This window comes from Podarcis raffonei, chromosome Z, assembly GCF_027172205.1.
Source record: "Podarcis raffonei isolate rPodRaf1 chromosome Z, rPodRaf1.pri, whole genome shotgun sequence".
In the NCBI taxonomy this organism is placed as follows: domain Eukaryota; kingdom Metazoa; phylum Chordata; class Lepidosauria; order Squamata; family Lacertidae; genus Podarcis; species Podarcis raffonei.
Genome location: NC_070621.1, coordinates 20,656,887 through 20,801,065, shown reverse-complemented (window position 1 = coordinate 20,801,065; position 144,179 = coordinate 20,656,887). Strand labels below are relative to the sequence as shown.

General features: G+C 43.6%; 1 pseudogene; it reads right to left on the bottom strand.

Annotated features, from left to right (window-relative positions):
* LOC128406957 (myotubularin-related protein 12-like) overlaps positions 1-4,197 on the bottom strand; it is a 4,434-nt pseudogene extending 237 nt beyond the window's left edge.
* Between the last annotated feature and the right edge of the window lie 139,982 nt (positions 4,198-144,179).

The following is a 144,179-nucleotide window of genomic DNA, read 5'->3' as shown; positions in this document are numbered from 1 at the left end:
CTATGCATTATAAGATGTGCCTGGAGGACACTCTTACCTGGCTAGGACATTTTTAAATTCTGGTGGATATTACTGAGACCACCACCCCTTTATGTTTCAACAAGAAGTTTATTATGATTTTGAGAGTGCCCCAACACCTTAACTCTTTCCATGATTGAGCAACTAATTTGTACTTTACTTTATTTTTCAACTGGGCCCTATGCAACACAGCTATGTATTTCCCATGCTTATGGAAAGAACTAATTAAAATGCTTGATCAAAACTCATGTAGAAAATATTGCGGGTGCTCAAGTGAGGAAATCTTCATATGCTAAAAGCTTCATTGGGCAGAAGGGAAAGCCACTGCCAGGAAAACAATTTTGTGTTTGGAGAGAAGTGTGCCAGTATTTTCATTTCTGTTTGTGAGCATAAGCCTCACATCAAACATCCCCTAAATAAACATACCCATCATCTCTCCTAGCCAAGTCCTCACCTTCCAAATCTTTCCAGGTGCTCGTAGGTAAAACTGCCTTGAGGGAATGTCTTTGAAGCCCAACAAATGGAAATAAAGAAGGCAGGTGAGCAGGATTTCTCTGGAAGGGAGACCCTGCTGCAGTTCCCTCCTCTGAGAGAATCTGACTGTGTTCTTCATCCATTTTCTTCTGCAAACCTTGCACATCCTCCATCACATCCCAGACTTCTGTTGCAGTGGCAACTGTCCCACTACTAGGCAGCTGAGCTTCAGGAATCCATCGCAAATATCTCTGCACCCACACTTCTGGTCCCTCTAAGCGTGCCAGCAGGATTCCTGGAGATCAGCAGGTTTGGAGTGCCAACTCCCAAAATTCTCTGGAGGTATTCTGCAGCTTATCAGCAGATGTTATCACCCTGCTGATCCTTTTGCCAAAGAGGTTTTTTTATTAACTGGTCCATTTCTTCCTTAAAAAACCCTCTTTTGGGGGATGGTTTTGTTTGTGTCACTGGTAAGAGAAGCTTCTGTTGATGCTTGAATTGTGTAGGTTTTTTCTGACTCTTATCTTGTTTTGGCTTCTCAGCATAAAGAGGATTATTCAGCAAGGCTTGTGCCTCAGGTTCAAACTCCACAGACCAGTCCCAAACTTGAAGATAACTAACTTTGGTGCCTTCTGTATTAAGGCTTCCTCCATACATGATAGTGTCTCTTTGATGCAGAGAATTGAAGAAGAAGGTGCTAAATATTGGTATGTACATCCTATCCAACAAGACAGTTAGGTAAGTCTCTGTAAATTCAAAGGCTAGTGAATACTGTTGAACCAACTGCCATACACAATCCAAGAACAACAAGAAAACTGGTGCCTCTTCTCTGCCAGATGGTTACACTGATCCAGGAAAGTTTGTCTTCCCATGATCCATTCTTTTTGAATAAGACTCTGAAATCCCAGCTTAGTTCTGCAGTGTGCATCCATCATAACTTGAACCAGGCAGGAGATTACACAACACAGGTAAGAAGCATTCTCTTCTATAAGGAGAACATTTGTATTCTCTGCTTCTAGCAAATCAATAATCTCTACTGCTTTTCTCAGACATCTCCTAACGATTTCTAGCCAATTTGTACTCTTCAATACAGTGTTACAGACTGGGTTACAGACGCTTCAGGTTACAGACTCCGCTAGCCCAGAAATAGTACCTTGGGTTATGAACTTTGCTTCAAGATGAGAACAGAAATTGTGCTCCGGTGGCGTGGCAGCAGCAGGAGGCCCCATTAGCTAAAGTGGTGCTTCAGGTTAAGAACAGTTTCAGGTTAAGAACGGACCTCCAGAACGAGTTCTTAACCCGAGGTACCACTGTAATGAAAACCATTTCACATCAGTATCCCAGAAGTCTACTGTTATCTATTAGAATCAGCAGTTTAAATCTGGTGTATGCAATTTGGATCTCTTACAGAGATGGAAGACTACTTGACAGGACATCAACTTTCATGGCTTCATAAGGAGGGTTATCAAGTGTCTTATACATTCCCTCTAAGAAGATTTTCTGTGTTTGTAGAGCGTTGTCATCTTGTTCTTTGGGCAGAGTAGACATCTTGAGGAGAGCAGCAGCAGTGTGGCAAGACCAACACCAAATTGGAATTCCTCTTCCTTGATATTTCAAAAGGTTCTCTTCAGAGACAGACATGGGAACAATGAAGCATGCTGGCAATTTTTAGAAACATTGTAATCTTCATTGGCACTCACCACTTTGAATTTCAGGTATCCTTTGGTCCATTCCAGTTCCTGATGCCAGTCTTTAATAGAATCAAACATCACTGTTTGATTCCTCCCCCCTGCATTATTTGGTACAGCTGTTTCATTAGAGAACAGAAATAAGTGTTTAAACTACTTGGGGATCACTTTCCATCACAGGCTCCGGTGGTCTTCGCACTGCGCAGAGGCGGTAAATGCCAGCAAGCTGTCTATGCAGGCCATATTGTGCTTCTTTGCAACAAGAGGTAACCAACACATCCCTTCTGCCCTCAAGGTTTTTAATGCCAAAGTTAGAGCTCAACTGCTCTATGGAATTTCAGTCTGGATGTCAGGGTTTACCCAGTCAGTGGAATGAGCGCAGGCAGCCTTTCTATTTAAGATTTTCGCTGTCCCGCACTGTGTACCTTATGTAGCCCTGTGTCCACAGGGAGGCCAACATAAGCTAGAGATAATTGCTTGGACGAGTTTTCTTTTATGCTGGTTAAACATTTGTTTTTCAGCAGACAAAGATACTTTACTTAGTGAAGTTCTGTCAGACTCCTTCCCTTCCCCAGGGTTACAACTGTTTTGCACAAAGATACGGCAACTTGGGCTTTCAGAGGCTCTCCTGGGTGCTGTGGCTTTTCCAGTCACTAAGGCCATGTTAAAAACTAGGCTGTGGGACATAGATCACCAGTAACTAATCTCAGCTGTGGAAAAAGCATGTTCCCCTCTTTATTTTTGATGCTCTTGGGTGCAGGAATTTAACCTTAATTATTTACAATTTTTGTTTAACCCGCAAGAAAGAAGGGCTTTTTCGCTGGCTAGGTTCAATTCTAATCCTTCTAACCTCCTTTGGGGTAGGTTTGCGGGTATGGCAGAAAGAGATAGGATGTGTCCATGTGATGCCCACCTGGTAGAAACTCTAGCTCACGAGGCCCTTAAATGTAAAATGTATGATGATCTCCGCCAACAATTCTTAGACCATCTATGTATTCCAACATGGAAACCAGAGACAGAGGTTATACACTTCTTATTACAGGGGAGAGACCAGGAGCTCACCAAGACAGTAGCTAAGTTCCTCTATTTGATTTTTTGCCGCTGAAGTACGCTGCAGGACCCTGCCCTTGTTAGAGAGGCACAGAGGTGAAATAGATTGCTCGCCTCTTCTTCTCTTTGGCAAATGACTGTACTGTTGAAATGGCAACGAGACTGCACTGGCCTATTTATTCTGAATGTTTGTAAGTGATGCCAATAAAGTTTTGATGATGATGATATTTATTTTTCATTATAAAGCTTGGTTTTCCTAAGGCCGCACACAATTGTTTTATTCCCTTTTTTCCCCATGTTTCTCTTCCAAATATGACTTTTTTTGGTCCTAATTTGATGTTTTCTTCAACTTGCTCTATTTCTTTATTTTCTTACTGTAAATCATTCTTTAAACACTTATTTAGGCTTGGCTACACATTTAAGTGTCAAATAATATTAGCTTCATATTCCTGTATTGCTGTGGGTTGGACCAGATGACCAAAGGGGTTCTTTCCAATTCTGTGATTCTGAAATATCAGATTTCCCCCCAAAGTCTAGGAAGTGTTTGCATAATAATCTGATAAACTCTGTGCACCAGAACAGATGGCATTTTGGAGAAGGAGCAAAAGCAACTTCAGCACCCCCCAAACCCATCTTCGGGGAGTTCGCCATCTCCCCCCACCCAACGCCAGCAGTTAGAAGGACAGGAACCAATTGTCAGTTGGTGTTTATAATCATCCCACGTTGCAATTTATCAGCACCTGCAGTGCAATGTGTTGGGCCCCTTGGGTGGGCATGATCAGGGGCTGCTGAATCATCTCTCAAGCAGTGTGCTTCTGAGTTTCAGTTCTGCATTACCACCCTGCTGCATGGTTTGTTCCCTCTCTAGTTCTTTGCTATACACCCTCTGTATCACCTCCTTGCCGTGCTGCTTTTCACGGGTGACAAGGATGGGATTCCTTTGAGATGCAGAGGTTTTCTTTTTCATGGGTTAGGATTATGGATTATTGTATTACTGTTATTTAATTTTCTGAATGTTTCAGTTGTTTTTAATGATAGTTTTATTGTTTTATTCTTCTTGTAAACCGCCTTGAGGTTTGTTTGGTTTTTGCTGCAACCAAGCAGCATATGCATTTTATGAAATAAATAAATGCTGTTTGACATTTTATTATGTTTTTATATGTCCTCAAAGCTACCCAGAATGGCCAGATGGGCAGGGTATAAATAATAAAAATATTATTAAAACTAATTATTAAAAAGGAATAACTGGTGGCATCCATATTTGTGGTGACTATAAATGTCATCAAAAAACCTTGCGTCAGCGCCCTTATTGTATCCCAGTTGCAAGTCATCGTCTGGAGCCACTATCACAATGGAAAGGTCTTTGCCAAGTTCCTCTGGCCCAGGTCTGCCAGCAGCTGTCTGTGGATGATGGCACTGGTGAGGCCCAGGATATAACCACTCATTGTGCTGCATTCAGAGCACAGCACCCCCAGTACAGAGTTTGTGCAACCCCTGGAATCTTTCACAGCTTAATGCAATTGTTGATCCAAAGTAAATAATCAAACCAAGGTGCTGACTGATCTTTAAGCTTTTTGGAACATGATAAAGGGAAGACCTATCAAGACTCTGATGGGGTCTGTCATCAACTTTCCTCCACAGTTTTCTCCATCTGTACATGAATAATCTTTCATTTGTAGCAAAGAAGAAGAAGAAGAAGAAGAGGAAGAGGAAGAGGAAGAGGAAGAAGTTGTTATTGGCAGTTATTGGAAAACTGCAACACTACAGAGAATTATGGAATGGCTGTTTGAAACATTTTTTTAAGATGGCCAGATAATCAGAATGGATGCTGTGTAGAAATGAGTAAGTAAAAAGGATTGATATTCTTCAGAAATGGATTGTACTTTTGTATTTTGGCATGCTTAGTGAAATCACATAATCTATCCCACTGTCAAATGGCTCTTAACACCAGGATGTTTAGTTGGAATGTTTAGTTCCTAATGTTTACTTGGAATCTCTTTCTTGTCATTTGAACCTGAAGATTTGGAGCAGCAGAAAGCAAGCTTGCTCCATCTTCCATGTGACAGCCCTTTATGTCCTTGATGGCTATCATGTCTCCTCTCAGTCTCCTGTTTTCCAGGCCAAACATCCCCAACTCCCTCAACTCATAAGGCTTTGCTTTGTTTTCAGACCCTTGATCATTCTGCCTTCCCTCCTCTGCATACATTCCAGCTTGTCAACATCCTCCTTAAACTGTGATGTCCTAAACTGGACACTGCACTCCAGGCTATGAGGGGTGTGTGTGTGTGTGTGTGAGAGAGAGAGAGAGAGAGAGAGAGAGAGAGAGAGGGAGGGAGAGAAAGAGATGGTACACACACTCCTCCATTTGACACCTACACCCTAACCCCAAAAAACACCTACAAATGAACTTCCTTAACACAGCAAGCTCCAGCAGCCCATCCTGGAATTCTGTTGAGCTAAAACACCCAAATTCAAAAAAATCTAAACTGGGATCACATTCTAATCCCACAGTAGGGAAAGTCATTTGGGAAAACTCTCAATCTCAATAAAGTTCCAGGTGAGTTTGCAATTTGAATACAGTAAAGTTAATGGTGCGGAAGGGAAGGCAAGCTTTGATAAAGCAGTTTCTTACCATTTCTTTCCAACAGCTAACCCAGTAGTCGATTTGGAGAGGAATGCATTGGAACAGAAGCACCTGTCTCTTGGGAAAGTTACCATATAATGTATGAGGGAAGAAGCTGCCAAGACATCCAAGTGCCCTCACTTGAGAGGTTTTTGTTTTTTTTTAAAGAAATGATTTAATAGAAGGCCATTTCTGGAAGTTCTTGATTCTGTCTGCTTAGCCTAGTTGCCAACCAGACAAAATGCTATTATGAAATTTAAACAAAATTCCTTCTTCCTTTTCTTCCTCCTCCTTTTGGTACATAGTTGAACTATGGAACTTGCTCATACTGGAGGCAGTGATGGCCACAACCATCACTTTAGAAGAGGTTCAGACAAATTCCTACAGAGGGAGAAGGCCATCAATGGCTACTAGCCATAATGGCTATGCTCTGGCTCCACAGTCAGAGGCAACAATGCTTCTGAATGCCAGCTGCTGGAAACTACAGGAGGAGAGAATGTGCTCTTGTGCTTGATTCTTGCTTTTGAGCTTCCCTTGGGAGCATCTAGTTGACAACTGTGGGAGCAGGATGCTGGTTGAGATGGGCTATTGGCCTGATCCAGCAGGCTGTTCTTATGTTCTCATCTGTTTGCCTCATCACTGCCTTTCAGAAAGTATTTGAAAGCTGGACTAGATGGCCATTGGCCCCATCCATCAGGTTCTTATTACGCTCTTTGGTTGTACATAATTTATTCTGCTTCTGTTAGTGCAGAAAGGGTCAAATACCCCAGCCATGAAATTGCATACTTATTCTGCTGTTTCAATGTTTTATGGGTTATTTATATGGAATGCTCTTAGGTGATGCCTTGGGAGCTATCGGTGATGGACGAGCTTATAAATTTATATCAGCCAGTCTCCTCCGAAGCATTGACATAAGTTCCCTCCCAAGTATTGGGAATTGTGCCAAGAATCCTCCACATGGCATGTTTTCTTGATTAACTTTGATCCTTCAGGTCTAGAAATTTGCCTTTAAGCTGGGAAACTTAGAATACTGAATTCTGCACACCTGATGTCAGAATTTGTGTCACTGAGAATAGAAATAGACTTGCAGAATATGTCTCTGTGTTCTTTTCCCCCCAGTGTCTGGTCCTTCAGCAGTGAAGTGGGAATTATTATTGTTCATCTCTAATGGCTGTCATAGGCAGAATTAGATAATAGCACAAAACCTTGCATGATTTGTGTTAATTGCTGTTCCGGCCATTCCATAGCTGCTTTTATTAGAGCAGATTGTGGATTTTTCCACTTCTGGTGGTTTAGCAAAGGTTCTGATTCTCAGGTCATTTTTACTTCAGGAGCAACATCTGTTCAGTAGAGAGAGGGTTCATCAACACTTTTGCTGGACCCATATTTTGATTGTAATGTGTCACAATTAATTCCACCTGGGTCCAAGGGCTTGTGAAAATCCAATCTTACCACTCAATTAGGTCTTGTCAGATGTGCAGAAAATCTGAAGGGGTATTTTGCATAACCAAGGTTCAATTTAATGGGTTTTCTGAATGCTATATGGAAAAGCACATGAATCTGACCTTTGGAGAGTTTGTAAAACAACAATTTTTAACTTATGAAACATGTGGTCTTTTTCTATGTTAGGGGAAGTGGGAAACTTTGAAAGGAATTTGGAAGCACATATTTTAAAGGTCTAACAGACTATATTTCCATGCTTTACTTTGCTGCATTTTAAATCTCTGCTAGGATTCTCTCACCAAATAGTACTTGCCCCAAACTTAGATCTTAGCATCCAGGAATTCTCCTATATTTATACCATTTTTTTCCTTGCACCAACATGGGTTATGGGCCCAGGCAGGACATTTTTTAATGAGATTCTAGAGCGGAATACTTTTGTTAATTTCAGATTTTAAGATTATTTTTTAAAGCCTGGTTTTTAAAGCAGAGAAATATCCACACACACACCCTTGGTGGTTTTGCTAAGCCATGAGACTCCAGGCAAAGCCCTTTTGTTTTATTTTGTTTTATTGTTATTCTGAGTTCCAGAGAGTTCCCCCTCCTTTTTTCACCCCTTTCCAAGCAACCAGACATCCCCCACGCCCCCGTTGGAGATATTTCAGAACAATCTCTCTCTCTCAGCACTTTTCTTGCCACCATTTAAATTCTTTTCGGTATTTTTTCTTTTTACAGCCATCTTGGCTATGAGTCCTAGAAGACCTATTCCCTGCCTTGCAGGCTTTTATCCACCTGGCCTGGCACCCTGACTGGCTCTAGCTATTAAAGTTGATGCTGCTGAACAGACCCTTGGGCTGGGGTGTTTTGTTGCAGGGGATGGGAGTTGTTGCTGGGTTTTGTTTTTTGTTTTGTAGCTTTGATCTTGTGATTTACATTGAAATTGTTCAGTTTGGTTGTGTATTTTTGAATGTTTTATTGTTTATTTATTTATTGTTTACCGAGCCTCTTGGGCTTGCCGATCAGAAGGTTGGAGGTTCGAATCCCCGCAACGGGGTGAGCTCTCGTCGCTCGGTCCCTGCTCCTGCCCACCTAGCAGTTCGAAAGCACGTCAAAGTGCAAGTAGATAAATAGGTACCGCTCCAGCGGGAAGGTAAACGGTGTTTCTGTGTGCTGGTCTGGTTCTCCAGAAGTGGCTTAGTCATGCTGGCCACATGACCTGGAAGCTGTCTGCGGACAAACGCTGGCTCCCTTGGCCTGAAAGCAAGATGAGCGCCGCAACCCCAGAGTTGTCTGCAACTGGACTTAACTGCCAGGAGTCCTTTAAAGGTAAAGTAAAGGTAAAGGGACCCCTGACCATTAGGTCCAGTCGTGGCCAACTCTGGGTGAAATATACTCAGAGTCACAAAGTGATTTCATGCTCTTTATTCAGCTCATAGTGGTGAGGAGGAATGAATGAATGTCCCCTCAAAGTATCTGCTTTATATACATTATTTACACAATGGGCTGCACATGATTGGCTAATTCCGGAATTCTACTGTAAGCCAATCAGGTTGTGGATTCACTTCTATCTGGAGCATGATTGGGTAGTTCCTGCCAACCAATCATACTGCTGCATTGTTCTAGGACCAATCAGACTGCTGCATTCTGAATCCTATTGTTCTAGGACCAATCAGACTGCTGCCTTTTGGATCCTATTGTTCTAGGACCAATCAGACTGCTGCCTTTTGGATCCTATTCAACTCAGTACATAACACTGGGGTTGCAGCTCTCATCTCGCTTTATTGGCCGAGGGAGCCGGCATACAGACCAGCACACGGAAACGCCGTTTACCTTCCCGCTGGAGCGGTACCTATTTATCTACTTGCACTTTGACATGCTTTTGAACTGCTAGGTGGGCAGGAGCAGGGACCGAGGAACGGGAGATCACCCCGTCACGGGGATTCGAACTGCCGACCTTCTGATCGGCAAGTCCTAGGCTCTATGGTTTAACCCGCAGTGTCACCCACGTCCCCAGGAGTCCTTTACCTTTACCTTTTTTACTGCTATTACGGATTTTTTAAATGTTGCAAGCCACCTTGAGCATGGTTTTAACTGTGGAAATGTGGAATAAAAATAAAATTATGCATGCATGTATATCCAAAATCCCACTGCTTCTCAGAGTCCCAGATTGCTAAAACTTACAGAAAGTAACTTTACTCAGTGCGAAAGATTGGAAGTGACTCTCAGAATGAGAGGGGTTATCACTTGCATTAAGCAAGATAAACCTACAGATGATGCAGCATTAATAAGCAGATGGGATCAGCAGGAAGATGTAGCACTGTCTATTATTATGGATTAGTATTATCAGACTCTCAGCTGGTTCACGCTAAGGGAACCATGCAAATTAAAGACTGAGCCCAAGAAGAAGTGTAACAGTCATGTGACACAGTTTCTAGCTTTTATTGAGAAGTTGGAACTAGCAAAATTTTAATTGAACTAAGAGTTTGTTATTTTTTGGGGGGGGGGTGACCAAAAGTTTGAGAAATTTGCCACTCTCGTGGATGACAAGCTAAAGTCAACTCTACTTGATGTCATTGGTCATTTGAGAGAGGAATGTGCTGAAAGGAGAGCAGTCTCTCCAACAGGACTGATGAACCCAATGGCTCAAACTATGTGGACCACTCTTCAGAGAAGAGTCAAGGCTCCATTTAAAAGAGTTACTTGGTAAGGCGGAGAGACGCGGCTGAAAGTCACACCCACTGAACTTCATGGCTAAGAAGGGGATTTGAAGGCTGGTCTCTCTCAGGTCCTAGTCCAACACTCTAAACTACTCTCAGTACTTGACTCTCTTCTTTTCAATATGGTCTCTTATATCATTTCCTCTCTTTTTTCTCTTGGTGAAAACAAATGGTTAAACACGACTCTTTGTGTTCTTTACCTGTCCCTCTTTTTATGAACCAGATCTTCACTGGCATAAAAAGTGTTTTTGGTTTTTTTTTAAAAAAATTTTTTTATTCAAAATTAAAACAAGACATATTATCCAAAAACATATTATCCTTGTTTTCCCCCCATTTCCCCCTTCCCCCACCCTCCCCCCTTCCCCCCACCCCCCACCCCTCAGTTCCAGTCTTTGGTGTCTCTGAGACTGCTGTTTTCTGCATGTTACAAAGTTGTACAGATCCTCAAACTATTTAGCTGATTATTATCAATAAAAAGTTTGTGAATGTTTATTCAAAACCAGCCAAGGAGTCCAGTTCGCTTTGTTGCGTCTTCAGATACTTTGTAAAGGGTTCCCATTCATCCTTAAAGTCACAGTTATCCTTATCTCGTAGCTTATATGTCAGTTTTGCCAGTTCTGCATAGTCCAGCAATTTTACTTGCCATGATTCTTTAGTTGGGGTTTCTTCAGTCTTCCATCCTTGTGCTACCAGAACTCTCGCGGCCGTTGTCGCATACATGAAGATGTTTTTCAACTTTTTTGGCAGGTCTTTCCCTACAACCCCCAACAAAAATTCCTCGGGTTTTTTTAAACAAATGTTAAATGGAACATTTTCTTCAATTCGTTGTATATCATTTCCCAAATTTTTAAAATTACCTTACAATCCCACCACATATGAAATAATGTCCCCTCCTTTTCCTTACACTTCCAACATATATTTGAACTAGCTTTGTACATTTTCCCTAACAGCACTGGTGTTGTGTACCAGCTGTACACCATCTTCATGTAATTCTCCTTCAATAGGGAACAATCTGTAAACAATCTGTGAGCCATTTTAAATCAGTTTTCCATAATTTTCCCCAAACTTTCATCATAATGTGTGACCTACATCTTGTGCCCATTTAATCATAACTGAATTTACCTCTTCATCTTTCGTCTCCCATTCTAATAGTATGCTGTATGCGGCCCTCAGTAGTTTCACTTTCCTTTCGATCACTTCCGTTTGAAACCTAGATCTAGTATAACTAAATCCTTTCTTGCTGTCTTCTTTATGTGTTTCATATAGTTGTCGATAATGCAACCAACTCTGAAAGTGGTCTTTGATCTCATCATAATCTCTTAATTTCCATTTTCCACCATGTTCCTTTAATAAATCAGCATATGTGAGCCATTTTCCTTTTTTTCCAAGTGGTTTGAGCAGTAATGCTTCATTTGGTGAAAGCCACCACGGGGTCTTTTAAAAAGTGTTGATATTGCATGAATGGAAGTTTGCCTACAGGGACTACTGAGCTTTTTCTTCTTCTTTTTTAGAAATGCAAATAAGAAATTTAAAAGCAATAGGAGGAGAGATGGAGAATAAGAAGCTCCACAGAAAGTATTTACTGCATCTGATATTAAAGCTGTCCTCTCAGCACCACTTGAAGAATTAGAGGACAGATACTTAACACAAAAAAACCCCAGCAACAACCCTAGAGCATAAGATTATAAGGGTGATTGAAGAAAAATGGAAAGAAAGTGAAAACAGACTAGGCAAATTGATAAAGGGGTGGTGGGGGGAAACTGGTGAATTAAAGGAGACAGCAAAAAAAATTTTTTTTTTAAAGGAAACAGAATGTTCTGAAATGGAAACATAAATCCAAACTACTGTAATGTCTTAAAAACATTAGAAAAACAATAGAAAAGTATAGCCACACGGAAGAAGAATAGAACAGCATGAGCACTGAGAAGATATAAATAATATCAAGGACAAAGTGGAAGTTTTAGATTTTGCCAGAAGGACCTGCGGTTTCAAATTGCATAGTACAGCTGAAGGGGCTGACGGAGAGGGTTTGACAGGCTGTCTGCAGTTGATCCTCCAAGACGGTGCAGGACAGGATCAAGAGTGTGGTGCTGGAACAGAAGACGCTTTTGGAATACATCCCAGATACACTCAAAGAAATGAACTGTCTAGAGATAGTGGAACAGACTCCCATGGAAAATGGTGGACTCTCCTTCCCTGGAAGTTTTTAAGCAGAGGTCAGATGGCTGTGATTCTTGCATTGCAGGGGGGTTGGACTAGATGACACTTGGGGATCCTTCCAACCAATTTGATAATTCTCGCTGCAGCCAACATCCATGTCAAAAGCTCTTTAGAGCACAAGTTTCATGCTGTCCGTCCACATATTCAACAATGACAGTGGTGAGGAGGCCTGAACAGGTGATTTAATTATTTTGGAGATTTCTTGGGATACCTGGGATACCATAATCCTTAAAAGGGTTCTTTTCCTCCATAAAAAGAAGGAGTTGCCACTTCTGCAAGGGTTCCAATCCTGGCTGCCATGTTCATGTGTGTGGATTGCTCAGTTCTGGTCCTGCCCCATTTTGGCCCCACTCCATTTCGGTGCCAAAAGTGGCACGTGGATGTGCACTCATGCATGACTCAAACATTATTAAACATTATTATGTGGCTATGTTGCATATTTGAGAGAATGGATACAAAGTCCAGAAATAGCTCCAAAGCTAGAATTATCAGACTGTGATACATTTAGTGGGACTGTAATCGCAAAGGCCGATCAATTATCTAAAGCAACTCATGCATTAGCAACAATTTTAACGTGGAATTTTTTAATATAACAATGCATTAAGTCCTGACTTTTCATCCCTGATAGCTGTCTAGTACAGGGGTTGGCAAACTATGGCCCAGGGGCCAGATGCGGCCCCCTGCTTGTAAATCCAGCCCACAGAACCTGCTGCCCACTCGGTCAGTCCCTGCGCACTGTGGATGCCTCGCCATGTGGGGACTGACTTCAGTGATGCTGACATGGCATCTGGGTGGGTGGCGACGCTGGTGCGGCTTTTGATTGGCTGCAGGAAGCTCCTGCAGCCAATCCGAAGCTGTGACATTTGGATTTGCACGCAGGGGAGGTGACAGCGTGGAGCAAGCGGAGGCAGCGCTGCTGCCCCCAGCACCTGAGCGGTGTTTTCCCCATGGCGACAGTGTGCGCTTGGCAAGGGCCCCTGGCTTCCCCTTGGCCTCCTCTTCCTCCAACGCCTCTTCTTCCTCCTCTGCCATTGCTGCTCCTCCTCCTGCTGCTGCTTCTCCTCCTCCTCCCTGACACTGCTGTGCCAGCCGTGGCCCCTTTCTGGGCAGGCGGGATATGAGGAAGAAAGAGACGCTGCCACCATGCAGGTAACCGGGCTTGGGCCTCAGGTGGGGGGCTGTTCTCAGTCTCCCCACAGCAAAGTGGAGCATGAAAAGAATAAATCTTGCGAGATTTGTGTGGCGCTTGCATGGAGCCTGCGATTACACAATCACACAGAGACCTTGCCACTATATTGCTGGGACCGTTGCATGGTGCACACTTACCCAGGAGTTGTTGCGCTGGTGGGATGTGATGTCAATTTAACTTTTACGCAGAGGGCAGGCCCGCTGGAATGAATGGACCCGAGTTAGGCATGGCCACTCATGTCAATGGGTTTACTCGAGTAAAAAACAGGGGAGCCACTTCCGTGTAAATACGCATTTTTAAAAAACTAAAGTCCAGCCCTGACAGTGTTTGAGGGACAGTGAACCAGCCCCCTGTTTAAAAAGTTTGAGGACCCCTGGTCTAGTATAATAAAGAATTTGATAATACAGAATTGCTAAGAAATATGCAATAATGGGAGCAATATGGACTGACTGAAATTAGACCATTACTGAACAAAGGTATTGTAAAAACGAATTACCATATTAAAAATGAAATGGAAAACAGACAAATTACCATTTCTGCAGTACCTTCATATGTGACATATTAATAGCCAATTGTTGAGAAAGTACTGTATGCATTTCTTAGTAATTCCCCCAAAGTTGAAATTTTAAGCGCTGATAAAATCACAAGGGGTTCCAGGAGAAATATACAAGCAACAGCCGATTTATGCATCTCCAGCTGATGCTTCTCTCATGGCCCCCTAGATATGGGTCATTCAAGTAATGAAAGAAGCAGTTCTATGCCCTGGGGGCAAATGCATGGGCCACCCTCCCTCAACAGTCTGGCAGTTAGAAAGATAAATGCCAGAGTTGAGATGTGTGAGCTAGAATCTAGAAGTAGGCGGAAACCAAATTTATTCTGAGATCCAACACTGTGGCCATGAGAGAAGCAAAACCTTCTTGGGGTGGTAATGCTGTGCGCCCCTCCATTGTATGTGTAAATAAACCATATATCTGAAAGACACCACTGTCTCTGCTGTGCCTCATTCTGAGGAAACCAAACTCTGGCTAAGCATCTGGAACTCCTAGTATCGCAACCTTCTTGGCTGTGAGTCTTGGGAGACCTGCTCCCCGTCTTCCAGGGCTCTTCCTCATGGCCTAGGAGCTGCAGCTCTGAAAGCTGAAGCAGCTAAACAGACCTTTGGGTTGGGGTATTGTTTAGCTGGTTTTGGTTTTTTAAAAAAATTATGACCTCAATTGAGTAAAATGTTTTTAACATGTATGTTTCTAAATTTGGGGTTTTGGTGGGAAGTGCCTGGGAAGAGAGGAGTTAGGGAGAGCAGAGACCCCCTGATCATAGTGATTCATGGTAGTGTGAGGTATGGCGTGGAGGTGAGGCAGGCCAGGTAAGAAGCACGCGACTTAGGCAGTTGGTGACTGTGCTGTATGCCAGCTCCTCGAACCAAAGGAATTACAGTTGTCCTATCAGTTAGCTTTCAGGTCTGCTGCTGTTGTTGCTGAATGCCAGGTTGACTCTGAGTGAGACCTCCCTCATCCATGATCTCATTGTGGAAGAAGAGGACAATCTGATCTGGGATAACAACAACAGCAACAACAACAGCAATTTATGTGGGCAACATTCACATTGAATGACAGAACAGTGTGATTGCAACTTGCATAGGAAGCACACATATGTAAAATTGTGCATAGCCCAGTTTCCTGCTGGAAGGTGGCGGGACTTCCCTGTATCTCTGCTGCTGGAGGATGAAGAAATCTGGCTCCCTAGGCTGCAAAATGAGCAGGTAAGTGGTGGAGGCAGACAGAGGAAGAATAAACCTGGTTCCCTTGGCTGCAGAAGGGAGGAAAAGGGCAGGCAGAAGCTGCAGCTCCTTTCCAGCTTTTTTATTTTGCTTGCATCTCTCTCTCACTCGCTCCACCTGACTCTGATGCTTCTCCATTCAACTTGCGGGCTTCCTCTGTCTGCCTCCCTCCTCCCTTCTGCCTTAGTCTCTCATGCTTGTTCTCTGAAAACTTTGCTGGAAAGCTGCTGCTGCTGCTGGAGCTGAGCACGTATAATTGAATTTGTGAAAGTAAAATACACCTAAGATGCAAACATACTGTATTGTTCACATTCCCTGGCCATGGCCCCCGATCAAATCATGTTGGGACCAAATCCGAATAGAAATCAAGAAAGCCATGGAGTATGAACTGCCAACAGACTCTTCAGTAATATTATTTGGTTGATTTGAAGATCCAGCACTAGAGGATGATCAAAAAATGTTTAGTCGCCTTCTTACAGTCACCTATCCAAGTATGCATTATGCTTGGGAAAATGCTGAACTCTCCGAAATTAGCAGATGAAGATCTTTCACAGGTGATGAAATGAATACACATGATTAGTTTTAGGGAAAGTGAGAAACAAGATGATGATAGATTCCAATGAAAAATGGAGTCATGGTTTCAAATTCTGTTTGAAGTTTATTGTTACGACTTGTTTTAATTTTTTTTTTTTTAAAGGTGCAAAGAAAATGGAGTCAGTCATACTATCGGAATGAAATGATGCAAGAGGCATTTTGTAATTATCAGTCTTATATAAGATTGCCACTGAGTTTTGTATCACAACAAACATTATTTGAAAACCAACAGGCGAATTTAATATGTATTTCAAACAGTTATTCTTCCTCTTTTGTACATATTAGTAAACAGCAAGAACAAAAACAGTGTATCTTGCTTTCTGCAGTGCTCTTACTGTCAGAAAGTTCTTTCTAACCTTAGTCAGGATTTCCTTTCTTGTAATATGAATCTGCCGGTTTGCCGGCTCCACCCCCTGGAGTGGCAGAAAACAAGATTGCTCTATCTTCCATGGGATGGTGAAGCACTGTCCTGCCCCACAGGAACTGGGCTGCAAAAGCACCATAGCCAATGTCAAAGTTTGTCTCAGTTTTGCCCCCTTCTCATGTACAGGAACATTTTCGCTTTGTGTCCACCTAAAGTTTGTAGTACAGTAGTACCTCGGGTTACATATGCTTCAGGTTACCTATGCTTCAGGTTACAAACTCCGCTAACCCAGAAATAGTACCTCAGGTTAAGAACTTTGCTTCAGGATGAGAACAAAAATTGTGCTCCGGCAGCGCGGCGGCAGCGGGAGGCCCCATTAGCTAAAGTGGTGCTTCAGGTTAAGAACAGTTTCAGGTTAAGAACGGACCTCCAGAACGAATTAAGTACTTAACCTGAGGTACCCTGTATAGTAATGCAGCAAAAGTCCAGCTTGCTTCCATGCCCACCTGCAAGGCCACATCAGCTGCTTTGCTTATTTGTGCTCCAGTAAACAAACAACCATTCACACACAAGCACAAAGAGATTTGATACATATTTGCAAAAGCTTCAGTGTCTCCAGTAAACATTAACTTACTAGGTTGCCAAATTTACAAGTTGGCCCCAATGCTTCTGCCTGTTAGAGTTGCCAGCTTACCAAAATCATGTTAAAAATTCAAACTGCATTTTAACTCTGACAATTCGGCAGTGTATGGTAGCTGTCCCTACCTTTCATAAATAGTATCTGTTCCTACCTTTCCTTTATGATCACCATCTGCCCAAAATGGGTTTGGGAGGGGTGATACATCAGACAGTCGTTTTATTTATTGTCTTTCTAATCTTCATGCTTATTAATCTTTCCAATCATCTATTGCAACAATGATATATGAGAGTGCTGTAACTATTGCTATTTTTTTTATTTCACTGAAATTTGCAAAATAAAAATTGTATTAATCTCTCTCCCCCCCCCCCATGCTCCAATTTTTTGAGGAGAGTGCTTTGAGCAGGCCTCATTGGTGGTTATTAAGCAGAGATTGAAAGTCAGCATTAGCAATCCAAAGCTGTAGGTTCAAAGTGAGAAGCAAATAGGCACTCATAGGGGTAGTTGTGCATGCTCAATTAAAAAATACAAGAGAGGACAGGTGTGGGCTTTTCATTTTGTTTTGAGAAGATAAAGACAAGGCTTTGAGCACAACTCTTCCATCCCGCTTTATCACTCCCCTTCAGGAGTCTCAAAGCGGCTAACATTCTCCTTTCCCTTCCTCCCCCACAACAAACACTTTGTGAGGTGAGTGGGGCTGAGAGACTTCAGAGAAGTGTGACTAGCCCAAGGTCACCCAGCAGCTGCATGTGGAGGAGCGGGGAAGCGAACCCGGTTCACCAGATTACGAGACTACCGCTCTTAACCACTACACCACACTGGCTGTGGAGGCACAGCATAACCACCATGGATCAATCCAGGAAAAGGAGAATAACCATCTCCATATTCATTTATTGCTGCACTTTGCTACTGGCTTGCAACCCAGGGTCAACTGCCATCAGCAGTGGCTACCATCTATATTGGTTTGGTGCCAAGCCACGCAACCACTTTCCATTCCTCAGGTTTATCTCTTCCATTTGCATAAAGCTAACAACAACCTTTCCCTGTGCCAGAGCAAATAAATGTTCTTTCATGCCTTTCTTGTTCACCTGCTGCTGACATTCATAATCCAGGAGCTGCAGCCGCCTTGAAGAGCTCGCCTGAGGTTCCCTAAGGTGAAGAACAAGGCGGAACCCCACCCCATTCTATGTTGATAAGAACGTCAAGTTCATAAGAACACCAGAAAAGCCTGCTGCATCAGCATGGAGTTTGCACAGTGGCCAACCAGGTGCCCGTGGGAAACCTGCAAGCAGGGTTTGAGCACAAGAGCCGCCTCTCCTCCTGTGGTTTCCAGCAACTGGTATAGAGTGTGGTCAGGGGCAGCAGAGCAGCTAGATGCTCCTTGGCCTGGTTATTATGGGTTGCTAATGGCGTTGTCAGTGGTAGCAGATGTGGGAGGCACTGGATGTAGGTAGCTGAGTGGGACATGCAACTGAACCAGAGAGACATGTGGGCAGTTGAGATGAGGAGACGATGGAGAAGAAGGGGGCCAAGGAGGAAGGAGATGCAGAGATCCAGGACCTGCATGGGCCCAAAAGCTGGTTCAGCAAGTGGCAGTGGCAGTACTTGGCCAAATCGGAGGCTGAGACTGAGCAGGTTGATGGGGCAGGGCCACTCAGGCTGCAGGACGGCAGTGAGACTGCTGCTGCTGCCACCCATGGACCAAGACCAAGCAGTAGAAACTCTTGCACCTCTTGCAGAACTCTGCCACAGCCCTACCAGGACTGTGTGTGACAGCAGCCAGGCCCTGTGGGTCCTATTCCAGCGCCAACTTGCCCTCCACACTGAGGGGGCCCAGTGTTGTGTGACGTCATATGCACAACATGCACAATCTTGGGGGAGTGTGTGTGCAAACCAGAGACCCCTGCAGAGATCCCCATTGTACACTGCCAGCAGTGAGAAGATCACCCTCTGTGCTTCCCTTCCCCATTGTACACTGCCAACAGGAGAGCGCTGGCGCATGGGTGGCGGGGGATGGGGAGTACAGGCTGCATGTTTGCAGGTGGGAGGCCTACCTGTTTGGGGCCCCCTCAATATCGGGGGGCTTGGCTGCCTGCCCACAAATATTGAGGGGTCCAAAGCCCTTCCCACCCCCTATTGTTGGCATCCCTGTCCAGAATGCAGCCACTGCTGTCACCAATCTCTACAAAGAAAGTATGGATGTTCATCAGTGGAATTTCGATGTAGGGTTCCATATTAGGTTAATATGTCAAGGATGTGTTGGCTTGGGTTAAAAAGTGCAGAAGAACTATTCACAGAGAATACTTAATTAAGTATTCCTATAAGGGAAGGTGTCCCCTCGACAAAACTCCAGAACTCCCCCAAGACTGGCTGTAGTATTCCCTAAGTGAGTTAATTCTGCTGTGCATATGGACTGGCATCCTCTCTGAGCTCCTCTGTGGAGATGGACTTGCAGCTTCTCTGAGAAGCCATAGCTCTCCATGGTATTAGTAGTGCAATGACAAGTATAAGTATTTGCATGAGTACCCCAAACTCTCCCACTCAGCAACTGGTATCCAGAAGCATTGCTGCCTCCAACTATGTAGGCAGAGCATAGCCATTGTGGCTAGTAGCTATCAATAGCTCTCCTCCATGAATTTGTCCAATCCTCTTTTAAAGCCATCCAGGTTGGAGGTCATCACTGCCTCCTATGAGAGTGAGTTCTACACTTTGTGCTGCGTGAAGAAGGCCTTTATTTTATCTGCCCTGAATCTTCCCACATTCAGCTCCATTGGACATCCACGACTTCTTAGCGTCATGAGAGAAGGGAGGAAAGCTTTTCTCTACCTACTTTCTCCAGGCCATGCATAATTTTATAAAATTCTGCTGTGCTGCCTCTTTGCTCTTTGGGCATTGAAATGGAGCCTTCAGCTCAAGGACCAGTGCGCCAAGAAGCTTCAGGATGCCCCAGGGGAGGCCAAAGGCGGATTCTGCACCACATAGTTGCAGGTGATGGGGCTGGATCCAAACAGCTGAGAGGGCGACATGGCCAGCAGGAAGAGGCTCAAAGTGTTTCAAGACAGATGTTAGCAGGGCTGCTGATTGGGAGGGAGGAGGTGAGTCATAGTTATCCTGTGACCCATAAATCCTCTCAGTAGGCACTACTGCGGTTTGGTCAAACATGGGTGTGCTGCAAAACAGTTTCATCATAATGACACTTGGCAAACACCCACCAAAATGGGTGGGTAGTTGTAGTTATCCTCCAACATTTCTGGAGTGATTTCAATGATTGGGACATACATGATATGTAATCCATCATGCTATCACATTCACCAGCCCTAGGCATCTCAGCACCAAGCTTGAATCTGCCAGGTTTGCAAACACCTGGGAAGAAGCTTCTTTATTTGATTCTGCCTACCACTTTGCCAAACACAGAACATGGAGGCTCGCTTTGATGTGCACATCTTAGGTGGGGCAAATTTGCTACTGGAGATTTTCCTATTTAAGAACATAAGAACACAAGAATAAGCCTGCTGGATTAGGCCAGTGGGCCAGCATCCTCTACTCATAGTGACCAGATAGATGTCCCAATGGGAGATCTGCAAGCTGGATTCAAGCACAAGGACTCTCTCCAGTCCTGAATTTTCCAGTAACTGGTATTCAGAAGCATTGCAGCTTCTGACCACAGAGGCAGATAATAGCCATCCTGGCTAGTAGCCATAGGTTGTCCTCTCCTCCTCCATGAATTTGTCCAGTCATATTTTAAAGCCATCTAGGTTGGTGGCCAGTGGCCTGTGGGAAACCTGCAAGCAAGATTCAAGCAAAATATCACTCTCCTCTCCTGTGGTTTTCTTAAGGCCATGAGCAGAACCTGCTGGATCAGGTCAGTGGCCTATGTAGTCCACCATCCTGTTCTCACAGTGGCCAACTAGATGCTTGTAGGAAACCAACAAGCAGGATCCAAGCACAAGAGCAACTCTCTCCTCCTACAGTTTCCAGAAACTAGTATTAGGGAATATTGCTGCCTCTCACTGCCTTTATCCTCCATGAATTTACCCAATCCTCTTTTAAAGCCATCTAGGTTGGTGGACCCCCTTCATGGATCACTGCCTTGCCGTGGCGAAGGGGCTTGAAGAACTCAGAGAAGCTATGAACTACGCCGAGCAGGGCACACAAGATGAATAGGTCATAGTGGAGAGTTTTGACCAAACGTGATCCACCTGGAGGAGGAACCGGCAAGCCACTCCAGTATCCTTGCCAAGAAAACTCCATGGACAAAGACAACAGGCATATAAAAGTTATGACGCTGGAAGATGAGCCCCTCAGGTCGGAAGGCGTCCAACATGCTACTGGGGAAGAGCGGAGGGCAAGTACAAGTAGATCCAGAGCTGGTGAAGCGGCTGGGCCAAAGCCGAAAGGACGCTCATTTGCGGATATGCATGGAAGCGAAAGGAAAGTCCAATGCTGTAAAGAAAAATATTGCATAGGAACCTGGAATGTAAGAACCATGAACCTGGGTAAGTTGGAGGTGGTCAAAAATGAGATGGCAAGAATAAATATTGACATCCTGGGCATCAGTGAACTAAAATGGACGGGAATGGGCGAATTCAGTTCGGATGACCATCACATCTACTACTGTGGGCAAGAAACTCATAGTCAACAAAAGAGTGGTGAAAGCTGTACTTTTAACATCACAGTAATCCAAGTTTATGCACCAACTACTGGTGCTGAAGAAACTGAAATTGACCAATTCTATGAAGACTTACAAGACCTTATAGAAGTGACACCAAAGAAGGATGTTCTTCTCATTATAGGGGATTGGAATGCTAAAGTAGGGAGGCAAGAGATAAAAGGAACAACTGGCAAGTTTGGCCTTGGAGATCAAAACGAAGCAGGGCAAAGACTAATAGAGTTCTGTCAAGAGAACAAGCTGGTCATCACAAACACGCTTTTCCAACAACACAAGAGACGACTCTACACATGGACATCACCAGATGGGCATCATCGAAATCAGATTGATTATATTCTCTGCAGCCAAAGATGGAGAAGCTCTATACAGTCAGCAAAAACAAGACCTGGAGCTGACTGTGGCTCAGATCATCAGCTTCTTATAGCAAAATTCAAGCTTAAACTGCAGAAAGTAGGAAAAACCACTGGGCAGGTAAGATACAATCTAAGTCAAATCACTTATGAATACACAGTGGAAGTGAGGAACAGGTTTAAGGATTTAGATTTGGTGAACAGAGTGCCTGAAGAACTATGGATGGAGGCTCGTAACATTGTACAGGAGGCAGCAACGAAAATCATCCCAATGAAAAGGAAATGCAAGAAAGCAAAGTGGCTGTCCAACGAGGCCTTACAAATAGCGGGGGAGAGAAGGCAAGCAAAATGCGAGGGAGATAGTGAAAGATACAGGAAATTGAATGCAGATTTCCAAAGAATAGCAAGGAGAGACAAGAAGGCCTTCTTAAACGAGCAATGCAAACAAATAGAGGAAAACAACAGAATGGGAAGAACCAGAGATCTGTTCAAGAAAATTGGAGATATGAAAGGAACATTTCGTACAAAGATTACCATAATAAAGGACAAAAGTGGTAAGGACCTAACAGAAGCAGAAGACATCAAGAAGAGGTGGCAAGAATACACAGAGGAATTATACCAGAAAGATATGGATGTCTCGTGCACCCCAGGTAGTGTGGTTGCTGACCTTGAGCCAGACATCCTGGAAAGTGAAGTCAAATGGGCCTTAGAAAGCACTGCAAATAACAAGGCCAGTGGAAGTGATGGTATTCCAGCTGAACTATTTAAAATTTTAAAAGATGATGCTGTTAAGGTGCTACACTCAATATGCCAGCAAATTTGGAAAACTCAGCAGTGGCCAGAAGATTGGAGAAGATCAGTCTACATCCCAATCCCAAAGAAGGGCAGTGCCAAAGAATGTTCCAACTACCGCACAATTGCACTCATTTCACACGCTAGCAAGGTTATGCTTAAAATTCTACAAGGAAGGCTCAAGCAGTATGTGGATCGAGAACTCCCAGAAGTGCAAGCTGGATTTAGAAGAGGCAGAGGAACCAGAGACCAAATTGCAAACATGCGCTGGATTATGGAGAAAGCTAGAGAGTTCCAGAAAGACATCTACCTCTGCTTCATTGACTATGCAAAAGCCTTTGACTGTGTCGACCACAGCAAACTATGGTAAGTTCTTAAAGAAATGGGAGTGCCTGATCACCTCATCTGTCTCCTGAGAAATCTCTATGTGGGACAAGAAGCTACAGTTAGAACTGGATATGGAACAACTGATTGGTTCAAAATTGGGAAAGGAGTACGACAAGGCTGTATTTTATCTCCCTGCTTATTTAATTTATATGCAGAATACATCATGCAAAAGGCTGGGCTGGATGAATCCCAAGCTGGAATTAAGATTGCCGGAAGAAATATCAACAACCTCAGATATGCAGATGACACAACCTTGATGGCAGAAAGTGAGGAGGAATTAAAGAACCTTTTAATGAGGGTGAAAGAGGAGAGCGCAAAATATGGTCTGAAGCTCAACATCAAAAAAACGAAGATCATGGCCACTGGTCCCATCACCTCCTGGCAAATAGTAGGGGAAGAAATGGAGGCAGTGAGAGATTTTACTTTCTTGGGCTCCATGATCACTGCAGATGGTGACAGCAGCCATGAAATTAAAAGACGCCTGCTTCTTGGGAGAAGGGCAATGACAGGCCTAGATAGCATCTTGAGAAGTAGAGACATCACCTTGACAACAAAGGTCCATATAGTTAAAGCCATGGTTTTCCCAGTAGTGATGTATGGAAGTGAGAGCTGGACCATAAAGAAGGCTGATCGCCGAAGAATTGATGCTTTTGAATTATGGTGCTGGAGAAGACTCTTGAGAGTCCCATGGACTGCAAGAAGATCAAACGCATCCATTCTTAAGGAAATCAGCCCTGAGTGCTCACTGGAAGGACAGATCGTGAAGCTGAGGCTCCAGTACTTTGGCCACCTCATGAGAAGAGAAGACTCCCTGGAGAAGACACTGATGCTGGGAAAGATGGAGGGCACAAGGAGAAGGGGGCGACAGAGGACGAGATGGTTGGATAGTGTTTTCGAGGTTACCAGCATGAGTTTGACCAAACTGCGGGAGGTAGTGGAGGACAGAGGTGCCTGGCGTGCTCTGGTCCATGGGGTCACGAAGAGTCGGACACGACTAAACGACTAAACAACAACAGGTTGGTGGACATCACTGCCTCTCATGGGAGCGAGTTCCCAAGTTTATTGTTGTTTAGTCATTTAGTTGTGTCCGACTCTTTTTGACCCCATGGACCAGAGCACGCCAGGCACTCCTGTCTTCCACTGCCTCCCGCTGTTTGGTCAAACTCATGCTGGTAGCTTCGAGAACACTATCCAACCATCTCGTCTTCTGTCGTCCCCTTCTCCTTGTGCCCTCCATCTTTCCCAACATCAGGGTCTTTTCTAGGGAGACTTCTCTTCTCATGAGGTGGCCAAAGCATTGGAGCCTCAGCTTCAACACCTGTCCTTCCAGTGAGCACTCAGGGCTGATTTCCTTAAAAATGGATAGGCTTGATCTTCTTGCAGTCCATGGGACTCTCAAGAGTCTCCTCCAGCACCATTATTCAAAAGCATCGATTCTTCCTCGATCAGCCTTCTTTATGGTCCAGCTCTCACTTCCATACATCACTTCTGGGAAAACCATAGCTTTAACTATACGGACCTTTGTTGGCAAGGTGATGTCTCTGCTTTTTAAGATGCTGTCTAGGTTTGTCATCGCTTTTCTCCCAAGAAGCAGGCGCCTTTTAATTTCGTGACTGCTGTCATGAAATTAAAGTTTAACTACATGCTTTATGAAGAAGGGCTGCCTCTTATCTGTTCCAAACCTTCCAACATTCAGCTTCACTGGACATCCACAATTTCTAGCCTTATGAGAGAGGGGGGAAAACTTTTCCCAATCCACTTTCTCAATGCCAGGCATCATTCTATAAGCTTCAATCAGTTGCACAAAGACACAAAACTTTAAAAATACACTTTAAAAATCAACAGTGGCAGAGATCACAGGGGAAAAATTAACTATCCCATCTGTCAATCAGGGTCCTTATAGACACACCTGGGTGCATAGGAGCCAACTCCTAGGGGGCTGAGGTTTCCTTCAGCCCCCTAATAAAATATATGAGGGGGCTGGGGCCCCCCACGTTGATGGGTCTTGCCATTCCAATGGTGTGCACATACCTCATCATGCAGGGCAGGGCTTACCTGCTCTCCACCAATATTTTATTCAAGTTGGCACCCTGCCTGGGGGGCAAGAGGTCCCAGGTAAAGGGTCTGGATTAATTTGTTCAGCTTTTTGTTTTGCTATCAAAAGAAAACATCTAATTAACATCTGAATCAATTTTTTAAACTTTCTTTCCCATTTCAAGGTGCAGGGGTAACAGAATTAAAAACTCTATGAAGACGGATAGAACTCAAACTACTGTTCTGGTTCAATGGAACGAAGGGGTCTGGCTTTGTAGCCCTCGACAGTGAAGTTTCTTGGAAGGAGGACCACGTCATGTACAGGAACCCTACACTTTTTGCAGGGTCACAATAACAGGCAAACTTGCCAATTTGGGGTACTTCAAGCCCCCCCCCAGATCCACCACCTGCTATTTTTTCCAGTTACAGAGGCCCTCTGCCCCTGCCCATGGGGCAAACATTATAAACACTGCTCCTGTCAGGTGTTGCAAGAATGGCTGATGCAGAAGGCCAACTTGCCTCAATGCCAAGAAGACAATGTCCTTTAATTTCATACGTCTTGGAGACAAAGTGGGCATTTCTGTTTGAACTAAAGAGACGTTGTGATTTAATTACCCTCCCTGTAAACAAAGGGTTTTTAATACACTGGAGGAAATTGACTTAGCCTGAGCCATTGGCAGATTTATGGGTTTTAATGGAATGCTAGGAGGTTGCTGGCACTTGGGGAATCCTGGTTTGTTATTTCATAATCACTTATTTATGATTTCCACGCTGGGCTGTGCCCCTCTTGTGGTTCGTTCTTTCAGGTCTATTAAGTTGTTACTCCTGTGTGTGTGGTGTTTTTTTCTTCCCTGTTCTCCAAGCCATTGTGAGCCAGACTTCACCCTCACCACTCAGCTTATCCCATCATCGCCACCAGGGGCCTAGCCACGGCGCCTATTATTCTATAGACATAAGCGTGCCTCCCCTGGGGTTGGGGGAATTATATAGGGCACTTGTTCTAAGCTTTATTGGAACAAGGATTGAGAACAGCTTGTGGGAAGAATTATCATCATCATAATTATTCATGAGAGAGAAAATAAAGGACCTTTTCATGCAGCACAACATTAAAGTGGAACTCAATCTCACAGGAGGCAGCGACGGCCATCAACTTAGATGGCTTTTAAAAAGGATTGGACAAATTCATGGAGGAGAAAGCTATTGATGGCTGCTAGGGTAGCGTGAATGGTTTGGTTGCGGGGGTGCCACGCTGCAGGGGGCACCACAACAATACTGTTGAACTGAGTGCTAGAGGTGGAGGGGGGACACACACCGAATTTTAGCGTTGCACAGAGTACTGCTGAAATTTGAGAGCACCAATTATGTTCTACCTCCGCAGTTGGAGGCAGCAATGCTTCTGAATACCAGTAGTTGGAAACCAGAAGAGTGAAATGTGCTGCTCTTGTTCTTGGTTTCCTTTGGGAAATGTGGGCATCCACTGTGAGAAGAGGGTTCTGGACTAGATGGGGCATAGGCCTGATTTAGCAGGTTATTCATATAATCATATCATAGTATTGTGGTTGGAAGTGACCCTTAGGGTCATCTACTCCAAACCCCTGCAATGCACAAATTGCAGTTCAAGAATCCCCAACAAGTGGCCATCCAATCTGTGCTTAAAAATCTCCAAGGAAGGTGAAGTGTAGGTGGGATCGCACGAGGCAAGATGCAGTGATAACTTTATTGAACTACATATTGAATTACATAACTGGGAAACAGGGGCAAAGCAACTGCTTATATACATTCCTGGAAGCCTGGGCCACTCTCACTCCCAAAATGTTTGGCCGTCTAAACTTCCAAGCTGTGAATCACGACTCAGAGTTCAAGGGCCAATGGCAGAGGCCCAAATCCTGAAATGTTCTGTGATGGACATCATGTATCGAATTAGAACACAGAAGTACAGAATTCTTAGTCCAGACTCAAGCTGGAGTACTGTGTCCAGTTCTGGGCACCACAGTTCAAGAAGGACACTGACAAACTGGAACGTGTCCAGAGGAGGGCAACCAAAATGGTCAAAGGCCTGGAAACGATGCCTTATGAGGAACGGCTAAGGGAGCTGGGCATGTTTAGCCTGGAGAAGAGGAGGCTAAGGGGTGATATGATAGCCATGTTCAAATATATAAAAGGATGTCACATAGAGGAGGGAGAAAGGTTGTTTTCTGCTGCTCCAGAGAAGCGGACACGGAGCAATGGATCCAAACTACAAGAAAGAAGATTCCACCTAAACATTAGGAAGAACTTCCTGACAGTAAGAGCTGTTCGACAGTTGAATTTGCTGCCAAGGAGTGTGGTGGAGTATCCTTCTTTGGAGGTCTTTAAGCAGAGGCTTGACAACCATATGTCAGGAGTGCTCTGATGGTGTTTCCTGCTTGGCAGGGGGTTGGACTCGATGGCCCTTGTGGTCTCTTCCAACTCTATGATTCTATGATTCTAAGCTCAGGCCAACACAGACCACTGAATACATAACAGAAGGAGAGTTCACCACCTTCCAAGGGAGTCCCTTCTACTGTTGAACAGCTCTTACTGTCAGGCAGTTCTTCCTGGTGTACAGTCAGAATCTTTCTTGTACCTTGAAGGCATTGGTTTGGGTCCTACCCTCCAGAGCAGGAGAAAACAAGCATGCTACATCTTCCATGTGACAGCCCTTCAGACATTTCAGGAATGCAGATGGTGCTGTGGTCCAAACCACCGAGCCATTTGGGCTTGCAAATCATAAGGTCGGTGGTTCGAATCAGCATGATGGGGTGAGTTCCCATTGCTTTGTATCTGTGTGAGTAGATAAATAGGTACCACTGCAGCAGGGAGGTAAATAGCATTTATGTGTGCTCTGACACTCGTCATGGTGTTCCATGCACCAGAAGCAGTTTAGTCATGCTTGCCACATGACCCCAAAAAAGCTGTTTGTGGACAAATGCCGACTCCCTCAGCCTGAAAGTGGAGACAAGTGCCACATTCCATATTCAAATTTGACAGGACTTAACCACCCAGGGGTCCTTTACCTTTTCCTTACCTTCAGATATTTGAAGATGGCTATCATATTACCTCTCAGTCTCATTTTTTGCAGGCTCAAAAGTTCTCCAATCTGTTCTTATGTATGGCTGGATCAAAATGACTTGGAGACTTTAACAAATGGTTTGGGTGGTAGAGAAACACACCCACCCCTTTTGATTATTTTTCAGAACTCCTTGGGGAAAAAGAAAGTCCATATATGGGCAGAAGGTAGCCCACAGCAGACGCCGGCATAAGAAGATCCTGCTGGATCAGGCCAATGGCCATCTAGCCCAACATCCAGTTCTCACAAGAGTCAACCAAATGGCTGTGAGAAACTTGCAAGCAGGACCCAAGAACAAGAGCACCCTCCCCTCCTGTGGTTCTCAGCAACTGGTATTCAGAAGCATTTGCTGCTACCAACTGTGGAGACAGGGCAAAGCCATCATGCCTAGTAGCCATGGATAGCCTTCTCCTCCCTGAACTTGTATTTTAAAGCTGACCAGGTTAGTGACCAACACTCCTGTAGGAGGGAGTTTCACAGTTTAACTCTGCTGCATGGCGAAGTCCTTCCTTTTACCTGTCCTGAATGTTCCAACACCCAGCTTCATGGGATGTCTACAAATTCTAGCGTTTGTGAGCAGAAAAAAAAAACCTTTCCTCTATCCACTTTCTCCATGCCATGCATAATTTTGAAACTTTTGCCATTGGTAATGTGCCAACCAGAGTCAGACTGGTTCTGATGGAGATGAGATTTCTTCACACTGTTCTGATCTTGCACACTCAGGGCTCGCCTCTTCTTGCCCTTTGTTCATCATCCAATCCCATCCAGCCACGGCTGAGCAGCAATCGGTTCCAATCCTGGCTCACAACCTCCCCATCAGCTGCCTTTCCCATGACAAGGCTTCCCATACATCTCATGGTGTTGCTGCCACAGTCGTTCCTCCCTCTTTCATTGTTATGCAACCGTTTTTGCTCAGATTTCCCGACCACCATGAAACACTCGCCTGGGAACATTTAGTGCTGTGTCCTCTGATGCTGGCTGTGATGAAGTGGGGGGGGGCACCCAAGAGAACCTCTCATACCCCCTTCATTGCTCAACTGCAATAGCCCTGCAGAGCTGCCAGTGGGTCTTACTCCCCAGAAGCTGCTACCACCACTTACTCCTGTACCTCTAGATGGGAAAGAACCTGGGATGCACCAAAACAATTACTTTTCAAGCTGCATAAAGGCAGCCCACCCTCTTTCCAGGCACATGGGGAATCTAAAGCCTGCCAGTTTGCAATCTTATACGCTTCTGATAAGGGTTGCCACATGTCCTCTTTTTCCAGGAAACGTCCTCTTTTTCATGGGTATGTAAAATGAAAGTTGTCATAGCGATCCATAGTTAAAAGTAGAAGTTGGCAAATGTGTCCTCTTTTTTGCTCTTCAAAATATGGCAACTCTGCTTATTAGAAATAAAAGGTAGATGGAAAGCAGACAGTCAAAACAGAACACAAAATAAACCAGAGCTCCAAGGCTCTAAAACTGGATTAATCCTAGACGAGCCACCACAATATCAGGATTCCAATTTGCTTACAAGTTTACAGAGGAAACCAGTTCCCTGAAGTTGGATGGCATCTCAGTTTCTTAAAGTTTTTCTCTCCACCCCACCCATGGGAAGGGTGACCCCTTGTTCTTACTGACCAATGGGCTTCAGAGTTCAATGGTCAAGTAGGCATTCTAAGTACCCTTTTTGCATATGAAGGGGCTTGGCAGGAATCATGGAATTGGAATTGTAGTGTTGGAAGGGGCCCCAAGGTCATCCAGTCCAACCCCCTGCAATGCACAAATCACTGCTCAAGAATTCCTGGCAGGTGGCCATCTAGCCTCTGCTTAAAGAAGATACCCGACAGACTGGCTTAGCAAAATCGTGTGGCAGATCAGGGCTTTTATTCATAACAACAATTTCTCTGGCTTTGTTGCAGCTCAGAGACACTCACATTACCATAATTTATGGCCTCTCAGTCAATTTCTCCCCTTTGTCAGCAAGTAGCTCCTGTCATAACACTGCACTTATTAAAAACTATCAGCGATACAGAACTGCATTATTTCCCCCACTCCCCAGAGGATGCACACTGTAGGGCCATGTTCAAGACCCATTCATTACAATTAGAGGGAGATCAAATCATGGCTGAACCATAGAAGAGAATCGCTTAGAGATTCATTCAATAAAGTGTGACAAGGTAAACAGCAGAGTCTTCTGTTAGCCTGCATCTCCACACATCCGAGAGGTGAGGAAAACAGCTTTCGGAAATTTATTTTCCCCAGGTCACTTAAAGAGCCACAATTACTCACACTTATTACACACATCACAGACACCGCGTGACAATATTTTAATTGTTATTGCAAAGCCTGGCACTTAAGAGCTCCTAATCAAGGCTATTGGGAGATGGAACAACAGATCCCTGTCCTTAGTCACATTTTCTTCATACTGGAATGATGTGTGGCATAGTGGTTAGAGTCTTGGACCAAGACCAGGACCTAGGAGACTAGGGTTTAAATCCCTACTTGGTCACGAAGCTCCCTGACTGTGATCTTGGGCACCAGCCACTGTCTCTCAGCTTAACCTACTTTGCAGGGTTTGTTGTGAGAATAAAATGGGAAGGGGAACTATGTATGCCGCCTTGAGCTTCTCAGAGAAAAGGTGGGAAATAAAGGCAATATATAAATAAAAATTAGTGAAGACAATACCTTGTGTATTCTGTCTCCAGGTGCAGCAGATGAACTATGTGTTCTCCTCTTAAATAAAGCTTAACTTGCAAACGTCTTTCACCACTTTATCTCCTCTTAGAGAATCCCTGCTCACAAGCTTCCACTTAGGCTGTTTATAAAGGTTATTTAATAAGCAAATTTACTCAACAAGCAAAGCTTTCTTCCTTTCTTCATAACACTACCCTGTTTCCCCGAAAATAAGATAGTATCTTATATTAATTTTTGCTCCCAAAGATGCGCTAGGTCTTATTTTCCAGGGATGTCTTATTTTTCCATGAAGAAGAATGGTACACATTTATTGTCTAATTGTAAGTCAGCCAGACTCTGTCAGGGCAGAGCGACTAGCAGGCGGCAGCTTATCCTGGTGGCGGCGCGGGTTCTCTGATTTAAAGAGACTTCACACTGCCTGAACAGCTCCGGCTGCGCTGCGGCCAATCAGTGAGCTGCGCGATGGCGCCCGCCGTTACGGTCCAGAGGAGTCAGACACCTTACGGTAGCTTCGGGGGCCTTATATTCCAGGGAGGCCTTATGTTCGGGGGAGGCCTTATTATCGGGGAGGTCTTATTTTCTGGGGATGCCTTATATTACAGTGAGAGGCAAAACTGGAAGTAGGTCTTATTTTCGGGGGATGTCTTACTTTCAGGGAAAGATGGTAGAACTTGCGGACATCCAATAAAGCTGAATGTCGGAAGCGTCAGGGCAGATAAAGGAGAATCCTACTTCACGCTGCACAAAGTTAAACTATGGAACTCACTTCCACAGGAGGAGATGATGGCCACCAACTTGGATGGCTTTAAAAGAGGATCATATAAATTAATGGAGGCTACTGGTGGCTACTAACCCTGATGGTTATGCTCTGCCTCCATGGTCAGACAGAGTAATGCTTCTGAATACCCCCAGTTGCCACAGGAGGGGAGAGGGCTGCTATTGTGCTTGGATCCTGCTTGTGGGTATCCCATGGTGAGAAAAGAATGCTGAACAAGATAGGCCATTGGCCTGATTGGCCATTGTGTTCTTATGTTCTTATTATCAAAATGTGCACCAGAGCAATTATCAACATTACCGTATTTTTCGCTCTATAAGATGCACCAGACCACAAGACGCACCTAGTTTTTGCAGGAGGAAAACAAGAAAAAAAAATATTCTGAATCTCAGAAGCCAGAACAGCAAAAGGGATTGCTGCGCAGTGAAAGCAGCAATCCCTCTTGCTGTTCTGACTTCTGGGATAGCTGCGCAGCCTTTATTCACTCCATAAAACGCACACACATTTCCCCTTACTTTTTAGGAGGGAAAAAGTGAGTCTTATAGAGCAAAAAATACAGTATTTTGTTACGCCGCCCCCCCCCCTTATTTAAGAGAGCAACCTCCAGGAATGATTGGAGCCCAGAGTCTTTGAAACGCCCCCCCCAATTATCTGATGCTTCTCTCTAATCCTATTGGCCCACAATGAGGTATCTGTATTCACCACCCATCTTTATGTCTCTAATTTAACACTGTCACTAGAGGCTCAGGTAGTCTCTGTGGCTTGGAGAACTTTTTATTCAGCCTTGGCTGCTTTGCCAGCTACGACCCCTTTTAGACAGGGACAACTTGGCCACTGAACTCCATGCTCTGAACTTCCAGACTGGATTACTGCAATGCGCTCTACATGGAGGTGCCCTTGAAGACAACCTGGAAACCTCAGTTAGTCCAAAATGCAGCAACCAGATTACTGGATGGGTTCCATTTACAACTCCTATAACCCCGGCTTTAAAACATGGTTGCCAGTTCTGGACCCAGTTCAAGGTGCTCATGTTGGTGTTCAAAGCCGTAAATGGCTCAGGCCCCAAATGCCCCAAAAGCTGCCTCCCTCCCTGCAGACCGTCCCAGGCACCGAGATCAGCAGAGAGCACCTTCTGGGTAGCCCCCAACCACTTTGAGGCTTGGACGGTAGCCCAGGGGGAGGGTGCATTCTCTGCAGTGGACTCTAAGCTGGGAACTCCCTCCCCAGAGAAGAACACCTGGCACCTTCATTGCACAGCTTTTGGAGGATACTGAAGATGCACTGCTTTGCCCTGGCTTTTGACACCTGGGATGTTTCTCTTTAGGACCCACTTCATTTTTGTGACTGTTAACAACAACAACAACAACAACAACAACTTATTATTTATATGCCACCCATCTGACTGGGCCGCCCCAGCCACTCTGGGAGGCTCCCAACAAAATAGTAAAAACACAATGAAACACCAGCCATTAAAAGCTTCCCTATACACGGTTGCCTTCAGTTGTCTTCTAAAAATCAAATAGTTGTTTTTTTCCTTGGCATCCGATGGGAGGGTATTCCACAAGGCAGCCACCACTACTGAGAAGGCCCTCTACCTGGTTACCTGGTTCACTTCTAATAATAATTTTATTATTTATCATATTAATCAGCAAGTTATTGTAGATAAATTATAATAGAACCAAAGAATTGTAGGGTTGGAAGGGTCGACTAATCTAATCCCCTGCAATGCAGGCATCGTTGCTGAAGAATCTGTGACAGGTGGCCATCCGACCTCTGTTTAAAAACCTCCAAGGAAAGAGAGTCCTCCACCTTTCTAGGTAGTCTGTCCTACTGCTGAATGGTTCTTGCCATCAGAAAGTTCTGCCTAAAGTTGTTTTTAAACTGTTTTAAATATTGTGTTTGATGGGGCTTTTTTCAAGGGGAACTTGCTGGGACTCAGTTCCAGGACCTTTCAGGTGGGTTCTGGCACCTCTCAGGTGGGTGCCATTGTCATTCTAAGAGAACGAGGGAGGTGTTCATCGTGAGCTCTGGCACCTTTTTTTCTATAAAAATAGCACTGGTGTTTGAATGTTGTGACCCACTCCAGGGATCTTAGGGTGAAGGTTGGTGTGGTCTGGAGAAGTCACTCCTCCCTTCTTTGAGCGGCTGTTCTTTCCTCGAAAGTAGGAAGCACGGCTATCATTATCTCAATTTGCTGTACTGTCTCTGCCCGGAATGAACTTGGTTCTCATAACATAGCAGGGGGATGCCATGAACTACCGTTTATCTTGTGCTCTTTGGACTGGGGCATAGATTTCATAACCCATGAGCTGATGGACCATAAGAGGCTGAATCTCTGGCTCTAAAGCTTTCATAGGGCTGTGTGCTTAGCTGGAGTCTGTGCTAGCTGTAGATTATACAAGAAAACGCAGAAACAGGATTGGACAAATTAATGGAGGAGGAGAAGGCTACTGATGGCTGCTAGCCACAATGGCTATTCTCTGCCTCCACAGATGGAGGCAGCAATGTGTCTGAATCCCAGTTACTGCAAACTGCAAGAGGGGAGATGGGAGCTGCTCTTGTGCACAAATCCTGCTGCTGGTTAACTGCGAGCATCTGGTTGCCCACTGTGGGAAAAGGATAGGATAGGGCACTGGCCTGATCCAGTGGGCTCTTTTTACATCATTATGAGTAAAACAGGAAAACAATGAAAACAGACAAATGCATCTTAATCTGAATTATTCCCACTACAACAAATTTTTTTGCACTCTCCCTTTAGTGTCATTGTCCTTCTCAGGCAGATGGCATTGGCAGCTTGTAGTGTTCAGAACTCTTGGTCCTGGGTCCTGGTGGAGGTGCTGTTGGAGACAGAATTGTTGTTGCCTCTCCATCTCTGTTGTTTCAGCTGTAGCCTCTACCCAGCCTGATTTTCATATGATGCTGATTGCCTCCTGGTTATGTAAATCAAGCACTGGGTAGGTTAAGGTGTTAAGCAAACAATTTTCCTCCATCCCCCCCCCCCCGTCCAAACCAAAGGCCATAAGAATATAAGACCATAAGAAAATCTTACTGGATCAGGCCAATGACCAATCTAGTCCTGCATCCTCTTCTCACAGCAGCTGAACAGATGCCCCAATGGGAAGCCTACAGGCAGGACCTGAGCAAACAGCCCTCTCCATTCCTGTGGTTTCCAGCATCTGGTATTCAGAAGCATTGTTGCTGCCAACTGTGAAGGCAGAGCATAGCCATCATGCCTAGTAGCAATTGATAGCCTCCTCCTCCATGAACTTGTCCAATCCTCTTTCAAAGCCATCCAAGTTGGTAGCCATCACTGCCTCCTGTGGAAGTGAGTTCCACAGGGTAACTAGCTCCTTTGGACTCTGTTCTTACATGCATTTGCACATGATGTAGTTGTACCCTCAAAGGCTTATTAAACACCAAGAAGTCTGAGTCCAACAAATTAAACTTCAGCTCACTTGCTTAGGTGACAGTATATTTCAAAATCTCATTTTCTTCTCCTTATTTGTGGAAATCCTTTGTTAAGTTCCTTACTTTGGTGGTTGGAGAGGGAATCTCTGTTTAACACCCTTTGTTAGCTATTGTTTTTATCTTGGCCTCATAGATTCATATACCGTATTTTTCACCCTATAGGACGCACACACTTTTCCCCCTCCAAAAATGAAGGGGAAATGTGTGTGCGTCCTATGGGGTGAATACAGGCTTCAGGGAGCTCTGCGCAACCCTTGGGAGACGGCTCCCGAGGGTTGCGCAGAGCTGCCTGCGCTCCTGGGCTTCGCACAGCTCCGTGCAACCCTTGGGAGCCCAGCGCGAAGCCATGCCGGGCTCCCAAGGGTTGCGCAGAGCTGCCTGCCCTCCCAGGCAACCTAGGGTTGCTCAGAGCTGCCTGCATTCCGGGGCCTCGTGCAGCTCTGCGCAACCCTAGGGAGCCCGGTGCGAAGCCGCGCCAAGCTCCCAAAGGTTGCGCAGAGCTGCCTGCATTCCGAAGCCTGGGGTGCGCTGAAGAGTGCGCCCGGGCTTCGCGCAGCTCTCCGCAAGCCTGGGGAGACTGGCGCGGCTCCCTAGGCTTGCGGATAGCAGGCTGTTCTGGGGGCTGGGGTCAGGGAAAGCTTGGGCTTCCCCCGTGCCAGCCCCGTGCCTGGGGGGGAAATAATTTTTTTCTTTATTTCCCCCCATAAAAAAACTAGGTGCATCTTATGGGGCGGTGCGTCCTATGGGGCGAAAAATACGGTACTTGTTGAAGTGTAGGTGGGTTCCCACAAGGCAAGACACAGTGATAGTAGCAACAACTTTTATTAAACTAACAGAACTGGACAACAGGGGCAAAGCAACTGCTTATATACATTTCTGAAGACCTGGCTCACTCCACTCTCAACGTGATTGGCTGTCTAAACTCCGAAGCTGCGAATCGTAACTTAGAGTTTAACAGCCAATGGCAGTGGTCCAAATCCTGAAATGTTCTGTGATTGGATATCATGTATTGAAACAGGACACAGGGGCTTGGAATCCTTAGTTCAGACTCAAGCTCAGGCAAACACAGACCACTGAATACATAACTATTGTAGAGTTGAACGGGATCCAAAGGGTCATCTATTTCAACCCCCAGAAATGCAGGAATTACGGCTAAAGAATCCTTACTGTGGCATCTAATGTTTCAGAGATGAAAGCAGTGACATGCTTTGTAACACTCCCTTGTATACTATTAAATATTACTGAAGGCTCTTTACTGTTCCCTGGTTGGAGGCTGACCTAATTTATCCTGACCTGTCCTTGACTGAACTTAAAGGCCAAACAGGGGCATCTAATTTTGTTTGAACTGAAGGAATCCTTGAAAAGTAATATATTATCTAGGGATGTGTACTCAGTATCCTATGTATGTTCACTCTGGGAAAAGCCTGTAAGGCTTACACAGTGAGAGCAAGGACTCGTCCACACTTTCTCTTGACCCATGGTTTGATTTTATCGTTGCACACCACCTCAATCTCTGAGCAGTGAGATTCTCCAGGCATCCCAGGTGCTTACCCAGAGTTCAGTTTCCTCAGAATGAAGGTCAACAGAGACTGTGGTGTCTTTAGGGTATACAATTTTACTTACACACATACAGAACCTGAGCATAAACTTCACAGCATTAACACCCCAAAAGACCTGACTTCTCTACTAGTCACCGCATTGGATCCAGTACAGAGCATGTAGGTCTCTGTGTCTAGCTCAACTCTCTCACATCACCCTGGCTCTTGTTCTCCAGTCTAGCAGCTAGGTGAGGTGTTTGTGTGTTTGTCTGTGTGTGTGTGTGTGTGTGTGTGTGGAGGAAACACCCACCCATTAACCTAGAGATCACTATCCCTTAGCCATGTCTCTTGTAACCCATCTCATTCTTTTGGGATGTTGATGAGGACACTTAAGTGGCCAACCAAGGCCGCTGTCTTACAAAAGAAACCCGTCGGACTAGTTCAGCAAACTCCTATTGGCTGATTCTAGCCTCGCTGGATACAGGACCACAAGAATTAGAAGAGGTTCAGGGCACCATCCAGATTGATCTGCCTCAAACCTAAAATAGCACTTTTGTCCTTCCAGGCTGTGACTTAGGAGGCCAGCAAAGGCCATTGTCTTACAACTGCCTAGGCCAGCAATAGAACCCTACACCAGATTTTACCCCTTGGTATAGGACCTCAAGAATTGGGAGGGACCCAGGGCATCATCCAGACTGATTCCCCAAACCTGCAACATTAAAAATCCAGGGGAAATCTAGCCAATCAGGCAGCATGATATGCTTAGGCTCACAGTGATCACTGGGCCATACTCCCTCTACCCCCTCCTGCCCTGGAAGTGTGTGATCAAGCACCAGGCCATAAGAGATTGGGGTTGTTCAGGCGACCCTCCTCAAACTGGGCCAAAGTATTAGCTGGGCTGCATTCCACATCTGCATTCAGGTCTGTCTGCCCTGACTGCTGTCATGTTCCTGGATCACTGTCTCTGTTGCCCTTTATGGAGGGTAGCAGCTGTTTCATTTTGAGGGCTTGTCTGAGAGCATGGACTGGTCTGGCCATCTTCCCAAGGACTTTTTTGTGTGTGATAGACTGCGCTCACAATTATTTTGAGTCAGTTTTAACTGGCTCAGAATCCTGTGCCTGAAAAGATCTTATCGGGATGAGGAATGTACATTGCCTGAGACCTGTGATCCTCCCAGCAAGGAGTTCAACAAATGTTTTTTCTGGCTGCTCAGTGCTTCATTTCTGAACCAAAAGTTTCAGGGACCCAAGGCTGCTTTGAAGCCCTTTTCCAGCCCCATAAAGGGTCTGGAAAGCAAAGTTTATGAGGAAGGGGTGAGGGAGATGGGGGATGATTTCAGTCTCCTGAAAAAGAGGAGACTGAGAGGTGACTTCATGGCCACCTTCAAATATCTGAGGGGTTCCACATGGAATACGCAGCAAACTTATTTTCATGTAGCTCCAGGGGAGAGGACTAATGGACTAGTAGTTCAGGACTAATAGCTTTCAAGTTACAAGAAAGGAGATTCTGACTAAACATTAGGAATAATTTTCTGACATTAAGAGGTGATGGACTAGAGGTTCCTTGGAGGTTTCTATGCAGAGGTTGGATGGTCATTTGTCAGTGATTCTTTTGTTGTGAGTCCTGCATTAGTTGGACGAGATGCCCCTTGGGTATCTTTTCAAACACTACAATTCAATGATTTTATAATTCTAAGTAATTGACTTGATTCTTTGGCAGAGAAACTAGTACAGTGGTACCTCGGGTTAAGTACTTAATTTGTTCCGGAGGTCCGTTCTTAACCTGAAAATGTTCTTAACCTGAGGTACCACTTTAGCTAATGGGGCCTCCTGCTGCCACCGCACCGCCACTGCACGATTTCTGTTCTCATCCTGAAGCAAAGTTCTTAACCCGAGGTACTATTTCTGGGTTAGTGGAGTCTGTAACTTGAAGCATCTGTAACCTGAGGTACTACTGTACTGTTACATTTTTATCTCCTCCTTCCTCCAAGATGCTTATGTCAACCATATGCTGTTGATCTCAAAGTTTATTTATTCCATTTATATACCACTAAGTAAGGTATTGCATTTCTATTCCTCTCCGCTAAGGCATGCATGGTGGTCCACCACTTTACCCTAAGACACATCAATAAATAAGTGAAATTAAGCAAAACAACGGAACAGCAGTGCCGTCTCAGGCTATTAGAGGTCTCTAAAGGAACTGATGGCATGTGCTCCTTGGCCCAGCTTCTCTCAGCACAATGAGGCTGATGCTGAGGAAAAAAATGAAGTCAGAGAAAATGTATTTAAAAGATTAGAGCTAAGGGATTAAGAAGGAACTATCAGAGCCTCTGTCCATATGTTTTTAACAGATACCATCCCAGACACTATGGTAATAACCGCTTTCACTTCCAGATGCTGTAGGTGCTTTCCAGAGAAATACTAATTTCAACCTGACAGTGTTTGTTTAAGGAAGACTTCTTCCACTGGGTGCCCTCCAGGCGTCTTGGACTAAAACTTCCATCCACTCCAGCATCATAGGCCATCATGCCTGGGGTTGGTGGGTGTTGTAGCTCAGTGGTAGAGCATCTACCTTGCATGCAAAAACTCTCAGTCTGGTCCCTGGAATCTCCATATAGGGCTGGGAGAGAGCCCAGCCTGAAACCCTGGACAGCCACTGCCAACCAGTGTAGACATCACTGAGGTCTGACATAGTATAAGGCAGCTTACTAATGCTTACATCTGTTTTTTGTTCAGAACCATGAGGACTGGTGTCTTTATAAGGAAGGGCCGTAGCTAAAGCAGCTGTCTCTAATCCTACTTGCAGCTCAGTGGAAGAGCACCTGCCGTGTCTGTAGAAGGTCCCATGTTCTATTCCTGGCATCTCAAATCCTGGGTAGCCACACTGGCAATCACCCTAGACCAGCAGCTCCCTAAGTGGGTGGTAGTGCTCTCTGGGAGCAGTGGGGGCACTAAGAGGCAAGGGGGCAGCAGGAAGATGCTGGAGGTGTAAATGACTACCAGACTTTGAAAAGCTGCTATCACTGGATCAACTTAATCAATTTTCTTGAATTAATTGAAGTAAGATTTTGAATAGATAAGAGCCACAGAATTGTAGAGTTGGAAGGGACTCTGAGGACCATCAAGTTCAACCCCCTGCAATGCAAGAATAAACAGCTGTCCCTTATGGGGATCGAACCTGCAACCTTGACATTATCAGCACCATGCTCTAACCAACCGAGCTACCTGTGCCACTAATTGTTCCTGCTTTGAATTTTATGGTTTTATGGGTCACGAAAACAACAACAACAACAACAACAACAACAACAACAACAACAACAACAACAATTTATTTATACCCTGCCCATCTGGCTGGGCCTCCCCAGCCACTCTGGGTGGCTTCCAACAGAATATTAAAAACACAATGAAACATTAAAAACTTTCCTAAACAGATGTCTTCTAAAAGTCGAACAGTTGTTTATTTCCTTGAGGTCTGGAAAGGAATTCTATACTGAATAATGCTTTTGTGGGTTGGGAGCCTCTGGGGATGAGTTTGTGGAACTAGGTGGCGGTGACCTGAAAAAGTTTGGGAACGACTGGCATGGACCAAGGATCTGTCTCATTATAAGGCAGCATCCTGTATCCTTAACATACTGAAAGCAGCATCCTGTATACATAAAGAGTAGCAGCTTGCAGAAGTCTTATGGTTGGAGGACTTAACTGTCTCAGTCATTTTCTTCCCCTTTCTTTCCCCTCTAAAACATAAGGCAGGGAACTTTCGTTTCAAGCTCTCCTCTCTCCTGGCCTCACTGGTGGCAAGACGTGGGTCTAATCGTTTTAATGTCAGGGAGACGTTTTTACTGCGCTGAGTAATATCCCATAAAATGAAGAGCATTGTGTTTCAAGTATTTTTATTGATTCTCAATTGCTGTGCACCCATCTATGCTTTTCTTCTTCTTCATGTTTTAATACAATGGCTGGCCGCGCACCGTTTTCTGAGAGATAGAGGCTCCATGTGTAAGTCGCTCTCCTTTACTGCCATTAAGTTCTCTCTTTGCTTTTGTGAGAGCCTCACAAAGGCATCTGTGACTGTGCAGCTAGTTAATTAACGTGACCCTAAGAGACTTTTAACACCTGGAGACTTCATCATATGACTGGGGAAGAGTTTTTTTCAGAAATTCTGGCAGTACTCAGAACAGCACAAATGTGGAGTGGATAGAAACTTGCTGCAAAAGACGATAAGGAAGACAAAATAAGGACCCACCCCCCTTTCAGTGGTTCCTGTGCTGCCTCCTTCTAATGGGGATTATGTGAGCTCTGTCGATTTCAGTTTCTGTCTTTCCAGTTTTTCCAGTCTCAAATTCAGTTTGCCCTGCACCTAGGCCAGAAAAAACAAATATAGGATGGGGGATACCTGGCTTGAGAGCTGCACATGTGAAAAGGATCTTTGGGTCTTAGTAGAGCACAAGCTTTAGTTTAAGTGACTAAAAATTAATTATTATTATTAACAACAGTAGCAGCAACAACAATTTGAAAGGGAGGGTTCCGATTCACACAGAAAGAGCTATCCAGAAATACAGTGGATGCTTGGGTTGTGAACGTGATCCGTGCGGGAGGCCCTGTCGCAACCCGCAGCACCGCGTCTGCGCATGCACGGATCATGATTCGGCGCTTATGTGCGAGTGCCGAAACCTGGAAGTACTTCCGGGTTCGGCGTGGTGCGCAACCCAAAAACACACAAGCTGAAGCGTCTGTAACCCGTGGTATGACTGTACACATCAGTAACAATGCACACAGGTCCCACATCTGCAAATTCAGTTATCCATACTAGGGGTGCTACATGTTCCTAAAAAAAAAAAAAAAAGAAAGACGTCCTTTTTTGGGGAGGAGAAAAGTGTCCCCTGTCCTGTTTGGACTTCAGGTGGGACGCCTTTTTTCATGTATTTGAGCAGGCAGAGGGTTGGTCCAGTGAGAGGAGGAGAGTGAGAGCTGAGTGGGAGTTTGTGCAGGCAGAGGGTGAGTTCATGAGGAAGAGAGCTGAGAGTGAGAGCAAGAGTTATCACAGGATGTGGGCAGAGGGTATTGCGGGGGCGGGAGGAGAAGTTTGAGAGAATTTTGTGTGGGCAGAGGGTGGGTCACAAAGAGTGAGAGAGGGGGTTTGCATGGGCCTGGGCCATTCAGTGGAGAGTGGGGGGGCAGAGGTGGGGGGGTCCAAAGAGAGAGGGGTGTGCACTTTCCACAGGCTTGTCCATCCAGTCTAGTGGAGAGTTTGCACAGGCAGAGAGGAAGAAGGGCGTCTGGCCAAAGGGCAATATTGGAAGAAAAAGAAATAAATGAAACCATGTGTGCCATTGTAATGGATTGCTCTGAAATTATTTCTGCACCAGGTTAGGTAATTTTTAGCTCCCCAATTCCCCCTGCCCTGCCCCGTATTTCGCCCAACTTGTCCTTTATTTTGCCCGACCACAGGTGGCAACCCTGAAGCATACATAAACAACTATACTCAAACCCCACTATATACACTGCAGATTCAGATACTTGACTCTGTCCACTTCCTTGCTTGTTAGTCAGCAGAAGCCATTTGCAGGCAGAACCCACAAGGAGGGAGGGAGCAAGATCGGGTGAATCAGGGAGCAGGAGAGCTAAGGCAAATCAGTTTTTCAGTTTTGTGCTGTTTTTGCTAATATATAGATATTCCTGCACACTTGCCTCTAACATTTTTGGACATATTTTCTTGCTAGAAGTACTGGACTGAACCTGGATCAGGTCAATGGCCCAGAGCTAGTCCAGCCTCTTGCTCTCACAGTGGGCAGCCGGATGCCTGAAGGAAAGCTTCAAGAAGCTTCAAGAAGGACCTGAGTGTGACAGTAACTTTCCCCACCTCCAAGCAAAGCCACTCCTCTCCTCCATTAATTTGTCTAATCCTCTTTTAAAGCCATCCAGGTCACTGGCCATCAATGTCTTCTGTGGGAGCGAGTGCCAAAGTTTAACTGCAAGCTGCATGAAGAAGTCCTTCTTTTTCTCTGTCCTGAATCCTTCAATATTCAGCTTCATTGGATGTCCACGAGTTCTCGAAAGAGAAAAAGCTTTTTTCTCCATCCACTTTCTCCACACTGTGCATGATTTTTTTAAAAAATTAAACTTATGTTCTTATGCTCTAATGTATTTGTCCTGTGGCTACTGCACAGAAGCATTTATTCCTAAAAACACCATTAACAAATCTCCTCAAATGCTTTCCCCTTTCCTTTTTTTAAGGGGTAGAAAGGAAGACTTTCTTTCTCTTTACTGAGAACAGCTGAAGAAAAAGGTAGCTATCTGCAAGGTGGTGAAATTGTAGAGATAAGCATCTTTGATATTGTCAAGTGAATTCAGATTCTTTGGAATGTGCTCTCTTTGGGCTGAGAATCTGCGGGATCCCTGCACCCTTCTTGCCATCCCTTTCCGCAGCTGGAGAAATTTAATTTTCTCTTTAACACTCCTGTCAATGCCTTAAGGAAAATAATCAGAAAGTTAATGGATAATCGAGAACTCCCCAGCCTTTCACAAGCAGGTGAAAATAAAATACCAGTTATTCCTGTCTACAAAAGGGGGAAAGAGACGGACTCTTAACCATTTGAATGATTGTAACTGGCAACTTAGAAAGAGAGAGAGAGAGAGAGAGAGAGAGAGAAAGACGCAGGCACGACAAAGGACCCCACTTAAGTGCAGGAGTAAATCAAACTGTAAGAAGCCGGTGCAAAAATATCAGGACAATGAACTATAATCTAAGTGAGGTGTATAAAATGCTAGGAAAGAAACATGATGAAAAATCACCGGCTATTTGGGCCACACTCCATCACAGATAATGAAAGCTTTTCCAGTGCTTGAAGCTGAAATTTACTTTGATAGCTCTGACTATCAGAGAATATATATATATATATATATATATATATATATATATATATATGAGAGAGAGAGATTTTCTTTCTTTCAAGCTCCCTCCTTGGAGACAAAAGTGATATAAATCCTATCATCGTAGGCCCTTAAAATGTTTCCTGGGCATTAATTGAACCTCATGAAAGTGAAGAAGGGCATATCCATTTCATAGAAGGGAAAGGAGACATGCATAAAAGATTAACTATCTAGTCCAGTGGTTCCCAAACTTTTTTGGGCAACTGCCTTGTTGGTTCCATAAACTCATCCCCAGTGCCCCCTTCCCTAACCTAGAAAAAACATTATTGAGAACAGTAGTTTGCACAACCCACTAAGGAAGGTAATAGCACAATAAAATCCACTGCATTAAAAAAAAAATTTTATGCATCCTTCCTAACTAAAATGTAAAGTTGAAGGAAGCACAAAATATTTATATGTAACTACTGGAAAAACCTTCGCCTACCACAGACGCACAGTAACTAATTTATGAGAAACCCCAATAGCTATTACCAATAATTAACTACCTTGTGGCAACCCAGAATCGTAAATACAAACAGATGTGACCAAAGAAAACAGCTTTGAAAGCAATAAGAGCAAATATAAAGTGAGGAAGGCGTTTCGATCTAGGTTCTAGCCTGCACAATTATAAATAAGTGAGCAATGCACTTGGAGTGGCCCACCTCCATAGCCCTCTGTCACTGTCACTCCTTTGCCTCTTAGTGCCCCATAGGTAATGCCTCCCCCCCTCCACAGGGCAGTACCACCCACTTTGGGAACCACTGATCTAGTCCATAGCCTGGTTCAACCTTTGATTTGAAGTGGGCATGTTGTAAAACTAGCTGAATAAATCTCACTCTAAAGCTACAATTTCTGATCTTGAGAAAGATGTTTACACTAGGATCTGGCTTCAGTTTGAATTCTAGCACGCTTTGATTCCTTGTTATCAACTCGTGTTTTCAAATAGCGTTTCTTCTCCTTATTGCACAGCATCATGTATTTTGTATTCCACAGTTATGTATTTTGTCCAGGAGAACATAGGTTTTGTAGCCTTAAGAAAAAAAATTCTCATGCAGACTTCCGGGTTAGCGCCAGCGACGAATGGCGGAGTTCCTCTGACCGGAGGAACGGGCTCTGCGGAAACTGGGTCTCCTGCCGCGGCGAAGGCAGGGACCCGCTAGAAATTCCAGGCGGTGGAAGCCTGGGAATGTGGGGGTTCGGCAGGGCACCAGGAGCGCCTCCCCTGCTTGCGGGGAACCCCTCTGGGGGCTCCGGAGTAAAGTGGGGTGAGCGGCGCGGTGCTGCGAACTGACTGCTACTTTCGTGGAGTGAAGTCGCATAGCCATCGTCGGAGAGCGCTTACTTTTTCCTGCTGACAATTGGACTTCTAAAATAAGGACCCGTGAGTAAAGAGAAGAAATTAGACCTTTAAAAACTGAATTGGATTACAAATGGGGAAGGTGCCAAACAGGAAGTCAGCCTTTCTTTGTAAATAGTCGGAAGCAATTGGGCTTAATCTAAAGCCTGAAAGACTGTTTTTTAACACTTTAAACTTTAAGTTGAAATAGTGAACCCCCTTTTGGAGGGAGAAGAAAAAGGGGGAGGACTTTTGGTTGTTATTTATCTGTGAAAAAAGGGTTGAGAAGTTAATTTTCCACCACTCGGATCCTGGGGACTGGCAGCCATTAAAATAGATGTACTTTGGACTGCTGCTTACAAGTGGAAAAGTGAAACTAGAGTGACACACTGTCTCAACTACTTTTCTTTCTGGTTTAAAAGTTACAACTACCTTTATTTGAACTAAAGCTAAGCCTGGATACAAATAATATTGGTGTACTTTGCAATTACATTTGGCAACTGTATTTGGCAATTGCAATGTGGAAAAATAAAAGAAGATAAAGAGTAGCCATTTCCCCTAGAGGAGGACTTTGAAATTGCTATAAGGGGTGGAATTTTCCAACTTCGAAAAATAAAGCCAGGGGATTGAATTTGACCTTGGGGCCTTGAGTGTTATGGCTGATGAGAAAGAGAAACAGGGAATAACAAGGTCTGGGAAAGTTCTTCGGAGAACATCTGTTTCTGGCCCTCCTGCCTCCTCTGCCTCCTCTGCAACTGCCTCAATGCATACTAAACCAAAGGGAGGAATGACTTCGGAAGATGTTTTGGAACTTGCCTTGACTAAAATAAATGACTCCTTGGAACAAATGAACAAAAAATTGGACCAGAACACACAATCGATAAAAAGTTCAGAACAAACTATTAAAAGTTTGGAGCAAAAAGTTAATTCTAATACAGAAGCGATTGAGACACTAGTCAAGGAATCTAATTTAACTAGACAGACTGCAGAGGAGGTTAAGGAAAAGATCGTCACTGTTGAAGCCAAGGTGGCACAACTAAAAACATTGGTCCCTGAGGTGCGAAAACAAGTAGAAGATCATAAGGTGCTGTTCTCTATGATCGAGCTTAAAGAGAAACAGACAAACTTGAGGATTCGAGCAATACCTGAACTAGAAAAGGACTCTTTGACTGACTATCTAACGAACGAATTTGTAGCCCACTGGGACCTAGATTTGCAAGAAGACCAGTTTAAAATTGTGAGAGCCTTCAGACTTGGAAGAGGAGGGAAAAAGGAGAAGAACAGAATAAGGGATTGCCTGATCACACTCCGATCTAAAGAAGAAAGGGATAAAATCCTAAATTGGCACTACGAGAACGCCTTGGTAATTCACCAATCAAAGGTGGAAATTTTTAAAGATATCCCAAAACATCTTTTGGACCTGAGACTTGATTATAAGGACCTGGTGGATCTCCTGAGAAGGAACCAAGTTAATTTCAGGTGGGAGTTCCCTCAAGGCCTCTCCTTCAACTTCAAGGGAAGGAAAATAAAAATAAGATCTCTGGAAGATAAAATAAAGTTTTTGTACAAATACGAAGAAGACCTACAGAAGGGAACTGGAATAGATTCAACTACATTGGAAAGGAGACCACCAGACAGAGGGTTGGAGCAAAGAACACAGAAGAGAACGTCACCAGGTAAAGGCCCCCTGGACATTTCGGCATTGTCTTTTGGATTGGATTCTCCTGTTAAAGAACCAACGGTACCACCCTCAGAAGAGGAGCAAACTCTGGGAGCTGTTGGGGGAATATCAAAGTAACCACAGGATGGCGTTGCAGGTCCTGAGCTGGAATTGCAATGGTCTAAATATTCCGGAAAAAAGGCGTAGAGTGTTTCATTTATTGAAAAAAAGAGCAATTGGACTTGATTTGTCTACAAGAAACTCATGTGACAAGGTTACACAGGAAGCTATTGGGCAATAAAAAACTAGGCCAAGAATTTATTTCATCGGACAAAGTTAAAAAAAGAGGTGTAGTCATCTATGCAAAGGAGAGCCTTCTACCTAAATTTATCTTTAAAGATGAACAAGGAAGATTTATAGCAATTGAAATTCAAACACAAGGAGAAATTTTTTTGATAATAGGCATTTATGCACCTATTGAAGGGAAATCGGAATTCTTCAAGAAGCTGCACGAAATTTTGATGGACTATATGGACTATAACATGATTCTGATGGGGGACATGAATGGTGTAGTATCTACAAATATGGATAAGGCGCAAAGACAAACAATTACCAAAGATGGAAGACTACCAAAAACCTTTTTTGACATGACTGAAAACATGGACTTAATCGATATCTGGAGGGTGAAGAACCCTCTGGAAAGAGAGGGAACCTTCTTTTCTGAGGCTAAAATGACATGGACAAGAATTGATCAAATCTGGGTAACTAGAGGGTTGGCCCCAAAGACTAGCAAAGTGGAAATATGCCCCAAGACCTGTTCTGACCATAATGAGGTAACGATGGAAATGAAATTGATGCCAACTGGTTCCTTTAGATGGAGGATGAATGACTCTTTGTTTAGGAATGATGAATTTACTAAAAAGGCTCAGAAAACTTTGAAAGACTATTTTGAGATAAATATGAATACGACTGTGGAAAAAAGAGTAATTTGGGATGCAAGTAAAGCCGTTATGAGAGGATTCCTGATACAACAGAATGCAATTAGGAAGAGAATGCAAAATGAGAAAAAAGAAAGAATTTTGGGGAAAATAAAGGAAGGGGAGAAGAAATTGAGGGAAAAACCAAAGTCTCAGGAGATCTTGAAAGAAATAAAGCTTTATCAAGTACAATATATGAAATTGATGAACCAGGAAATTGAATGGAAGATTAAACAGATGAGACAAAAGACATTTGATTCAGCAAATAAGTGTGGGAAATTGCTGGCCTGGCAGTTGAAAAAAAGACAAAAATTAAATACTATTACGAATTTGGAAGTGGAAGGAAAGAATGTACAGAATCCTGTGGAAATCAGAAAGTGCTTTCAGAGGTATTTTAAACAACTATACACGCAAGAAAAGCAGAGTGAAGTGGACATTGATAAATTCCTGAAAATAAATGGACTACAAAAAATCTCCCAAGAAAATAAATTAATGCTGGACCATAAAATAACGGACCAGGAAGTAGAAGGGGCTATCCAGAGTATGCAACTGGGCAAATCTCCAGGGCCGGATGGACTGACTTCAAGATACTATAGATCTTTGAAAGAATGGTTAATACAACCTCTAAAGGAAGTCTGTAATGAAATTTTGGAAGGGAAAAGGGCGCCAGAGTCGTGGAAGGAAGCCTACATTACACTAATACCAAAAATAGAGGCCGAAAAGACACAGCTTAAGAACTACCGCCCCATATCACTGCTTAATGTGGATTACAAAATTTTTGCAGATATTTTGGCTAAAAGATTAAAAAGGGTGTTAGTAGAAGTAATTCATAAAGACCAAGCGGGTTTTCTCCCGGGCAGACACCTGTCTGACAATACGAGGAACATAATTAATATTTTAGAAAAGTTACAAGCGAAGATTAACACTAAAGCTGTACTGATCTTTGTGGACGTGGAGAAGGCCTTTGACAATATTTCTTGGAAGTTTATGAAAAAGAATTTACTGGGGATGGGGGTTGGTCAAAGTTTTGGAAATGGTATAGGTGCAATTTACTCGGAGCAAAAGGCTAAACTAATTGTGAACAACGTAGTGACGGAAGAGTTTAAGATTGAGAAAGGTACACGACAAGGTTGCCCAATCTCTCCATTGCTCTTTATATCGGTCCTGGAGGTTTTGCTAAACATGATTAGAAAGGACCAACTGGTAGAAGGTATTCAAGTGGGAACTAAACAGTACAAGTTAAAAGCTTTTGCAGATGATTTGGTATTGACTTTACAGGAGCCAGAATCAAGCACTAAAAGAGTATTAGAACTGATCCAAGAATTTGGCAATGTAGCAGGGTTTAAGTTGAATAAAATGAAAACTAAAGTTTTAGAGAAAAATTTAAATGAGGATGAGAGGGAAAGGTTTCAGAAGGAGACAGGTTTAACATTGGTTAAAAAAGCGAAATATCTTGGGGTTAATATGACAGCTAAGAATGTGAATCTATTCAAAGACAATTATGAAAAATGCTGGATGGAAGTGAAAAAGGACTTAGAAATATGGTCAAATTTGAAGCTTTCCTTGTTGGGTCGAATTGCAGTTATAAAGATGAATGTATTGCCAAGAATGTTATTTTTGTTTCAATCATTGCAAATTTTGGACAAAATGGACTGTTTCAAGAAGTGGCAGAGAGATATTTCTAGATTCGTCTGGCAGGGCAAGAAGCCCAGAATAAAATTTAAAATATTAACTGACGCAAAGGAAAGAGGCGGATTTGCCCTGCCAGACCTTAAACTTTATTATGAATCAGCAGCATTCTGCTGGTTGAAAGATTGGCTGCTTCTTGAGAACACAGACATTCTGGATTTAGAAGGTTTTGATAATGTTTTTGGGTGGCATGCATACTTGTGGTACGACAAGGTTAAAGTACATAAAGCATTTAAAAACCATATTGTCAGGAAAGCATTGTTTAATGTTTGGATAAGATATAAAGATTTACTGGAAAATAAAACCCAAAGGTGGTTGTCACCGATGGAAGCGAAGGCCCTGAAAAAGCTCAATATGGACGCCAAATGGCCGAAATATTGGGAAATTCTGGAACAAGAAGGAGATAAATTGAAATTGCAGAGTTTTGAGAAATTAAAAGATAAAGTGCGAGACTGGCTTCATTACTATCAAATAAGAGAAGCCTATAATTTGGACAAAAAAATTGGCTTCCAGGTGGAAAAATCAAAATTGGAAACAGAGCTGTTAGATCCTAAAACTAAGATACTTTCAAGAATGTATAACTTGCTGTTAAAATGGAACACGCAGGATGAAACGGTTAAGTCTGCTATGATTAAATGGGCACAAGATGTTGGGCATAACATTATGTTTGCTGACTGGGAACAGTTGTCGACCACTGGTATGAAATTCACAGCATGTAATGCCTTAAGAGAGAATATTATGAAAATGATATATAGGTGGTACATGACACCAGTCAAGCTTGCAAAGATTTATCATTTGCCCGATAATAAGTGTTGGAAATGTAAAGAAACTGAAGGTACATTCTTTCACCTTTGGTGGACGTGCCCAAGGATTAAGGCTTTTTGGGAGATGATATATAATGAAATGAAAAAGGTATTTAAATATACCTTTCTGAAGAAACCAGAGGCCTTTCTTCTGGGCATGGTCGGCCAATTGGTGTTAAAGAAGGACAGAACTTTTTTTATGTATGCTACAACAGCAGCGAGAATACTTATTGCAAAGTACTGGAAGACACAAGATCTACCTACCCGGGAAGAATGGCAGATGAAGTTGATAGACTATATGGAGTTGGCAGAAATGACCGGCAGAATTCGAGACCAGGGAGAAGAGTTGGTGGAAGAAGATTGGAAAAAATTTAAAGTATATTTACAGAAATATTGCAAAATTAATGAATGCTAGGAGATTGTTGGAAAGAAGGTATTGGGCTTTAGTAGAAATGTTGCTAAGAATTAAGTAAGAATAGATCGACTATGGTTAAAATGTAAAATTTAAGGCTAAATTGTGTTAAGAAAAAGTTTGGATTTAAATTGGAGAAAAAGGGAAAGGACTTGCTGAAATAATTAATTGAACTGGAATGCAAAGAGGGAGGTTTGAGGAAGTCAAGGAAATAAGCAAATGTAAAATAAGGATATGAAAATATGGGTTTTTTCTTTTTCTTTTTTAAATGTTTGTGTTTTTAAAAATTTTTTTTTGTTTTTGCTTTTCTTTTTCTATATTTTTTCTTTCTTTTTTATTGTAATTTTTTATTGTTTGTTCTTTGTTTCTTTGTATCTGTTAAACTTTAATAATATTTTTTTTTTAAAAAAGAAAAATTCTCATGCAACTGTGTTTTGCTCACAAACATGCTGGTGGCTCAAGTTTGGTTGAAACTGCTGAAACGGCAAAAAGGGAGAATGCAGGTGTTGTGGTAATGCAAAATGCTAATTGCCTGTAAAAATCAGTGTGGTGTAATGGGTAGAGTGTTGGACTAGGAGCTGGGAGTCCAGGGTTCAAATACCCAGTCAGATATGAAGTTTATTGGTGACTTTGGGTAAGTCACCATTTCTCAGCCTAACCTACCTCACAGGGATGCTGTGAGGAGGGGGAGATCCAAGTATACCGCCTTGAACTCCTGGGAGAAAAACATGTGAGATATAAATACAATAAAATAAAAATAATACCAGATTTTTTTGCATCAGGATTTGGAGTTGACAGAACTGCCATGTTGTGTTTGAATTTTAATTCCAAATGATGGCTCCAGTTAAGTTAATATCCTTTGGCTTCATGACTCCAACTTGGACAATGAGAGAAAATACAGTAGGTGTAAGCTGGGACCAGTTCCCAGAACTTCTAGAGTTGTGGGAGCTGGTCAGTTTTTTTGTTTGGTTTGGTTTTTAACAGGAGTGGTTAGCTAACTTTTTTTTTTTTGCTTGAAAAAGCTATGTACTGTGACTTTCAAGGTTCCAGAGCAGTGGTTCCCAAACTATTTTAGGCCACTTCCCTCAAGGTTCCATAAACTCATCCTCAGTGCCCCTTACCCTATAAAAAGCATTATTCAGAAGAGTGGTTTTCAGTTAGGCAGATGAAAGCACAATCACATTCAAAACAGTGGTGATTAACTGCATATTTATTCAAAATCCAATGCAAACCATTAAGTTTAATTAATTCAGCAAAACTGATGAACTTAATGAATTAATGCCAGCTTCTCAAGGTCTGACAGTTGTTTACCCCTCCAGCGCACCCCCCCGCTATTTCCTTGCCTCTTAGTGCCCCCCAGGGAATCCCACTGTGGCTCGAACTGCCCACTTTGGGAACCGTTGCTCTAACCAATGCACCACACTGCCTCTCAACACTCCTCTGCATAATTAGGAACATAAGACAAAGATGTTGGCTGCTATTATTCTGTTCTAATCTTTTGTCATCTCATTGGTATACCTTTCCATGTTTCTGATTTCAATAGCATGCATTTGCTGTGGCATTTTCATGTTATTATTTTCCTGTATCCACAAAAGACTGGTTTTTATTATTCAAACTAAGAAGCATCCTCTTGAGGGCTTTTCTTCCCTATGAATGCAGAGTGCTTAATGCTTGTGCATGGAGAATTGGGGAGGGGGGAGAGAGAAAGAAAGAAAGGTATATCATTCAGGTACATGGGGGGAAATGGTTAATTCCCCTGCCAACTTTGGAGTCTCAGAAATAAATTGTTGCAATTGAAGTTTAAACCCTACCTATGAATCCTATTCATTGCACGGAAGTGGAATGTGATTTAGTAGTGCTTAGAATATGATGAAGAATGATTTACAGATGCTGGTTTAAATCTTCTTCTTGTCCTGACATTTGCATCTTTCATCCAGTGCTGGAGGTTTCTGTACAGTGACTGATGACAGAAAGTGTTAAATGCGTTTGGAGGCCCCTTTGTGACATCCTGGGTTTTTATTTGGACTAGGTGTCCTGTAACTGTTGTTTGATTTGCCCACCTCTGCCCAGTGCAAGTTGGAAGGGCATGCCCTTTCTGGGTATCAAAGCTGGAGCAATTTAGGCTTTGCTAAGAGTGCATTGCAAACTGTCATGGGCTGGCTGAGTCCAGATGATGCAGCTTGGAGGGCTGGCCAAGGACCCGGGGGAGGGCTCCAGAGCTATAAGACCATAAGAACATAAGAATAGCCGGCTGGATCAGGCCAATGGCCCATCTAGTCCAGCATCCTGTTCTCAGTGCCCCAGTGGGAAACCCACAAGCAGCACATGAACACAAGAACCCTCTCCTCTCCTATCCAGCAACTGGTATCAGAAGCAGGGGCAGCACACCCTATTTCACTGCCTAATGCAGAACGGGACAGTGCTGCCCTGTCTCCCCACTGCTCCCTTACCTGGGTCATGCAGTGCCACTTGAGGAAGCTGCTTCAGTTCGCCTTATGGGTGGGCTGGCCCTGTTCAGAAGCACTGCTGTCTCCAACTGTGGAGGGAGAACATACCATCAAGGTTGGTAGCCATCAATAGCCCTCTCTTCCATGGAATAAAGCAATAATGAAACATTTCAGAGCAAATTTGGGGAGGGAGCATAAAAAGAAAGCCTGCAGATTGCTTCCATTTTTACCAGGCGTATGTCTGACAGAATCAAACTTTTCTTGGGTACAAGTGGGGTGGCATGAATCCATCACCCCAAACTGGTTTATTAGCACCCTCCTAGTTAGGATACGGGGGGGGGGGGGGGGGCGATACAGGTGATGTGATCTCCTTCACTGCTCTTTGCCACACTATGCCAAGACCCCGTCTCCAAAGATGTTATTCTGACACTCTTATGGAGTGAGGCAGGAAAGAAACATTTTCAAATTAGGAAACTGTTCAAGCTATTTTCGATGCTGACAGAAAGACTTCTTTGCACGCAAACTTCTGCCATCCCTGCCAGAGAGGTCCTCAACAAGGCTGAGCTGTCATTCCTACATTGCTGTGCAGGTTGTATCTCCCAACTCTATGATTCTGTGATTCTGCAGTTCTTTAGCTGTGATTTCTGTTGTGCTAGATGGCCACTGGGGTCCCTTCAGACTGGAAGATTACGGCAGAAGCAGCTATTCATCAGTTATTCATTAAGTTTGCACAACTCAGCCAGAACCTCAGCCCCCTCAGCTGCCATTCTGAGCTTCAAAGGCAGTGGCAGATTTATTAGCCATGCCTTTCCCACAGTTCACCTCCAGCAGGTTATTAGATCTCTTTTTCTTTTCACCTTTCCGAATGGCTATGAGACAGGACAGAACAATTCAGGACTGGGGTGCCAACAGGTTTGAAGAAAGGCCTTGAATACTTTGGGGGTGGGGTTTGCAAAAGAATTTGGTATTACAACACGTTTTCTTTAATTGAAACCACCACCATTGTTATAAAAGAGGCTAGCTCAGTGTGGAAAGGCTGGGTGTAAGTTCCTGCTTTAATCCTCTCTTGGAAGAATTGAGATCCACTTGGCAAAAGCACCAGCATTCTCCATGCACTTAGAGGCCTGTGCCAAAATAATTAGATGGACAAATACAGGACAAGGGATGCCTGGCTTGACAGTAGCACATGTCAAAAGGATCTAGAAGGTCTTAGGAGACTACTAGCTTAACCTGAGGCCACAGTGTGATGCAGCAGCAAAAATTTTTTATGTGATTATAGGCTGCATCAAGAGAAGCCTAGATCAAGGGATGTAATAGTACCACTCTCTTCCTTGGTCAGACCGTACCTGGACTGCTGCATCCAGTTCTGGGCATCACAGGATATTTGTGACAAGATGATTAAGGGTCTGGAAACCAAGATTTATGTGGTATGATTGAGGGAGTTGAGGATGTTTAGCCTGAAGAGGAGATTGAAAAGTGACATAAGAGGCACATGGGCATAGCCAAGGGGGGGGCAGGGGGCCAAGTTATTACCATAGTGAGGGGATCATTCCCTCTCACCTGCTTAGGCAGCCTAAGTAGGGTTGGTGCTGTAACTTTTGTCAAAAAAAGAAATGAGATTCATCTGGCATGACTTGTTTTTGAGAAACCCATGTGGGGTCTTAGGAATCACAGCATCATTTTCTAAGTGCTTGCAGACTGACTGTCTACTTATCTGTTCTATAGCCTTTGTTGGTATTGACATCAAGCTGACTACCTGGATCTTCTTTTCTCCCCTTTTTGAAGATGACATTTGCCCACCTATAGTCTGCAGGGATTCTCAAAGATTACAGACAGAGGCTCAGATTTACACCTGCAAGCTTCTTTAATACCTTTAGGCGGAGCTGATCAGGCATTGCAGACTTAATTTAAAGTAGCTAAGTGCCCCTTACTGCCTTTTCCCTATCTTGGGCTGCATCTCCTCCTTGCATTATTTATTGTGTTATCACCTGGTTGGGTACTGCTTTCCTTTTGGGTGAAGACAGAGGCAAAGTAGAGGTTGAGCAATTCTGCATTCTCTTTTGTCACCCAATAGCATTTCTCCATCATCTCCATGCAGAGGACCTACCACTTGCTTGTTCTTCCTCCTGCTTCAAACATAGCCAAAGAAACCTTTTTAAAATTAATTTCAGCCTCTCTTGCAAGCCTGAGCTCATTCTGAGCTTTGGCCTGCCTGACATTTACCCTGCGATTGTTTACCACTCGTGTATACTCCTCCTTTGTGATTTCCCCTTTCTTCCATTTCTTATACATGCTATTCTTAATAATTGTATGCCTTGCCATGTAGAGTCCCTTGTTCCTAGGAAGGGGAAGACTGGAGCTCATTTTTGTTTTAATTTGCACTCCCACATGGATTTTGCTTTGCTTCATGCCTGGACACAAAGGAGATGAATTGGGCGTTTGCTCTTTTCTAAATCATCAGTCTTGGAAGAGAGTCTACAATGTGCTTCTCCCTCCTCCATCTCATCACCATCTCACACTTGGCTGGAAGGCCAAGGGAACTATCACTTGAAATCTCACTGCTGCCTCCAATAGTCAGTGGCAGGCCTTGAGGTCTCAAATTTCAGTGGCACCCTGTGTGGCACCAAAATGTAATTCTTGCATTGCAGGGGGTTGCACTAGATGACACTCATGGCCCCTTCCAACTCTACAATTCTATGATTTTAGGTTGGCGCCCTCTGTCGTCTAGGGGAGGTACTCCATCTCCTTTCTCATTTTGATTGCCCTTTTCAGCAGCTTTTCCTGTTCAACAATCTTGTTTTTTATGATTGTAGTAACCAGAACTGTACATAGCTTCACAAGTTTGTGTAAGAGCATTACAATGCTGGCAGCATTATCTTCCTAATATTTTCCAGCTGCCACACACTGAGCCAATGTTTTTGTTTATGACCACTACCCCGAAACATTTTATTTTATTTTATTTTTGCAAGTGTCAGTGTGGCACCACTAGGGCAATGGGTAGAAATGGATGGGAATGAGGAAGGCAAAGACTTGGCTGGAAACAGGGATGATCCCATTTGCATTTAAAGGGAAAGATGCCTATTTTGCACTTTCTAAAACAATTTGAGAAGAGCCCCATCCTTCAAAATTTGGACTTACCCAAAGTTTGCAATGCACCCAGCAAAGTTTGTAAAAGCAATTTCCCCTAATTGCTTGCAAAAAGAAAAGTGCATAATTGCCTAAAACTGCATACAATAGTTGGTTCATTAACACAAAGTCACAATAAAGGCCTTTGGGAACAAGTTTTTAAAGGTATTTTAAGGAAAGGGCTTTTAATAGTGCTGGTTTTTCCCCCTCTCTATCTGCCTTTTAATAGATTTGTATTGTTTTAATCTATTAGAGTTTAATTAACTTTTAACGATTATCTTGTTTTTTTGAATTTGTATAAGATGCCTTCAGACCTGGCATGAGTGGGGTATAAACAAACATTGTGTTTGTTTGAATTTTCATTCGCTCTTGTGCTTGAATCCTGCTTGCAAGTTTCCTGCAGGCAACTGGTCCACTTCTGTGAAACTAGATGAGCCATTGGCCTGATCCTGCAGGGCTGTTCATACGTTCTTATCATTTCAGCTAAAATTCATACACTGCTGTGAAAATGGAGAACTGAAGCCCCTGGCTGGAAATCATAGCCATCTTTTTGCTTCTGCAAACATGACATGATACTAACAGAGGAGGTGGCTGCAGGCTAAACTACTCTTGTTGAAGTCAACAGACAGTCCAAAACGGCTGCATACCCACAGCCACATACAAGGATAGGGCCTTGCTTATCTCCTTTGCTGCTAATCTTGAACCAGCCATCACATCTGGTTTCGTGGAGAGACAGTGGAAAGTTTGATGATAAGAACTGTGGTTAAAGTCTGTTATGCAAAATGGGTGGAGAAGTAGCTGCAGAAAGTGACGGAAGGGGGTGCGGTCTACCCCAGGTGTCACCACTGAGGGGAGTGACAAAATGCCAGGCAGCACTCACCGTGGGGCCTGCAGCGAGCCACCTGTCTCTCATGGGAGAGACGTGGTGGCTTGGGCGCGTGCAGGCTCCGCACTGCCCAAACTGTCCGCCCGCTGCCTCCCCCTCAGCTGAGTGGGAGGAGGCAGGCAGACTCTGGAGGCCCCATGGTGCACCCCACCCCTATAGGTGGCACGCTCCACCCCTAGGTGCAGCGCCCCAGGCACCCGAGCAGCTTCCTCCACCACTGGCTGCTGGCTCTTGCAAGATCTCAGTGGAACCAGAAACTGTAGCTGCATGACCCTGGTAAACTAGGCTTTGGTGGCGACCAAGGCTGCATGGTGCACAGCGAGTAACACCTTCTCTTCAACCCAGGCAGTGAAGATACCCCTGCCAACAGGTATCTGGTTGGCTACTGCGAGAAGAGGATGTTGGCCTAGATGAGCCACTGGTCTAATCCAGTTGTGCTCTTCTGATGCTCTTATGGAAACTCCAGGCCCAGAGGCAGTCTCCATAGGTTCCTAGGCTGTTTGGGGCATTTGGCCACTATGACGATGCTGGGCAAAATAGGACATTGGCCTGATCCAGCAGGGCTCTTCTTATTAACCATACAAACGTAGAGTTGGAAAGGACCACATCCAGTCCAACCTTCTGCAATGTAGGGTTTTTTGCCTAGTGTGGGGCTTGAACCACAACTTTGACATTAAGAGTCTCGTGCTCTACTGACTGAGCTTTCCTGCAGGTCATTTCCATATGTTCACCTGTGCTGAGAAGTGCCTGCAACTAGGTCTGAGTACCACCACCCTGTACCGAAGGTGTGACCTGTAGTCTCCTAAACTACCATATAAAATCAAAGCACAGATAGTCTGTGTAATCACTTTGGTCACTTAATAAAATACAAAACTAGAATTCTAACGGTCAGACCTAGAATTTTATACAACATTGGGGAGATTGTGTGTATAGATGCAGTCACTGTTCATCTGCACTATTCCGCTTAATGGGGCTAAATGGTGGTTTTGAATTTAATACAGCAGGAAATTTTTATTGTTTTAGTTTTATTGAGTTTTTGAAATTAAAGACAATGATGTTTAATGTGACTCTTAGAATAATACAAATTTAATTACAAAAAGAACGCTAAGCCCTAAGTGTTATTAAACTGAGCTTTTCAACCAAAAAAGGAGAATAAAATTAAGACCTCAAACTACATCGCTGATAGGCTGATAAAGTAATAAAGTTGCAACAAGTTACAGTCTTATCCATAAACAAAACAAAATTAAAATTAAAAATGATGCCAAGACCCGGTTACTACATTGGCATCAATACTAAGTTTTCCACTAGTTCTCTTGAACAGTTAGGTGAGAATTTGTCTGAATAATATTTTTGCTTTTTGTTATATCACAGGTAAGAGGAGTAGTTTGTGTGAAGGTCTGGCGAAGCAATATGACTAGCCAGATTGTGCTATACAGTGTTGGCGCATATTGCTGATGTTCTGGGATGCTGGCAAACATTATAAAGTCAAAACAAACCAGAGTAAATTTGCCAACGCAACCTTCTGTCAGTCTTTCCAGTAAGGCTGCCTCCTAGACTGTTTTCTACCAGTTGCTCAGCTTTAAACAATAACAAAAAAATCCAATGCCAGATTATGACATGTCTTCTGTCTGTAAGAGATGAGTGATAAATTCCTTACTACGTAAATTTAGATTAGTATCTATCAACATGTTCTGGAGAACTATTCTTCTGTTGGCTTGTAATTTTATTAATTTCACCAAGCCTCCTTCACTAAGAAGTTATTACTTGATTTGAATTTAACTCATACCACAGATATAAAGTAGGGTGATATAATCAGCAGATTGACAGTAGTAGGTGCAAGTTTGGGCTGTCCCGCCAGCTTGGCAACCCCAGGTAGATCAGGTTGCATCCCTTGCTTACCAGCCTGGGATTTCAGGCCAAGGCATCCAGTGACATTTAGCGTCAGTCCTCACCAAACACAGCAAAGAAAATATTTTTTATATATTAAAAAAAGAATGATGTTTTGATTTGGAGACCCAAACTAAACCACATTTCCAGTCTTCTTCCCTCTCAATTCTTCAACAGCATGAAGAGGATATTAAACCAGGCCAATGGCACACCTAGTCCAGCATCCTGTTCTCACAGTGGCCAAAACAATGCCCATTATGAGAAGTGCACAAGCAGGGCATGAGCACAAAAGCACCTTCCCCTCCTTTGACTTCCAGCAACGGTGGAGGGAAGAGCATAGCCACTATGGCCAGCAGCCATTGAAAGCCCTCTCCTCCTCCAGGAATTTGTCTGATCATTTTTTTAAAAAACCATCCAGGTTGGAGGCCATCACTGCCTCCTGCGGCAACGAATTTCCTAGTTTAACTCCGCACTGTGTGAAGAAGGACTTTCATTTATCACCTTTTCTCTTTAATTTAGAGGAAAGGCATTGTTGTGGGAATCTTGCTGAATCAGAACCATGTGGAGAGACGATGGCTTCTTTGGGGCTTCATACAGCTTGCAGGCAAAAGGTACCTAGAGGACCAGGTGGACTTCCTTAGAGCACAGGTCCAGACAGGATTGGGAAAGGGGAGAGAGAAGAAATTATTACTGTCGGCATCTGTCTTTCTCGGGAGGCAATGGAGGAGTGTGCCTTTCGAGGGGTAAAGCCAAACCATTGGAGAGTTACAGCACCTGCTGAGACTATAGAGACCAATATAGGAGAGACATGTTTTGTTGCAGCTGGGGCAGATGAAGGCGTCTGGTTGTGCTGCTGCTGCTATTACTCCTCCTCCTCCTCTATTTATTTATATTCTGGTTTTTCCCCAGCCCGGGACTCAGTTCAGCTTAAAGATAAAATAGAAAAAGCTAAAAATAATAGAAATAAATAAACATGGAAAGGTAATTAAACACTAACAGAATTTATGTCTATATATTTGCTCTATTAAAAATACAGTTAATGCCAATGAAAGCATCACAGAACCAGCCCTTTTCTCAAAACCAGTCCATTCCCTAAAGCCTGTTTGAATAAGATTCTTTTCACCTGCTGGTGGAAGGACAGCAAGGAGGGAGACAGTTTACCCTCATCAGGAAAGGAGTTTCAGAGCCTGGGAGCAACCACCCTCCCATTCCTCTCCCCTGCATGCCTGCAAGAAAGAGCTTGGAAATCTGAATTTAATTTTTAAACAAATAAATAAATAAATAAATCCTTCCAGTAGCACCTTAGAGACCAACTAAGTTAGTTATTGGTATGAGCTTTTGTGCGCATGCACACTTCTTCAGATACACTGAAACAGAAGTCACCAGACCCTTATATATAGTGAGAGGGTGAGGAGGGGTATTGCTCAGATGGGTGGTGACTGATAGGTGCAGTAAACCTGTTGACGACTGTTAACGACTGCAATTGGTCTTACAGGAAAAAGCAAGGGGTGAGATGGCTAAAAATAGCGTTATCATGTATAATGAGATAAGAATCCAATGTCTCTATTCAGACCAAGTCTCTCCATATGAAACTTAAAACCATAGTACATAGTATAGGACGAGCTTAAAAAAATGTTTAAGTATAACTTTATGAAAAATACAGAAGCTTTTCAACTAGGGATAACGGACACAGCTATAGCAAGAGAAGATCAGAAAATATTCCTCTATGCCACGGAAGCGGCAAGGATCCTAACTGCTAAAAACTGGGGGGGGGGGGGGGGACAGTGCCAACAAAAATGGAATGGCAAGACAAACTGTTGAGTATTTTTCAACTGGCTAGATTAACAGAGGCAGTTAGAGATCACACTAGACAAGAGTTTCAAAAAGCATGGGGAAAATACATCACAAAACAGTGCCCTAAAATACATACCTGAACTTGTTTCGATTAATGTCTGCAGGAAACTTTGTGGATATTTAAGTTCTAATTAGAAAAATCTTAATAATTATTCATAAAGAAAACAGCTTATAAGAAGTAAATAAGGAGGCCAGATACAGGATAAAGGAAATCTTTTATTTGGTTGTTTGTATTGTTGTATGTTATGTGCACATTTAATGAGGGTGGATTTCTGTACTGGGGGGGTGGGGGGTTTATGTTATGTTGTAAATAAAATTTCCAATAAAAATTTATTAAAATAAAATAAAAAGATAACAAAGGAAAGGGGGCTCTGGGCCAGATGTTTAATAGGTGGGATCCCTCACTCAACAAACAAAGCCAGCCCTACTTTAGAGTGCTGAATTTGCAGTAATGTGACCTAGAATGTTTGATTTCTGATGGAATCCAAGGCTGCAGTTATGGGAGAAACAGGACCTTCCATCATAGGCTCAACTGGTAAATATGTGTAAGTAAACTATATATCAGAGACACCACAATCTCCACTGTGCCTCATTTCCAAAAGGAAACAAGAAACTTGGTTAAGTGCCTGGAGCGCTTGGAATCTCACACTGCTCAGAGACTGATTTGTTTGTTTGTTAATACACACCCACTAGCCTCTGCTCTAGCGGCTGCTTCTGAAAAGTCTCGAGGCTCAGGGAAATAGGGAAATGGGACACTTATTTTAGAGGTAGGTGAAGCTCCAGGGATCTCCTCTTGCTGGCTGACTTTCCCTCACCCACCTTGGCTGATTTCCTGAGCTCAGCCCCACTCCCTGCCAGCCCCCCCAGCCCCCAGCCTTCTCCCCACTTCCATTTCTCTGTTCTGGTGGTTATGGCAGCAAGTAGAGAGCATAAAGTTCCTCTCTTCTCCTTCCCTGTACTGCTGATGTGGTGCAGAGCCACATGTCAGGGGTTGAAAAGAGAAGTGACTCCTTGGAAGCTTTGGTCCACCCAAGTGCTACCAAACAAGACTTAAAGCTACAGGGGGAAACCACCCATAAGAACACAATGAGAGCCTGCTGGATCAGGCCAATAGTCCATCTCGTCCAGCATCCTGTTCTCACATGGGTCAACCAGATGCCTCAGTGGGCATCCAATGAAGCTGAATGCTGGAAGATTCAGGACAAATAAAATAAAGTGCACAAGGAGAAGGGGACGACAGAGGACGAGATGGTTGGACAGTGTTCTCGAAGCTACCAGCATGAGTTTGACCAAACTGCGGGAGGCAGTAGAAGACAGGAGTGCCTGGTGTGCTCTGGTCCATGGGGTCACGAAGAGTCAGACACAACTAGACAACAACAACAAAAGAAAGGGCAAAGTTAAACTATGGAACTCCCTCCCACAGGAGGCAGTGATGGCCACCAACTTGGATGGCTTCAAAAGAGGGTTGGACAAATTCATGGAGGAGAGGGCTGTCGATGGCAGTGGCGTAGCGTGGGGGGTGCAGGGGGGGCCGGCCGCACCGGGCGCAACATCTGGGGTTAGGGCAAATCCACGGGTTAGGGGGCGCAAATCCATGGGTTAGGGGGCGCAAATCCACGGGTTAGGGGGCGCAAATTACTTGCCCCGGGTGCTGACAACCCACGCTACGCCACTGGTCGATGGCTACTAGCCACAGTGGCTATGCTCTGCCTCCATGGTCTGAAGCAACAATGTTTCTGACTACCAATTGATGGAAACTACAGGAAGGGAGAGGGCTCTTTGCTCGTATCCTGCTTGCCAGTTTCTCAGAGGCATTTGTTCATCTTCTATAAGAAGAGGATCCTGGGCTAGATGGACTTCCTTTGCCAGCAGGACTCTTTTCATGCTCTTATTGGTTTTGTTTGATCCCTTCCTTTCTTCTTCCCCATCCCTCTGTTCTTTTTACCACCTAAACCTGTGACCCACAAACATCCCCACACGTGGCCCACATCAGATAACAACACATAAGCTCTTAAACAGGGAATAATTTCTTTCCAGACACAGTATGCTCAGATCCAGGCACATGTCTGAGTTCAACCAGGGCTCCTTGGTCGGACCTAAACTGTCTCTGGCCTGAAAGGAAGAGAAGCAGCTGGAAAAGTCTAATGTTGTTTCCATAAACAGCCTTCAAAATATGAAGTGGAATAAACAGAACTCAGAATACGGAATAAGGTTATTTTCTGTCCAGAATTACATTAAAGGATGATTGAGAGGCTGGTTGCTTTCTTTTGGTTTATTAGATTTTTACTTATTTTAGGTGCTTCTAGACTTCTGTCACCTCTTAGGGCAAAAAGCTTTCCCCCCCAAGGCAGCTGATATAAAGGCATAAATAATGTTATTACATACCACCTTTCCTCCATGGAGCCCAAGGTGAATAGTTCCCTTTTCCCCATTTCATCCTCACATCAAGCCTGTGGGGTTGCTTAGGCTGAGAGGGAGTGACTGCCACCCCCAAGATCACCCAGTGGGCTTCATGGCCAAGTTGGGATTTAAACCCTGGTCTCCCAGGTCCTAGTTCGACACTCCAACCGCTACACCACACTGGGCATTAAAAATGTCCAGCAAAATGATCCCTAGAATGAACTAAACGTCTAAAATACAATTTAAAACTCGTGATCCCCTAGCACATGGAATTCAGACGGGCAGGATGCCATCATGAGCCTCTTCCTCCCCTCTGAATTTATTCTTACATCCTGCTGTCACAAATTCCCAAAGAAGGTAAGATAATTCTTGCTGGATCAGACCCATCTTGGCGAGCTTTCTGCTTCCCACAGTGGCCAGCCAGTTGCCTGTGCGAAGCCCTTGACCGAAAGACATTTCGTCTGAAAGCATTTTAAAAGAAAGAGATCTTCCAAGCCTATTTGAAAGCTGGCACAGATGCAGCCAGACATACACTAATTTATTTATTGCATTCAGAGCCGATCTTTCCTTCCAAGTTACTTGGCATACCTGGTCCTTCTCAACTATCGTGAGAGGAAGGTTGGGCTGAGAGGCAGTAGAATTAGTAGGTATTTCCACTGATCTGATAATAGGACTTAACCTTACATGGGAGAAAGACCTGTTCATACAAACAAAGGATTCTCAATGGTATATGTGCTATGGTAATCTCAAATCGTATATGTCAGTCTCAGCTTAGAATCATAGAATTGTAGAAATGGAGAACCCAAGCCATCTAGTTCAACCCCCTGCAATGCAGGAAACTTATGTGAGAGAGTGTTCTATGGAAATCCTACACAGATGACACAGCACACCAGTGAAGATTACCCGTATGACACCACAACCTTTTTGCACTAATGGTGGGGCTACCCATAGGGATTCAAATTCTGGAAAACAGTTTGTCAAGAAACTAGTGAAATGCTCAAACCTCCCATTCTGATATTGACAGGCTAGAACATGTGCAGAGAAGGGTGACCAGGATGATGAAGGGTCTGGAAACCAAGCCTTATGATGAACAGTTGAGGGAGTTGGAAAAGAGGAAACAGGGAGGAGATATGTCATCCATCCTCAAATATCAAAAGTGCTATCCCATGGAAGATCATAGAATCATAGAACTGTAGAGTTGGAAGGACTCCTAGTGTCATCAAGTCCAACCCCCTGCATTACCCCCTCAACTAAAGCATCCATAACAGATGGCCATCCAACCTCTGCTTAGAAATCTCCAAGGAAGGAGAGTCCACAACTTCCTGAGGGAGACAGTTTCACTGCCAAACAGTTCTTACTGTCAGAAAGTTATTCCTGATGTTCAGTCTGAATCTTCTTTGAAGCCATTGGTTTCAGTCCTACCTTCCAGAGCACAAGAAAACAAGCTTGCCCCAACAGAAGTATGGTGTCCAGATCAATGGAAGTGATAGTTCCACTCTATTCTGTCTTGATCAAACCACACCTGGAATATTGTGTCCAGTCCTGGGCACCACAATTTAAGAAGGATGTTGACAAGCTGAAATTTGTGCAGAGGAAGACAACCAAGATGGTAAAGGGTCTGGAAATTAAGCCTTATGAAGAATGGTTGAAGGAGCTGGAAAAGAGGAGACCGAGAAGAGATATGATAGCCATCTTCAAATATCTGAAGGGCTGTCACATGAAAGATAGAGCAAGCTCTCCTTTCTTGGAAGTTTTTAAGCAGAGGTCGGATGACCATCTGTCATAGATGCTTTAGATGCTTGCATTGCAAGGAGGTGGACTAGATTGCTCTTAAGGTCCCTCCTACTGAACAATTCTATGAATCTATAACCCTGAAAAATTATACGCTGTTTGTTGGGTTATATCTTACCTACAACAAATGCTGAAACAAAGGACTCCCTCTCTGCAGCACAACATGAAACTGGGCTTTCCTGATAGTCTTAAATACTCCACCAATCCAGTTATAAGTCTCTTCTGCATTTGAGGCTTTTTTCATACTATTAATTTTATTAAATCAATGAGTTTGATTTACTTCAATAATTTTTTTTTTAATATGCAACTGGAACTTCTTTCTGCAAACCCTTTCATCTTTAATCTTCATTAAAAAAACAAAAACAAATGTGTAGTGCTATTACATCCAATGTATCCTATTATTAAAAACGTGTTCTTGTTATCTTCGGGCATTTTTACTGAAGGATTAAAAATAAATCATGGTCCTAAATAGGGAAGCATCATTATGATAATTTCTGCAGCCCTGTAATAAAGGTAGCAACCGGTGCCAACCATTGTGCAACGCAAGTCCACACAAGCCTACTAATAGCTGCCCTTGTGCCAAAGGGTAACTTTAGGATGCATATGGAGATGGTGGCTGCGGCTGAAGATTTTCAGGATGCTGCAGTTCATCTCACTGAGGGCGATATTTTCCAGCTGTTGAGAGATTTTTACAAAATGTTGCTCATAGGTTAAAAAAGCAGTTTCACATTCTGGCACAGAGATAGCTTCTGTTCTTTAAAAAGCACTACTCAGTGGAGAACCTTCTATTGGTCAAAGTGATGTGTGTCCCTCCCAAGCTTCTGAACAACCTGTCCCCCCAAACACCCCCTCCAAAGCCACAGTCCAGACTTTCTCTCATCACCCACAGTAATAAATCTCGGTGGTCAACTAGATCACCATGAGAAGCCCACAAGCAGGACGTGAACACAACAGCAGTTCTGAATTTGCCATGACACCAATGTACACAGCCAACCAGCCTTAGACATAATCCCCTATAAAATCAGAGGAACATAAGAAGAGCCTGCAGGATCAGGCCAATGGCCCATCAAATCCAGCTCTTCTCACAGCGGCCAACCAGATGCCTCCATGGGAAATCGGCAAGCAGGGCTTAAGCACAAGAGCACTCCCTCCTTCTGACGTTTCAAGCGAAAGTTATTCAGAAGCATTGCTGCCTGTAACCATAGAGGCAGATTAAAGACATCACGGCTAGTAGCCATTGATAGCCTTCTCCTCCATGAATTTGTCCAATCTTCTGTTAAAGCTATCCAGGTGGGTGGTGGTCATCACTGCCTCCTGTAAGAGTGAGTTCCATGGTTTAACTGCACTGCATAGAAGAAGTTCCATGTCCTGAATCTTTCACCACTCAGACTTGCTGGATGTACCTGAGTTCCAGAGTCAGGGAGGGTGGAAAACTTTTCTCTATCTACATTATGCTTGCCATACACCTCTTACTCTCCTTTTCTCTAAATGAAAAGCTGCAAATGCTGCAACCTTTCCTCATAATAGAGAGTCACTCCATCCCTTTGATCATTTGGGCTGTCCTTTTGTGAACCCTCAAAATCTTAATCCATCCAAGTTGGTTGCTGATACTGCATCAGGTGGTAGCAGCTTCAATAGCTCAGCAAGCGCTGTGTCCAGAAGCCATCTCACACCAGAAAAACATGGACCTTCCCCCTGCAAAGCTCACAAAGCCAGCGCAATGGGTAGTCAGTCATTTATCTCCCACAGATTGCCATGGCAGCAGAACTGTTGCTACTGGGCTTCTGCTTTTCCACCAACCCTGAATTTCCTGCTCTCTGCTGCAGACTCTGATGAAGACTGATATGATTTTGTTCAACAACTGAATTGATAAATGGCTCCCATTCTGTTTTCAGCCAAAGCATTATTTAATCAGCCGATAAGAGGCAGAATGCTTCTCTGTCCGGAATGAAATTGACATGGTCAAATTCTTTCAACAAGCGCAGTATGGCTAGTTTGCAGAATCTCAGTGCTGAGATGCACGGAACATAAAAATAAATAAGCTGGCCATGGGTGTGAGCATCTGCTTTGCATGCAGAAAGCACAGGTTCAATCCCTGTGGCCTCTCTAGATACAGCTGGAAGAGACTTCTGCCTCTGAAGCCTTTGAAAACCACCACAAATCATTCTAGACAATACTGAGTGGGTTGGGCTGGCGATCTGATTTGGTATAAGACAGCCTCTTGTGTTCCTGAGATAACCCAAGGCAGCAGCAGGCTGTATCTGTGATGGGTGAGTTCACACATTACACTTGTTGTCCACATGAGTTTATCATACCCTCCAATATTCCTTGGATTAGGAACATTTCCTACTCTACCCCCAACTGACCTTCCTTAACCCATTTATCTGTGGTCCCCCTCCATAGCATTTCCTATCAGAAGGGCAAGTGCCATTACCACTACACCATTGGGACATATCACACACCTCTTCCACTGTCCTGAGAAAAATCCCAAATCCCGATTTTATTTTATTCTTTGGCAAATTTACAAAAAGAAAAACACACACTAATAACTGAATTTTAGAAAGGGACAATATTGGACATGCACACACAAAACATTTTTTAAAAAATCAAGACTCCCTGTGTTGCGCTATTCTTCCCTATGCAAGGCTGGCTTCAGATTTCTTCTCAAGGTTGTATAGTTACTTATCTCTTTGGCTCAGGGGGTTGCATAACTCCATACCCTCCAAAGTTTCTCTGATAAAAATACAAGCGCCTTACCATATCCTCCCAACGTTTCTCCAATGAAAATGGAACATCTTAACGAAAAGTGGGATATTCCAGGATCAAATAAGAAACTGGGACAGCTTCTGTAAATCCGGGGCTGTCCTGGAAAATAGGAACACATGGAGGGTCTGCATAACCTACATCTATGCCAACCTTTCCATCTGAAATGCATATATACATGCATACATGCCTCCAAGACACAAGGGAGGGCCACCTAGTTCATCCTTTGTTGCTTACTATTCCTGTATTGCAAGGGGTTGGGCTAACTAACCTTGGGTGTCATTTCTAACCCAACATGATTCTGTGATTCTAATATTTTCCTTACTATCTCAGCATGCATGGAGGGGAAAAACCACACAAATGATGGCCCTCTGTTTTTTTTACTTAAAAGCTTAACAGTAAGTCCTAATGATGTGTTGAGGGACTGTGTTCACCTGGCAGGATGTATGTTGATATTTGGCACTGGGGTGGAAAGAATCAAGTAAGCAGTTACTGTGTGCTCTCAGCAGAAGACTGCATGCTTCATATAGCCAAGACTAGTGCCTGGCGTGCTCTGGTCCATGATGTCACAAAGAGTCGGACATGACTAAATGATTAAACAACATCAACAGTCTGCAAACTTGACTGTATAGCAGTGCCTTTTTGCTAATAGGCTCAGGGATCTTGGAGATTTCTGAAATCAATGAAATCCAAACCTTGGGAAAATGAGGACAATAGACCGAGCTAATTGGGCATTAAACCTTTATTTCAGTCTCTTGGCCCTTTAATGCATTTGCACTGATTTCCCAGTGTTTTCCCCATCAGTCACTTGGGATGTATGTAGCACACGGTAAATTCAAAGGAATGTTTGTCAACTTCTGAATTATACAGGTGCTCTTAGACATTTCTGCACCTAAAATATGTTGCCATTTTCATGAGAGGAAACAGGTCATTTGTTTTCTTTCTTTCTCAATTCTATTTTATTAACTTTCAACATTTTTAACATATGCAGTCATAATTTCCTCTTTTCCTCTTATGTTTGTTGACTTTCCACCCCTTTCCCCATGGAGTTGTTTCTTTCTCCCCTTCTGCCACAGCTTATCCAGGTCCTTCGTTTTCCTGGATTTTCATAGATTCCTGGGCTTTCAGTCCAGGCTGTGTAGTTTTCCTATCCTTCCTGTTGTCGTGAGGGCAACTATATAATATAATTAGTGGGTCTGTTCCCTGGGTAGACATTGTAGTCAATGTATCTGATCTGAGCAGGTTCCTTGAAGGCCACACCTCTATACAGTAACCAAGCTGAGGTCCCAGCTTCTGTGTTAAGAGGCAATATGTTAGAAGTGTATAAAATACGCACAGCATGGAGAAAGAAAAATTTCCCTCCCTCTCTGCTAACACTTGAAGTCATGGTTGAAGCTGAGTGTTGGAACAATTAGGGCGGATCAAAGAAAGTCCCTCTTTACACAGTGAAACTATGGAACTCGCCATAGTGGGACAGTCCCTTATCCCAGCACCATGTCCCGCTGCTGTCCCTTACTGATGATGTCCCTTAAATAAGCTACTGAAGGTAATGGGGCCCTTTCTATAGCCAGCTGTCCTTTGTCAACAACAAATTGTTGCTTTTGTGTGTGTTGAATATATGCTATATGGTAATTTATGGACCTAATAGGTATCTAAAGCCATTTGCACGCAACAAAATATGTATTTTATCAAAGTAATTGTTGATCCCTTATTTTGGCTGCTGATCCCTTATTTTTGAAGCTGCTGGTCCCTTATTTTCAAATCTGTAAGTTGACAGCTATGGAACTCGCTCCTGCAAAGAGGCAGTGATGACTACCAAGTTGCATTGCTTTAAAAGAGAATTAGACAAATTCATGGAGGAGAGGGCTACTGATGGCTACTAGCCACAATGGCTTTGCTGTTCAGAGGCAGCAATGTTTCTGAATGTTGCTGGAAACCACAGGAGGGCAGAATGCTCTTGTGCTTGATTCCTGCTTGCTCGTTTCCCACCGGCTACTCTGAGAACAGGATACTGGACTAGATTGGTCCCTTTTGGCCTGATCCAGCAGGCTGTTCTTATGTGCAGCCTCACAGTCTGTTTTCTTTTATCGCACACTAGGGAGTCTGGTTTGCAAAAAACACAAAAAACCTCTTTCTTTTCTTTTTCATCTTCTTTCTTATACCATATTTTTACTGGCTGGGCAGGACTTAAATTATTATTTTTCAAAAAACGTGTCTGTCACATTTCCTGTAGCAGCTTGCCCTCATAAAAAAAGAGCTGTGGTTCCTTCACTGCAGGGGGCTGGACTAGATGACCCTTGGTCCTCTCAACTCCACAATTCTATGAAGCCGATGGAAAATGCACCCCAGTTCTCTGAGCAGAGAGAAATAAACTCGTATGCTAGGAGATCACAGGGGAGCTATGGCCTTTTGTACTGTCTATTTACAGATATACAGATTGAGCACAGGTAGACATCCTAATAGATGTCCCACAATTCACTGCTCCTGTCAGATTTCTAGGGGAACCATCACCACTATCAGAGTCTTACAGAGCACAACTATGCTTTCCATCCTCTTCTTGCAGCCTCAGTCTCCGATTCAGACTGCCAGTCTCACCCTTAGGTTCCCTGCTTACACACAGATCTGGATTACCATATTCCTTAGCTAGGAGGAGGCTTCTCATTCTGATACAGTGGTACCTCAGGTTACATACGCTTCAGGTTACATACGCTTCAGGTTACAGACTCTGCTAACCCAGAAAAATTACCGGGTTAAGAACTTAGCTTCAAGATGAGAACAGAAATTGTGCTCCAGCGGCGCAGCGGCAGCGGGAGGCCCCATTAGCTAAAGTGGTGCTTCAGGTTAAGAACAGTTTCAGGTTAAGAACGGACCTCCAGAACGAATTAAGTACTTAACCTGAGGTACCACTGTACTTGGTTACTATTAAGGCAATCAGACTTCAGTTTCCTTAACAGTTTTCTGGACATCCAGTAAAGTTGAATGTTGGATGATCCAGGGCAGAGTAAAGACAGGACTTCTTCATGCAGCGCAGGAGGCAGTGAAAAGAGGAAGAGACAAATGCAAGAAGCAGAAGAGGGCTAGTGATGGCTACTAGTCAGGATGACTATTCTGAAAAGCAGTTGCTGGAAAACACAAAAAGTGAGAGTGTGCTTGTGTTTCAATCCTTCTCTGCAGGTTTCCCATAATAAGCAATTGATTTCCCACTGCAAGAACAAGATGCTGGACTAGATGGGTCATTGGCCTGATCCAGCAGGCTCTTCCTTGTTTGTCATTGATTGCCAGAAGACTGCTCTGTGCTAGTTGGGAAACCATGCAGATTAAGGGCAAGGTGAACAATGCTGTGTGATTGGTTTTGGAAAGAAAAGCGACAGTAGGCATCTATCACAAGACCCTAGGGTTTACAGCTCATAGAATCACACAATTCTAGAGTTGGGAAGCACTGCCAAGGGTCATCAAGCCCAGCCTTTCTCAACCTGTGGGTCCCCAGACTACAATTCCCATCATCCCTGAGCTCTGGCCTTGCTAGCTAGGGGTGATGGGAGTTGTAGTTTAACAACATCTGGGGACCCACAGGTTGAGAAAGGCTGATTTGTCTAATCCCCTGCAATGCAGTAATACTTAGTGCTTCCTACAGTTTGTCCCCCCCGCAACCATTTGCAACATATTGACTCCACGCACTTCTACCAGAAGCAGACTTGGTCTAGATAAAATGGGTTTTCCACTCCATCCAACTATCGCCCAGGTGTTTTCTCTCATGCCAGAATTATGGTATGATGGATACCTTGGGATTCCTGTTTCATGTGCTCTGAAATTAATTATGGTTTATTAAAGGAGAGCCCAGGGCCTTCTGGAAGAGAGCCAGCTGTCAGAAGCATCTTATTGTAATTGTTGAAATGAGAATAATTAATGTAATCAGAATTTAGCCATGTTGGGCAACATACACCCACCAACATGTATACAAAGGATGAGTGGAGAAATCAGAGGTATAATACCGAGAGATGTCTGGGGAAAGCTGTTTCTTGGAAGCTCATTTCGCAAGCCTTTTACTAGCTATGTCTGGCTTGCAAACGATAGCCATTCCTGGACACAGACAACCTGCTCACTATAGTTCATGCATTGGGAACCTCGAGACTGGATTACTGTATGGGGCTGCCCCTGGGCCTGGTTTGGAAGCTCCAACTGGAGCATAATGTTGCAGCCAGATTGCTGATAGACAACAAGCAACACGTTGGCTAAAATATATATTGACAATATATTTATAACACTATACTGCTTCAAAATTCATAAACAGAAGACATTCAAATACAATTCAGAGATTGGAATGACAGGCCTGCATATAAACAACCAATAATAAATACATACCAAATTAATTGTCCCCAAAGGTACATCAAATGGCCATGGATCAGCGATCACTTAAAAGTGTAGTAAGCTGATACTGTTGGCAGAACCCTAGTAGCATTATAAAGGTTACCTGTAGGTGCAGTGAATTACATAAAATTTCAGGAAATTTAAAGGTACAGTATCCAAAATCCAGCAAAGAGAATACAAACAGTAGCCACCTTGTCAGCAAACTTAAATAAAACAATTGAAATCTAATTCAATATTCAACCCCCCTGGTGCACTAACAAGAAATCAGACTGATTTACCTGTTTAAAGGGTGGCTAAGGGTGAGCCCATCACCACACCCTGAGATTGAAAATAAAACTGATCAAAAAACCAAAAATAGTTCTTTTCAAAAACTATATCCAGTAAATCTAATAAGAATTCAGAAGGGGGTGGTGGTGAGGGTCCTGTCTGAACTCCCACAGTTGAGAAATGATGTGGCATACGTCTTCCAAAGGGATGTTAGTATAGAGTGACGCTACATCCAAAGATGCTAAAACAGTGGTATCCAAAACCTTCCTCCATCCCACTTGTCGAATAAAGTGTGCAGTATCTTGTAAGTACCTGTATGCTTGGCAGGGTCCTTGGCAAAAGGTTGTAAGAAAGAATCTAAATATTTGGCAACGGGTTCCAGGATGGAACCAGAACCCGAAACTATCAGTCTACCTGGGGGAGAACATACAGTCTTATGAATCTTAGGTAAGCAATAAAAAATAGGTATGTGGGAGAAATTCAAATGTGTGTTTATCAATAAAACCCATGGTGTATGCATGCTACAATACTGTTTTGAGAAGGCTGGTAATAGAGTCCATAGGATCTTTGGCAATTTTAACATAAAATTGGGAATCAGAAAGTTGGCGAGCAGCCTCATCTATGTAATCCTGTCTATTCATGATGACAATTCCCCCTCCTTTATCAGCTGGTTTTATGATAATGTTAGTATCATTGGATAAGTCATTAAGGCAGGCACATTGGGACTTAGTTAAATTGTCCTGGGTCCTAGGGCCCCTTTTTTCAAGTTTGTCCAAATCACAGATCACCAATTGATGAAACAAAGTGATGGAAGGATTAGAACTGGGCGGGGGAAAAGATGATTTAGGTCTAAATTGCTGTGGCTGTTGATCTCTGATACCAAACATGTAACGTAATTTAATATTACACACAAATTTATCTAAATCTACCCTGGTGCAAAAAGCATTATAGCGAGGCTTAGGAACAAAACCGAGTCCCAATTGTAGGACCTGCTTTTCTTCTGTTGTTAAGGAATGTGAAGAATTGTTTACTATTAGTATTTCTTCCTTTGCATCTGTCCATCCGAAAATCCCCTCTATCATGCATGGCACCCTGCCTGTGTGGGAGGGAGCATAAAGTAGAATGTCATTCATCGACATCCGACTGGGATGAAATACTAGACTCGCTTGTGAACCTGGTGACATTCGAAGGATTAAATCTAGAGTCAGACTGGTTGTAATTAGACGGTGGCTTATCAAACCATGGATAAACTTAATCAAATTCATAGTCCTGTAAGTCATGATTGAATTTACGTGATTTCAACACATGAATTGATTCAGAATATTCCTTCAATTGTTTGTCCATAATCTCAATTTGTTTGTTAACAATAGTGCTATCAATAGTTTTCTGTATTTGGTCTCTAATGTTGGAGACTTCATTTTGTACAGTCAAAACTTCTGCCTTAGATCTTTGAATCAATAACAACATCAAATCAAATGAGCATTTAGTTACTTAAAGAGGAGGCATGGAATTCATATCAAACCTTACGTTTACGTGCATTAAAAAGTTGGATAAAATCCATAGTTGGTAAGTTCTTATCAAGATTAAAAGCAGGTACGTCACTCAAAATTTCATGAGAATCTAAATCAGAGAAAGCTAAAGTTTGTGCCCATTTAGCCATGGTACAAAATTATAGACAAAAGAAAATCCCCTGTGTTGCAAAACAGGAACACTCTGAACAACAACAAGCAACACGTCGGCTAGTAATATATTAACAATATTTTTATAGCACTATACTGTTTCAAAATTCATAAACAGAAGACATTCAAATACAATACAGAGATTGAAATGGCAGGCCTGCATATAAACAACCAATAATAAATACATACCAAATTAATTGTCCCCAAAGGTACATCAAATGGCCATGGATCAGCGATCACTTAAAAGTGTAGTAAGCTGATACTGTTGGCAGAACCCTAGTAGCATTATAAAGGTTACCCATAGGTGCAATGAATTACATCAGATTTCAAGAAATGTTAAGGTACAGTATCCAAAATCTAGTAAAGAGAATACAAACAGCAGCCACCTTGTCAGAAAACTTAAATAAAACAATTGAAATCTAATTCAATATTCAACCCCCCCAGGTGCACTAACAAGAAATCAGACTGATTTACCTGTTTAAATCCCTGCACCTGGGACAATAAAATTATTGTCAGTATATTATTAGCCAATGTGTTGCTTGTTGTTCAGAGTGTTCTGTTTTGCAACACAGGGGGTTTTCTTTGGTGTTTAGATTGCTGATAGAAGCATCCGCCCAAGAACACATCATCACACCATTGCTAAACTAGCTGCACTGCCTGCCCATCTACTACCAAGCCAAGTTCAAAGTCCTTGTAGTCCTTGTGGTAAGTTGCAAAGCCCTGAACAACTAGGGTCCAGGGTACCTCATATCCCAGCTTGATCACTGAGATCACCCACAGGAGCATCACTTGTTCCCCAAGTTGGTGAAGCTCATCTGACAACAACAAGAAACCAAGCCTTTGGGGTCATGGTCTCAGTCCTGTGGAACACTGCCACTGGAAGTTCAGCAGGCACCTGCTGTGCCAACTTTTAAATGCCTTCTGAAGACTTTTCTATTCCACCAGGCCTATGCAGGCAGTTAAGAGTTCATCCTTCCACAATTACCTGATACTTGTTTTAACACTTCTATTGTATGGGGTTCCCTCCCTCTTTTTAATGTTGTGAACCACTTTGAAAGGTTTTTTATGATTTAGCAGAATGTAAACATTTAAATAAGTAAGTAAGTAAGTAAGTAAGTAAATAAATAAATAAATAAGTAAATGAGTCTTTCCTGCTCTGGAAAATGCTGGTGTTAACTGTTGAATACTGTCCAACACGGAGCTAAAACTACCAAAATACTAGCAGCAGTTACTGAAATCAGATTTCATCCGGCTGCTCAGGACATCGATCGTGCAGCCATTTCCCAGCACAGATAAATGAGTTTTTAAAGATCATTAGGAGCCTGATGGGAGCAAGATGGTTTCAGCTCAAGCTCAAATCAATTAGATCCTGGTGGAAACGGCTAAACTTTCTTGTCCACAGAAACATCCAAGGGCTGCTATTTCATTTTTATAAAAGTTTTGCCTGCAACATACACAATGTGGTATACTATTTGCTGCCTTTTACAGTGGTACCTTGGGTTAAGTACTTAATTTGTTCTGGAGGTACGTTCTTAACCTCCAGTGTGAGAGCCAGTGTGGTGTAGTGGTTAAGAGCGGTAGTCTCATAATCTGGGGAACCGGGTTCGCGTCTCCGCTCCTCCACATGCAGCTGCTGGGTGACCTTGGGCCAGTCGCACTTCTTTGAAGTCTCTCAGCCCCACTCACCTCACAGAGTGTTTGTTGTGGGGGAGGAAGGGAAAGGAGAATGTTAGCCGCTTTGAGACTCCTGAAGGGGAGTGAAAGGTGGGATATCAAATCCAAACTCTTCCTCCTCCTCCTCCTCCTCCTCCTCCTCCTCCTCCTCCTCCTCCTCCTCTTCTTCTTCTTCTTCTTCTTCTTCTTCTTCTTCTTCTTCTTCTTCTTCACCTGAAACTGTTCTTAACCTGAAGCACCACTTTAGCTAATGGGGCCTCCCGCTGCTGTCGCGCTGCTGGAGCACGATTTCTGTTCTCATCCTGAAGCAAAGTTCTTAACCCGAGGTACTGTTTCTGGGTTAGCGGAGTCTGTAACCTGAAGTGTATGTAACCTGAGGTACCACTGTATAGGGTTCTACAAGACTAAAGAAAAAAAGAAAGGTCTTCCTCACATTAAGAACATAAGAGGAATCTGCTGATTCAGGCCAAAGGGGGCTCATATAGTTCAGCATTCCATCTATTGAAACTGGTGCAATTTGCCTTGATTTTATTCGAAGGCAGGGAATCTTTTCTTAAATAATAATTAATAAAAATATTTGGATGCTAGCTAAAGAACCAAACCCCTGACCTTTTTCTTCTCTGGGCAAATACATCTGTCATCTTGTCTCAGCTCTGGATATTTAGGTTTAAACAGAAGTGATTTGATGCTCCAAGAGCTGATAGTAACATCTAGGAGCTTCCATTGATGCTCTCAAGTCTCCAAGTGGGTCATTCATGGCCTGTGATTAATCTGGGCCACATTGTGCAAACCACAGTAAAATGAGAAATGAGTGATATTCTCAGCCAAATTTTCTTTTTTTTACAGTTTCTACTTTAAAGAGGGACTTCGGCTACACAAAGGGTGTTTTTCTGACAACAGAAACCAGTGATCCAGCACCTATTCATCAACACACAGAGGCTTACCCTTTCATAACCTAACCTGTCCTTGCTTGACTTTAATTGCTGGTGGCCTTGCACCAAACTATAATTGCTTTGGTGCAATTATGCTATAAATTTATTTGCTCTGAGTCCAGTTTTGCCTTGCTAACTTTTCTGGAATTGCGTAGGGAAAATGAGGGATAGAGAACCAAAGCCTGGGTCCATTTCTGTCATCTCATGAAAGTGCCAGGAAATCAGGCAGCATCTGTTACCATTTTTGTTTCTAGATGCATGGAAGAGCCACCAGAGCAACCCCTGGTCTCTAGTGAAATGCATGAAAAAAATAGAAACCTCTCTCTGTCTCTCTCTCTGAAAATATTCACTTTCAAATTTGCAGAAACATAGAATTATAGAGTTGGAAGGGACCCTGAGCTGGTCCAACTCTCTGCAATGCAGGAATCTCAAATAAAGCTCCCGTGATAGATGGCCACCCAGCCTCTGCTTATAAACCTCCACCACCTCTCATGAGAGTTTGCTTCACTGTCAAACAGCTCTGACTGTAAGAAAGTTCTTCCTGATTTTTGTTGGAATCTCCTTTCTCATTGTTTGAGCAGCAGAAAGCCCATTCTGTGTTCCTTGTCACCTCTTTGAGCGAGGCAAAAGGTAAGTGTGGATAAGCATATCACTGAGAAGTGATATGATAGCCATCTTCTAATATCTGAAGGGTTGTCACATGGAAAGTGGAGCAGGCTTGTTTCCTGCTGGTCTGGAGGAGGACAACCCAAACCAGTCAAATAAGGAAATTCTGATTGACCATTAGGAACAACTTTCTGATGGTAAGAGGTGTTTGACAATGGAACGGACTTCCATGGATGGTGATGGACTCTCCTTCATTGCAGGTTTCTAAGCAAAGGTTGGATGGCCATTCGTCAGGGCTTCTTTCACCACTATTACTGCATTGCAGGGGGTTGGACTACATGACACTTGGGTGTCCCTCTCAACTCCACCATTCCAGGGTTCTATTATTCCAAGTCTGAATTGATTTAGGGGGCTGCCAGTGCTTTAGAATGAGGAACATGGTGCCAACTGTCACAAAATAATACTTATTTGATCGGGAACAATGATTTAGATCCACTCTGAGAAACTTACCTCTACCCTTTAAAAATGATAGAATGTGGGCTACATACCTGGTCTGTCGTTGGATAATTTAAGGGACCTGTCAGCTATTGTTCCAACCTGAATAAACAGCACCTTTGGATGTCTTCCACCAGGCAACTGGTCCCAACGAGTAAGCAGATTCTACCATTGCACATTTCTTTCAAATAAATCAAAGTCAAAGCTCCTGAAAAATTATTTTAGTGCATTGGCTTCTAAATTTATGCTTGCTTAATCTGAAACTCACAAGCTCCAGCTGGCAGACCCAGACGCGAAGGTTGGTGCTCTCAGCTGGGGTTTAGGAGCTATATATTTTCTCTACTGGCAGATTCCAAGCAATGGTATGTGATGCCATTGTATGAAACAATTCTGGAGCCCTTGCCAGGATCACCCTCCCCACCTTGGAAAGTGTAGGTTTGTAGGTTTAAATTATGGGCAAGATTATCCTGAATTTGTGTACTCTGTGCTGCTGCTATCCCCTAGCCTTTAGAATTCTGCAACAGCAAAAACAGTGATACCTTGGGTTACAAATGCTTTGGGTTACAAACACTTCGGGTTACAAACTCCACTAACCCAGAAGTAGTACCTCGGGTTGAGAACTTTGACCCAGGATGAGAACGGAAATCACGCGCCATTGCACGGCAGCAGCAGGAAGTCCCATCAGTGAAAGCGCGCCTCAGGTTAAGAACGGATCTCCGGAACAAATTAAGTTAAGGTTACCAGATGTCCCCGTTTCCTGGGGACAGTCCCCGGATTTACAAATCAGTCTGCTAACAAAATCCATCTATTTAGTAGGAAGTAGCCTGAGGTACCACTGTAATGTGATGCAGTAGCAGAAAAAAAGACAATGCAATTCTATGTTGCATTAACAGGTCTGGTGTCATCACAACATGTAAGAACTGAAGAAGAAAGACAGCATCACAATACCTTTTTAAAAGCATTGGCAAATGTTTATTAATTATTGGAAAAGAAATCTATCTATCTATATTTATTTATTTACTTATTTATGAATGATTGATATGAATATGAGTCAACAGTGTGATGCAGTAGCAGAAAAGGCTAATGCAATTCTAGGCTGACTCTGCAGAAATTAAGTGTCCAGATCAAGGGAAGTCATAGTATCACTTTTATTTTGCCTCAGTCAGGACCCACCAGGAGTCCTTTGTCCAGTTCTAGGCACCCTAGTTGAAGAAGGATATGGACAAGCTGGAAGGTGTGCAGAGGAGGGTAACCAAGATAATCAAGAGTCTGGAAAAGCAAAATCCTACTTTGGATTTCCTGCACTTCCAATAATATCCAATTCAGTGGGTAAGGCCAGATTTTCATAACAAGAAAACCTCTTGGATCTGAGGGAATTAATAGGTACACAAAATGATCAGAATATGGGTCAAGCAAAAGTGTGGATGAGACCTGTGTCTTCACAAGAAGATAGTCCAGACTTTTCCAGTTTTGAGCAGTCAATTGCCAGGCTGCTTTGAGAAAGAATGTAATCATTTCTTTGTACTATATAAATATTTATGTTCTTCATGAAATGCAGACAATAAAAAAACTGGTAGTGTGCACTGGACCACTTGGTGTGAGATGAGACTTACCTCCATAAAACCTTCTTACCAAAATCGCTGAACCACATTACATTTCTACCACTCATGGTTTGCAGTTCCACATTCAGCGCATCCTCTCAACTCAGGGAAGAGGCCAGGGCTGTCTTAAGCATATCCAGCGCTATGGTGCAAATATGCTTCCAGCGTGCCCCCTGGCAACTCCAAAACAAGGGAGGGGGTGGTAGAAAATGTCCTCTGCCTCCACCACCGCCCCGATCCCTGGCGTGGTGGCAGCCATCAAGCAGGAAAACGTGCTGGCGGACATGCTCTTTAGCGTTGGGGCGCCCGAGAAGGAAGCCTGGGAAGGCTTTGCGCCCCCTTTCTCCAGGAAGCAGGAGGATGACAATGACTGGGAGCAGGGCTGTCTTTAGCAGATGCAGAGGCTTCATCCTAAGCCTCTGGGACAGATTGTTCTCCTCCTGTGGAGGCTTGGGAAGGAAGCTGCATGCCTGCCAGCCATATAGTTGGTGGGGTGCAGCTGGTGGGTGTGCAGGAGAAGGGGAGGCTGCCGGCCAAGCTGCGCAGTTCCCCCACTCACTAGGGTGCCCCTGAGAGGCCGGTGCCCTGGCGCAAAGAACCATTAACACCAATGGGAAAGATGGCTCTGGAAGAGGCTGCCAGGTTGATCTGGTGATGATGTTGCTGAATTAAGTGCAATCAGAGGTTGAGCAAATTAAAAGTGTTCGGTCTGATTTGTGTTGAGGCAGGTAAAACTGCTGAAGGTCCAATGGTGATGTTTGCTTTTCATGAGCCTTTGGGGCCCATCACAGCTGTAATGTGTTACTTCAAGACTGAATTAGTGCAATGCTCTCTGCTTGGGCCTTCCCTTGTGCTTGATCTGGAAGCTGCAGTCCATAGGAACTAACTCCATGGGACTGTGGGCCCCCCACAAATGGTGTGTGTGTGCACTGTGCCATATGATTGATTATATGGAGTGGGGCTCACCTGGGCCGCTCACATTATTGTATTCAAGTTGGCAGCCCATTGCTGACAGGAGAGAGGCCTTGTCAGCATAAAACTCCCATGCTCAGAGATCTGCACTGGTTGCCCATTTGCTACTGGACCAAGTTCAAGGCGCTATTATTAATACGCAAAACTCTTAATAACTTTGAACCAACTTAACTGTGAGATTACCTTACCCAATATATGCCCACATTGCTGTTTCAATCAGTGAAATTGGCTCTGTTACAGGTGCTGCATAACAACTCTTCTCACCCCACCCCTTGGATTATTTTTTTAATTCAGAAAAACTGTCCCACATTTGCAAGAACCAAACAAGCACCTTCACTGTACCCTTTTCAGGGCCTGCAAAAAATCATCTTTGTTGGAGAAAGCCCATTCAGATGCTTAGAATGCCAATGTGTGCTTAATTTATGGCTAGTTTTGTTTTTTAATGTTTTAATTGTTTTTACTAATAATCTGAGTGTTTTGTTCCGTTTGTAAACCACTTTCATAGAATCACACAATTGCAGAGTTGGAAGATGCCCCCAAGGGTCATCCAGTTCAACCCCTTGCAATGCAGGAATTGCAGCTAAAGAATCCCTGACAGGTGACCATCCAACCTCTGCTTAAAAACCTCCAAGGAAAGAGAGTCCACCCCTCTTGTGGGAGTCCGTTCCACTGCCAAACAGCTCTTACCATCGGAAATTTCTTCCTGGTGTTTAGTTGGAATCTCATTTCTTGTAATTTGAAGCCATTGGTTCACACTCTTCCAGGTTAGGTTTTTTTGTTTTTGTTTTGGCAATCAAGCAGTCTTTCATTTTTACAAAAATAATAATAATGAATAATGTGTTCACTGAAATCTCTTCTCTGTCTGCTGAATGCAGGTCACAGCCTGTCCTCAGCTGACTTATAACTATGAGCTTACTGCTTTTTGACTAAAGGACAATGTCACTATCTGATAGTTTGGTACCCACAGATTGATCCTGGTCAGCAGCTGGAGTGTTGGTCCATTTCTTTTAAGAATATACTCTCCATCTTTTGATAAAACTATCTTTATGGCTGAAGTGTAGGAGGGTTCCCACAAAGCAAGACATAGTGACAACAGCGAGAAACTTTATTGAACTAACAGACCTGGACAACAGGGGCAAAGCAACTGTTTATATACATTTCTGAAGGCCTGGGCCACTCCTACTCCTAACATGATTGGCTGTCTAAACTTCCAAGCTGCAAATTTTAACTCATAGTTTAAGGGCCAATGGCAGTGGTCCAAATCCTGAAATGTTCTGTGACTCGATATCATGTATCAAATCAGAACACAGCGAGATGTGGATAACAGGAGTACTAACCTACAAGCATCTCAAGGTTACAGGAAAGAGGAATCATTTTAAGCTATTCTGCAAAATGTCATGAATTATAAGTGATCCTTAAAGTCTAGGGCCTGCAACTGGATTAGTGGAATCTGCTCCATACTCTCAGGTGATGTTCATAGCTCTTCTGTGTGACAAATCTGTCAGCTGTGGTGTTCCATTCAGAATTAACACCATCAAAGTGGGGGGAAAATCTTATTCTAATTTGTATTACTTATATCCCCCGGTGCCTTTTAAGATGAGTCAACCACTCAGACTTGCGTTAGTTTCCTTTGGAGACTTGGAAAAGCTGGTAACAGAAAGGGAGAGAAAGTGAGATTTATTTTTTTTAATGACAAGAAAAGGCTTTTGTTCAAAGATGAGGGATTTAAAACCTTGCATCTTATGCAAGTGTTTAAAACTCAGCATGGATGGGTAATACAAACCCAAATTCTGAAGAAAATGCTGCATTTCAAATGCGACCATACCAAGTCAACAGCTAAAGAAGACTTTGCAGAGTCTAGTCAATAAGCTTTAAATTGATAAAGAGATTGATTCTGGTTCCATTGAATTGTTCAAAGTTTAAATGGCAAGGAGAAAACAAATCAATACAGTAACTAACACGAAGACTTGTTCTCATGCTCCCTTTGTACCTCAAATAAAGATCCACTGAGATGTACCATATTTAATGCATACCCCATTTCGCTGCTTGAGGCAAAATGGGAAGTTGCTCCATCCCCTTGGTCATTTTGATTGCCGTTTTCTGAAACTTTTCCAACTCTACAATATCCTTTTAGAGGTGAGGCATACAAACATATGGAATTGAAATTTCCCGTCTCTAATCTTAAACATGGTCTCAGGAAAGATCAGGAAGTGGAGGTGATCCCTGATAAAATATGGACCAATAATTTTGCTTTCAACCCAAGTAGAAAAACAAGTAATTTCACTTTCCATATTCAACTACAGTAACGCGATCTTGGATGAAGTAACTGTGATCTTGCTAAATCTGTTCCAGGCCTGCTAAGTTTCATGGTGGCCCCATCCCATTTTTACCCTGCCAAACCACTACAGAGAATTTGTCTTTATTTATTGAGAGATGGGCTGATTTCCAAGATCCAGAAAGCAAACACTCCATTTATGTTGCTTGGACAAGACCACAATTTTCCCCATCTTTCCAGTTCCATCTTTGATTTATCTTTCTATAATTCCATGGTTTCACTGAATCTACATATGAGCAAAACTCTCCCCACCCCCATGCCCATCTGGACAAGCAAACAAAGGTCTTCCAGGCAGCACTAAAGGAAAATAAAATTAAAGAAAGCATTTTAAACTATAAGGATTTATCATGACCATCTCAGGGCCTTTGCCTACGGCTGGTGAGGAGTTAGAACTAACAGATGACACCAGACTGGTGTTGTTGCAAGGAAATAGGTACTGTATCTAAAAAGAGAATTTCTGGATGCCAAGTTCCAAGTTTGGGGCAAGTACTCTTTGATGAGACTACCCCAGCAGAGATTTAAAATAACAAAACATGCAGTCAGGTAAAGCATGGAAACATAGGCCTTTAAAATATGTCTTTCCACTATTGAGTTCCACAATAGTCCCTTCTTTCCTCAGCATAGGAAAAGACCATATATTTGGTAAGCTTAAAAAATGCTTTATTTACAAACTCAGATTCATGTGCTTCATAATAGATTGCACAGGCAGTAAAACTTTGTGGTGAAAGTTCCTAAATTTTAGGTACTGTACTCAAGAATGGCTTGTGAGAGCCATGTGGTTTGAACTTAGAGCAATCACACAGCTTCCCAGGTAGACTGGAGGAGAACAAAGACTTGATTAACTACTCTAGGCATAGGCAAACTCGGCCCTCCAGATGTTTTAAGACTACAATTCCCATCATCCCTGACCGCTGGTCCTATTAGCTAGGGATGATGGGAGTTGTAGTCCCAACACATCTGGAGGGCCGAGTTTGACTATGCCTGACCTGCTCCCTCACAAGGTGAGCTAAGCTAAGCCTAGCATTAATTAGACTTAAGCATGTTGGTCATATGAGGCTGGTTATTCCACAGCTGGGAGGGGTGGCTAATAGCTAAGAAGATAGAATCAATATTCATATAGACCTTAACAGATTGGAGGACTGGGAAAAACTAACAAAACAAATTTTGGTTGGGACAAATCTAAGTTTTTGCACTTAGGCAGGGATAATCAGATGCACAACTGTATGATGGGGGACACCTAGTTTGGCAGCAGTACACGTGACAAGAAAAGGGGAAAGGGAAGAACCTGGTACTGGGGATAAAAGTTTCAGTGATGCACAGGAAACTGAGGAGGTGCAACAAAACCTGCTAAAGGGCAGGAAACCACAAGAAGGAAACAAATGGAAGGAATGACTTGTGGTTTCAATTGTCTCTATACTAATGCATGGAGTAAGATAAAGGTAGAAGTAAAGAACCACTGGATGGTTAAGTCCATTCAAAGGTGACTATGGCATGTGGCACTCATCTCGCTTCAGGCCGAGGGAGCTGGTGTTTGTCCACAGACATCTTTCCAGGTCATGTGACCAGCATGACTAAACTGTTTCTGGTGCAATGGAACACTGTGATGGAAACCAGAGCCCACAGAAATGTCGTTTATCTTCCTGTCACAGTGGTACCTATTTATCTACTTGTACTGGCATGCTTTTGAACTGCTAGGTTGGCAGAAGCTAGGACAGAGCAATAGGAGCTCACCCCGTTGCGAGGATTCAAACCACCAACCTTCTATCAGCAAGCCCAAGAGGCTCAGTGGTTTAGACCACAGCACCACCCATGTCCCACAATGCATGGAGTATGGGAAACGAGTAAGACAAATTTGAGCTCTTTATACAAGATGGCAAATATGATCTATTAGGCATTACTGAAACCTTGAGGGATGAGATTTATGACCAGAATGTAGAAATTGAGGGATCAAACCTATTCAATAGACCAAAGAGGAAGGGAGGAGGAATAGCATTCTAAGACTGTGTACACAGGTGAAAAGATCCATGACCTGTTTTGTTTCTGTTTTTTGCCCTGAGCTTTACCCTTGAAAACCCATTCGTCAAAGCTGAAGCGAAACAAACAGCAATTCATGTTTTCTGTGGATTGATGTTTGCTCCAATTGAGCATTAAATAACAAGTTTTCACAGGGAAAGCTCTGGGAGGGAAAAAAGGGCACTCAGACATGGAGCTTTAAAGTGTGTACTGTGCCTGGAATAATTGGAGGAAGGGTAGTTGTGGATAAGCCTTTAGTTCCAATGAGTCTACGTTGCGTTGGACTAACACTGGATAGAACCCAATGATTCTTTGTGGCAACTTTTCAAAACACTGCACCCTCACATGTCCCAGTTCAAAAAGACTTACCTTTCTACTTATTGCTCATTTGCAGGTTTTTAAAAACACATAATTACAACTGTGACCCACATACAGCGCTTTTTATATTTTTCAGTACCTTTAGCAAAGGTAAATTACTTTATCCCTATTTGCAAAGTCAAAGTAATATTGAAGTGAGAGGGAATTTCTTCAGTACATATGGGTTTGGGGAAAAAGACTTACCTGAAGCAACCTAGCCATTTTCTATTAATATCACGAATATCACCCCTCAGTGGAGTCCCCGACTTCCAGTAGTTTACACAGACCCAGGTGTATGGTGTCCCCAAGGAAGGAGTCCATTCTGCTGTCAAACGACTCTAATTATCAGAAAATTCCTCCTAAGGTTTAGTTGAAATCTCCTTTCTTGTCATCTGAATCCACTGGTTCGAGCTCTGGAGCAGCAGAAAACAAGTTTCCTCCATGGGACAGATCTTTAGGCAGTTGAATATGACTCTCATGTCACTTCTCTGTGTCTCTTCTCCAAGCTAAACATACCCAACCCTTTCAAGTGTTCATCACAAGACTTGATTTGCTGGCCCTTCATCTCCTTAGTCGCCCTTCTTGGCACACCTTCCAGCTTCTCCTTATCCTCTTATACTGTGGTGCCCAAAACTGGACAGAGCACTCCAGGTGGGTTCTGGCCAAGGCTGAATAGAGTGGTGCTATGACTTCCCTCAGTCGGGACACTAGACCTCTGTTAATGCAGCCTGGAATTGCAATAGCTTTTTCTATTGCTGCATCACACTGTTGGCTCTGTGGTCACAGCTAATGGGATAGAAATACTTCAGGTGGGTTCTGAGCAAGGCAGAAAGGAGCAGCAGCACTATCATTTATCTTGATCTGGACAATAGACCTCTGTCCTCTGGGAACAAAGGAGCCCACCCCCCAACTCCACCCCCCCTTGCCACCATCTTTCCTGAAGGATTTTTGTATTTCATTGTGCCTTTTATGTGGCCACCCCTTTAATCTAGGGAGCACTTGTTCTCTGTGAATATTTATCAAGTCAATAAGCGATGGATGAAACAGAGCTCCTGTCTTTTATGAAGGTATTGAATCTCACTTTAGTGTTATGACAATTTTATCACTTATCTTCCTGCTGCATTCTGAATACTCCACCATTAGCATTTTAAAAAAGACATGCTTGCTTTCCAGATTGATTTCCTTTCCTAACCTGTCTCATCTAAACCATCCCATGGAAAATGTGTCTCTTGATTAGAAAGACTGTACTGAATATTTGTAGAAGGTGGTGTTCTTCAGAAGTGCTGTATAGAATAATAGAACTTTAGAGTTGGAAGGGACCCACAGAGTTATCTAGTCCAACCCCCCCTGCAAGGCCAAATCACAGTTCTTACTGTCAGAAAGTTCTTCCTGATGTTTAGTCAGAATCTCCTTTTTTGTAACTTGAATCCAGTCATTTATTGGGGGGGGTTGTTTGTTTTAGTAGGGAGGGGTTCAAAGACCAGGTATGGGCTTTCTGCCCTGGGGAACTTTTGGGACAGCCTGCTGTCTGCAGCTCTGGAAATGAGTTGCATCGTAGGTTTTCATGAGTTTTGCAAATTCAGCTCAGGCTTCATCCACATTGCTTGATGGTAGCAAGCCTGAAGACCTTGGCAAAATATTAGATGTAGCTTTTCAGTGCACCCCTCAGTGACTACACTCTTTCTGTCCACCACATCGAGAGCAAAAAGTAATTGTATTTTCCCAAGTGCCTCGTGTGAAATTTAAACAAAATGCAACTCATTGCTCTAACTCTGAAAGGACACAAGGAAAACAATAGATAAATATGTATTGAAACTGTATGTGAGTTTGGGGCTCATTCACACTTTTGTTTGGCCCATATTTTTATTGTATTATGCAACAATGATTAAGAGCTCATCCGCTTTTAAGAGCTCACCCACACTTTTGCTTGACCTGTTTTTTTTAAATTATTTTGTGCACAGATTCCTGCATTGCAGGAGGCTGGACCATATGATGCTTGTGTTCCCTTCCAACTCTACAATTCTATGAGTCTCTGCTTCTACCTGATGAATTGAAACTGGGTTGAGCAAAAACCCCTCTTGGATTTTCCGCCCATCTGATAAATTCCAATTAAATGTATAAGCTTGGATTTTTGCAAGGCACAGCAGTGGAACAAGTAGAAAATGTCTTGGGCCAGGGGAAATTAATAATGGCACTATATGTTCAAAATATGGGTGTCAGGCTGACAGAAAGCCCTGCCGGCTGTTATCTGAAACTGTAATCAGAAGCATACAAGCGACTTGGCAGTAATTAATTTTATTACTCAACAACGAAGGAGTCAGCATACATACACGTGATTCACATAAGTAAGTCAGTTGCAGAAGCTAAGTTTCCGGACCCTCTTCCCCTTATTTATGACTGCCTCTGAAAAATACTTGGAGTTGGGTGTGAATTTCATGCTCTTTATTCAGCTCGTAGTAGCAATGATGAAACTTTCCTCAAAACGTCTAGCTATATATACATTATTTACACAATGGGCCCTGCGTGATTGGCTAATTCCGGGCTGCTCCTGCAGGCCAATCAGGTTGCTGATTCACTTCCACCTGGAGCTGGATTGGGTGGCTCCTGCAGACCAATCAGACTGCTGCATTCTGGATCCTATTGTTCTAGGATTCAGCTCAGTACATAACACCCTCCTTGCATTCTTCTGCTGTGACTCAGCTTTTCTTTACCAGTCCAGCTGTTCCTGGGCCCTAAGTTCCTGTGCTGGGAGTGGGGGAGAGGAAGGAGTTGAAACAGGACTGTATTGCAGAGCAGGAGACATAGCCTCTGCTCCTTCTCTATCAGCATCTGTGGCTACATCAAGTCTCTCCCCTTTACCCCCACTCTCTGCTGATGATTCCTACTTGTCCCACCAGTCTGAACCTGGTTCAAAATCCTCTTCCCCTTCAGGCACCTTCTGGACCACAGGCTGCCACCACTCTTCCTCATGCAGGCAGTCCCTGACAATGGGTCAAGTGGAAGTGAGGATGAGCTCTTTGTTATATGCTGGACTCAGGACCCTAATACTTCTGGGACCACCTGTCCCCATATAACTCAACCCACCCCTGTGATCATCATCTGAGGCCCTTTTTTGTGTGCTCCCTCCTTGGGAAGCATGGAGGGTGGGGGCTTTTCAGTGGGGGCTCCCCGCTGATTGGAATGTGCTCCCTGAGAATGCTCACCTGGCTCCATGGTTACATTTCTTTTTAAAACATTCATTTTTAATCATTTTAGGGTGGGTGGGATGCTTAAAAGTACACCCCACCCTCTGGTTTAAGGATATGTATGTATTTTCTTTTCTTTTCTTTTCCGTAAGTCACTTTGAGTTGCCTGTTGGGGAGAAAAGCAACTAATAAATTCAAGAAAAGTAGTTATAAAAATAAAAAACAATGTTTTAAGGAAAGTTAGCAAAAATGCATTCAGAAAAAGGATGCAGGTGAGCCCTGCTTAACAGGGATGGCGACTCTCCCTCCTTTTCACGCCCTCCTTTATTGCTCTTACTTGTTCTCTTCTACTTTCCATTTTTCTTTGCTGAGATGCTTGAAATGAAATCCCATCATTGCACAATGCCAGTCTGTTTCAGAGTGGTGTGTGCTCAAAGCCAAAACCCCGAGCAGCAGAGAGTTCTTGCTGCTGACAGACAAGATTGCCTAATGACCCTCTGTGGCAGACGCTAATAGAATACTTCCTCTCCACGCTCAAATCAGTGGCCTCTTTCTCCAGCCATCAGTTTTCACCACAAAAAGAACCTGTCAGGGGTAACTTGCAAAGCAAGAGAAAATGCTAATGCCAGCTTTAGGGTCTCTCTCTCTCTCTCTCTCTCCTTCACTCTCCCTCCGTGGAACACTTCATAGGAACACCGGAATGTAGGATGCTGCCTTAGACGGAGTCAGACCATTTGTCCATCTTGCTCAGTATTGTCTCTGCTGCATGACAGAGGCTCTCTAGAATTTCAGGCAGGGTCTTTCTCTCCCAGCTTTACCTCAGGATGCCAGGGGACTGAATCTGGGACCCCCTTTATGCAAGACAGATGCTCTACCACTGAGCTGTGGCCCTTCAGAATGTAGCTGCAGGATTGGACCTGGAGGCAGAGAGAGAGAGAGAACAGAGTTAAGCTGTGGATGACAAATCAGTGATAGAAGTCCCCCAGATCTATATTTTCAGCCTCTGCACACCTGGCAACCCTGTGAAATCTTATACAAGAGAATAGTGGAACATATGCATATGGCTTCCTATTTCGGTTCCATGAGATATAAATCTTCTTTCTATTTGGGGCTTTGCACGTAATGCCTAAATTACGTGCAAAGCACATGTGTGGCAGAGAAGCCCTTTCTGCAAATTGGGAGACAATGTAGTTATAGTGGTTAGTGCTGGACTTGGACCTGGGAGACTATGATTCAAATCCCCACTCAGTCATGAAGCTCACAGGGTGTGACCTTGTGGCAGTCACTCGCTCTCAGTTTAAATTACATTACAGGGTTGTTGTGAAGGTGGTGGTGGTGAGGATTAGAGTGTCAGACTTGGGAGACCAGAACTGAAATATCCCATGGAGCTTACAGGGTTAAATGCCCATGGAGCTTACAGGGTTAAATGCCCATGGAGCTTACAGGGTGACCTTAGGCCAGTCACTCACTCTCAGTTTAACCCATCTCACAGGGTTGTTGAGGGGATTAAATGAAGAGGGGCAGAATCACGTGTGGCATCTTTGAGCTCCTTGGAGAAAATGGTAGGATAAAAATGCAGTAAATAAACAAAATATAAATAAATCTAGTTATCATCTCTCATCAGATCCCACGCACGTACAGGTTTGCGTGGTTTATAGACTGCAATGTTTCCCTTCCGTGGAGCACATGGTGACAAAAGGGAAGCTTTGATCAAGTCACCGTTGCAAACTTATTTGTTCCTCTGCTTCTTGCATAGCAGACGTGGTTTAGTGACCTAAGGTCATTAGCAGAGGGCCATCTGGCCTCTGGCCCAGGAAAGAAGGGCAGCCAGAGCACACCATGTTCCACGGTACAGTATTTGGCACCACCAGAACTTGGACAAACTTTATTTTTAATATTATTTGTATTTTTAGTTACACAGGGTTTCTCTCTCTCCTTCAAGTGAACCACTTGAGTGGCGTGTTGCTAATTTCCACCCAAAGAAGTCTGATGAGTGCTGCCTTCTATCTAGCATGCCAAGATATTAGGATGTTCTGCTGCCGTGTCGCAAGGAGTTTTCTGAGCTCTTGCAAAAGGATGATGGGCTTCTGTCTGTTTGGCAAACCTCCACCTTCCTGGCCCCAAGAGATTTTGCTTGTTAAAACTCAACTCATTATTCGGTATTCCCTGGAAATTCCTATGAAAGGCAAGGACATCAATACATCAGAGGAGCCCTGCTGGATCAGGCCAATGGACAATCTAGTCCAACATCCTGTTCTCACAGTGGCCAACCAGATGCCTTTGGGAAGCCCACAAGCAGGACCTATGCGCAAGAGCACTCTCCCCTTATGTGGTTTCCAGCAACTGGTGTTCAGAAGCACTGCAGTCTGTGACTGTGGAGGCTGAGCCATTGATAGCTCACTCTTCCTCTGTGAATTTGAAAGCTTTCCAAGTTAAGAACATAGGGGACCGTCCTAAACCCTAGAAATTAATAAATGCTAGGATTCTGATTATTTGGGGTGTAAAGGGAGAAATACAAGCTGCAGAGGAATTCCTGGGCTAGTCTATGCAAAAGGACTTGGCCAAGCTAGGGCCATTAAGAAACAATAGAGGGCCTTTGAGGGCCATTGGCAATGATAGAGAACTGTTCTTCCCCCTTGCCCCAAGGTGTGAACAGAGACAAGGTTGTCAGGGTAGCTAGGTGTGAGGAAGAGACTCCTGAGCAAGGGTTGCTGGGAAGAAGGGCTGGGGTCCATTTTTGGGCTGGTGGCTACAGAGCTGACTGGGAGAGATGTCTTGGGCTCCATGGCTTCACTGCTGTGAGAGACAAGTCCCTCTTGAAATGACCATGTCGTAAGATCTGGAGTCCCTCCATGCAGACTGAAGGAATAAGTAGGTGACCAAACTATATTTCTTAAAGCTACAACAGCCTCCACTGTGGAGTGGAGTCTGTAACCTGAAGCGTCTTACTTCTCCAAAGGAACACAGGCCCACGGTGAGTGCCTGGAACCCCATGGGCTCTTGCCACCACTAGGCAGAGAGAGGGGCAGGCACCCAACTTTTGTAACACTAGTAATAGCCCTAGCAGGATAAGGTCAATGGCCAAACTAGTCCAGAATCTTGTTCTCATGGTGGCCAAACAGATGCCTTTAACAGGAAACCAGCAAGCAGGATTCGAGCACAACTACAACACTCTCCCCTCCTGTGGTTTCCAGCAACAGAGATTCAAAAGCATTGGTGCCTCCAACTGCGGAGGCAGAACATAGCCATCATGGCTTGTAGCTATTGATAGCTCTCTCTCTGTCATGAATTTCCTAAATTCTACATCCATTCTAATTTGGTGCTCTTCTCTGCCTCTTGCTGGAGTGAGCTCCATAGTTTATCTCTGTGCTGCATGAAGAAGTCCAGCAGTGATGCCCAGGAATGTAAGGACAGGCCCAATGGGAGAGGCTCTTTATAGCTTTCCCGGATTTTCCCTGTCTGTATGAGTCCTAACCAGTTGAACTTGCAGCTATAGCCACTTGCAGGGTTGTCAGGAAGCTTTTTACTGCTCCTTGCTGCTGAGTCATTGAGGTAGCAACTCCAAGAGCTGTGTGGGAGGTGCTGGCTTATGAAGCCCAAGGACTTCATAAGACTATCCTCAGCAGGTACAGCAGCCTGGCCCCATTGGGTCAACACCAAATGGGAGATGCCAAAGGTTATAATCTCTTTGAAGTTTGAAGGTAAGGTAACTATTTTATGTTGGCATGATGAGCCCTATGGTTCTGTGATGTTTGTTCATGCCCATACTTAGGGGCAGGCCTGTGCAGGGTGCGGGCAGCCAGCTACACTTGCCCTGAGCCTTGAAGGGCTAAGTTGGCCAGTCACAGACCAGCTGCTTTTCTGTTTGAGTTTATAGCTTTATTCTAACAAGTCTCCCACCCTGGGCATCAGACAAGCTCTGCATGGGGTTCCAGAACTGGTAAAGGATGAGGCTGATTCAGTCCTATGTGGTTGGTATTCCTGGGTGAGAGACAGGAGAAAGCTTCATTGCTCTGCAAGTGATAGCTGGGTGGACTCTCAAGTGAGTTAGTTAACTGGGGCTTCACGTTGATGGCGTCTCCTTCCTGTTACTTCCTGGAGTGTGATTTTTGTGAGAGCCTAGAGCCTAGATTGGTGTTGGATGGAGGAGAATTTGATAGATGAGCAGTATCCTCTTTTCACAGTGGCCAACCAGGTACCTCAGTGGGAAAAGCCGCAAGCAGGGTCTGAGCACAAGAGGGCTCTCCCCTCCTATTGTTTTGGCTGCTGGCATGCAGAAGCATTTCTGCATCTGGCCATGATGGCAGACCAAAGCCATCCTGGCTAGTACAGTGGTACCTCAGGTTAAGAACTTAATTCGTTCTGGAGGTCCGTTCTTAACCTGAAAGTGTTCTTAAGCTGAGGTACCACTTTAGCTAATAGGGCCTCCCGCTTCCGCCACACCGCCACTGCCCAATTTCTGTTCTCATCCTGAAGCAAAGTTCTTAACCCGAGGTACTATTTCTGGGTTAGCGGAGTCTGTAACCTGAAGCGTCTGTAACCTGAAGCATCTGTAACCCGAGGTACCACTGTAATCATCAAAGCCATTCATGAATTTGTCTAATCTCTTTTTTTATATAAATAATTTTTATTGAGATTTAAGATCACCCACCAACACCCACCAACACTAGTAAAACATCAAATCTTATTACATATATCCTACTTTATGCTCCGTAGAGCTGTTGACTTCCGTCCTTCCCTTCCATCAGTTTTCCTATTCTATTCTATAGTTCACAGTTTCTTTGATTAGATATTACAACATGACATAAGATTTACTTCAATCCTGCCAAAGTTTTCAAATTTGTACAGTTCTCACTTATATAGATCAAAAATTTACACCATTCTTTTTGGTACTTTGTCTCCTCCTGATTGCGAATTCTGTGTGTCAATTTAGACATCTCAGCGTATTCAACCAGCTTTATCTGCCATTCTCCTATTGTCGGCATCTCCTGTTGCTTCCACTTTTGAGCTATCAGAACTCTAGCTGCTGTTGTTGCGTACAAATATAATCTTTGATCAGTCTTCTTAATATCTTCTCCCACCAAACCTAGCAATAATTCTTCCGGCTTTTTGGGAAAGCTACACTTAAACATCTTTTTTAACTCGTTATAAATTGATTCCCATAACTCTTTTAATTTATTACATGACCACCACATATGAAAGAAGTCACCATCCTTTTCCTTGCATTTCCAGCAAGTTTTACTACTAGTTCTGTACATATTTGCCAATTTGGTGGGAGTAAGATACCAACGATAGACCATCTTCATAACATTCTCTTTTAAGGCAGAACAAGCGGTGAATTTTATACTCTCATTCCAGAGTTTGGCCCATACATCATAGTCTATGTTGTGTCCTAGATCAATAGCCCATTTTATCATAGCCTCTTTTATAAGTTCGTCTTTTGTATTCCATTCTAATAGGAGATTATACATTTTTGAAAGTAGTTTAGACTTACTTTCTATAATGTCTATTTGAAATTTCGATTTTTTGTCTTCAAATCCTAATTTTTTGTCCTCTTTAAAAACATCATTGACTTGATGGTATTGCAACCATCCTGTCAATTTTCCAGCAATACAATCATAAGGCTTCAATTTCCAAGCTTTTTCGGCCTTCATCAGAATCTCCTCATAGGTGGCCCCTCTCCCAAATTTGTCTAGTCTCTTAATGTCATGCAATCAGCGGCCATCACTGCGTCCTGTGGGAATGAATGCCTTACCTCAAATCTGTGCTGTAGGAAGAACAACTTGATTTCAGAAGTCTTCCTGAATCTTCCAACACTCAAGTTCTAGTGTTATGAGAGAGGGATTCCTATTATGTGGGGTGGGGCTTACCTACGCCTCTCCCCAATATTTTATTCAAGCTGGCATCCCTGCAGTCTAAGTCAGCCCTGTCCTTAATTTCAATTAGTCTCCTCTAGGTAGGACACGGGTGGCGCTGTGGGTTAAAGCCTCAGCGCCTAGGACTTGCTGATCGAAAGGTCGGCGGTTCGAATCCCTGCGGCAGGGTGCGCTCCCGTTGCTGGGTCCCAGCGCCTGCCAACCTAGCAGTTCGAAAGCACCGCCAAGTGCAAGTAGATAAATAGGTACCGCTTTATAGCGGGAAGGTAAACGGCGTTCCATGTGCTGCGCTGGCTCGCCAGATGCAGCTTGTCACGCTGGCCACGTGACCCGGAAGTGTCTGCGGACAGCGCTGGTCCCCCGGCCTATAGAGTGAGATGGGTGCACAACCCTAGAGTCTGGCAAGACTGGCCCGTACGGGCAGGGGTACCTTTACCTTTACCTTTACCTTTAAGTAGGACTAAACTTGGATGCAACCCAATAATTCTTTTTGGAAGCTTTTCCAAAGCACTGCACCTTCACTTGTCCTGGTTCGAAAAGACTAATATTTCCATTTATTGCTCCTGTGCACATATTTAAAATACATGATTAAAACTGTGACCTTTCTATCTTCTTTGATACCTTTAGTGAGGGCAAATTACTTGATCCCTATTTGCAAATTCAAAGCAATACCGAAGTGAGATGCAATTCTGCCCCCTTCCCCCCACTTCTTCATCATTGGCAGTGTTTCGGGCAAAGGGTGCCCTGAAGTAACCTAGCTGTTGTCTAATTATATCATGTCTCAGTGGAGTCTTTGGCTTCCAGTAAACTGCACAGATCCAGATGTCTGGAGCCTCTTCAATAATTAAAAGGACAACATGCACACACACACACACAGAGAGAGAGAGAGGGGGGGTGGGGAGGGAGGAGGGCATAGAGTCTCACTAAGCCCACCCAAATAGCTCTGCTGGCTATGCAAAAAATTTTAAAACTTGGCAATTTAAGCTTTGCATGTGAGAGAGATGATGAGAATCTAAAATAAGGGAGGACAACATATATTTTAAGTGAAAGAACAGCATGACACGAGCAACACCGGTTAGTTTTCAGCCTGCGGGAACCCTTTTAAAATGGACCTGGCCAGAGAAACAAAACAATTTTCAGATTCTAGAGAAAACATGCCTTCTCTATGTACCTTGTCCTCCTCTTTGACATCTACTATAGTCCTTCCTCAGTTTCATTTCATTTATTAAGTTGACTTACCACTCCATACAACTGAAAGGTTCCCCAAAGATAAATAAAACACAAAGTGAGACAACCCTTTAAGAAGGATGTTGACAAACTGGAACATGTGCAGAGGAGAGCAGCCAAGATGATCCAGAGTCTTACAAGAGCACAAGCTTAACATGAGTCAACATGTTAAAACAAAAAACAAAAAACAAAAAAACAAATGAGTCAACAGAGTGATGAAGCAGCAAAACCCCTAATGCTATTCAATGCTGCGTATAGTGTCCAAGTCAAGAGAAGTCATAGTTCTGCTCAATTATGCTTTGGTGAAACCACACCTGGAGTACTGTGTCCAGTTCTGGGCATCACAATTTAAGAAAGATATTGACAAACTGGAACATGTGCAGAGGAGGGCAAACAAGATGATCAAGGGTCTGCAAACCATGCCATATGAGAAATGATTGGGGGAGCTATGTATGATTAACCTGGATATGAGGAGACTGAAAGAAGATATGATAGTCATTTTCAAATAAGGGCTGCCATAGGGAAGATGGAGCAAGCTTGTTTTCTCCTGCTCCAGAGGGTAAAATTTGAACCAATGGCTTCAAGTTACAAGAAAGGAGCTTCCGACTAAACATTAGGAAGAGCTTTCTGATGGTAAGAGCTGTTTGATTGTGGAAGTGATGACCTCTGAAGGTGGTAGACTCTCCTTCCTTGGAGGTTCTTAAGCAGTGTTTGGATGGCCATCTGTCACGGATGCTTTAGGTGAGATTCCTGCACTGTAGGGGGTTGGACTAGATGACCCCCAGAATCCCTTCCAACTTTATGATTATATGATTCTTTGATCATAAACCTCCCTGGGGATAGCATTCCTACAGAAAAGTCCCGTTCTTGTGTTGCCACCCCACAGACCTCTCATAACTTCTGTTTGTTATTTGGACTGTATACCAATCCTAAGGTCATTTTTAAGCCACACAGTGTTCCTTTAACAAATATGTATTTGCCTTGTGTGTCCTGAAGGATGTCTTCCTCCTTAATTGAGACATGGGTTGAAACCCATTTGCCTTGTGTGTCCTGAAGGATGTCTTCCTCCTTAATTGAGACATGGGTTGAAACCCAGATACTTACTCCCCTTGCTTTGTGAGGTGTCCTCAGAGGAATACTGAAAAACGTATGCAAGGAAGCAACTCTAAACTCTTTTTTGAGGCACTTCCCGCAACAGTGCAAAGTTTGGAATTTCTTATCTCAAAGTATTCCACACTCCCCTGTATTTGCTCGGGTTTCCTAAACCATTAACATTCCAGGGACATATTTTATGACTCATAATCTCTTCATAGTTTCAGAAATAGTCAGTTTCTCTCACAAGGGACCTTACAGTCCTGAAGGGAGGATTGTGAGCCCTTCACAGATCTACTCAATCAGTTTCAGAGAGGCCTAGATGCAGAGTGGAAATCAGAATTTGCTACATTTAAAAATGAAATTAAGGATGAACTAAAGGAATTATTCACTAAGCTAGCAGATCTTACCTCTACAGCTAATGAGGCCGTTGAAATAGGTATATGACATCAGGAAGCCACTAAAAATATTATGAAGTCTATAGCAGATGTAAAATAAATGTGCAGTCTCATTTTGATGTTAATAAGAAATACAATATTTGTACTTGTTGAGAATATTAAGATCCTAATGACTAACATCAATAATATAAATACTCACATGATCATTGCTGAGCTGACCATACATGTTAAATGCTTGTCTTGAATGTGTGATACAACACAATGTTTTTCACACCACAACTTTGCATGGGGTTTGCTTACAAAAACCTACCAATGCAAATGCACATCGTAAGACAAGACAGTGTCATCAAAGCAAGCAGGGGTGCCAACTTGAATGAAATATTGGGGGGAAGCCCCGCCCCACATAATCGATCACATGACACAGTGCACACACATCATTTGAATGGCAATGCCCATCAATTTGAGGGGCCCAAGCCCCCTCAAATATTTTATTTGGTGGCAAAGCACCTACGGCCCCTAGGAGTTGGTTTCTATGAAAGCAAAGAAGTGAATGTTCAAATGGAATTGGAAATGCTTGGAAATACTCAGTTCACTGTGCAAGTTTGCAAGCCACTATGCAGAATCGTGTGTGCATTGGATGTGAAATTTTGTTAAGAATTGCAGAAAACATATACAATAGTGTTGGGCCCTAGTCCCCCTTCTGGATTGCCAGGCCCCATAAATTTGTACTCAGCCCTGTACAGGATCATAGCATGCTGACATTACTCCCTTCTTTGCCCGAAACTGTGGAGGGTGTTGTGATGTTATCAGAACTTTTGGCTCCTTTGCTGGCCTAACAGATTAATCCAGCTTAAACCAACACCTCTCCAACCCTGATATGCATTTGTGTTGCAAGGGCATGGCATAATAGCAGCATCTGTCCCAACCACTGTGCATTAATTAGGAGATGGTGCAGAATGACCTGAGAGCATATTTCAGTCAGCTGGCCTTGACCTATAAAGCATTATGCCTCAACACTGCCTTTTCCCATATGAACCTTCCTCCATGGTCAGAGGAGAGAGGACTCTTGAGCTCAAATCCTGCTTGTGGGTTTCTCACAAGCACTGTGGGATAAATCCAGCCTTGTATAACCTACAAACTTAACTTTAATGCATGAAGAGTTAAGACCATAGAGTAAGCTATCCTGCCAGGCTTAGCTAGGTCACCCCCCCCCCCACCTTGGGAGGAAGGGTTACAAAACTCGTTATCCCACTTTTCAGCAATATTTCATCATGTGAGGTCTTAGACCATGTGACTTAAGCCATCTTTATGTTCCTATACAAATAATTTAGAAGCATTTGCCACCTTTGGAACCTAAGTTTTGCTGCCTATTTTTTCTTACTGCTGTATGGAAGAGCACATGAATCTGAGCTTTGATGAGATTGCAAGTAGACCATTTTTAACTTACCAAACGTGTGGTCTCTTTCTACATTAAGGGAAGTGGGAAACTCTGGAAAGGAATTAGAAGGGGATATTTTAAAGCTCTAACAGCCTATATTTCCATGCTGTACTTTGTTGCATGTTTTGTGATTTTAAAGCTCTGCTGGGGTTCTTTCACCAAAGAGTACTTGTCCCAAACCTGGATCTTGGCATCCAGGGAATCCTCTTTTTATTCTTTAACCAAATTACCAAAACACAAGACACTTTGGGTGGCATAAGGCAGAGCTGTAGCTATGAGGGGCTAGCCGGGTTTTGGGTTTTTTTGCCCCGGGTGTATTCAGAGGGGTGCCATTGAGGCTCCCAGCCTGTGTGTATGCAAATGCATAGTTGGTGCCAAAATGGGTCTTTGACCCAGGCAAAATAAAGCCTGCATAAAGGCATATGGTCAGCCACTGTGAGAATAAGATGCTGGACTAGACGGGCCATTGGTCTGATCCAGAAGACTCTTCTTACATTCTCATGCTGAGAGAAACAGACAGAAAGAGAGATAGATTCTCTCTCCCTCCCCATTCTTTCCACGTCATTCATCATTTAACTAATTTATGCATCACCCTATAAAAAGAGGGTTTTTGTAAAATGCTGTGGGTGCAGATCGTGTAAGGCAGAGGGCAAATCACATGTTTCTAAATATTTTTTTAAAAAGAAACTGTAACTTCCTATGATGAAATAAAAGGCAAACCAATGGGATGGCCAGTGTATAGTGCATTGTTTCTCTTGCCTCCTTATCTCCTTCCCATATCATTTCCCCATACATTCCTCCTCCTCCTCCCCATATCATTTTCTGAACTCATGATTGGGGCAGAACCTGGCTGGCACGTTCATCAAAGCACACACTTTGTTCCAAGAAACCAATCAGCCAACAATCTTTTCCAGGGGACTCATCCTCCTTGCTCAACCTGAAGCATGAGATCCAACCATGTTCTGAAACTTTGACATTTCCCATAATAGCTGGGACTGACGGTTGTGGGGGTGTGAGAGCTGGTACAAATTACCAGGCTCCACTAGTTGGAAGGGGCCCCAGAGCCTGACTCTCTTGCACAAGTTTTATGTAGCTCTTAATGAAATATGTGTATCATCTTCAATGCATGCACAATTTTGAATAATGGCATGCAAACATGTGCCGTGAACCAAGCATTCCTGACTCTCTGCAAAAAAATCTGTTCCTGCGCTTTGACAGTATGATGGTGCAGTCTCATCTTGTTATGAGCATTTGTATGCTTTCACAAGCAAATCCAGTGTGAATGCAACAAAATGGTTGTGTGAATGTGAATGCAAAAAAATGGTTGTGTGATGCAACTTTGCTGTATAATACTGCATGTGTGTGAAGGGTGTGTGAAAGGTAATGTACTTAGCTCAGGGTAGCAAAGCACAGACAGATTTACAAATGTGTGTGTGTGTGTGTGTGTGTGTGTACATGCATGTGTGTGTGTGTGTGTGTGTGTGTGTGTGAGAGAGAGAGAGAGAGAGAGAGAGAGAGAGAGAGGGAGAGAGACATAGTCCAAAGGTGTCCTCCTGTTAAGCTGCAATGGATTGTAATGAATTGCTTTGAAGTAATTTCAGCACCAGGTGGGAGGGGGGAATAATCTCAAGCCCCCGCCCCTGGTCCTATCTTGTAGTTTGCAAGAACAAAGGTGGCAACTCTAGGTGTCTCTTGTAGTGTGGTTTTGCTTTTCATGCTGCATTTCTATTATTAGCTGTAATAGTATCTCATGAAATAAAGATTGGAGTATAAGTAGAGATGCAACATTTGTAGCTATGGGGAAAACCTTGTTTTAACCCCCTACCCCACCCATTAACATTTTCTTTGGGAGAAAATGAAATTGTTTGGGGGGAAATGCAATATTCTTTTTTTTTTTTAAGTCCTCTTTACATATCAAAAGTCACTTTGCTACTTTAAGAACATAAAATGCATTATGTATAATATGATTACCATAGAATTATCAGGCCTGGCATTTTAAAAGTACAATTTATTCAGACAATAATTACAAACTGAATTTATTTTTTATTTTGTTACAAATGGGGCTATATGCACAAGCTTCTTGCTTTTCACATGTCGGTTCATTTCTTGACTGGATGTATTTCTAGACTGACTCATCTTTATTTTCATACGCTGCACCATGGAGGAATCGAAAGCAGTCAAGAAACAGGCAGAGTCAGAGGCTGTGTTGCGCAAAAACCTTACCACCATCTTGCAGAAGGGACATGCAGTCCCAGAACTGCATTCCTTGACCTGAAAACATGTATGTAAAAATGTCATCTGTTGACATTTGGTACTTGCCTTTCCCACACCAATATAGGTTGGGGGACACCTGGCTTGACAGCAATACAGGGATCTTTGTAGATCACAATCTTAAGATGAGTCAATATTGCTAATGCAGTTCTGAGCTGCATGTGTGCAGCAACTGATAGTGTAGCAAGAGCAGAAGATCATCCTTTTCAAATTCTATTAATAATACTGGGCTTTGAGGTGCTTATTTGTGAAGTTAATGTTTCAGGCTACAGTTTCTAAACTATGCTAAGTATTTCAGATATTTTCTCTAAAGTAAAATTCCCCAATGAAGAGAGGTTGCAGCATTTGGGACGCTTCCGTTTAGAGAAAAGATGAAAAGGAGACATGATAAAAGTTTATAAAATGATGCATGGCCTGGAGAAAGTAGACACAGAAATTTTTCCCCTCTCCCTCTTATAACAGGGCATCTCATGAAGCTGAAAGTGGGGAGATTCAGGACAGATAAATAAAAGCCCTTCTTCACGCAGTGCTAAGCAGAGATTCCCTCTCTATGAACACCAGAGTAAGGACCTTAACAAGGGATTTCCATGAATAAGGAGAAGAAAAAGAGATTTTGAAATATGCTGTCAGCTAAGCAAGTGAGCTGAAGTTTTATTTGTTGGATTCAGGCTTCTTGGTGTTTAATAAGCCTTTGAGGGTACAACTGCACCATGTGCAAATTCATGTAAGAACAGAGCCCAAAGGAGCTAGTTACACTGTGGAACTCACTCCCCCAGGAGGCAGAGATTGCCACCAACTTGGATGGCTTAGAAAGAGGATTAGACAAATTCATGGAGGAGGAGAGGGCCATGGAGGGTTGCTAGCCATGATGGCTATGCTCTGCCTCTCTGGCTGGAGGCAGTGATGTTTCCAAATACCAATTGGCAGGATCCTGCTTATGGGTTTTTCTGGTTGTCCACTGTAAGAATAGGATGTTGGACTAGATGGGTCATTGACCTGATCCAGCAAGCTCTTCTTATGTTCTTATGAGTCTGTGTAACGCTTAATCTCCTCCCCACCCCTGCAAAAAACCCATAGTTGTGAATTATTACTGTTTTGCAAGTCAAACATTAAAGAAGTGCTCAATGATGTTATTATCTCCTGCTTTCAATGCTCAAAATGCATTTGGAATTTGAGAAAAGAATATATATGGGGGGGGGAGGTTTGGGAGGTGTCAGGGGCTCAGGAGCAGAAGCACAGGGGAGAGAGGAAATGGAGAGCGAAGGGGAGGAATCCGAGGGCAGCGTAGGGGAGTATGACAGTGACCCGAGAGATTCCATGAGCTTCTCCAGCGAATCAGAAGATTCCCAGAAGGGGGCGCCGATGGTGAGGGCCAGGGGGGTCCCAGGGGGGACGCACCAGAAGCAAGGGGCCAGCGGGGACTCCCAAAGCAGCAGCGGGGGATCAGGACCAGCTTCCCCACCAGAGCGTAGTGGGGGGGAAGAGTCCCATGTGTCAGGACCAGCGTCTCCTCCAGCGGGGAGAGAAGATGAGTCAGGGCTGACCACGCCTCCATCGGAAAGTGGGGAAACGGAGGGGAGGTCAGTTCCAGCTAGCCTCCCCGAAGGGGGGAGCAGTGACAGCAGTGTAACGGTCAGAAGGAAGGTGGCAGGCTGGGCGCACGCGCCAAGTTCAAATGTACAGGCGCGCGGGACAGCAGGAAACCCGGATTGGGAACCAGGTCCTAAAGCCCGCCGGAGGGAGGGGGAAGATTCAGGGGACTCAGCGTCAGAAGAGTCTAGGAAGGGCGAGACCCCGACGGACAGGTGGACCCAGAGGAGGAAAGAACAAAGGAAGAGGTGGAGCAAGGCTAGAATCTTAAACTGGTGTCAGGGGGGAGGAGATTCGGATGGAGCTTCGGCGGTCTAGAGTTTGAGACGTAGGGCTGCGCGCTGCGGCTGTGGAAGTGAAACTGAACTTCAATAAAGACTTTTATACTTAACAAAGAAGCGGTGTTGGTCCTTTGTGAGCTGGGACCTAGGGCAGCTCTGACAGGAGGGTATTTTTTTCCCCTTGAGTGTTAAGTTGTGGGTGAACATATCAGACGACACAGCGATTCTTCAAACAGCTCTTGTTTATTCACAGGCCAGGATAGAACTGAACTGAAGGCCTCAGCCAGCCTGCTTATACCACGTAAATGTAACAACTTTCTAAAACTATCCAATCACTGAACATCACTTTCGATCCCTTATTTGCATAACTATCTACAGTATCCCCCTGCTGGCCCAGGTTGAGAACTTCAGTACATAACATTGAGGATGAATTATCTGGGATTTGAAAATCTGTTCCTCCAACAGCTGATGAAGCTCCTTACAACATTGTATGGCAGAAAAGAACTGTAGGAATGGTACCTAAAAAGCTTGTATGTTCTGCAGCTTGGTAGCTATCTCTGTGTGTATATTCAAATATAAGGTTGCTATGGATAGTGGCCAGAGCAATCACATAGAGAGAGCTGCCTAGTTAGCAATAAATGTCAAGATGTCACTGAATGAACACATAATTCCCTTGTCTTCCTTTTCTCAAAAAGAGCATTGAACATCAAGCCAAGAAAATGAGTCTTTGGTGGGAAAGAGTGAATGTGAAACTAAAAATGAGAGAGCAGCTTTTGCCCTGAGTAAATAGTATTTTTTTTAAAAAAAATAAAAAATTAACAAACCAGTAAAAAATGGGTGCAAACATCAGAAAAAGAAAGAAAATAAATAATTAGAAATTTAAACAATAAAGCATCACAGCCTGGAAGGACAAAAGTACAAAGATATACGGCACAGCTCCAAAAGGATGCTAAAGCAATAAAAAGGGATAGGAAAAGTCATACAAAGATTTATCTTTACAAATAATAAAGGTACATAGAAACAAAAATGTTCTCCACCTGTCCTGTGAGTTCCATCATTACTGAAAATAAAGGTTCTATATCGAGTGCCGCAACCACAGAGTTATCCGCGACTGGACCTAATGGTCAGGGGTCCCTTTACCTTTATAGTCTTAAATGAACTAGACCTTTGCATATACTGGTGACACTGAGTGACCATGTGCCTCAATATTTGTAAAGGAAATATAATTGTGTGTGTATGTAGGCCTTTCCTGGCCCTCATGTTCATTGACAGAGCACCTATAAGTGTGCCCGCACCCCCATTCCACCCCCGTTCTGCCTTCTTCTGGGTCCAAAACAATCATGCGGGTGGCGCTGTGGGTAAAAGCCTCAGCGCCTAGGACTTGCCGATCGCATGGTCGGTGGTTCGAATCCCCGCGGCGGGGTGCGCTCCCGTTGTTCGGTCCCAGCGCCTGCCAACCTAGCAGTTTGAAAGCACTCCCGGGTGCAAGTAGATAAATAGGGACCGCTTACTAGCGGGAAGGTAAACGGCGTTTCCGTGTGCGGCTCTGGCTCGCCAGATGCAGCTTTGTCACGCTGGCCACGTGACCCGGAAGTGTCTCTGGACAGCGCTGGCCCCCGGCCTCTTGAGTGAGATGGGCGCACAACCCTAGAGTCTGTCAAGACTGGCCCGTACGGGCAGGGGTACCTTTACCTTTACCTTAAAATGGTCTCCGTGTGTCTATGTGTGTGTAGGGGGGTGTGTCATTTGAACTCTGCCCTTTAGATACTAGTAGTTTGTCAGGTATCTTTTCATGGAGGGCAAATTGCCAATATTCTGTTTGTTATGTATTAAAGTTCTCACCCTGGCCACCAGGAGTATCATGTATATAGTTTTCACTTAGGTGAGAAACCCTGGGTTGTTGTTGCTACAATGTTGACAGCCGGCTGCCTATAAAAGCAGGCCGGCTGAGCTGTTGCTGTTCAGTTCTGTTCTGGCCTCTGAATAAACAAGAGCTGTTTGAAGAATCACTGTGTCATCTGATATGTTCACCCACAACTTAACACTGCTTGTTGTCTCCAAATTTCTGAAACCCTTCATACACTTTCCCCTTGACAATAAAGCAGTGAGGCTAGATAATAGTACTCTTCTAGGTTTGAGGGGGTGGGTGGGTGTTAGTCTGTTTGATGCCCTGAGTCCCTTCCAGTTCTCTGGATCCTGTACTGAGTGAGATTAGAATCTGACAAGAGGAGTAGAACAATTTTCTTTGCGGGGCAATGATCGTAGCTGGCCAGTTAGATGTCCTCATCAGCATCCCAAAAGGATGAGCCAGGTCCCAAGAGCTACAACAGAGTGATGGGGCCCTCCAGGCTAATGGGTGGGCCTTTCCTCCACTCTTGTCACTTAGCTGCTATTTATTTGGGAGAACAAGAACAAGTGTGATGTGTGCGAGCTGAGCTGGAAGCAGGCTGGAAGCCAGAGCCAAAAGACCTTCTTGCTCTGTGCTGGATCTAAAACTGTGATTAATGGAGAAGCATGATCTGTTGCACAGGAGCCAACCGACGTGGCTGCTTGGGCACCCACAATAATATAATTGTGGAGGCTGGGCACGTGAGAAAAGCCAGCAGGCAGCAGCGGTGCTGCCTCTGAGAGAGAAGCAACTCAGCTCTGTCCTCCACAGCCAGCAAGCAAGGCATCCTTTTCTTGAGAGTAGGGCTCGGACGCAGAGGCAGAGTCTCTCCAACTCTGAGTCCAAGTTGCTCCCCATGGAAAAGCATATCTTGCTGGCTACAGAGAGGAGGAGGAAGAAGAGCCGCTGCTGGCAGCAACAACGTGGACGTGCGACCTCACAAACATACACCTGCACATAGAATGTGTGATGTCACACACACTATGTGTAAGTGTGTGCATGTGATGTTGCACGACTGCGTTGTGGTGGTGGGCACCCACAATCCTGAGGGCAATATGGCACCCCTGATCTGTTGGGGTGCTAATGCTGTGAGCACCTCCATCTTAGGCTCAGGTTATATATGTGTGTGCAACTAAAACCATATATTCTAAAGATACCACATTCCCTGCATTCCAAGGAAACTGGGTAAGTGCTTGGGACCCCTGGAGTCTCTTGCTGCTCAGAGATTGGGATGGCACATAACAAAGGCCTTGAGGGGAGACTGATGTGATTAAGGTTAGTTGTGACTATGTTGATCTGAAGGGCTTGAAAAAGAAAACAAATGAATTAAGTTGCAATAAGGATGTGGAAACACAAAGCAAAAGAACCAAAAGCTACATGAGCAAGTGTATATTTATTTACTTAAACATCAACAGCTAACAGCTAGATGTAAAAACAGATGTGAAAATCCAAAATCACTAAACACACAAACACTTTTCCAAACCAGTCAGAAAACAGCAAACAAAGAATCAGCAACTAGTTCTGGAAATGGCAGTCAGATTTCTTACAGGTGCTGATATAAAAAGGGCTTGGAGGACTGGAGTAAATATTTGAACTATTTGAAAAGCAATTGTAATAAACAGATTACGTGAGTAGGACTGCAAGAAGTTTTGTAAGGAGGACTGTGCGAAATATTGCAATGAAGACTATGAAGAGAATTATTACCTAAGGACGATTAAAAGTAATAGAAAAATTAAGAAATGTAGATAAAGTGATAAAGATTGAAAAATCTTCAGATGTGGCAGATGGAAGTCCAAAACATTGTATAAGATAAGAAAATATGTTAAATGATTGTTGGAAATGATATGTTTAAAAATTGATAGATAGAGATAGATAGATAGAGAGAGAGAGAGAGAGAGAGAGAGAGAGAGAGAGAAAGGGCTTGATGCAGAGATATCAGGAAACCATCTCCCGTGTGGTTAGGGCCATCTACATCTACAAAAACTAAATTGCAGCTGCTTCTAACAAGTCAGCTTCAGATGTACTGGGGCAAGAGGATGCTTTGAGAACAGCAACCTGCTGGCAACTGGGAGATCTATGCCAGCCCTTGGAGGCTTTTGCAGGTCCTCCAGATATCCCACCACCTTCAGCCTGGGCCCACATTTCCTTAGATTCACATTTCCTTGCCTCCTCCCTCTCTTGGCTGCTCACTAACTTCTGGGTCAATTTGTCTGAACAGAAAACAACAATGTTAATTGTCTTCTGGCATTTCTCATAATTTTTAAATGTATTTTTGTTTGTTCTGTGTTCCCATTATAATCTGGATATGAATAAGCAATATGCAAAAATAATATTTTAAGTGTACCAAGAGCAATAATTTAATTAGTGTAACTAACTAGAACACTTTAATTCATCCCATCAAATTAATGAAGTGTGAGCTGGAAATGCAAAAGGTATGAACTTCTGTGACATGGCTTGGATTTGCTGTTTGCTAAGTGGCTTTGATATTCTAAGTAGAATACAGGACCCTCACGCCACTGATGGAGATTATTCTGATACTACAGAAGCTATGGTGCTCCAGAATGAGAAGTCTGATCTAGTCCAATGAATTTGTTGCACCCTGACTCCCTAAAAGAGACATGTGAGTGTTTCATTGGATGCCCAGGTGCACCCCACCCCCTGGGAGCCAGGCCTCAATCAAGGAAAACACAGACAACATATTTTGGGAGTAAAATTGGCCACAACTTCATTGAATTTCAGATGTAGGAAACCTTGGCTTAGGCACTGGGCATGTATCCCTCTCAGTCCCGTGTTGGGGTCTGAGGCAAGATAGGATCAGTCAGGAATATGGGAACACTGCAAAATGTGCATTTACACAGCTGTCCCCCTTTTCCACATTGCCGAGGGGAATCCTATGGCCCAACATTGTGTGCTTGTGGACAGAGACTCTCCTCACTAACCCTTGAAAGGGGACTCTGGTATCACTGCCGCAAAAGGGGTGAGTCACCACGTCACTCCTTGTAGGACTAAAGGCTTCTGCCCAAGGCCTAAAACTGTCGTCCGAGACAGCGAAATCGCTGTCTCGCCACCAAGACTGCCTACAGCTGAAACCAAAAAGCCTCAAAAGTCTCCCAACCAGTTCTCAAGGCTCTGTTTCACATCACACAACCAATGCTCATTCCCCAATGGGGTCAGGTGTACACCATCAGGACTAAAAGCGTTGAGCTTAACGGCTTTAATGTCCGAGTGGTTGGTCACCCAGTCACCAAAACACAGAGTTGCATTACAAATTGCCCTGTTGATTTTTGCAATGTCGTAATTGGACCTGAGGGGACGCGGGTGGCGCTGTGGGTAAAAGCCTCAGCGCCTAGGGCTTGCCGATTGAAAGGTCGGCGGTTCGAATCCCCGCGGCGGGGTGCGCTCCCGTTGTTCGGTCCCAGCGCCTGCCAACCTAGCAGTTCGAAAGCACCCCCGGGTGCAAGTAGATAAATAGGGACCGCTTACTGGCGGGAAGGTAAACGGCGTTTCCGTGTGCTGCGCTGGCTCGCCAGATGCAGCTTTGTCACGCTGGCCACGTGACCCGGAAGTGTCTCCGGACAGCGCTGGCCCCCGGCCTCTTGAGTGAGATGGGCGCACAACCCTAGAGTCTGTCAAGACTGGCCCGTACGGGCAGGGGTACCTTTACCTTACCTTAATTGGACCTGAAGCCTACAAAGCCTTTCCAGAGCAAACAGGGAGGAAGCTCCAACCAAAGAATGGTAGTATTAGGACATATTGTCCGAATTATTCAAATGTCTTTGATCAATGACTTGATTAGGTTGATACTCTTTTGGGCCACCGGGTCATTCTCATCCAGATGAACCAGCAGGGCATCTGGGGGGCCATGAGCCGTGATCGCTCATTGTAACTGTGGCAGGAGAACATTCCAAAGCATCCCTCACTGACCCATTCAGTATAAGCGGACTCTTGGGTGGATGCTCAGGTGTTTGTCCCAATGATTCTCAGCTGCCCTGTGGACAATACCGTGGCCGATCATCCAAACGCACTTGCTGGAAATATCTGGAAAATGAAGAGGAATCTGTAAGTGGAAGCTGACCAGGGCTTGATGTAACCTTTGTAAGCCTTAGAGCGCCAGCTGCCCATCGCCTTGATGCGGTCTGGATCCAAGCCCCAGGCCGCAGCGAATGTGGTAGCCCTGATGTGGAAGGAGTGCCCAGAGAAAGGCCTCGGGTTGCCCCCACATGCCAAGATGATCTTCCGCAATACAGAAGTAAACTGGTGCCTGGACAGAGGGCGGGCATTCACGTGACTCAAGAGTGGGCCGCCTATATCAGGCCTCACTTTCAAGAACCTATGGGTGTCACAGACTGGGCAAGGGCTGTTGTGAGGCGAAGGGGCTAATGTCAGGATGGTGCCTCAGTGTGACTGATCTGTCTTGGGAGAATGAATTGTAATTTTTAAACAATCCCTGCAGAATGTACAGTGGTACCTCGGGTTAAGTACTTAATTCGTTCGGGAGGTCCGTTCTTAACCTGAAACTGTTCTTAACCTGAAGCACCACTTTAGCTAATGGGGCCTCCTGCTGCCGCTGGGCCACCAGAGCAGGATTTCTGTTCTCATCCTGAAGCAAAGTTCTTAACCCAAGGTACTATTTCTGGGTTAGCGTAGTCTGTAACCTGAAGTATATGTAACCTGAAGCGTATGTAACCTGAGGTACCACTGTAATATCCTTAATACCCAAGCCTGCATGAGGTGAAATCGCCAAGCCTCCAGTGCATTCACCAATGCACAGAGCCCCCAAAAAGCCAATGAATATGCGGCTTGGAGTAGCTGAACCTCCAAACTGGACCAACAAACACTGCACAACTTGCCGCAAATCAGCCGCAGGGTCTTGAAAGTAACAGGCTTCCGTGAAGCAGGTAATGCTGTGTGCATGTGACACCAGCCCGCAATTAGCTTTTTTATGTGGAATGTATTACAGGGGTCAGGCAGATGGAAACATTTGCTAAAATAAGATATGGCTGCCCTGTGGAGACACAGGGTCTTGATCATGGGTAGGCAAACTAAGGCCCAGGGGCCAGATCTGGCCCCATCGCCTTCTCAATTTGGCCTGCGGATGGCCCAGGAATCAGTGTGTTTTTACATGCGTAGAATGTGTATTTTTATTTAAAACACATCTCTGGGTTATTTGTGGGGCATAGGAATTTGTTCATTTTTTCCCTTCAAAATATAGTCCGGCCCACCACAAGGTCTGAGGGACAGTGGATTGGCCCACGACTGAAAAAGGTTGCTGACCCCTGGTCTTGATGGTCAAGCCTTTTTGCTTGAGAAAAACCATGTATTTTAGCACATCAGACTCCCTAGCAGAGTGCCTGTGAGACGAGCAGAACTGGTATCATCTAGTCTGTCCCCAGAAAACCCATTACAATAGAAATGCACTTATTTAATTTAATGAATTAATATCCTGCTTTAAAGTTATATTTAGATGTATTCAGCATTTGGAGTGTCCTGCCTTTCTCCCATCACCTGCATCCAGTATACCTGAAGGAGCATCTCCACCCCCATCGTTCAGCCCAGACACTGAGGTCCAGCTCCCAGGACCTTCTGGCGGTTCCCTCACTGCGAGAAGTGAGGTTACAGGGAACCAGGCAGAGGGACTTCTTGGTAGTGGCACCCGCCCTGTGGAACTCCCTCCCACCAGAGGTCAAAGAGAAAAACTACCAGACTTTTAGAAGACATCTGAAGGCAGGCCTATTTTGGGAAGCTTTTAATGTTTGAAGTTTTATTCTGTTTTTAATGTTCTGTTGAAAGCCGCCCAGAGTGGCTAGGGAAACCCAGCCAGATGGGTGGGGAATGAATGAATGAATGAATGAATGAATGAATGAATAACTATGAAACTTACTCCCATGGGAAGCTAGGATGGCCACCAATTTGGATGGCTTTAAAGCAGGAGTAGACAAATTAATGGAAAAGAGGGCTATTGATGGCTACTAGTCAGGATGGCTATGATCTTTCTCTATGGTTGGAGGCAGCAGTGCTTCTGAATCCGTCACTGGAAACTGTGGGTGGGGAGAGGGCTCTTGTGCTTGATTCCTGCTTGCTGGTTTCCCACAGGCATCTGGTTGGCCACTGCGAGATCAGGATGCTGGACTAGATGGGACACTTGCCTGATCCAGAAGGCTCTTCTTATGTTCTTAGTAAAACATAATCTAAAAGGACACTCTTGTAAAAAAATATTTAGTTCACAAGGGATAGAGCAATACGCGTGCCAGAACATACCAAAAGCAAAACAAACCCTAAACCCTTGAGTATTTCAAATATAAACAGAAAGATTACTTTGGGTTTTTATAAAGCCTGCTCATTTTTTTTGGCTGGAAACAAGGAGAGACAGAGCTCTAAACCACTTCTTGCCTATTAAAGCTGGCACTGATAAATTGAGAGAAACACTTCCTTCCAATATGTGTGTTTTTAGGGCCCACTTTATTTTTATGATTGCAGGGTGTTTCAAGTTGTTCGTTTAAATATTGTATTTTAATGTATATCCACCATGGGACCTTAGGGTGAAGAAGTGTGGTGTAGTGGTTAGAGTGCCAAACTACGACTGGGAGTGCAGGATTCAAATCCTCACTCTACTATGAAGTTCCCTAGATGAGCTTGGGCCAGTTGCTGCCTCTTAGCCTACTCCATGTATTCAATGTTTTCTTTCAGGTAGAGCTTTCCAGAAGAAAGTGTAGCCTCCATTTTCTTCCTTCAGTTGTCCCTTTCTTTGAGTTTCTCGAAGCACTGTAATATCAATATTAAAATGTCACAATTCTTTTGCAATGATGGCTGTCCTGAGTTCAGGATGCTCAGTATCTGTGTTATCCAACAAAGTCTATATTCCATGTTCAAAAGTTCAATTGTCTTTTATGACTGCTGGGTGCTGACCCCATGGGGTGTGGTAACCCAGTCAAGAAAAATGGGGGGGGGGGCAGACTATGTTTAGGGCACCTTTTCTAGCCCCTCCCCCTTTTCAGGGTGAGCAGAGTGTATGCTAAAAAGGGCTGCTCAGTCATGGGTATAGCTATCAAGCTGCTCACCTCATTCCTTGAGTCAGAACAACTGAATCTGTATTCACCGCCCATGTGCCGGTTTATGAACTAGGGGCTTCCAGATTTCATGGTCCTGCCCGCATTACCATTGCCAATCACCATGGGACTTTGGGGGGTTTGGGATGGGTTTTTGAAAGATGCCTGTGCGTGAATTTGTTTTATGTGTGTAGATCAGTGTGTGCTGACCATGACACAGTCTTTGCAGTAAGGCTCTATTCCGATGGCATGAGTATCACGATGATTGGTAGATTCCTATCTGCTGCAGCCTTCATCCGCCTTCACAGCCGTTGTAACATGCCACTTGTTATCTTCTGCCTGTTCTGCCGTTGCGGACTTCTTGGATCCTTATTTGCCTAGCTCCTCCCCTTTGACCTTACTGCCTTGCGTGACCCTGCTGGGAGCCCAAGGCTTCCAACAGCTTCTCTCACAAGGGTCATAGGAACGTGAAAGCCCACTCACCACGACAAGGTGATGATCTAGCAAGTAAGGGCCCTTGATCACCCTACATATGAATAGGAAGACTTTTGGCAGTCACTGAGCTAGCTGGATCTAAACAAAATGCACATCTATATACAGTGGTACCTTGGGTTACATACCTTTCAGGTTACATACGCTTCAGGTTACATATGCTTCAGGTTACAGACTACGCTAACCCAGAAATAGTGCTTCAGGTTAAGAACTTTGCTTCAGGATAAGAACAGAAATCGGGCTCCGGTGGCGCGGCGGCAGCAGGAGGCCCCATTAGCTAAAGTGGTGCTTCAGGTTAAGAACAGTTTCAGGTTAAGAACAGACCTCCGGAATGAATTAAATACTTAACCCGAGGTACCACTGTAGCTGATTTTGCCATTATTATCAGCAACTACGATTTCCACCACTATTGGCAGGTTGTGATATTAGGAAGGCACTGTACATCAATCTGGGGAGCAACATTTTAAAAAAATATTTCAGCCCCCCAATGAATAGTTAAAACAGACTCTTTTACAATTTGCACATTGTTAAAATCAACAATGGCATCTCAACTGCTAATTCTTTAAACAAGACTTTGTTTTGGATGGGATAGGGGAAGTGGACAGCAGAACAGAATTTCACTTGCCTGAGGATTTCTTTTACTTTTGACTGGAAATACGATATTGTAAGCAGCTCGCTAAATATCAGAAGCCAGAGAGAGAGATTTGAAAAATGCCCAAATGGTGGGATGCAAGCTGCTTGCCCTCTTTTTCATCGCTTGCAAAATCAGGATAAATAATTTAAATCTGTACAGATTATTCATTGTTTTAAATCAGAACGTGCACTTCATTAACACACCAGCTGCCCTTCTACTCTGACATCCTCTTTCTACAGAGCCCAGCCAGATGCCTGTGGGAAACCAGTGAGCAGGATTCAAATTCAAGAACAGTCTTCTCCCATCCTGTGGATTCCAGCAACTGGTATCTAGCAGCATTTTGCCACAGACTTTGAAGGCAGAGCTGAGCCATCAAGGCTAGCAGCCATTGAGTGTCCTCTGTGTCATGAATTCATCTAAACATTTTTTAAATATATCCACATTGGTGGCCATCACTGCCTCCTGTGGGAGCCAGTTCCATAGTTGCTGCGTGGATAACTTTCTTTTATCTGTCCTGAATCTTCCTACATTTAGCTTTGTTGGATGTCCATGGTTCTTCTGTTACAAGAAGAGAAAAAGATTTTCTCTACTCACCTTCTCCATTCTGTGCATAATTTTATAAACTTCCATCCTGCTACCTCTTACTTGAATTTTCTTTAAACAATGAAGTTCTTGACTCCGTAACCTTTCCTCACAGGTGAGTCACTCCATCCCCTTTAACATTTTGGATGCCCTCTTCTGAACCTTTTCTGACTATACAATATCCTTTTTGAGCCAAGGTGATCAGGACAGTACATAGTAATCCCAAACTAAGGAGTTTCTGTAGAGCTACAGCAGTTTTGTAGAGGGAGAAGCAAAGGGAGGAATTCTACCCTACTGTGAGCGTCACATGGTTGGCCATTGTGGAAAATAGAGTGCTGGATCAGGTTGAACCTTTATTCTAATCCTGTGTGACTCTTATGTTCTGCTGGAACAAATCCAATAAAGCAGCACACACTTTGCAGCCTTTTTTTTTTTTTTACCCTTCTCTTGTAGCTGTTGCTAGAAGTAGACAGCTTGATGTGCAGAGATCCGCATGGCATGCATTTCAGACCCCATGTTAAAATTTCACAAGCTGGCTAGAGGTGTCCTGTTCTCATCCTGTGGTGGAGACCACAGAACAAAGCAGTAAATATGGCTTGGTTGTTTTAGCACCAAGGATAGCTCCTGGAGAACCACTTGCTCGGGTATGTACTGGAAGTAAACTGGACCTTTTCCATACTTTAATTCCTTTCCATTAAAATCATTGTGATTTTTAGTTATGATGATGATGATTGATTAAAATTATTAGTTGCTTTTCCCCACGGCAGCTGAAACCAACTTACAATATTTTAAGCCTAAAAACAAACACAGACATTAAAAACAAAAAAAATATAAAAGACAATTCTATTTTTTTAAATAGAAACATCAGCTTTGGAATACTCAACTTTATGTTGAACAATAAAAATATCTCCTTATATTTGAAAGCTGAAGTGCTAAGTATGTGCATATTACCTATGGTGTGTTGTGGAACAAAGAACTGGACTAGATAGGTATTGGGTGAGGTATTGGGTCTCGTGTCAAATTTCATGGTGTCAGCTTATTCCTTTAAGTTTACGGAGATGGGCAGAATTTTAATGGCTGGAAGCTGTGGTGGGTGGCAGGGTGAAAATCTGTAAAAGCAGGAAATGATATATAATGAATTGAAAAAAATGTTTAAAAGTACATTTCCAAAAAAAACAGAGTCCTTTTTGTTGGGGATAATTCAGAGGGAAATTCCCAGGTGTCAAAAAAGACTATTTATATACGCTACTACTGCGGCCCGTGTTTTGTTAGCCCCCAAATGGAAAATGAGCAAGGTTCCAACCAAAGAAGAATGGCAACATAAACTGTTGGAATACGCGCAGCTTGCAGACTTAACATATAGAATAGGAGAACAAGAAGAATGCACGTTTAAAGAAGACTGGAAAATGTTTACTGAATATATGGGTAAAAATTGTGTTCGTTTAAAAACGCTGGTAGCATTAACATTAATTCAACGGTGTAAATAAGTTTTGATGGCTGTAACAATGGATTAATGAATGGTTTAGTTCATGTAAAATATATAGTAAAATATATAGTTCATGTAAAATATATATAGTTTGCAAAATGAACCATGGAAAGAGAAGAAGGGCAGTCATTGATTTAAGTTTGTTTAAATGAATATTTTGAAATGTAATTTAGAATATATATATATATATATATATATATATATATATATATGAGAGAAAATCTGTAAAAGCGAGGTTGCAAAGCTACTAGGAGCATCCACTAGGAGGGCCAAATCCAGACTATGATGAGGCAAGTGGCTACTTTTCTGTGAAGGAACCAGTTTTTACAGACAGACTTAAGAACTTGGAAAACACAAGGTTTGTATATTTCTTATTCATAACAAGGTAGCTCGTCACATATTAGGGATTCAATGAGAAAATAAAAGAAAACTGAGGTGCTTCTTGCATAAGGGAACAGTTTTAAGGGTTCGACTACTTGGTATTGATCGATTAATAATCCCTGTGTCCCCTTCAACTTTTAGATGTCAAGCCTTCTAGAATCAGTGGCTAAGATGACAGTCATCTTGATCTAGAATTTGTCTAGGGAATGGAGTTCCAGTGCATGTGATTCTCAATTCTGTCAAAACCAGCTCCTGCCAATCAAGCCTGTGCAGAGCTTGTCTGAGGCCCGGGCAGGTTAGAATGAAGTTATAAACTCAAACAAAAAAGGGGGGAAAGCAGCAGCTGGTCCCTGGTGGGGACCCCTGCCTGGCTTAGCTCTCTGAGGCCTGGGGCAAGGGTACCCAGCTGCCCTCTCCTTGCATGGGCCTGTTGCCAGTAATGGACAGAGTCTGCTGCACATGGGCTGAACATGAGACTATTTTTAAGAGCAAACATTTGCCATCTGCAAATTGAGCCTTTCTTCCTCTCACGGTTGTGGAGAAGGGGATATTGCTCTTGTGCTTGAATCCTGCTTTTTGGCCTCTCACAGGGGCATCTGGTCAATGACTGTGAGAACAGGATGCTGGACTAGATGGGTTATTACCTGCTCTCATCATCTCTTCTGTTGTTCTCACAGAAACCACAGGAAGGGAGAGTTGCTGTTGTGCTCAGCTTTGGTCAATTCAACACTGTGTGCTAACCACAGAGGCTACTTAGCTATTCTGCAGTTTCTCTTGGAAGGTAGTGTGAGATTTGGAACAGGTGAGTGATGCCTACAGTGGCCTGGAGGGCCCAAAGTGGGCATGGATAGGAAAACAGAGAGACCAGAACAAGACGTACCCTGGCTGCATTTGGTTCATATTATTTGCCTCTAATGGTTTTTCATTGCCTCGTTGCTGTCAGAGTCACACAATGGCCTGAAGAATTATGAGTGAGTGGTAATGACTGTCCTTGAGCTAATGAGGCTTAATTACTTCAAATTTGCAAAGTGCTTTGATACATGCTCTTGAAATGTAAGGAGCTGACATGCTCCAGCGTGTCTGCGTCTCCGTCTTCTCTCACTACTTTGAGTTGGCCCAGCTAGGAGGAAGAGAATCCCATCAAACCAGAGTGAATATTGATGCAGGTTTCGGGGAACAGTATGCATGATGCCCTGAGTCCCTTCCAATTCTGGGGTTCCCGTATTTGAGGTGGGTGAAAAAGGTATGAGAACAAGCTCAACAAACCAGTCCCTTTTGTCTAGGCAATAGCTGTGGCTGAGTTAAGCGCCAGGATCAGCATCCCAAAAGGATGAGCTGGGCTGCAAGAGCTATGACTCTTGGGGTCCTCCGGCTGATGGTAGAATGACAATTGGATAGCAGTTAGTTGTGTGAGAGCTGAGCTGGAAGCAGGCTGGAAGCTGAAAACACAGAGAGACCTGCTTTCTCTGTGCTGGATCCAAAGCTATGACTAATGGAGGAGCAAGTTCTCATTGGGTGTTAATGCTGTGAGCCCCTCTGTCCTATGCTCAGGCTGTATATATGTACAAATAAAACCACGTATCCTAAAGACACCACAGGTTCTGCTGATCTTCATTCCAAGGAACCCCTGGAGTATTTCACCACTTGGAAACCGGGGCGGCTTGTAAAAATATTATCGACAGAGGTGAACATGTGTCAATAGGGAGGGGAAGAGCTCCTTCTGCCTAGCAAATGTCTGTAGGACAAGGGAGGGGAAACTTAGAGAAAATCAGAACAAGTCCACTCAAACCAGGGGCAGTTCAGCCACACAGGGAGGTGGATTACTTCAAGGCCAGGAGAGTGCTATTAATGGCTACTAGCCACAATGGCCATGCTATGCCTTCATGGTCACAGGTAGCCATTTTTCTGAATACCAGTTCCTGGAAGTCACAGTGGTAGAGAGGGCTCTTGTGCTCAGATCCTGCTTATGTGCTTCCCATAAGGGGTTAGACTAGATGAGCCATTGGCCTGATCCAGCAGGCTCTTATAGTCTTATGACATGCAAGTCCAGGGTCTGGTGCTGATTTTTGGAGGCTAGCACTCAGCATAATAGCTGGGGCCATACAGCCACCCAGAAGCTTAAGGAGTCTCAGATCCAGCCTGAGGTGACTTGTTAATTGCAAGATCTAAGTGAGAAACACATGAATTTAACCCAATTCTACCTCTTTGTTTATACCTCCTTCCTATCCCCTAACCCAGAGGTTTTCAACCTTTTTGAGTCCATGGCTCCCTTGACCAGCTACGTTCTTTCTGCGGCACCCCTGTTGGACTCAGAAGCCCAGTTATGTCACCCCTTGCCTGCAGAGCTAGCAGCCTCTCACCCTTTCCTCAACACCCTCCCTTGTGGAGGGTTCCTTCAGCCTCCTCTCCTTTCCCCTCTCCTTGGGAATCCTACAGGCAGCCACTGCCACTGCCCCTGGTCTCTGAGCTGCGCCCCTGCCCCAAAGAGAGCTCACACTGTTTCCCCCAGGGGCCTGGGAAGAGGATGCCTCCAGCCTTAGAGTCCCAATGGAGACTTGCCAAAGGTGAACATGAGGCCAGCAATGGGCACTGCCAGGCCTGCGTGGCAGAAAGGCTTCCCTTCAGCACTGGGCACTCAGCTTCCAGGCAGGCTTCAGACACAGCAAGCACAATAAAGTCCAGTGCAGCACCTGCCTACCCAGCCTCCCACTTGTCTGTCCATTCCCAACAGCAAGGACTGGTAAACTCGCTGGCTGGGCTCCCTTGCCCACTTGCTTGCTTATTCAGCTCCTGGCAGCCAGCACCCCCTGGTCAGCCCCAGAGGCACCATTCGCCTGGGGAGCTTCTAGCCAGGGCTGCTGCAACAAACAGCTGTGCAAGCCTTTGGGAGGCAGAGACCCAAGAGGGCGTCAGAGGAGAGAGGGAAGGAAAGAGGGACGGAGGCCAGGGTTGCCCGCGGCACCCCTGACTATCATTCAAGGCAGCCCACGGTGCCATGACACACTGGTTGAAAACCGCTGCCCAAACCCATTACTTAGCTCTGGAGGCAGGTTCACTGTTGTGTAAGGAACTCATTCTAGAACTGTAGCATTATTGCTGTCATTATTTTACAGAGCTTGCAAAGATGCCAGGTGCTTTTAAGCCACATCAAACACTTTTCCTTTACCAGGAGGCATTTGTGTGTCCTCTAACAGTTTAAAATCACACGCTTAAAGCTAGTCAAATGCAGAAATAAAACCTTTCCCAAAGTCCCAAACGGATGCTGAAAAGCCAGAGTGACAGATATTTATAATAAGAGTATGGAGAACAATGGAGGAGGAGGGACAGAGCTAAATGACGTGGGCTACAGTTTTGGGGCAAACTTTGGATTTGTCACAGTACTTGTTTAAATACCATTATTGTGCTGCTTTGTTAGAAAAGAAAGCAAAACAAAACAGGCACTGAAAACTCTGGGCAGGGAAATTACAAAAAGTAGGGATGAAAGGTTAATGAATCAACAGAGAGGAAAGCATTCCTGAATCTCTAATTAAGGGTGGTCTTTTTCATCTTTCAGGAAAGAATTTGGGTCCATGTGTATAAGAGAGAAATGTTCTAATCTAGAGCTGGTTTCTTTCATAGCATTGTTATTGCCTAATTATTTCTAAGTGTAAGCATCTGTTCTTCATCCTTCATTTGCCCTGTAATGGGTTTAGTCTAACCCAGGGATTCCCAAATATGTTCTGTGAGCTTCGTTCAGGTGGTCCATGGCAGCAACACCACATAACAGCATGGTTATGTCCAGGTGTTGTGTTTCTTTTCAGGGGGAGCTCATGGGAACTTGGGTCTGGCCCCTCTCAGGTGGGTTCCATTGCCAGTCTAAGAGAATGAGGGAGGTGTTCAAGGTAAGTTCCAGCATTTCTCTTTCTAGAAAAACAGCACTGGTTAGATCTTTGTGTGTGTGTGTGAACAGCAGGAGGTGCAGCTGCTGCTCCATCACCCTTGGGAGCTGGTGATCAGCCTCTCCACTCCAGCAGTTTCCCACAACTGGGATTCAGATGCCTTTCTGCCTCCAGCTGTAGAGGCAGAGCATAGCATCAATAGGCTTCTCCCTCCATGAATTTGTCCATCCAAATTAAAGCCATCCAAGCTGGGAGCCATCATTGCCTCCTGCGGGAGCAAGTTCCACAGTTTAACTCTGCACTGCTTGAAGAAGTCCTTTTTAAAATCTGCCCTGAAGCTTCCAACATTCAGCTTCTCTGGATGTCCACAAGTCTTAGTGTTCTGAGAGGGAGGGGGACTTTTCCTCTAATAATAATAATAATAAATTTTATTTATATCCTGCCCTCCCCAGCCGAAGCCGGGCTCAGGGCGGCTAACAACAATAAAACAATACAAAAGTACAACACAAACAACACTCTAAAATCATTCATTATAAAATTAATTAAATTCAAGCCACTGGCCACCATTGGGCCAGAGCTCCGCGAAGATTGCCGAGGGAGGGAGTCAGGCTGTGCCCTGGCCAAAGGCCTGGCGGAACAGCTCTGTCTTGCAGGCCCTGCGGAAAGATTCACTTTCTCCTAGGGACGCAGGTGGTGCTATGGTCTAAACCTCTGAGCCTCTTGGGTTTGCCGATCAGAAGGTTGGGGGTTTGAATCCCCGTGACGGGGTGAGCTCCCGTGGCTCGGTCCCTGCTCCTGCCAACCTAGCAGTTCGAAAGCACACCAAAAAGTGCAAATAGATAAATAGGTACCGCTACAGCAGGAAGGTAAATGGCATTTCCGTGCACTGCTCTGGTTCACCAGAAAACGGCTTAGTCATGCTGGCCACATAATCCGAAAAAACTGTCTGCGGACAGACGTTGGCTCCCTCGGCCAGTAAAGTGAGATGAGCACCGCAACCCCAGAGTGGTCTGTGACTGTACCTAACAGTCAGGGGTACATTCACCTTTACCTTTTTATGCCATGCATAATTTTATAAACCTCTCCTTTGGATGCCACATTGACTTCATTCTCCACCTCAAGATCACCAAGAGGAGGAAATTAAAATATACTAAACTATTGCAGTCAGGGGTACCTTTACCTTTTTAAACTATTGGAGTGAGTCTGGTATTACCACCCAAGGCTCTTTTATGTTTTTATTCTCTTGCTCTTGGGTCCCACTTGTGGGTTTCTCTTTGGTTCATCTGGTTAGCCAAAAATGAGAACAGGATGCTGAACAAGATGGGCTACTGGCCTGATCCTGCAGGCTTTTCATATGCCCCTCCCCCGAGCTATTTCTCTAGTTACTTAATGAAACAACCAGACATATCAGCAGCAACAGTTGAGGCAAAACGGTTTGTTGTTGTTTTTTTAAAAAATAAATCTTGCCATAGATATACCTGCAGCTAATGGTGGGGAAAATGTTTTACATATTCATTAGCAATTTTAATTTCAGTGCTAATTAGTGCATAGCAAGGTAAGGAAGCAAATGGATCAAAATGCACGAGAGTTACAAGGTTTTTGTGTGGGTTTGTTTTTTTTGTTGGCATTCTGATGGGTAAATACAATTTCCTATTCATTATTTCTCCATGTTCTGCATCCTGCCTGAATAATTTCAATGGTTATTGATAATTGCCATTGCAGAGATATGAAAACCCAAGAAGCGTGGAGTGCATATTTGCAAGTATTCTGGATTTCTGCAAATATGTGTCCTGTCATAAAAGAGAATTTATGGCTTCTTAAACTCTTGCCAAGGGACCAATGGAAGAATAGCCAGAAGCATTAAATGGTCTCCCTGCTAAAAGGTCTGTCTGGAAGGACATCACAGTGCGTCTGTTTTGAGAACTAGAGACTAAACTGTGAGATTTCACCAAAGGAAAGGCAAGTAATTCCACAGAACCTTAAAAAAGAAAAAGAAAAAAACCACCCCAAACTTATTTATTGCATTTATATCCCACCTTTTTCTCCAAGGAACTCAAGGTGGCATCCATGATTTTCCTCCTTGTAATTTAATCCCCACAACAACCCTTTGAGGTAGGTTAAGCTGAGAGAGGCAGATACTGGCCCCAAAGGTCACACCCATTCATGGCTGTGAGGATTTGAAACTTGGTCTCTGGGGTCCTGATCCAACATTTTAACCACTACATCACAGTGGCTCTCAGAAACTATAGTTACGTACATTAAAAATCTTTCTGTACATAGTAAAGTCCCTGGGATGAGGAAGTGGGAAGTGGGAAGTGGTGGGGGAGGGAGGGGACGAAAACTGCCAGTTAAAAGCCTCACTTAACAACCATGCAATTTGATAAAGTCCAGTTCCTCTCTTCCTCATGAACTGTTGATTCATTCAGATTGGAAAGGGATGTTTCCAAGGCATCTCCTCACACCCATATGATCTGAAACACTATTTGGCTCCAAGCAAAGGAGAATGCCATAAAACAACAATAAAATTGCATTTTTTGAGGACTATCCCTGCTGCAGCCTACACACACACCCACACACACATATTCTGGGCAAGTTGACAAACTCTCCATTAGCAGTCCCTCCAGCTGTGGCTTCAGAGAATCTTTAAGCTTTCAGCTGGACCCTGCCCTTCATCCAGCAAACAATGCACAGTCCCCAGAGCAGCTTTCTTGCATTTCCGTATCATGATACAGGAAGTGCTGAGGGACAAGGCATTAGATATTCTTGGACTTGAAGCCAATTTACTCTCCAAAGTTCTCCAACACACATACTTCATGGTGCTTCATTCTATTGCATGGCAGAACCAGCCCCAATACTCGCTTTAGAGGTCCCCTCTCAGGCAAAACATCTGAGGAGTTTTGAGGGAAGTCAGCTATGAGCTGCTTTGAGACAATTTCTTAGAAGACTTTTTAAAAACTTTTGTGATCAGATTAAACTCTGAGACAAGCCTAGCAAAATTTCTCTGTGCATCTGTTGACTCCCTTGGAAGGTGCTGGACTCTCATTTCTTGGGTTTTTTTAAAGAAGAGGTTTGATGGCCAGCTGTTGGGGATTCTTTAGCTGTGGTTCTTGCATTGGAGGGGTTTGACTAGATGACCATTGGGTGCGCCATCTGACACTGCAGTTCTATGATTCTGTCTCTGATCACATCTGGCTGCAAAAGAGGAAGGAGAGACATCCTTCCACGCCAACAGATGGCATCTCATCCTGCGGGTTTTCAAAATCCTGTTGACTCTTGTTGACTCCATCATTGTTGCTTTGCTTTTTCATGTGCATTTGGATATTTCCTGTCTTCTGTCATCTCATCTACCTTGGCAGGAACTAATGAATCTTCACTGCAGGTGTCAGTGGTGCTCATCCTTCTTCCTCGCTGAGAGTGAAATGTTATTCTTCCTGTTTTTTTGCTGCTGTTGCGGCATGTGTTCTTGTTCTGGTTGTATGACAACATCCTTGGTGAGTGGACTGCATTGCCAAGTGATGACCCAGCAGGAGAACCAATGTGTGAGATCATCCACAACCTCTGCAGCCCAAGAAGACAATCCAACTCTTTTAGCTTTGGGGGAGCAATTTGAAATTTTCATCATGATCATCATTAAAATGTGAATGAAGATAGTCAGCCCAGGAAAGTGGAAAGGCATCAGAAAGACGCTTCTACAATAATGGCAAGTACAGTTCTACATAGGGGTATTAAACCAACACATAATTAAAATATATTCCTTTTTTAGGTGCACATTGGGAGTTGTGCAGGTTGTTGTTTGGAAGTACAGTTCTACATAGGGTTGTTAAACTAACACATAATTAAAATATATTCCTTTTTTAGGTGCACATTGGGAGTTGTGCAGGTTGTTGTTTGGTACCTAAGATAAAAAGCCCCACAAAATTGCATAAAATTATTCTAGTTTTTTTTGCCTTTCATCTCATGAAACTTGTGGCTTGTCTTTTCAGCAGTTGTGAGATTCCATAAGTTGTTATACCACAACTTGAAAGACAGGTCCTTTATGTTCTTCCATTTTTGTTCAATAGGAAGTGTGGTAGCTACTAGAAACCAAGCTAGCAGTTCCTTCAAATAGAATAGATTTTAAGAGTATCATCCAATATTTTTAATAGTGCAAGTTGTAGCAATGCCTGAATTACAGATCTAAATATTTTTGATAGTTCTGCAAACATTTCCATTCAAATTTCAAGATGGAAAACTTTCACATGAATCTCAGTTCTCAACCATCTGTCTAGCGCATCTGTCTAACTGCAAGATGTTCAGATGAAGATTTTTGTGTATTGCTCCACTCTCTCTCCACATGGATGTGCCAACTTCCCCCATGACGTCCTTACCAGTAAGGGATGAGCCACCCAGTTCCTGAGCTGAGCCCTGATTTTTTTTTTTAAAAAAGCTTGCTCCTTTTGTTACAGACCCTGATCTTCATCTACATAGCTCCATCCTGAGTGATTTGGTGCCCATGCTAGAAGACTGAGAGGGTGATATGATAACCATCTTCAAATTTCTGAAGGGCTGTCACATGGAAGATGGAGGAAGCTTGTTTTCTGCTTCTTTAGATGGTAAGACCAGAACCAATGGATTCAAATTGCAATAAAGGAGATATGTTTGACAGTGAAACAGACTCCCTCGGAAGGCATTAAGAAAACCTCCTGTGGCTTCCAGCAACTGGTGTTCAGAAACATTGCTACCTCTGACCATGCAGGCAGCCATTGATGGCCTTTTATTTCCATTAATTTGTCTAATCCTCTTTTAAAGCCATCCAAGTGGTTAGCCATTATTGCCTCCTGCAGGAGCGAGTTCTATATAGTGAATGTTGCATTATTAAGCTGGGGTGTGTGTTCTTGCACAGGTTTGATTCACTCTGTCAAATGCCGCCTGCAGCTGACCAGTTCTGGCAGTCTTTTAGGGCCTTGGTCAACCGCCTCCTTTTGTTTTCTGTCTGGGGCTGCAAAGAGAGGGGAGGGTGCAAGATATGACTGTTGGGTTGTAGTTGGCTCATTGGAATAGGGTGAGGGGTCCCATGCTGTGCAGGCATGGGGGAAACAGACTCTTGGAAAGTGGAACAACAGATCTGTCAGATTTTTTTGCTCCCTTGAGGAATCCCAAGACGAAGCATGCTTCAAGGAGAGAGCCTGGCTTTACAACTCAAGACGAATTCTGCAGGGCAGCTGAAACTTGAAACTCCGTGTCTCCCTCTGTGAATCTTGTGGTTCACTGCTGGAGAAAATTATGTCATGAAGAAATCTGCTGGGTGGGAAATGCCATCCCTTCACCCCAATGCTCAGAGGAGAAGGGATAGCTTCCTAGGGAACCATATCAATTATGACTTTTCTTTTGCCAGCTTATTTTCTAAGAACTTATTACTGCTATCAGATAGCCCCACCTGCTTTGCCATGTCTTTCAAGGCCACATAACTATTTCCAGCTTGTTCCATTGGAGAACTGTTGGGCATTTGCCACCAAATGGCTCTGAGCTTCTACTAAGGAAGGGCCAAGAAGACAGGAGAGTGTGGAAATGGGTTGATCAGATCAGGTAGTAGAGATCTGATGGTGAACATGTACTGGTGTGTGTGTGTGTGTGTGTGTGTGTGTGTGTGTGTGTAGGAATCAAACTTATTTATTGCATTTATATCTCACCTTTTCATCCAAGAAGAAGAGTCTGGATTTGATATCCCACTTTATCACTACCCTAAGGAGTCTCAAAGCGGCTAACATTCTCCTTTCCCTTCCTCCCCCACAACAAACACTCTGTGAGGTGAGTGGGGCTGAGAGGTGAGTGGGGCTGAGAGGCTTCGGAGAAGTGTGACTAGCCCAAGGTCACCCAGCAGCTGCATGTGGAGGAGCTCAAGGGGACATACATGGTACTGCCCCTCTTCAATTAACCCCCACAACAACCCTGTGAGATAAGTTAGGCTGATAGACAGTGTCTGCCCTCCAAGTTAGCTTTGTGGCTGAGTGGGAATTTGAACCTTGATCTCCCAGGTTTTAGCCTGATAATCTAACCACTATACCACTATGCCAGCATCTCTTTTCCCTCATATAAATAGTGTTTATATCCCACCTTTCTGCTCTTGGAAAAACATCCAGGATGGCTCACAATTTCATGTTAATAAAATAAAATTAAAATATCTGAAAGATAAAACATAGCCAGAAGTGTCATCAGTCCTTGCAAAGAGCTTGTTAGGTGACAGATGAAACTCTCTGGATGGGGAGTTTATCAGATGACAGCCACAGAAACAGAGCTGGTCCTATGATGAGACATCGTGAGGCAGTTGCCTCAGGCGGCAGATTCTGAAGTGCAGGGATGGGCCAAAGCTGTGAGTGCCTCATGGCCTGTCTTTTACCCCCTATGCTAGCCTGCCACCCTCAAATGCAGTGGAAGACTCTGCCCTTTCACCACTATTGGACAAAGATTCAACTACAAGGCCAGTTGACTTCTGTGTCTAATGGGAGGGCCCTGCGGAGAGAAGACCTTCTCAAATGTGCCCACCAGCTGGATATCAGATGTTGGCATGGCAGGTAAGAAAGGTCTCTTCTTTTGATCTCAGCAGGATGATGTGGAAAGGGGCCAAAGGAAGCTCTGGTGCATTCTCAGTGGAAAACAGACTGGTTTAGTCCAGTCCAGAGACAGAGAGAGTTTATCCCACAGGGGTGAGCTGAAATGTTTTGGGGATAAAGTTGTTCATGTTTGCTCTAGACTAGGTACCACGCTGAAAGCAGGTCTCTGTGGAGAGATCCCAGAGTACCATGGGATGCCGGTTTGTGGGGTCATTTTCAGTTACTGTGGTCTGAGGATGTAGACCCTTACAGGGTTTAGGCCCAATACACTCCATGTTTACCTCTCCCCTCTTGCAGTTTCCAGCAACTGGTGTTCAGAAGCATTAGTGCCTCCAGTTGTGGAGGGAGAGCATAGCCATCGTGGGTAACAACCCCTGATAGCCCTCCCCTCCTCCATGAATCTGTCCAATCCTCTTTCTAAGCCATCCAGTTTGGTGGCCATCACTGCCTCCTGTGGAGATGAGTTTACCTATGGGCTGCCTAAAGAAGTACTTTCTTTTATCTGTCCTGAATCTTCCAATGAATAATAATAAATACACGCAAATACACTCATAGTTCCAACACCAGAAAGAAAGAAGGTGATAATAATCCTTGGCATGTGGTGAGTTTTAGTTGCAGAAGGCATCTACAACATCAGATGGTCTTCCAAAATCTCCCAGCCTCCTTGGTCTTTGAAGCAAGCTGAGCTGGCAACCTCATGAAAATTGACTTCCTTACATTTCCTGTTTCCAGCTGGGGCACCAACATTTGAGAATGATCTTTCTGGTGGCATTTCATTGTTGCCCAAAAACTAGAGGGTGGGAAGGCATGGGAAGAGGAGAAGCACGCAGGAAGTGGGAATGAATAGAGAAAGAAGCTGGAATGGGGTTGGATCCAGATCAAGCTGGCACTCAGAATTATAATAATTCATAGAATCATAGAACCGTAGTGTTGGAAGGAACACCCAAAGGTCATCTAGTCCAACCCTCTCCAATGCAGGAATCTCAACTGAAGTATCCATGACAAATGACCATCCAACCTCTGCTCAAAAACCTCCAGGGAAGGAGAGCCCACCAATTTATCAGGGAGTGCATTCCACTGTCAAACATCAGAAAGTTATTCCTGATGTTTAGTTGGAATCTCCTTTCTTGTAACTTGAAACCATTGTCCTATCCTCCAGACCAGGAGAAAACAAGCTTGCTCCATCTTCTGTGTGATGGCCCTTTAGATATTTGGAGGTGGCTGTCATATTACAACTCAGTCTCCTCTTTTTCAGGCTGAACATCCCCCAACTCCTATAACCATTTATCTTAAGCAGGCACCAGCAAACTTTTTCAGTGGGGGGCCGGTCCGCTGTCCCTCAGACCTTGTGGGGGGCCAGACTATATTTTGAAGGGGGGGGGGAATGAATGAATTCCTACGCCCAAGAAATAACTCAGAGATGTATTTTAAATAAAAGGACACATTCTACTCATGTAAAAACATGCTGTTTCCCAGACCATCCGCAGGCTCGATTCAGAAGGTGATTGGGCCGCATCCAGCCCCCGGGCCTTAGTTTGCCCACCCATGATCTTAAGGCTTGGTTTCCAGGTCCATTATCAACCTGGTCATTGTTCTTTGGTGGGAATCTTATGTGAGACCCATGCAGTGGAAGTTGCTCCCAGTATCAGTCACTCCACAGAAGAAGGGGAAGTTAAGATAGTTTACTGTTGCAGAAGATAAGGCTCAGTAAAACAGTTATGGACATAAAATATATACAGCTTGTAGATATATACAGCTTTTGCTAATACTGATGTATACAGATACATATGAGTAAAAAAGTATCTCCATTGCTCTAAATAAGTCCAGCCATTCAAGACTTTACCCTAATCAGACAGATAAACAAACAAACAAACAAACAAACAAACAAACAGTAGACACTCCCCCCCCCCTACTGAGCTGACATGCATTAATCACCGATATAGTTGGGGAACTGGCTTTTACCATAGCATTTCGCTTGGCTGACCTTGCACCTGGGGTGCACCATGGGGTGATGTAGAAATTACCAGCAATTTAGACAATCTGTCTCAATTCCAAACACAGGAATATGCAGCCCCTTAATCTTGTGGATTACATTATTCCATCTTCCAGTTGTGGCCTCTGCACCTTGACTGGGCCTCCTCGGGGCCAACTATTGAACCACGGGAGTAAGCTTGTTTTCTCTTGCTCTGGTTCAAGAAGGACACTGACAAACTGGAACGTGTCCAGAGGAGGGCAACCAAAATGGTCAAAGGCCTGGAAACGATGCCTTATGAGGAACGGCTAAGGGAGCTGGGCATGTTTAGCCTGGAGAAAAGGAGGTTAAGGGGTGATATGATAGCCATGTTCAAATATATAAAAGGATGTCACATAGAGGAGGGAGAAAGGTTGTTTTCTGCTGCTCCAGAGAAGCGGACACGGAGCACTGGATCCAAACTACAAGAAAGAAGATTCCACCTAAACATTAGGAAGAACTTCCTGACAGTAAGAGCTGTTCGACAGTGGAATTTGCTGCCAAGGAGTGTGGTGGAGTATCCTTCTTTGGAGGTCTTTAAGCAGAGGCTTGACAACCATATGTCAGGAGTGCTCTGATGGTGTTTCCTGCTTGGCAGGGGGTTGGACTCGATGGCCCTTGTGGTCTCTTCCAACTCTATGATTCTATGATTCTATGGAGGTTAGGACTTGAACAAGAAAGCAGATTCTGACTAATCATCAAGAATATTTGGACAATAAGAGCTGTTCAACAGGGAAATGGACTCCCTCGGAAAGTGGGGTGCTCTCCTTCATTGGAGGTTTTTGAGCAAAGGTTTGATGGCCATCTGTCATTGATGCTTTAGCTGAGTTTCTTGCATCTCCCCATTTAATCCCCTCAATAATCCTGTATGGTAGGTTAGGCTGAGAGGCCAGGACTGCCCCCAAGGTCATACCCAGTGAGCTTCATAGCTGAGTGGGGATTTGAACCCTGGTCTCTTCCAGGTCCTAGTCCAACGCTCTTAACTACTGCACCATTCTGCCTATTGCTCTTATTAGAAGTCTTTCCCTCCCCATTCCTGTTTTGCTACTGCAACACACACACACACGCACATCTTGCAATAATAATAAATATGTTGTTTTCATCTTGCATCTCTTCCTATTGCAAAGTTACCTTGCAAGTTGCTAGAGAAAGTTGGCCAGTATTTCATAATTTATATGGTGAGAACGGTGAGCTTGCAGATAAAGATGTCAGATCCCCATGGCCAGGCAAAGCTCCAGCGGCACACAAAAGTTGTGTTTTCAGTGAGGTGAAAAGCAGCACATCAAGATCCGTCTAGCATGAAAATATGCTTGGCTGATGATTCAGCTATGAATGAAAATAAGTCTTCTCTTTCCTTTTTTTTTAAGAAAGTTTTTTAAAATTAAAACTTGGGAAAAAAACCATGATATACAAAAGTTAACATCAAGTACCAAGCGTTTTTAACAACAAAATGAAAGAGAGAAAATAAAGAAGAAAAGCAAAAGACATCCGATTCCCCATCTATCAGCTATATATAGACATGCAAAATACTGGTACTTGCTCCGGAATAACATCCAACTCTTCTACTTCCCACAAACCAACATATTTTTTTTCATTTTTCTTCAAACCCAGATATCACAACCTCATCTTCCTTTTTGCGCAAAAAGTCTGAAAGGGGTTCAGTGGTGGAGCTTCAGGGGTGTCTGCAGTGGTGGAGAGCAGCGGGGGCGTACATCCCAGGGTTGTGGCGCACCGCTCACAGGGGAGTGACGTGCGTCCTGGGGGCTTGGCACCCAGCGCGGGCAAGGGGAGCAGCCACAATGGCACCCCACTGGGATCGCACTGCCAGGGCGATGCGTTCCCCCCGCCCCCATCTTCCTCCGCCAGTGAAGGGGTTTCTAATCATTAATAAATGTGAACAATGACCCCACCCCAGTTAAACATGCCAATTTTGCCATCTCAGCCAAATGCTGATTTTAATAGTCATTCTTCCATGGTAGGTAACAATAAGTCCTTCCATCTTCATGCATGTAACAATCTTGCCACCATTTATACATTTTTAATATATTATGTTCATCATCATTACACAGTTGCATCTCAGAATCTTAATCCATCTTCCTTTATTCCATAGATCAAGTCTTTTTTATCAAACTCAAATTTCTCTGTTAATGAGGAAACCACTGGGAGATACAACCTGCGGCGGAGGAAGAGGAGTGCGGGGGAAGCGCACCGCCCCTGGCAGTGTGATCCCGGTAGAGTGCCATCGTGGCTGCTCCCCTGCCTGTGCTAGGCGCCACGCCCCCCCCAGGCGGTGTGCAACGCCCCCAGGACTCCCGCCAGCCCCATCCTCACCTGCTTTCTGCTCCACGGTGCCGGAGCATGAGTTACAACATTCCACTCTTAAATGTTCCCTTATTTTAATTTTACAGTCTCATTGATTCCATTCTAACAACTCTTGATTCTAATAACCATTTCTCTTTACCTGGCACCTCTTTTCTATAGAAAGCTGCTTGTGGTGAAATCCATAATGGTGTCTTTGTGCATAACCTAGAATTATATCTATTCCAGGTTCTTAGTATGGCCTGTCTAATAAAACGATTCTTAAACTCCACATTTACTTTATCATACCACAAATATCCATGCCATTCAAACCTTAAGTCATGTCCTTTTAATTCCAAAAGTCTCTTATTTCTCAGTGCCACCTATTACTTCATCCATACTAAGCAACAAGTTGCAAAATACAATTTTAAATCAGGTAAGACTCTCCAAGCATATCCCGGTGCTGTCATTTTCCAGAGGCTGCTGATATGCAGAAACATTATTGTGGCTTAAGGGCTTTGTTACGGGAACGGGCTTAAGAGAGAGGTTTAATTTGCAAATTTTAAATAGCAAACACTATGTTTTATTCATTGTAGACTGAAACTGTACACCCCTGATTAGCAAATGTTGCCAATTTTAAAAATAGACAAGAACCTTTAGGAATGCAGCCATAGGTGCATAAGAAGAGCCTGCTGGATCAGGCCATTTGCCCATCTAGTCCAGTGTCCTGTTCTCACAGTGGCTGACCAAATGTGAAGGGCAAACTTGCACAAGAGCCCCCTCCTGTGGTTTCCAGCATCTGCCATTCAGAAGCACTACTGCCTCTGATCAGACATCAGAGCAAAGGTTGGTAGCTATCACCAGGCCTTTCTTTCATCAGTGGCCAGATCACCGGCAGAGACAGGGAGTCTAGCATCTGGATGGCTGGATAGCTAGGCACATTGTTTGCAAGTGAAAACAGGCCCCAGCATCTCCAGGTAGTTGCTGACAATGTTCCCTGCACAAAGTCCTAGGGAACTGCTTGTGGGAAATGATGTTTCAGTCAAAGATAAAATTGCATGTTTCCTAGGTGAGCCAAGGCTTAAGACACAGGGAAATTCAATGTAAATTCCTAGAGAGGGCACTCTGTGAGGTCACATCTCCTTCCTGCCCTGGTGGGGAAAAGGAGCAAAAGGGGAATCATCCTTACTACTTCCTTCCTGCTCGGAGCTCAGTCTCTCTTCTTCATGTAGCCCAAGGGTAGTCAACCTTTTTATACCTACCGCCCACTAATGCCTCTTTCTTGATGGTAAAATTTCCTTACCGCCCACCAGTGCTGCAGTAACTTGATGCTTTTAGTGCAAGTAGAAAGGAGGGTTAAAAAAAAAGTACTTAAATTTATCTTTTTATTTCTACTTTATGCATGTTTATAATGTTTTAAACTTTATGAAGTTAAATGTGAAACAATAAAGTAAATTCAAATTACTTTTAACCGGTGATTAATGAGCTCCTTGAGGCTGATGCTGTGAGACTAAATATTTGATATCTGGTTCAATTTTCGTAAGGAACAAACGAAGTTCTCCTCTTTCGGTGATATTCAGACGGTTTCTCTGTTTGCTCATAATATGATTAACAGCACTAAAGCCTGATTCTATGTGGTAGGGAAAGGTATCAATAAATTGAATATCATTTCCCACATATTTGGATATTACACATGCATTTATTTTTATTTTGCCAGAGTTTTTGGTATCCACCACTGCCGAAATTATATATATATATATATATATATATACACACACACACACACACACACACACACTGTATATACATTACATGAATAGAGCGTTCATCTTTCTCGACGGAAGGAGGATTCAGCTTGTGCCGTAGAACCCATACCGCCTTCCTAGAGTCCTGAAACGCCCACTAGTGAGCGGTAGGGACCAGGTTGACAACCCCTGATGTAGCCAATGAGGAAGGATGCGATTTCTGTGGTCTCCCAAGCAAAGACCCCACTGTGATCTCAACCATGTATTTTGTGACTTATTTTCACTGCTATTTTCTGCCTGAATCTAGTCTGAAACTTTATACAGTGGATGCTCGGGTAGTGAACGTGATCTGTGTGGGATGCGTGTTCGCAACTCGCAGTAGCCGCAACCTGCAGTGGCGCATCTGCACATGCGCGGGTTGCAATTTGGCACGTCTGTGCATGCACAAAGCATGATTTAGCGCTTCTGCGCATGCACAACCGCCAAAACCCAGAAGTAACCCGTTCCAGTACTTCTGGGTTTCGGTGGTGCAACCTGAAGCGTCTGTAACCCAAGGTATGACTGTATAAGTAAACAATATGTTTATTCTAACATTACAGAATTGTGTGTTTTTGTTTTGCTTAGAGGAATAAAAAGAAGAAGATCAAGTCTGCTAAAGCATCTTGGATAATTACTAATAAGGTTAAGCAACCTTTGTTCCAGAAGTTTCCACATTTTATGCTGTAAAAGGATATAATCTTACACTTTGTTAACTAGATGTTAAGCTCACACAAGTGAGTAAGAGAAAGGATAATTAATAAATAATACCCTATTCTAACCTCCAAATCCAACCAGCACTGCTGCCAGCCAGTGATGGACCTCACTCTGTGGAAAGCAACTTTCTGTGTTCAAACTCCCTTCCAGTTTATTTCTGTGGGGTCATCCACTCTGCTTAGGTTTGAGGGCCAAGAATTATAAACCCCTGACCAGATTGTTTTAAATATAAAAATGCTAGTTTAGGATTTGTAGAATAAAACTTGGTTGAGAGAATCTCTTCGTGAATCTGGGCATTTACTTTGGCACCAGCTGAACTTAAACTCAGGTAAGCAAACTTTCTTTTTGGATTTTCTGCACATCTGTTAAGATCTGATTCAGAGGTTGAGATTAGCTTTTCCCAAGGCACAGCTGCAGAACGACCAGAAAAGCTTTCAGACCTAGGGGAATTAATTGGGAGCTGATAGTCAAAATATGGGTTAAACAAAAGTGAGGATGAGCCCAAAGTCTAGGGTTGGGGGAGAAATTGGATCCAGTTCTTATTTAAAGACTAATGGGTACTTATTAAAAGTACTTATTTAATGTGTACTTTCAGAAACAATATGTGAACCGAAATATGGCCTTCCTTTGAAATTTTGTAATGGGTACAAAAATTGCATATCCTAGGGTAAGATGTGCATATAAATGCATAAACAAGTGAAAATAACATCAAATATTATTTTAACAGGAAAAATCACTTTGGAAAAATATGTATGTTGGGCAAAATTGCATACTGAGCTCACAAATACTTCCACAGGTGGCAGCAATGGTCACCAACCTGTTGTTGTTTAGTCGTTTAGTCGTGTCTGACTCTTCGTGACCCCATGGACCAGAGCAAGCCAGGCACTCCTGTCTTCCACAGCCTCCCACAGTTTGGTCAAACTCATGCTGGTAGCTTCGAGAACACTGTCCAACCATCTCGTCCTCTGTCGTCCCCTTCTCCTTGTGCCCTCCATCTTTCCCAACATCAGGGTCTTTTCCAGTGAGTCTTCTCTTCTCATGAGGTGGCCAAAGTATTGGAGTCTCAGCTTCAGGATCTGTCCTTCCAGTGAGCACTCAGGGCTGATTTCCTTAAGAATGGATAGGTTTGATCTTCTTGCAGTCCATGGGACTCTCAAGAGTCTCCTCCAGCACCATACCTAGATGACTTTAAATGAGGATCTGGCAAATTCATGAAGTTCAATGGCTACTAGCCAGGATGGCTATTCTCTGCTTCCATGGTTAGAGACAGCAGTGCTTCTGAATCCCAGTTCTTGGAAACCACAGGAGGAGAGAGGGGTGTTTGCTTGAATCCTGCTTATGGGTTTTCCTTCCAGGCCCCTGGATGGCCCTGTGAGAAGAGGATGCTGGACTAGATGGGCCACTGACCTGATCCAACAGGCTTTTCCTATGTTCTTATGAGAAATCTGCCCAAAAATGTTGAGCTGTCATGAGGACTTGAGAAAAAAAAAAGTGAAATGTGGAGAACTGAATTTAAGATTGGAAAAAATGAGAAATGGGGGGGGGGAGGACTGAAATTGGAAAGCCAGCTATTATCTGGCCATCTACTATTGCCAAGAGTTTCAGATGTTTCCGAGTCACTCAGATGAACCAGACTCAATCAACAATAAGATGAGATTGCATATCTTTGCTTTTGTGTCAGATTGGGCACTCGTGATTAGCAGATGTTGCCATTTCTTTGTATTCAGAAACCTTTGTGTATTCAGATGATACAGGGCAGTTAGGATTCAACAAGTGAAACCCCTTTCTGCCTGGGAAGAGCTCACTTTCCCATGTTAAGATCACATTGGAAAAGTGGCAATTTCCATTGAGATCCTGTATAACAATTAAGGAAAGGGGGGGGGGCTCTTGGAATTATGTTCTTCATGGATTTTCTTATGCCTACATTGCAGGTGGTAGATTAAATGACCCTTTGGGTTCCTTCCAACTCTACAATTATATTACCTGAGAAAACAATCGAAACATCTATCATTCCCTTCACTGCTTTTCTCTTTCTTTCTTTTTCTTTTCTTTTTTTTTTTTGCCCTTGACTCCGCTCCTTCCAAGGCAAATATCCAACAGTTTTTGGCTTTTGAGCTGCAGCAAAAAGAAACTGTGTTTGATTTATTATCTTAATTCTTTGTTTGAAAAGTGTCTTTTGTAGCTACTCGCTCATATGGATCGCTAGTTGGCCTCGAGAAAAGCTTATGGAATAAGGCAACAAGAACAGATAGCCATCTTCAAATATCTGAAGGACTGTGACATTGAAGACGGAGCAAGCTTGTTTTCTGCTGCTCCAGAGTGGAGGACCTAAACCAATGGATTCAAATGACAAGAAGGGAGATTCTGACTAAAGCTTAGGAAGGGCTTTCTGATGATAACAACTATCGACCATAGAGAAGACTCCCTCGGAAGGTGGTAGACTCTCCTTCTTTGGAGGTTTTGAAACAGAGGTGGGATGACCATATGTCAGGGATGCTTTAGCTCTGATGCCTGCATCGCAGGGGGTTGGACTAGATGACCCTTGGGAATAATAATTCTATGATTTAATAGGCACTTTAAACTGTTGGAGAGGTCACACCGAAGGTATAAATGAAAGGAAGAGGGAGAGAAGGAAATAAGGATAGGAACTGGCTTCTGTGGGGGATGCAAAATCTTTTAGAAAGTTCATTTTGCAGGAGTCCTTTGGGACTGAACAGGAAATAACAACAACAACAACAATAACAGCAACTCATGAATATATAACCTTCAGCATGTCGACTCAAAGCAAGCCTCACTATGTTCAGTGAGACTTCTTTTCTTATAATGCAGTGGCAATTTTTTTTTTTTTGACAGGCGGGCCACCAGTCAGGTGCTAGGTAAACGTCCAGATAGACTGCTGCAATTGGCTCTGCATTCAATAAAAGCGGAATGTTGGAAAATTCAGGACCTATAAGAGAAATGACCTATTCAGGCGACTTCCGGGTTAGCGCCATCGACTAATGGCAGATTCCCTCTGAGCTCCGGAGGGAACCGGCTCCGCAGGATCGGGTCTTGCCGCTGCGGCAACGCGGGGCCCCATAAAAATCACAGGCGGTGAAGCCTGTGAACCTGGTGACTCGGCGGGCACCATTTGTGCCCCCCCGAGCTGCGAAGGAGCCTTTTTAAAGGCTTCGGAACGGAGACGGGGTGAGCGGCGCGGTGCTGAGAGTCGACTGCTTCTCCTGCGGAGTGAAGCCGCACTGCCGTTGTCGGAGAGCGCTGACTTCTTTTTGTGAGCAATTGGACTTTAAAGTAACAACCCGTGAGTAGTACGGAAATTGGATTGTAAAGAAAACTTTTATGAATTAGGCACGATCGGGGAAGGTGTAAACAGGAAGTCCGTCTCCCCACCTTGTAAATAATTTAAAGCAAGGACCTGCTAACTAAGGTCGAGAGAACCCTTTTTTTTCCTTCTTTGGTAAAAGATTTTAATTTCACGGTTTGGCAGTATAAGAAATTTTACTGGAGGATAAAGAGCTAAATTTGGGAGTTGAAGTGCCACCCTTCCAGACCCGGGAATGCTCCGCGAGAGAGCCTGTTGATGAGGTACTGAAGAGTTTGACAGCTGTCAAATTAGCTGTCAAGACGGAAAAAGAGAACTTTGTTTCTGTTGTTTCTGCTGGTTATATTTGCTACAACTTTGTTATAATTTGTTGAAAACAAGGAAGAGCTGATACAAACTAACTTGATTTTTGGATTTGAACTGGAATGAATATCAAGGAACCAAAATCCCTCTAGAGGGGGTTTTGGGACATTACAAGAATGGCTGGAGGAGGGAAAATTCAGGCTGAATTGGATAGAGTATTTGTTCTCTTGGGAAAGTTACAAGGCCAAATTGATGTTTTGGCTACAAATGGTACAACTCTGGACTCAACTGTAAACAACATCATTGAAGTTGATAAAGACTTGAATCAGGAAGTCTATTCAACTGGACAAAAAGAGAAACTTGAGAGCTTGGAGAATTTGGAGAAGGAGATATACGTTGTCCCTGAAGAAAAGGAAGGAGGAGCTATAATTTTGCAGATGACAAAGGAGAGCTTGAGGCCTGACATGATGGCAACAAAGAAAAAGAAAAATTTGATGTGGAAAATCTGGCCTGAATTGGAGATTGAAAAATGGAGAGATCCCCTTATGTGGAGATCTGAAGACCTAAGGATTACAAATTTGCTTAAGGTGGAAGTTGGAGCTTTGGGGACATTTGGACTTGAAAGGAGTAAGAAACAAGATTCGGGCTCCACTTTTAAGTATGGAGGTCTGGCTGGAAGAAACATGGATCCTGTAGGGCCAGAGCTTCTCCGAGATTTGGTGTTCAATATCAAGGACTATCAAAAAAACCGGCAGAGAGGAACTGAGAGAGAATTAAGAGCCTTGGATGTTAGATCTCCAGGCTAATAGTAGATTAAGACTGATGGACATTGGTTGGGGACTGAAACCGGGAAAGGGGGGGTGGAGTTTGGGAATCCAAGGGGTACATAATTATAATTTGTTCTGTTTTTATTTTGTTTTGGTTATGTGTATGAAAATTTGGGAAATTCGTGGAAGGGAACTTGGGTCGACTTTAGAAAAAATGTTTTAAGAATGAGTACTGATGTATAAGTATTGATGTTTAAGTTTGGATAAGGTAAAATTGGTTTTTTAAAATGAACTAAATTAAATGAAAATAAGGTTAGCAAAAATAAATTGAGGAAATGGATGAAAGAGAAAAAGTAAAATAATAATATGTTAAATTAAGTATAGAAACAGGTTAAAAATTACGGATAAGGATTTGCTGAATTAAAAATTTGAATTGGAATACAAGAAGGGGAGGTATGAGGAGGTCAGGGAAATATGTTTTTGAAAAATAAGTATTGTGAACTTTATGTGTTTTTAAACTTTTTTGCTTTTTCCTTTTTGATTCTTTTTTTATTAAATTTGAAAACTTTAATAAATATATTTTTTTAAAAAAGAGAAATGACCTATTCACACAGTGTGTAGTTAAACTGTGGAACTCCCTTGCACAGGAGGCAGCGATGGCCACCTACCTGAATGCCTTTAAAAGAGGATTGGAGAAATCCATGGAGGAGGAAATCCATGGAGGAGACTATTAGTGACTACAGTGCGAGGTGGTGTGTTGTTCGATAAAAGATTGAGTGTTTGGGGGGGAGGGAGGTTCATTTAAATTCATTAATAAAGGTATTATTACTAGCCACGATGGCTGTGCTCTGTTTCTACAGTGATGCTTCTGAATCTGTGTTGCTGGAAAACACAGGAGGGGGGAGTGTTGGTTTTGTGCTCAAATTCTGCCTGTGTGTTTCCATTTGAGGCATCTGGCTGTCCACTGTGGGAACAGGATGATGGACTGGCCTAATCCAGCAGCTGTTCTTACGTTTGAGCGGTAGTACAAATGGCATCACCCGGTCTCTTTACATTAATAGTGGTTGTTCAAACAAACCTGCCTTAACTCCAATCTCCATCTTCTTCTGCCCACCCCCAATAGCAAGAACCAGCACCAACATGGCTAGCTCCTTCCTCAATATTCCTTCCTTTGACTGAAGAGTCGAAGAACATTTGGCACAATTCATTCGGTGGTAGTGTCAAGCAGGGGCTCAATGACCTACTTCCACAGCTGCAGGAAAGCCACAGAGCTCACAAGAGACTTAAGCGGCGTCAGTTTTATTGGGGCAAGTTTCTTGACTAGCAGAGTCAGCAGCAGATGGGCAGTGCAGACAGGCCAGAGGCTGGAAGCTCCATGAAGCTGCAACCGAGGCTGCATCTGGTACACCTTTTCATTTGCCAAATGAATGTTTCTGGACATGCATTACAGCAATCATGACTCCAGATTTCTCTGCCCCAAGGTCATCCAAGAGAGAATTCCTGGCCAATTGTCTACCAAGTATTTATGAGCACTGTACTGTAATACTGGCCCATAATAGTCCCATGGACCCAACTTCTGGCTTATACTGCAGTAGAAGAGACATCACTATCACCAAAAGAAAGCAGCATTGCTGGAAGAGTGGGGGGAAGTGGAGAGAGCGCACAAGGCACCCAGAGGCATACCTAGGAGTTGATGAAGCTGCCCTCACCCCACCATAGGTAGTGCAGGCCCAGGGTGCATGTGCAAATATCACCAATCGGACCATGGAGAGTATGGTGTATATTTGTGTTGCACCATGTTGCTGCTGTCATGGCAAGATCGGTCAGAAGGGAAGCTTCCCATCCCTTTCACACTGAAGCACAAAGGTGTGCAATTTTTTTCACACTTCCTCCTCACCTCACTATCACGCCAGATGCTTCGATTACTTGGGTCGTGTAAAATGTAGTAATTGTTAATGTCGCTCCTTGCCAAGGGCACAAGGGACTCTGGGTACATCTCTGAAGCCACCCAAACGATAATTCAACTATTAATGCTCACCTGTAAGCAGCTTGAGACTGGTTCATTGCGTTGCATAAATCAGTTCTTCCATGGGGGCTGGGGCGAAATGAAGAATCCATCTCTGCTCATGAGAGACCCCAGGAGGAGGGAGGGCCCAGTGTTTGTGGGTGGGCCTTGCCATTTCCTGAACAACCACCTGTAGCCCCTGGTCAGGGCTCTGATGCTTGCTTCTTCCTCCTTCTCTCTCCATTTCTAACTGAAATATTAAAGTAAAGATATTAAAGTAAAAACTGTCTACAGATTCTTTCTGCAGTTTTTCTTTCAATTGCAAACTGATGCAGGAATGGGGTGAACTGACTTAAGATTGGAAAAATTCAGTGGCTGATACAAGCCAAAACTGACAGATTTGCTTATCCCTTCACACATCACATTTCAAATCTTTATCAGGCAATCTCTTTGAGATCAGAGAAACTTCTGTTTCCATTTGTGGCTGATCACTATTCTGGACACTGTGAGCAGGTGGAGAATCATTTTCACGCCCTTTTGTTCAGCAGAGCAGTTTCTCTCTCTCTCTAAACAAAATTACCACAGAGACTAGTGTCAGAGTTTGTCCTGCAGTTTCCCCACATGTTGTTTCCATGTGTTGCTTTTTTAAGCTGCAGTTCCAAACCGCTAATAGCGACTGGGTAGAGTCCAATGGAGCCACTAATGGGGGTGGAGAATGACCAGATCACCCACTACAACCTTGGAGAAGGATCTCAGTCCAGAGCGGAATTGGGCCTGAGACAAAGTAGGCTCTTCCAATTACCAACCAAGGAGAGGTTATTAATTCTTTTGGTAATCAGCACAGTTTGGCATGAGAATGGTGGCATTCAGAACCAGAAGGCCAGATCAGAATTGTATCAGAATTGATGGAGGCTCTAGCTATGGTACCAAAGGGAGGCAAATGAAAACACATGGATCATGTTATGCCAAGAGACCTAATATGAAATATTCCACCTAAATCAGCCATATCTTCTTCCTGTTTCTGAGAATCAGGAATCAGAAAATGCACAAATGAACATCTACAGAAGCTCTGCTGGAGCTATCATGCACTACTGATAACATTCGAAATATATATAAAAAATAAAAACATTGTCCAATAGCACCTTAGAGACCAGCTGTTGGTCTCTAAGGGTATAAGCTTTTGTGTGCATGCACACTTCTTCAGATACACTGAAACAGAAGTCACCAGAGCCTTAAATATAGTGGGAGGGTGGGGTGGAGTTTTTCTCAGAAGGGTAGTAGGAGGTGGGTGATTGACTCAATGGGTATGGTAAACCTGTTTATGATTGTTAACGACTGCAATTAGTCCTGCAGGAAAAAGCAATACAATAATCATCTATCGTATGCAGATGATTAGCATATGTAATGAGACAGGAATCCAATATCTCTATTAAGACCAGATCTCTCCATAGTTTTCAGTTTAGTGATAACATTCAGTTTACTGATAACATTGCTCTAGTTGAATTATTTGGAAGTCCTGGAGATTTAGAGATGAGTGTTTGATGGTCTGATCTATCCAATGTTGATGTGATGCAGACATTAGTGTTGGACTAAGATGTGGGAGACCAGAGTCCGAATAACTCTATTGAGTCATGAAACTCACTGGGCCAGTCACTACCTCTCAGCCTTACCTACCTCACAGGGTTCTTGTAGGGCAGGCTTCCTCAACCTCGGCCCTCCAGATGTTTTGAGACTACAACTCCCATCATCCCTGACCACTGGTCCTGCTAGCTAGGGATCATGGGAGTTGTAGGCCAAAAACATCTGGAGGGTTGAGGTTGAGGAAGCCTGTTTTAGGGATTAATTGAGGACTGGGAAGTGGAAGGCCACGGTTCAAAACCACACCTGCAATACTGACAAAAACATCACCACTCACTCACTCCTTCTGAATTATCTGTAAGCCCTGGAGATTGAAAGTTGAGTGATTGATGGTCTTACATATCTAATTTTTAACACTTGATTTATTCTTATAAAACAGGATAAGCCAAGGGGAAAAGTATAGATTCCTGTATTAGGTAGTCAAATGACTTAGATGAAGTAATTACTGAGATGCTCATCAAATTTGCAGAAAACATCAAACTAGGAGGGGTAGCTAATATCTCAGAAGTAGGACTCAAGTAGGACTTGAGTTGGACTCAAGAGGATATTAGCAGACTGGAGAACTGAGCCAGAAGTAATCAAATGGATTTTCATAGGGACAAATAGAAGGTTCTACACTTAGACAGCAATAACCAGATGGACAAATAAAGGATCGGGAACACCTGGCTTGACAGCAGGACATGTGAAAAGGATCTGGGGGTCTTAGTAGACCACAAGCTGAATATGAATGAACAGTGTGATGCAGCTGCAAAAAAACCCCTAATTCTATTCTAGGCTGCATTAACAGAAGTCTAGTGTCCCAATCAAGTGAAGTGATAATACCTCTCTATTCTTGCCTTGGTCAGTCCACACCTGAGCTACTGTGTCTAGTTCAGGGCACCCCAGTTTAAGGAGCATATTGATGAGCTGGAAGGTGGGCAGAGTAGGGAGACCAAGATGATCAATTTTCTGGAAACTAAGCCTTATGAGAATTGGTTGAGGGAGTTGGATATGTTTAGTCTGTTAAGGAGGAGATTGAGAGGAGATATGATAGCCATCTTCAAATATCTGAAGGGCTGTCCCATGGAAGATGGAGGAAGCTTGTTTTCTCCTGCTCTGAAGGGTAGGATATAAACGAATGGATTCAAGTTACAAGAAAGGAGATTCTGACCAAACATCAGGAAGAACTTTCTGAGGGCAAGATCTGTTCAACAGCGGAATGGTTTTCTTTGGAAGGTGGTGGACTTTTCTTCAGGATTGTGAGGAACCATAGTTGAGGCATTTTGTTTCCCTCCCTGCTGAGTTCTACCTGAGTGTCACCCCAGAACACATCATGCGCAGCCCAGGTAACACCTTCAATTGTGTGGGGAACTCCCAGATTAAGTGACCTCCTCCTAGAAGCATCTAGTTGGAGCACCAAGTCAGCCAGTGGTGTTTCTCTAATGACAAAGGGCAAACAATGTGTACATATAGTGCTTATAGATAAACAAAAAAGTGCCCTGGGGGCTGCCAAGAACCTTCCTTGTGTATCTAGAGCTGCATCTCACTTAGGTAGAGATATCACAGTGAATAATTACTCAAAAAAAAAAAAAAAGGCACAAACTGGAAGGTGTTGGTATGGGACAATGGTAGTGATAATGTACAAAACTAAGGTATGCCCAGTTTTATCTAAATCATGTTTTAAATGCGAAAGTTCTTCATGCAGGGCAGAGTCAAATTGAGGAGCTGTTCTCATAGGAGGCAGTGATAGCTATCAATTTAGGTGGCTCTGAAACAGGATGTGACACATGCATGGAGGAGAGGACTATCTATGGATAGTAGCCATGATCCTCCACCACTGGAGACAGCAATGCTTCTGCATACCAGTTGCTGGGGACCACAGGAGGGGAGAGGGCTCTTGTGCCCAGGTCCTGTTTATGGGCTTCCTATTGGGGCATCTGATTGGCCACTGAGAGAACAGGATGCTGGACTAGATGGGCCACTGGCCTGATCCAGTAGGCTCTTCTTACTCTCTTAAAGAGACTGCATCCTCAAATATTTGACACATTTGCAAGTGGATAGTCATGACACATTTCTTACAATTCTATGATTCTACATAGGTAGATACACAAGTACAAAGATCAAAAGATACCATTTCATGTATGCAATTAAGAAACTGTGCATATGACAGTGTGAGTTCTGTCCAATGAACATTTGCACCATTTTTTAATTTTTTGTATTTTTGCTGCTGTGGGATTCTCTATTGCTGGGGTTGGTCCCCACCCCAGTCCCTTTGGAATTCATCAGCATAGCACTTTTTTGGGGGGGGAATCAAACAGTAGTTGAGAGCTTCCATCTCTTTTCATTGTAGTTGAGGGAGGCTCACAAGTTCTGTATTCTGAGACCACATGGTCCCAAAATAAAGAATGCTTTTAAAAATAATGTTGTCTTGCAAAAGAAGGCATGTTCACCATCACACCCACTCTGGATAATCTGATTATCACCAATTTGAGACAGTTTCTTCCTGGAATGAAAGCAGAAATAAATAGGGGAAATCATTACAGTGAAAACAGCAGGCTGATGTTTCAATACATTCAGAGGCAGGATGGCGGCACCATTAGCATTGCAACAGAGGAAAATAAGAAGAGCCTGCTGGATCAGACCGATGGCCTATCTAGTCCAGCATCCTGTTCTCACAGTGGCCAACCAGATGCCTGTGGGCAGCACGCCTATTGGACCTAAGCAAAACTATGTACAATTCTTAGGGAAAATATGCACCCCAAAATGAATATGTACATGGTATGAATTTTCATGCCAACTTTCAGAGAAATGAATAAATCGCAAACGGATGTGGAAATGGGACAACTGGACTTGAGTTTGGAAAAATGAGGCGAGGCAGCAAACCAAAATTGACGTCTCCATCCCTCTTCCAAGATCTCTTCCAGCTCTGAATATACTATGGCACCTTCTTCATGTTCCTCACTGGCCCCCTCTTTTGGCTTCAGTGCTGTTGGCACTCCAGCCTTCGGCATTCACTATTGGAGAGACTGAAAATGATAGGATCCTAAGTATCTTAGGCAGAACTTGGTGGCTGCCATAGGGAGACTACTTGGTTGTCTTTATTTTATTTTATAAATTTATTGTCATTGTCCATATATACACAGTATACACAACAACGAAAATCAAACACCCACCCAAAGACCGGGTTCACATACACATTTGCACGTATCTCCAACATTCTCATCCTATTCAGACATAATCTATAAAACATAACATAATCCAGAATATAACATAACCTATTTAAAGGCATAACATAACCTAAAACCTATCTCATTCCTTCCTACTCCCTGCTTGCTATTTCTTGCAACTGGCCCTAAGATCATTATTTAGTGCAATCAGAGCTCTTGGATAGAAACTATTCAGAAGGCGTGTGGTTCGTGTTTTCATTGTCCTATATCTTCTGCCCGAAGGCAACAGTTCAAAGAAGTTGTGAGCAGGATGGGTGGGATCTCTCAGGATATTGTGTGACTTCTTCAAAGTGCGAGACGTGAAGATCTCATCCAGGGTTGGTAGTTGGAGCCCAATAACATTCTGGGCAATTTTAATTGTTCTCTGTAAAGCTTTTTTATCCGTTTCAGAGCTGCTCCCATACCACGATAATACACTATAGGTTAAGACACTCTCAATGGTACTGTGATAATAGGACAGAAGTAGGTGCTGAGATAGATTCAGTCCCCTGAGCATTCTCAGGAAATACAACCTCCCCTGCACCTTCCTCACAACCATATTAATATTTGCAGTCCATGAGAGGTCCTCAGAGATATAAATGCCCAGGTATTTAAAACTACCAACCCTCTCCACCTCCTCGCCATTTATGTGCAATGGTAAAAATACACTTTTCTTTCTCCTAAAGTCAATTATGAGTTCTTTGGTTTTTTTGGTGTTAAGCATAAGATTGTTTTCTTTACACCATTGAATTAACCCCTGTACTTCTTTCCTATAAGCAGTCTCATTGTTCTCACTAATGAGCCCCACCACCGTTGTATCATCCGCAAATTTGATGATTGTGTTGGACTTATACAGTGGGGTGCAATCAAATGTGTACAGGGAATAGAGAAAGGGACTTAGCACACATCCCTGAGGGGCTCCTGTGCTTAATACTAGAGTAGAAGAATAGTGAGGTCCCATTCTCACTGTCTGCGGCCTATCAGTCAGGAAATTCCTTACCCACAGAC